Source organism: Arvicanthis niloticus, chromosome X (assembly GCF_011762505.2).
Source record: "Arvicanthis niloticus isolate mArvNil1 chromosome X, mArvNil1.pat.X, whole genome shotgun sequence".
NCBI lineage: Eukaryota > Metazoa > Chordata > Mammalia > Rodentia > Muridae > Arvicanthis > Arvicanthis niloticus.
The window spans coordinates 95,787,310-95,931,488 of record NC_047679.1 but is presented as its reverse complement, the minus strand read 5'-3'; the positions used below and the strand labels follow the sequence as shown (position 1 = coordinate 95,931,488).

Sequence of the window (144,179 nt, the reverse complement as noted above, 5' to 3'; positions counted from 1 at the left end):
TGTCTCAGTTCATTCTGCTAAATATCTTCCTTTGTAACTCTTCCAGGTGTATGCCTCTGGTTCTTTTCTCCCTCATATCTACAATAAAAATATCTTCTCCTTAACCATGCCTATGATCAGTCCTATTCTTGTTTTAGTTCAGCATCAGATGAGGATGTAACTGGTCCTAGGAATAGCTAAGGAGTCTTCATGTAGATTCCAGTTAGAAACTGTCAGAGGCGTCTAGAATCGTCTATACTGAACCTGGCCATAAGAGGAGAGAGTGTGGGGTGAAATTGAGGGAAGGAGAGAAGAGAGAAGTGGAAGCCAGCAACTAGGAGTCAAGAATACCAAGGGGGCACTTGAATAACAAGACAATAAGTCGCCCAAATGGTGGATTTCTATAGGCATCTGAAAAACATGGTAAGGAAAGTAAAGGCCCAGATCTTGACTAGAAATCAATGTGGCAGTTCCTCAGATAGATGTTAATCAATTTCCCTAGATTCAGGTATATCCACTCTTGTCATATACCCACATGACTCTACATCCTACAACAAAGACACCTTCTCAACCATGTTAATTGCTGCTCTATTCATAATATTCAGCAACTGGAAACAACCTATATGTCTCTCAAATGAAGAATGGATGAAGAAAATATGGTATATTTATACAATGGAATATTACCAAACTGCTTTTAAAATTGAAGTCATGAAATTTGCAGATGAATGAATGGAAATAAAAAAAAGCAAATAATCCTGAGTCAAGTAATGCAGTCTCAAAAAGATAAATGTGTTATATATTCTTTTATATGTCAATGTTTGTTATGGATTGTTTCTAGTCAACTTGAAACAAGATAAAGTCATCTAAGATCAGAGAACATCAAGTGAGAAAAGAAAAATCACTTCCTCCTGCAGCAAAGGAGGTCATGTATAGCTAACATTATGCAGAGAAAGAGAGAAAGAGAGAGAGAGACAGAGACAGAGACAGAGAGACAGAGAGAGACAGAGAGAGACAGAGACAGAGAGACAGAGAGACAGTGAGAAAAAGACAGAGACACAGAGAGACAGATATACAATGAGACAGAGACACAGGGTGAGACAAAGACACCAAAAGACAGAGACACACAGAGAGAGACAGAATCCATGAAACACACAGTTCAAAATTGGATGTCTATATCAAATTCTTACCCTCATAGCTCATAAGAGCCTGAGGGTAATGGAGAGTATCAGTAGAACAAGGCTAGATCCTCTGAATCTACTGATCAAGGCTCAAATACATGCAGAGAGGCTGGAGCATCAAGCACAGGACATAGTCAAATCTGCACCAAGTCCTCTGCATGCATATAATAGCTTTTAACTTTATACTTTTACAAGATTACTCAATGTGAATGAGTGAGTTTCTGGCTCGTTACCTTCTGTTAGTCTACCACATCTAGCCTCAATGTGATAATTTTGTTTTATCTTTTTATATTTTATTTTTGTCATGTTTGGTTATTACCTGGTAGAAGCCTGTTTTTTTTTCTAATGATTGACAATTAACAGAAAAGGAGTCAATTTGGAGGGGAGGACAGTGGGAGAAAACCTGGGAGGAGTAAAAAGTGTTGAACTGCAAACAGAATATATTATGTGAAAAAATAATTTGTTTTCAAACTTAAAAATACAGGAAAAATTGAGTTAAACCTGGCAGAGGGGCTCCAGGGTCCCTACATTTTATGTTGTGAATTACTGGATTTTGATTGATTCTTGGTGAGGTGAGTCACATAAAAATTGAAGTGTATACATTCAAAGGGTAACAGGGGCAATGGTGATGATATCATGTACATTTAGGGATAAAAGTATATATAAACCTTTAAGTCAGTTTTACTACATGTTATTGAAACTGGTTAGATAGACAAGTGGTAACTACAGTTATACCAGCTAATCTGTATATGTATATGATTCTCATGATGTGCATGGTAGAAGGAAAGGCAAGGCAATATGACATGTCTTTCTGATTTCCATATGTGTTTTATGTACCCTAGAGCAGCACATTAAAGAGATAGATGTTGGGAGTTGTGCAGAAGGAACAGCAATACAGTTAGAACTCATAGGATGTGTCCCATTGGTTAACACAATCAAATGGGTATTCTTTGGAGAAGCAGAGCTCTAAATACTATGTGTCCTGAGGATTTCAGGCTGATGTGGAGTTTTGCTCTGCTTGCTCCCTACTCTCACATCACATCACTCATAATCTATGAGTTTTATAAAAATTCTAAGGAGGTTTCCAGACCCACAAGTGTCAATATCATTGTCACCACACTGTTATTTAGATTGAACTTTTTCAAGCATTGCTTCCAGGGAAGATAAATAATTCAACGACAACCCTTGGAAAGAGTATGGAGGTGTTTATTGTTAGCAACAACCACTACCATTAGAAAGCATTTGGAGATGTAGGTTATTAGCAAAGTTATGTTAAGATGCTTTTTTTCTAGTGGCTTTGATGTAGAAAATCTTACATAACAATTTAGAGTTCGAAGACTCTCACTTTTTGATTATAGAAAGTGGGATGTTTCTAAGGTCAGATGGCAAGAACAAAAGAGCTCAGCTACAATCCACTGATGTGCCCTTCTGGCTAAAGCTGGGCTGGTGATCAGGTGATGATTAATTCCTTGTGCTCTGAGTTTTTGCTCTGAGTTTAGTATTATGATTTAATAAATAAATGTTAATATGTGGATTTGCACCCTGAGAATTCAAAGTAGAAATGACTGACAGTTTTGTATATAAAAGTTTAATGATTTTTAAAATAATTTTATAAGATTACTTTTTAAGATAAATAATAAAATAACCAATCCTTTCTTTGTAACCACAAATTGTACCTTGCCAGTAAAAAAAAAAAAAAAAAAAAAAAAAAAAAAAAAAAAAAAAAAAAAAAACTGGCTGAAAAATTTACTTTGCATACTTATACTTTGTTGATCTATAACAAGCTGCTTAGTTAGGAATGTTTGTAGATTCTTGAGAATAATTTAGGATTTTTATCCATAATTTTTAAACCTTTGATCACGTGAGAATATTGGAAACATGTTTTTTTCTTACATATACTCATTGTAATAATTCAGTAGAAGAGATATAGAATATATTTTTTATACAACTTGATATTTTGCTGACATATATAATTTGTGGGTGAAACAAAGTTATTGTAGCTTTGCTCTATCATCCATATGTGTGTAGATATGTAAAGTGGTTAAAGTTTTCCTCCATCCACCAAATGTGTATATGTGTATGTATATATTCATATATGTAAAGTTGTTGGACCATTTTAACACTTGATTCATCCACCAAGTGTGTGAATGTGTGTGTGTGTGTGTGTGTGTGTGTGTGTGTGTGTGTGTGTGTGTTGGTGTGTGTATGTGCCTGGTTTACATTGTCATCAACACTACATCCCCACTTTGATTACTAAATACTCACAGATAGATAGGTAGTTAGACAGACAGTCAGACAGATAGATAATTAGATAATAGATAGATGATAGGTAGACAGATATGTAGATAGATAGATAGATAGATAGATAGATAGATAGATAGATAGATAACAGACAGACAGCTAGAAAGATAGAACATTGAATACTTGTTGTCTTAGAGTTTTGTTGCAGTAAAGAGATACCATGATCATGGCAAGTTTTATAAGAAAAACATTTCATTGCAGGTGGATTATAATTTCAGATGTTTAGTCCATTATCATCATGGTAAGAATCATGAAGGCATGCAGGCAGACATGATGCTGGAGAAGGAACTGAGAATTCTATATCAACCCACAGGCAGAAGGAGACAGCCCTACTGGACAAGGCTTAAGCTTATATAAGAACTCAAAGCCCATATCCTCCAGTGACTCCCTTTCTTCAACAAGGAAACACCTACTCCAACAAGCCACACATCTTAATAGTGCCACTCACTATGGACCTACAGGGATCTACTATATTTAAACTAGCATATCTACCTAGCTACATGCTCACATATAGTAATAGATGATAGATGAACATATAGATAGAAGGAGGGACAGAAAAAAGGATAGATAAATGATAGAGATTCTTGCAAATATAAGTAAATAGATATGTACATTCATACATACATATTCAGATACATAGATGATGAATAGACCGATAGATGGAATGATAATTTAAACACTAAGAATACGGTGCAGTTTACTTCACACATCCACTCTCAGCAGTTTACTCTCTCCATTTAAGACAGAAATATTGGACAGTCAAACTGAAGTCTTCTACAAACACACATACACATGAAAGCACACACACACAAACAAACATAATTTTCATTTGATGTGCATAGATTTGATTAATAAATAGGCTTTTTGTTGTTTTGGCTATTTTTAGGGATTACAACCTGAAAACTCTTTCTCACACTTTGTACTTGCTTCAGCTACTACTTTGTACCAACTGATATTTATAATCCAATGGACATAGTGCTATAAATATATTTGTGCTATTGAAGATATTTAGTCATACACCCTCAGCTCCAGCATACATTTTTAAGACACATCAGTAGAAAAAAATTCTAAATGACACAAAAACTATCATGAGGTAGAGAACAACACAGCACATGAAAATGTTTCACACATAAAAATATATACTTATGTGAATATTGGTTAAAATGATAATATTTGTAAATTAGAATTGCATATTGGTATGTCTTTGAAATAACAGAAAAAAGATACAAATCATTATGATTTACAAATAGGGTAGAAAATATAAAATATTTAAGGAGTGTGTTGCTAAATTTCAATGTCAGCAGATAACTAACATATCAACCAAAAGGTATTAAGATGTCCACTTCTAAACTTAAAAGAAATAACAACACCAAGAAGACAACAACAACAATAAAAAGTAGCCATGTCATTTGTGACATCTTCAGGAGGATGTGTAGCAATCTGAACATTGTTCCAAGAACTTGCATGGATATCTGTTGCTTTGTCAGCCTGGAAAGTTTATGTTCAACCATCCATGTCAGAGCACTAAGGTTGGGACCACTCTGTTGATGATGAATGCCCTGAAGGTGATGATTGCTATTCCATCATCTCCTTGCTGCTCTGGAGACCTCAGACCTGAGGAGAGGAATGTTATATTGATGTGCAGTAGAATGCCCAAAACCTTTTTGTCCACATTGTATAAACATGACATCTCTTTAATCAAACTGAGTGATCTGCTTGGCCAGAAGGTAAAACCAGAGGTCATTTGAATAAGGACTTAGAGATCCCATATAATAAGAAAGAACTGTCTGAAATTCCCTTGCCCAGATATGGATTTTGAAGACTCCATTTGTCATAAAGGATACATGGGAGACACCCATGGACAATGTGGGCAGTATCAAAAGCCTCATATACAGATACTGAATGACTCCAACAGTAGTCAGAGATGTATCACTAGAGATCAACAGGTCTGAGGTTAGAGGTCAGGGGCCTTGGGAAGAAATGAGATACCCAAGCCATGGAGAAAATACAAGACCCCCAGCCAGGGTCAGAGAGGAAAGATTTGAGGGCTTGTGTGGAAGAGTAAAAATCTGAGACCCATTTGTAGAGGCAAACCTCTATGTTTGGCTGGATAGAGTTGGAATTTTGTACACTCTTTAATTTAAATGAGGTCAGTGTCTCATCCCACTTCATGCAGTGGGGCCACATTCTAATCTCTTTCACAAGAATATATTCATCAGCTATGTCTAGGTATGAAAGATAGGAAACATATAATTTTGGTTTCTGCCTTGAGGCAATGAGCTGTTCTGGGCTGTACTTGTTATGCATGAGTTATGCTCCTTAAAGACTGGGTGGTTCATACATCCCTTCTGGTGAATTAAAATATTCTAGGACATGGATTTTGGATGAATAGTGTCTGAGGACCCTACATCAGAGGGGGACAATGAAAAATTCTCCTTAGTCAGAAAGATATATTTGAAGACTACTTGGGGGAAATGAGATTTGAGGCCCCTGGTAACTCAGAGGCAGTAGATTGGAATCCCTTTAGTCACAACAAATGGAACTGAGGCCCATTTAAATATCCCTAGTAAGTACATTTCCACAGGCCAAATTTAGAAGGTCTGAGAACCCACTGGATGTTGGTATTCTGTAGCTCTGTATTAAAGCAGTCAGGACAGGGATACTTTGGTCAGAAGAGGAATAGTTGGGGCGTAGTTAGGGGGAGAGACTTGTCTAAATTCAATTTGGTAAAATATGATACTCTGATTTCTTTGTGTAGGTAGAATCATATCTAATTTCCTTATGTGCAGTAGAGAAGTTTTTGCTGGCCTTCTGTGGACAAGTGATAAATCTAAGATGTTCTAAAAAAGAAGGATGAGATGGGAGCTCCCCAGGATTGTGTGGAATAGTCTCAGCCTCTCTCAGTCTTACATCAATAGCCCTATTGAGCAGAAGTTGAACATTGACTGATTGATACCTTGAATATTATAAGACATTCCAGGAACTCACTCCTTCATCAACTCCAAATTTGAAATCAAAATTTAGAATACATGTCTTCTGATTGCCTGTGGTAGTCATGGCAGCAGTCTTAAGAGTCTTCTAAGATAGTACAAGGCAATAGTCTCTGGCTTAGTGCCTTCCATAAATGTATGTCCATATACACATTCCTTTACATGGAGGACAGGAAGTCTCTGTCTAAGGGACCAAAATGAAGACAGTAGTCTGATTTACCTTTGCTTTGATACTCTTCTGTTTGGGACCTCAGTTCAGAGTGCTCTGAGATCTCGTAGGTCAGAACAGTGCTTCCCAGGCCACTAAAATTAAAAGTTGTATGCAGGGGTTACCCTGTGAAGATTGCAAATCTGTAAGATTTCCTTGGTCCCACAGGCCAGGTCTGGAGTACTCTTTATTGTAACTGTCTAATTTTCTCTGTGTAAGATGGAGGAGGACATGTACAGCTTTTCACAGAACTAGAAGGAATGCTGTGACCTTCATAAAAGAGGCAATATGGCATATTTCATGGGAATAAGAGTGTTGCAGCACACTGGTCATAAACATAATTTCTGAGAAATTTTGTTCAAAGGAGAAGGACTATATGTAACTGTCAGAGGTATACAGTTTCTATCTATTTTCAATAAGGAAAGACCATTCTCCCATTGGACAAAATTTAAATACATTGCAGAGCAGGGGGATTTCCAGTACTGCTTGATAAGCTTCCAATACTTTTTTCAGTATTTAGAATGTCCATATATTTTGTGGATTATGTGGAAGGCCAGGCAGCTGTTGAATTATTCCCACAGGTTGGATGGTTCTCTTTGGACTATGAAGCCTTTGGTCAGAGGAGATACGTCCAAGGCTCATTTCTTCAGAGCAGAGCTGTGATTTGAGGACAATAGTAACAAACACAGTAGTTCTGAAGACCCATTCCAATGAGGTGCTGGATGGGAGACTCAGTCACTTAGAAGGTTTGAGCCTTCCTTCATCACAAAGAGAATATACTTGAATCCTTTTTGGTCACAGGAGGTAATCTTAGAGGGCCTTTTTAACTTGAAATGGAGTTTAGAGACTTGGACAGGTAAATATGATCTTGTCATATTTACCTATCAGTCATACAAGTTTGATGTAGGGATTGTCAGTCATACAAGTTTGATATTGGACCCTCTTGTTTTAAAGAGAGTGCATTTGATATATAATGTATAGAAATTGTTGATTGAAAACAGAGATGTTTATGAGTAGAAGACTGAAGCAGACTAAGTGTCTACTTAAAGTCCCTAATCAATTTAGGGTTAAGGGAGTGTCCTAGCAAACTTGTGCACTGGAGGAAAACTTCATCACAATTTAGAAGATTTGCACCATTAGTCTAACTGTATTAGGCCTAGAAGCAATCCAAGCATTATTCATCAGTCATTATTATCAGCCTTTAGTTCCTCTTGAAGCTTATCAGATACATGGGTGTGTACATAAAGGATGAGGCCTCTTAATTTTAGTGACAAAAGTGAAGGACAAGTAACCTAAGTTTCAGGCTGTCAACTCAGAACCAAAATAAGTGATAAGTGGACTCTCTTTAGTAATACATGTATTTTCCTTGTGGCCATGATTAGAATGAAGTCATCTAAAGCTCACCATTAGAGGGCTATGAGATTATATATATATATATATATATATATATATATATATATATATATATATATGGAATTCTCTTAGGAAACATTAATCTTGGCAAGGTTACCTATATCAGGGAAAGTTATGATGGCCCATCATCAAAGGGGGATAGTGTGAGATGGCTGGAAAATAGGGGAAGTTGGAGGAGCCTGTATTTACTACTACTACTGGAGTCATCCTAAACTAATTTACTAAGAGTTAAACTGCTTGGCCATATTTGAACTCTTTTTAACCAAATAGCATGATCCAAACATCACACTGCAGAAGGCAATGATGTAGCTTACATTGGGTAGTAAGAGAAGAAACAGTATGATACTGCATCATTTGCTTTCAATTATTTTTCCCCACTTCTACTACACACACACACACACACACACACACACACACACACACACACTATATATATATATATATATATATATATATATATATATATATATATACTGTTGTGAAGAACACAGAAAGCAATCATCAATCATCATACTCTTCCAAAAGGATGAATGGTTGCTTGAATTCTGATGCTTCCACAGGGTTTTTTTTAGTCTATGCATATACATAAATAAGAAACAAGAACATTGCATTTCTGACAACAGCCTTATAGAAAGAAGGCATCAGTGTTACTGTTATCTTTATATAGTCTTCCCCCTGATACTCACTCAGGATCATGTGAGGTCTGACTATGAGGTTGCAATTGTGTTTGCCTGGTAATCTTGGTCACGAGTATAAGCACTAAGTTAATATGAGTTAAAAGATCAAGTTTAAGGTGCTATTGAAAAAGGGGGGATGTTTTTGTCTTCCCATAGCCAGAAGCTACATCTGATGCTCCTTTGACAATAGTTGGTAGGAATGAGAACCTCTTGGCCATAGGAGACAACTCTGAGTTCTCATTCAGCATTGTGTCATGGGCTAGCCACTGTTAGGCAGGAACTGAATGTCTATAGTTCTTTTGGTTGAAGAGAAAATCAAACCAACCTCTTGCACTACACTTAACTGCATGTGAGTGGGTCTGATTCTCACTTCTACAGATGGAATGGCATAGGTTTACTTGTTGTTTGGCCAAGTTAGTTAGAAGAGAAATTACTTAGGCCCACTTTCAAGAAAACAGAAAGTTTCATGGTCTTTTCACAAAATGAGAACTTGAGAACACCTTGAACAAATAGAAAAGGTCTGAAGTAGGCTTAGTCTTAGAATGGAGGTAAAACATTCTCTTCAATGAAGTAAAAGAACTGAGGTAACTTCGTAAAGGAGGAAGCATTGGGCCACTTATGAAAAAGAGAAAATTTTGAGACCCTGTTGGGCAAATGTATGGATTAGAAAACCCTTAATGAGAAGGGGCAAGTGCCATGCAACATCCTGTTAAGATAAACATAAATGTCCCTGTTTCCTAATTCAGTAAAAGGTCCCACCACTGCTCTTCAGCTTTCAACTCTTCTTTAGGTGGTAAATTTTTCATATATTCTGCTTAGTCTGGGGGAGTTCAGGCAACAATGGAAGCCTTTCTCAAACAACCTGCATGTCTGGCCCTGGCTGGGTTGCTTCTTTCTGTTTGTCTTAATATATCTATACATGGGAAACAACAATGGGTCCACTTAATTTCTAGTGATAGGATTAAAGGGTATAACATAGGACCCAGTCAATAATTCTATACATAGTATCTGGGACATCAACCAAAGAGTTACAACACATTTATTTTTCCATCATGATAAAAAGTGAAACACTTTAGTCTATCTTATTCAGAATATATACATTGGATGTAGTTCAAACACAAGAGGGAATGCTTGTGGATACAAGGCATGACACAAATTTATGCAAAAAAACATGTCTAATGTCACCATGAAAATAAAGGAATAGCCGGGCGGTGGTGGCACATGCCTTTAATCCCAGCACTTGGGAGGCAGAGGCAGAGGCAGGTGGATTTCTGAGTTCGAGGCCAGCCTGGTCTACAGAGTGAGTTCCAGGACAGCCAAGGCTATACAGAGAAACACTGTCTCAAAAAAACAAAACAAAACAAAAAAACACAAAACAAAAATAAAGGAATGTGTGTGTTTCCTTGTCAAAGATAGCAGTTCATATTTCTTCTTGTAGATTTGAGCAAGATCCAAGGCCACATTGTTATTGAAAAAATGCCCAGCCTCACCTAGAATGTTCTCATGACCACTTCAATAAAAAACTAGTGTGTGAGATATCTTGGGACCTGGAGAGTTCTGAGAACAGTGTCTCAGAATGGAAGGTTGTGAGCACATCTTCTACAAAGGATAAATCATAAATATCTTGGTTCATAGGGTAGAGGTTTCCAGTCCTTATTGCCCAAAAAGAAATATCCAGTTTACCAATCGTCAAAAGAGGACAGTCTCAGGATTTCCTGGGTATTGGAGAAAGGTTCTGGCTCTTCCTCACTAGCTTCCAACTATTTTACACAAATATACATACCCTGTGTGAAACATTTGATGGTCTATGCAACTGCTTCAACAATCTTCCAAGAGGAAAAGTGGATATGCAATCATTGATGTTTCTTCAAGTTTGTGTACAGCTGCACATATCTATGACTAAGTGTTAAGAATGGTGCATTTATAATGATGAAATTAGAGGCAGATGGCCTGAGAGGTGATTTAAGCATTCAATCTTCTATTCTATGATTGAAAGCAGAGAAATGTGAGGTACAATTGGTTGCATGTGTGTTAAATGGATATCTTGGTCAAAGTGGATAGCTAGAAAGTAATCTTAGTTAATATGGGTATGTGTAAAGTATGGGCAGAAGAGAATCTCTGGTTGTTCTTTACTCATAAGTGTGGACTTGAACTTTCCTAGTGCATAGGGTGGGAGGTCTGAGTCAACCATTGGACACAGGGACTAGTTTTGAAAGCCATTTTGATAGAGTTTGATTTCCCAGGTTCCCTTTTGCAGATACTGAAGCTCTGATATCCACTTGCTAAATGAAAGTAGACAATGTGCCTACAATGCTAGTGGGAAGATGCTGAATATTAGCTATTTTTCTGTGCAGAATGAGTGTATAAGAGTCCCATTTTCTGATACTCCTTTAAGGAGAATATAATCAATGCCTCTTGGTAGGAATAAAAATATACACAAGGAACACACAACACAAAATATTTGCTTTAGGCTCCACTGGGTAAATCAGGTTTGGGGCAATGTTAGTACTATGAGACTTTTATTTTCCTGCTCAGTGTAGTGAGAGAGAGTAAGTTAACACTGGGAAAATTTCATGTTCTGAGACCCATATAAGAGAGGAAAACTCAGAGTCTGTCTTAGTTAGGGTTATGTAGAGTCATAGAACATAGAATGTCTGCATACATATTAAGGAAATTTATTGTAAAGACTTAGTCTGTAGTTCAACAAACCCAACAATTCACAGCTGTGAATGGCAAGTCTTAGACTGTAGTAGTTGCTCAGTAGCACAAGGTTAGTTGTTATGCTAGATTTTTTGTAGAACATAATTTTAATATATCAAGTTAAATATCAATAGATATTCTCTCAACTGATGTTAAAGGAATTGGAAATAAGCTCAAATAGCCATAAAATGTGTTCTTAAAAATAAAATAGAAGCATTCATGCCACTTAAAGTCCTCATTTCTCTAATAGGCCACATAGCCATAGATGATATTTATAACAATCTCCCTCTAAGACCTGTTCTGTATTTCCTGCACTCTATGCAAAATATCAGCATGTCTTGGCTCTTTTCCTGGAGGAGTGACCTATTCCTTCATTCCTGATGGGTCTCTTTACTTATCATCCTGCTTGGATTAGGCTGTTGTAGTTTTCCATTGACTTTAATCACAGCACAGGGCATTACTTATCTACACCCTAAATGATTTCCTACACTCCAGACATAATCCTTCTTACATCCATTGTGAAGAGGCAATCCAATTTCCTCAGGGTAATCTTCATCTATCTTATGATCTAATACTGTTATTTCTTTCTTACCTTGTTGGTTTAAGGTCATTAGAAGCCCAAAACAACCAGGGAGATTTCTGAGCTTCCAGTTCAATGAAATGATTGTTGTGGCTCATGGAAGGAGCAATCCTCTCTCTGGAATCAAAACTCCTAGACCAACAGAAATTAAGGTTGTGGGATAGGTAGCACAAACCTTCTAGTGTGTCACAAGGAGTGATAGTAAGTTGAAATATTCCCCTTTCTACCCTTTGATTCCTGGCTATGGAAAAATATATATCACATGCTGATTCAAAGAATAAGCCTTTTGAAGAATCCTGTCTTAGCATTCCATGCTGTTGTCACCCAATTCGTGTGGGAACAGTGTCTTCAAAAGGCTAGTTCATCTTTTTTATCAGACTAGCTGCTTCAGAATGTGGGGAACATGGTAATACCAATGGATTCCATGACTGGTCCCACTGTCATACTTTTCTGGCTGTGAAATAAATTGTTTGCTCAGAAGAAAATCTGTGTGGAATATCATAACTGCAGATATGGCATTGTGCAAACCCACAGAAGGTGGGTTTGGCAGAAGAATTATGGGAATGAAAGGCAAATCCATGACCAGAATAAGTATCTACTCCTGTAAGAACACAATGTTGTCCTTTCCATGGAGGAATTGGTCCAATGTAGTCAACTTGTAACCTCGATGCTGGCTGGTCACTCCAAGGAATGGTGCCATATCTGGGGCTCAGTGTTAGTTTCTGCTGTTGGTAGATCTGGCATTCAGTAGCTAGGTCAGCCTTAGTGAGTGGATATCCATATTGTTGAACCATAGCATAAACTCCATCTCAGACACCTTGGCCATTTTGTTCATATGCCTATTGAACAATGACAGAGATCAGAGATGTCTGGGGGAAAATTTCCAATGTTCTCAGAATTGGTCTTCTTATCCTCTTGATTATTGAAATCCTCCTTAACTCCTCCTTTTCATTAAAATGTCCTTCATGAGAGGTAACTTTAGTAACCACACAACAGAATTTATATCAGGCTGTTTTGAGACTTATTTTTCAAAGAAATTATTTTAAATCTCTTCATCGTAGCCCCAGGCAGACTCTTCAGACAATAACAAAAAAGCAGCCACATTCTTCACCAAAATACTACTAAAATAGTCTCTAAGCTACATGGTGAAGTTCTTCTCCACTGAAAACACTGTAGCCAGGTCTGTACACTCAAATTATTCTCAACAAGAAAGTTTTCTCTATTCCTGCTAGGATACCCCATAAATGTTCATTTAAAGGATTCCACTGCTTTCCAAATAGAAAAAAAAAAAACCTTCCAAGCAATACCTTATTCCTGGCATCAACTTCTGTCTTAGGGGTCTCTAGACTCACAGAACATATGGAATGTGTGTGTGTGTGTGTGTGTGTGTGTGTGTGTGTGTGTGTAATGGCTGTCTGTATTCAAACTAACCCAACAATGGGCAGCTGTCAATGGGAAGTTTAAGAATCTAGTAGTTGCTCAATTCCATGAAGCTCATTGTTTATGCTGGTCTTCTGAAGAAGTAGGTTTCAACAGATGTATTAGCAAGTAAATGCAAGCAGTTGAAGAAAAGTGAATCTTCCTTCTTCCAATGTCCTTATGTTTGTCTCCAGCAGAAGGTGTAACTCAGATTAAAGTTGTGTACTGTCATGGCTGGATCTACAACTTGCTTTGTCTTAGGCTGACCTTGAATTCAGAGATATTGCCTCAGATTCCTGGGCCTAATATTTTCATAGCCACTATGCCTCAAGATCTCCATGTCAAGATACAGGCAAGGAACCTGTTTTCCAAGCTTAGGATCTGAATCACAGGTGTGCCCTCCATTTCTGGATTGTAGTTCATTTCAGATTTAATCAAGTTGATAATGAGGAATAGCCATCACAGAGTCTCTGTTGATAATAGACAGACTCTCCTTCAGGCAGATTGGGAAGGTGCCACATACACATACAGGTAAATGTCCTTGGTACTTTGTACATTGAAGAAAGCTCCCAACACTGAATCTGAGTTTCTGATTCTTGTTCAGAGTTTAGTATTTTTATAGTTTGTTTATTCTGGGAGAGTCAAGGCAACAACTTATTCCTTCTTCCAAAGGTCTGGATAACTGTTGATGACTAGGTTATTTACTCTAGTTTGTGTTTAACTGTACAAACCTGGGCAGAATTGTTGAAGTCATTCCATCTCTATTGAATTTCCTAAAGGCTAATGGCAGAGGTTCTATTCTCTCATTGGTAAACTTGAACTAGGGAACTTCAACACATAGAGTGCTAGAGTCTTTCGTTTATAGATGTATTCCTGATCAGATATGTGTTGGACTACTTTGACCTTAACTGGAAAGATTGTGGGCTCCATTTTTAGATGAATAATGTGTTGGGAGCGTAGGGAAGAGTAGAGAGGTCACATAATCCCTCTGGCAAAAAAAGTTACCTTGGGAATTGAAAGATGGTGTAGGAAATATCTTATTAGTACAAATGTACTCACAGTCCAGAATACCCATGTGTTCTGGGACACTGAGGTGTACATGCTAGTAATCAGAGTAAGTTTTCTTACAGGTTGGTTGGTAATCAATGGCTCTGTGTTTTCGATAAGCCTTTCAGCAGCAGTTCATGGGCATGGGCAATAAAGATGGGACTTCTAAGTTTCTGGTGAGAATCCTAAATGTTGAAGGTGATATATGATGGCCAATATTTTTACTGTCATGTCCTAGAACACCAGGTCAGAGTGGTCTGCAATCCTTTTGGTCATTTGGGGATGCCTAGCCTCCCAAATCATAAGGGAACTTTTAAAAATTCTTAGAGAAGTAGAACTGAGGAATGGATAGAAGTGGATTTCCTGAGAAACCATTTTCAGGGTATGTTGATTTAAAGTTTCCATGAGAAAAAAAACATGAAAATCTGAATGAGTTTTTATGTCAGTGGCTCATTTTGCAGCATCCTCAACCAGAAGAATTTGCATGAAGCCACCTTGACATGAAAGTGTGTGTCTAAAGTCCCTTTGTTCGAAGAAATGAGAATGTAGCCATCTCCTTTTACAGTGTATGTATGTCAGGAACTCTTTATTGCATCACTTTTGAAGTTACAGTTTATCTTAGACTAAAAAAAAATCAGGGACCATTTATTTAAAATAATTTTCTGAGGCCCATTCCATAATATCAGGAAGTTGTGTAGGTCTCTTCACATTAAATGAATGTCTAAGCTTCCTTTGGACAAAATGGAATTATTTGAGCCCCCTTCTCTTCAATGTGAACATCTGACACCTGCTTAATCAAAGGGAAATGAGGTGAGTACCCTTGAGAAAAGAGAAGATTCTGATGAGCAAGGCACAGGAGAGATAATCAGGGTATGAAAAATTCCATAATACTCTGAGCAAAAATTTAATTGACTACCATAGCTCATGAGGTGATAATATTGCTTCATCTTCTAACTATTCTTCACAATCTAGGTTATCTATATCTTTAGCTGAATCTGCAGAAGACCAAATATCAATACCAGGATTCATGAACAGATTGGGTGGTGTTCCCCAGCATGATTGCCTCTTAATAATCATGTTTAAACAATGAGAACTGAGACAGCTTGATGATATCACAGCATGTCAGGTGACTTTACTCAAGAAAAGTGGCATGAGCTTCCAGGATTTACTTGCTTTCTTGATTTCTGTGAAACCTAACCAGAGGGAGTGATACTCCTTGGTCAAAGGTGAAATATGCCATGGGCCTTTCCCCAGAATGGTTGTTCTGAGATCCCATTGGATCAAATGGGTAACTTTTAAGGCCTCAGTCATAAGAAGAAGAAAACCACCAATGTTTTGGAAAGTAGAAATATCCTAGACCTTGCTAGACAGAAGAGAATTATCTCTGTTTACTTTCTGTAGAGGAGCATGGTCCATACACTGTACACCTCTACTTCTTTAGAGAACTCTATAAAATTCTAATCTCTGAGTACTCCACTGGGTCTTGACAGCAATCTGAGGTTTCTTCTGACATGCTGGTCAAAGTTCCTGCATCTGTTCCCTACTTAAACTTACAGTAAGCCACACACATGTAGAAGTGGAGGACAGATATTTATCTTGAGAGCAGCTAAAAAATAGATGGCCTTGGATCTTGGATCAAGGCTTGTCAGGCCTTCAAGGAGGTAACTCCATTTAACCTGCGACCTTCAGTCATGTAGCACACAGGTAGAGGGCATGATTAGCAAGTCTCCACCTCCAGAGATTAAAATATTAATGAGTTATCTAAAGGCCGGGAGGCGTAGCTAATTAAGTTATTCCCTCCTCTTTTCCCTCTCCCTATAAAAAGCCAGGGCCCCTGACTTTTTAGAGGTGCATGAACCATTTACACCCATTCACCACACCATGAACAATAAAAGCTTTGGAAAACTGGACTCCACATGTCCTCTGGGCCTTCCTGCACCTGCTGCCAGATTCCTAGCCTTTGGAACCCTGAACCTTGCCAATGCAGCCGCTGGCCTGCCCTCTGGTGGATGTGTGAATGTGGGACCTTCCTCCGCTGATGGTGTGGGAAGCCCACCCAGGACCCAACTGCCAGACCTCCGTGGGACCCCGCTGCCGGACTCCCTCCCCCCCGCATGAGGTTTTTTTTTCTTCCCACAGCTGGCGTGACCAACGTGGGTCACGAACACCCATGTATCTACAAGAACCATCCTGGTTGAGTCTGCTAAACAAATATACTTCATTTGAGGTGTGGTCCCAGGGCTCTCCTGGTCCTCTCTCAGGGCATAGACCTGTCACCATGTGTCTCCACAATCTCTGTTCTGCTGCATGCCCACTCACGGTGGCTGGGGCCCAGAACAAAGATTCTCACCAGGAGCCCTGCACCCGCCCCTGCTAAAATCAGGCTGAGTTCATTCCCTGCCCAAGTACGAGCCCCTGTTGAGTCGGCTTAGTGCAGTGTGAGCCTGCCTGCTTAGCCTCTGCTCCTCTGAGGTAGGCCCAGTCTTCCTGAGACACCCACCTATGACTAAGGATGGCACAGACCAGAGACACAACAGAGATCCACAACCGTACACCCACACACGGGCCTATATTGTTTCCCACAGGTGGTGGACAACGCATGCAGAGCCAGCTCCACAAGCAACCCCCACTGGTGCCTGTAAAAACTGTGAGTAACATCTCTCTGTCCACCCTACCCCCTCTTTCTCTCTCTCTGATTCTTAGCTATAGTCTAACTCCTAGTGCAAAAGGACTAGGTCTCTCTCCCCACGTGTTCTCCAGCTAAAGGGCAAGATGGCGGCAGCTTCCTAGCCCCCCACTATTCCCATCCCCCCAGATCCACAGAGAGGGCTCCTTCACAGCAAACAGCTGTTCTTCAAGCCACAGTGCCTGCTGTAACCCTCATTCTAAGACTGTTCCCTTGGTTGAGAGACTCCTTCTCGTGGCTGAGATCATCCTCTCTCTCAAGATCACCAGCTCCAAACTCTAGTCCCTAGCGCCCTGCCAGGTATCCTCTTCCCCTGATCCCCCATCATATGCAACAGGCTACAGCTATTTGGCTTAGCCTGCTTGCCTGTAGCAACAGGGTGAGACCCTGCTGGCTACCCAGCCCTGTATTCCTTAGCCAGCCTATGGTTCCCTCCCCCTCAGTCATTTGCATCTGGCTAAAGCTACTTAGCTCAGCTAGCTTGCCTCAAGCAGCGGATCTAAAAATCCTGCCTTCACCCTTTGCCCCCTCCCCTCCCCCCCACCCCCCCACCCCCCCACCCCCGTACCAACTTCCACGTATCTTTCCCATAGACACAGACTCTCACTCTTTCTGACTCTTAGCTCTCCTATTAAGCCCCAATGCTTCTTGCTTTAAACTCTTCTTTAAAGTTAACCTTTTTTCTCTTTCTTTACATTTAAGATTTCTAAGAAAAACAAAGGGGTAATACAAAACCTCTCTGCCAGAGCACCCAGATGCCACATGGCAGAGCAAGGCCCCTCCCCCCCACTACTTCTAAGCCCACCATTACTGCTTCTTCTCCCCAACAGGAGGACCTGCAACAACAAACGTTTCTGTTTTTCAACCAAAATTTTAAACATTTCTTTTTCTCCCCAACAGGAACACCTAAAACAACAATGCTTGTGCTTTTCAACCAAAAATTTTATTATTTTTTGTTTTAATGCTTCCTTTTCTCTCTAACACTCATGAAATATGTCCAACTTTTTTTTTTCAAATTTTAAGATTTCTTCAAGGTTCAAAAGTTATCTAATTTACTTCCACAGGTTAAGTCAACATGTTGCTGATCACCATTTCTTGAGTCTTAATTAACAACTAATCTCTTTTACAGACAAACTGTTGCTGCCAATTCCAGATACATAATTAACATTGTTTTTCTCCCTCAGCCATCCAAAAACAGACTTAAAGATACCTTCCAGGACTAAAATTTTCTGAAACACCTTTGCTTTTCTAGGATCTTAATGACAGACCATGATGTGCTTGTTCCCAAGCAATTTAAAGCTCAATATCCAGCCTTTACAGACATCTCCCTGCCAGAGGTGCTGCTTCCCTCCTGTGATTATCCTACAGGTATACCCACAGATCCAACAGAGTCCATGCCATCCTCTGGAACCTGCCTGAGATGCCAAGCTGCTTTCTCCCAGCCACCTCATCTGACTGCAGACTCCAGAGACATGCTGAGATACAGAGACAGCACCACCTCCTGGAACCTGTCAAGCTACCTTCTTCCAGCCACCTCATCTGACTGCAGACCCCAGAACATGCTGAGATACAGAGACAGCACCACCTCATGGAACCTGTCAAGCTGCCTTCTTCCAGCCACCTCATCTGACTGAAGACCCCAGACACACGCTGAGATCCAGAGACCCACACCAGACTCCAGAGATGCATGCCAAAACCCAGAGACACTCACTACAGGAGACAGATCCAGACCTTCCAACTGCAGATGAACTCTTTTGCCAAAGTCATATAGCTAAAGTTACATGTTAGTGAGGAAAACATGTCTATTTAGATTAATCAGATGTCATTAACCTCAGACTGTACAACCTGCATTTAATTGTTTCAATGATCCCCTGCCTTCCAAACCCTACCCTAAATTCCCATTACACTTGGCTTAGTTATGCTACACCCTCTGGCCTACATAGTGTTTTCTTTGACTACCTCATTTTCACTAAAAAAGAGTGAGATTTGGGCCATGAAGAGATAGTTTGGACATATCCTGGTTGAATGAGCTTTTGAATCCCAGAGACCCCCTGAGATGGAAGGCATTCAACTCCATTCCTGAGCCCTCTCGTAGAGCACTGGGTTTGAGGTAGTTGGAGACCCAACAGGACTTTGCCTGTCAGAGATGACTATTATCTCCCCACGCTCATGGATTCCAGACTACTCCATGCAGTCCATATCTCTCATTAACCTACACCTTACAGACTACAGATGACACAGAGTTGCCCCTCCTTTTATGAAAGAAAAGAGAGTGGGATGTCAGGCCTTCAAGGAGGTAATTCCATTTAACCTGCGACCTTCAGTCATGTAGCACACAGGTAGAGGGCATGATTAGCAAGTCTCCACTTCCAGAGATTAAAATATTAATGAGTTATCTAAAGGCCGGGAGGCGTAGCTAATTAAGTTATTCCCTCCCCTTTTCCCCCTCCCTATAAAAAGCCAGGCCCCCTGACTTTTTAGGGGGTGCACGAACCATTTACACCCATTCACCACGCCATGAACAATAAATGCTTTGGAAAACTGGACTCCATGTGTCATCTGGGCCTTCCTGCACCTGCTGCCAGATTCCTAGCCTTTGGAACCCTGAACCTTGCCAATGTAGCCAGTGGGCGGGCCAGCAGCTGTGTGAATGTGGGGCCTTCCTCCTCCAATGGTGTGGGAAGCCCTCCCGGGACCCCACTGCCAGACTCCCTCCCAGCTGCATGAGGTTTATTTCCCCACACAGGCTGAGGTTTTCTTCAATTGATCATGATTTTGAATCCAGAGTTCTCTGCCCTTCCTTCCTTCCTTCCTTCCTTCCTTCCTTCCTTCCTTCCTTCCTTCCTCCTTTGTTCCTTCCTTCCTCCTTCCTTCCCTCTCCCTCACTCCCTCTCTCTCTTTCTTTCTGAGGGGTATTTACTAAAGTGTATTTTTAACCAACACATTCTGAAGGAAAAGCTCTTGTGATTTTTGTTGGGATGGTAGACCTGAGTTAGCCATGAACAGAAAGAATATTCACTATGTGTACTTGGTCACAAAGATTCAGTCTCGAGCATGCTTCAGCAAAGCATGAATGTTAGAGATACACTCATAGGGGATAAGGTCAGTGGTACAGCTTGTTTCATCAGAGAGGCATGTCTCAGAGTACTCCTACAAAAATAAAATGAAGTATTTTTATTCAAAGATAGTATATAGAGCAGCCCCCAGCTTTTGGAATATCATTACATCAGGGGCTACTTTGGTTAAATAAAATAAATATAAGGACCTCTTCAGAATATATTCAATCAGTATGTCAGTCCCCTTCCGGTTGTGCATTAGTTTATTTTTAAGGGGGCATATCTAGGACTTGATGGAGTTATCATCTGGAGGCAGAAATTGGTTTGGTTCTAGAATGATAGGTATGTATCCCTATTGTGACTTCAGAAATTCTATTGCACATTGGTTCTTAAAGGACTATATTTGTGGCCTTCTTGGGACCTTGAGGAGGTCTGAATTCATTTGCTTATCAATCATATATCTCAGGATCTTTTCAGACCTTGAGCGTATGTGTGATACCCTTGTTCTGAAGTGGTAAGTGTAAAGACCATTTGGGAAAATAAGGAATATCTGAGGTTTCCTGGTTCTCAAAGGAATGGTGTACCTATGTTTCATTGAACACTGGGGAGTATCTGACACCTTTGATATTGAGGGGGTACATCTGAAATGAAATCCTCTTTAGTTCTTGGGGAAATTGGTGAGACACAGTGTTTCTAAACAGATAAGATTAAGGCTAGTTAGGCTATTGAGGAAGATATTAGGATTCCTGGTTCGAATAGACAAGTCAGAAGCCCCCTTGTTCCATACAGTAGTTTGCAAGATCTGTGGTTCTGAAACAGTAGGTCTGAACCCAACTTGAGAATGACTGGGGTACATTTATCTTTCTGATTTAGACAGAGTATGCCTGAGGGAAAACCCCTTGATACTTTAAGAATGATTTGAGCTCCTCTTCAGACATTGGGAAAGTATGAGTCTTCCTAGTTCTGAAGAAATAAATCTGAGGCCAGATTGTCAGAAACACAATTTCGTGGATCCTTGGACAAAATGAGACAGTTTGAGGTATTCACAACCAGAAATTATTAAGGCATAAAGTCCAATATTATGTTGGGGAAAGCAGAAAGGTCAAATCATCTAATTGGAAAACTAGAACTTCCATATCATGTAGGCCAGGCAGTAGTGTAATAATTCTCCAACATGCTATGAGGAGGTTCACAGATAAGTCTGATAAATCAGATGCCTTCTTCTGAACATGAAGGACATGGCTTCTTCATTTCTTCTGACCAAGCTTAAGGCATAGATACTGGGTTTAGGGCTTTGCTGGCTACACTTAAGTTCTAGAAACACAGGTGCCAGGTTCCTGTTCTTTGGACAGATGTTGTGAAGGTAGTGGATCAGAATAAAAACTCAGTGCACCTTAGAAGAAGTTGATTTGTTACCTGTTAGGTCAGATAAAGTAGGTCCACAGTAGTCAGAAGAACATATTCTTTTCCATATGGAAGTATTGTATAGCATGTTCTTCTAGCTATGAATTGTGAGCAACTCTTAATGAGAAAGGGAACACCTGCCATGCTTTCAGTCAGAGGGGAATATCTGATGCCTCAGATGTGTATCTTAAGCAGCTAGAGTGGAAGTGGTACCATTGCCAGATGGTTGATGAGAAGAAAAAGTTCGAAACTGCTATAGTTCATATGGGGCAGAAGATGGGAAACATGAGTGTGGCTTGCAGATAAAAAGAACTGAAGATACCATGGTAAGAGAGTATATGGCTCAGGCTCCTCTACTGGTTTTCTTTTCTTTTCTTTTCTTTTCTTTTCTTTCTTTTCTTTTCTTTTTTCTTTTCTTTTCTTTTCTTTGGATTTTATTTGGCAGTCTTGGATGTTCTTGTGCCTACTTGGGAAGAAAGGGTAAGTTAGAAGCTTGATTATAGAAAAAAATTCTGGACTCATTTTTCTTACAATAAGCATCTTTAAAGCCCAGTTTGTTAGCTGGGATATTTAAGAAGTCCTCTCTTTTAGGCTGAAACATTCTGGGGCTGGCCTGAGACAAAGGGGCAAATCTAATGTCTTTATGATGAGATTAGCAGAACCTGAGGCCACATTGGTCAGACTGAGAAGGTCTGATGACTCCTTTAGGAAAGAGGATAGAACTAAAGCTCCCCTTTGGCAATGGGGTCCTTTGGACACTACATGGGAATTAATGTGAATATTTGTGGCCTCCTATGACAGAAGGGTTACAATGGGGGACCCATGTTCATATTGGAAGGCTGTGGCTCTCCCTTGCTAAAAGAGGGAAGATCTCATGTCTCCTAGTTGGGATATAATATTTCCCAATTTTCCTTAGATAACAAAAAAGGACTTGATACTCCCTTTTGAAATTGGGACACACATGAGTCCCTATGGGCCAGGAAGCAAAGCCCTGTCCCTCTGTTGCACTAAAGGAAGTATTCTCTTCTTTTTGGACAGAAAGGGCATGTATTGAGTGCTCCTCAGTAGAAACATGGTGAAAGACATCTTCTTAGTCTTATGATAAAGGTTTGATACTTGCATAGGACTGTCACCATCTGGAGATGTCTCAAAGCCTTCTTGTTTGCAGAAGAAGTCTTGATGGATCCTTGGTTTCAGGGGCAGTCCTCCATCTACTCCTGATAGAAGTCATATGTCAGGCTTCCCATAAGGAGAGGTGAAATGTTCTCTTAATGAAAGGAAGGCATTCCAATGCCCACTTCTGCAGAGATGGAAGATTCTATGTAGCTTTTGGTTTCTTATTTTTTTAAAGATGAAAAATTTCTGTGTCTTATTTTTAAGAAAGGTGATTATTTGTAAGCCCCATGTTCTGAATGGGAATCTGGAATGTCTGCTTGGTCAGAAGCAGCATTTTTGGATTTGGTTTTAGAGGATTTGGACAATCTATTGATGTTTTGAGGAGATGGGAGGGATCTGAGGCCTTCTTCATGAGACTATGAGAACCTGTGGCCTCCTTTTGTAGAGGCATAAGAAGTAGTGAGACTCCTCTTAGCCTCCATTTTAAGCCTTGTACCCCTTTTGTCAGATTTGGAAACTCTTCCAGCCCTCCTCCCCTATTTTGGAAGAGTGGCAACATTTTAAGAGCTCATCTTCTGATGGCACAGTATTGCAGTATTGATGTTTGCTTGGTATGAAGGGGCATATCTTGATTTTGTTTTCTTCAGTTTAGAATGTCAGGTGCCACATTGTAGACAGAGAGAATATCTGAAAACTTATTTGCAGGTGGTACTAGATCAGAAGCCTAATTTTGATGATTTACAAGGTAAGATGCTCCTTGCAGGAATAGAGGTAAGACCTGAGTCCTTTTTTGGCATACATGTAAGATGTGAGCCTACTTTGGGCAGTAGGGATAGCTTTTAAGCCAGGAAGTTCTGAAAGGGAATATCTGATACCCCCTTCAGGAAATGGGACATGTCTCAATATCCTTTGGTAGAATTGAAAAGTCTAGGACTTTTCTTGGGTTGGGGGTGAATCTTTTGAACATTCTTCTTGAGAAGAGACAGGAATAAAGTTGCCATGTGCACAAGTGGAGATTTCAAAAAACTGTTGAAAAGGAAGCTCTAACAGTCTCCTGAGAGATGGCATAGATTCTAGTGGCTTTTGGGTTGGTTAAGAAAGTTCCAGTTTTCCTGGAGAGGTACTCCCAGAATCCTTTGTTCAGGTACTTTCACCCAGCATACCTTCATTAGGTTTCAAAACTCCCAGAGCACCTGGCACAGGTATCAGAGATTCTAGAGTTCATGATAGAGTGAAGTGTTACAAATGCCTGAGCACATGGTATAGCTTCTTCTGCCTCTAACTAACTAGTGAAGTAGTAGAAATCTAAGACAATCTCAAGCAGGTGATGAAAGATCTATAATCTCTTGAGAGACAGATGATATTTATAGACTGTTTGAGTAAATGGCAATGTTCCTAATGTCCCCTGGGCAAATGCAGAAAATCTGGGATCTTCGGGCTCAGATGGCTTTTAATATCTTAAAGCCTCTTAGTCCAAACAAGACCTTGGAACCCTTGGGATGACATGGGGATACCCTTGGACAGATTGTGGATGTCCAAGAGATTCTTGTGATAATATGGGCAGTTTTTTATATAGTCAGTATTTTTTTATAGATGTCATGAGGTGGTAAATCTCATAGAGTCACCTTTTCACCTGAAGACAAATTCTGAAACACTTTATGTGTTAGAGAAGCTCTTAATGGGCTTATTTGAGATCAGAAAAATTTCCCACACTCTTGGCCAGATGGATAAAGTTCCAATGTTTCCTGGAATAATGTCAGTGGTTTCAGTATCAGTTGTTCAGATATGAAAGGGCCCACAGCACCTTGGGCAAATGTTTAAAATCTCAGTACCTCTATAACACATGCCAAAATTTCTGAAGTACTTGCAACAGATTTGGAAGTTTTGAAAACTTCTTGGATAAAGGTTCTGGTATCTCTAGGGTAAATTGAGAAGGACTTAGATTCCCCTTCATAAGAACCTGAATTCCTAGAATATATTCAACAGATGTTGAAGTTTCTCAAGTCCCTTCAGCAGATGATAACATTTCTGGAGCACCTAGGGTAGAACCTGACGTTCCTAGAATTCCTTCTGAAACAGAAAAAAATCCAAGATTTCCTGGAGCAGATGATGAATATACTAAAGCCTCTTGGGTTAAAGAAGGTTCTATATATAATTGGGAAGATATGAACACGTCTGTACACCACTGATCATATTTTTGGATGTTCTAGATATTCTTATGATAGTGTGGAAATCTTCACAAACCCTTGAATAGATGATAAAACCCCTAAATATCATTTCTGAAGTGGTGAAGGTCCTAGAGACATGTGGTCAGATATAGACAATGTTGGACAGAACTGGCCTATTAATAATAAAGATTTCAAACCCCTGGAACAGATTAAATAGGTCCCAATGAATTTGAAATCTGAAGAAGATTGGAGAGTTTTCTGGAGAGATGTTGATTACCTTCAAATCCTTGGGTCAGAATCTCAAGGACACACAATACCATTGGCATATATTGAAATACCCAGATTTCTTGGGGGAGATGACAAAGTTCCTAGAGTCCCTGACAAATATTTTGAGGAAGTTAAATCTCTTGGAAAGAAAGTAAAATTTCTGATGTCTTTGGGGTTCATTGGAAATATCCCAGATATCTTGAAGTATGAGGCTGAAGTTCTAGAGTACCTTACACAGCTGACAATTTTTCAAGAGTTCACTGGACAGTAGATAATGTTTGTAGAGTAACAGGAACATGGCAATATTTAAAGTACACCTTGGGCAGAAAAAGAGAGAAATAAGAGAGAGGGGGGGAGGGAGGGAGACAGAGAGAGAGAGAGAGAGAGAGAGAGAGAGAGAGAGAGAGAGAGAGAGAGAGAGAGGGAGAGAGAGAGATAGAACTTACATTACAACTTCCAGGACAGATAAGAACTTTATTATGGCCCCAACTTGATCATAAGAAGAGCCTAGCACTTCAAGGAAAGATGTCGAAAATTCTAGAGTCCCATGAGAAAATGATGAATGTCCTCGAGACTCTTGTGTTGATGGCAACTGTCCCTAGCTCCTTGGGTAGAGGAAAAATTTATGTCATACTCTTCATGAGGTGGTAACTGTCCTAGAGTCACTTCTTTATGTGAAGACATTTTCTGTCTTACTTGATGTGATAGGGACTATTCCAGAGTACCTAATGCACATAACATAGGTCCCAGATGATGTTAGGAAGTTGAAGACTATTTCAGGGAAATTTGCAGAGTGGCCAAATTCACTAGAGAATTCTGTAAAGATATGAAGAGTCCCAAATTGTTTGGGGAGGTAGAGAAAGGTCTCCAGCATCTTTGAGGGCAAAACTAAAAGGTTCTGGGGTCCCTGAGGCAGATAGAAAATTTGCTACAAACTCGTACATGGAATGGATTTGAAATCCCCTTAGGCAGTTGGTAATACTTGTAATTTGCTCTTGGAAAATTGAGAATGTCTTTGAGATCCCGGGCAAGAAGACATGAGTCCTATATCATCCTGGAAATGTGGCTAAGGTTCTATCTGGGGAATTTTTCACAGTCCCACTGGGCAGATGTTGATGTTTCTAGAACAACCTGGGCAGACAGGTCAGGTCTCACAGACAATGAGACAGGTTGATACACTCCTAAATTCATTTAGACATATGGAGAAGTTTGTACACTCACTATAGTAGATGGTAAAGTATCTAAATCTGCTGGTGAAGCATTGGATACTCCCACCTTGTCATGTATACAGGTGAAATCTTCAATATGGTCCAGTGAAGACAGGCAATGTTCTCCAGATTCTTGGACAGAAAACAAAGGCCCAGAACTCACTTGAATAGATAAGGAAATTGCAAATGGCCTGAGGGAATATCATACAGATTCTAGAGTACCTTGTCCAGATAAAGAAATTACCATGTGAATTGTGGAAGAAGACATGGATTCTGAATAGTCTGAAGTGCATGGATCTGTTTTTTGGATTCTTTGAGCAGACTTCAAAAATTCAAGTGTTCCTTGGCAATTAGTAGAAGGTCCTGGTATACCTCATGTAAATGTACATAGATTAAAAATCCTTTCTATTGAATGGAAGAAATAAAAAGGGTTTGGGAAGATAATAAAGGAGTGACTTGGGCAAATACTGAAATTTCTAGACTGTCGTGAGTGCATACCACATGACCTGGTATAGCTGCTGATCTTTTACGTGCTCCTGGTGCAGATGGTAAATACCCTGGAGCTCCATGTGGAGATGGCAAAGGGTATAGAGAGCCTTGTGTAGTTATGTAAATCAGAGAGAATTTATATAACTTCACAAGAGAATGGTAGGTATATCCCTGAAACACTGGGGTAGATGGTTAGTGTGTTACTGTGCACTGTGTAGAAGTAGACTGTGTTCCTGTGTTTTGAGCATGTAGGGTAGAAGCAAAAATCCCTTGGGTAGATGGGAAATTTCCTAGAGACTTTTGTGTAGATGTGGGAAGACATATAGTCCCTTGTGTAGATAGGCAGGAACCCACAGCTCCTTGAGCAGAATGAGAAGATATATGAATTCCTTCTGAAAAGGACAGTCTCAGAGAATCAGAAGCACCATTAGAAGTCAGTGATGTTAACATAATTACATAGGCTTTGATGGAAAATTTCAGAGCTCCTTTGGCTGATTGCAAAGGTGCTAGATACCTTTGACCAGATGGGAAAGTTGCTGAACCTTTTGGGGTTAATGATAAATGTCTACAAGATTCTGGAGGTTATGTTGGCAAAGCTGCTATACTTGCTGAAGCAAATTGAAAAGATTCCACATCACCCTTCATATATGCCAAATGCTCCATGGTACTCTGGGTATGCTTATGTTGTTCAAATATTCCTGTAGAATATGCTGAAAGTTATGGAACTCTTTGGTTGGAAAACAAAGAAATATGCACAGTCAAAGTTCCCTCTGCAGTCCAGGAAAGATCCTTGGGCTTTTGAGAGGATAATGAAGATCCTAGCACCCCTGGAGTTGACAGAGCATGCTACTGAGCACCTAGTGCAGATGTGAAATGTCCTGCATCTTCTGTTGAAGACTAAAAGGATTCTTGATATTTCTGGCTAGGTAAAAAAAGGTCTACTAGCTCTTTGGGAAGACTATGAACACCATACAGTATGTTGGGCAGATGGAGAACATCTCATAACTGCCTGGGAATAAGTTTGACATTTTAAAGTCTGTTGGTGAATCCCTTATTAAGATGTGGACAGTTTTAGAGACCCTTGGGAAGATTAGGAGTGTCCCAAATTCCCTTGGGAAGATGACCAAGATCCTAGAGATCCTTGTATAGATAAGGAAAATCCCAGAGGCCCCTGGTTAGATGGGAAAGATGCTGAGAGTATTTGATTATTTGGTGAAGACCACAGATGTCCTGCATTGGAGGCAAACTTCCTACAGTCTGTTTTGCAAACATAGTGTATACCTGTATGGCTTGTTCATATATAAAATGCAACTCTCCTTCATGGCCCTGAGTAGATGTGGAATTTCATAGTCTCTAGTTCAGATTTGGACATTTTTACTGTCACTTCTTATGATAGGGAAGGTCCCAGAGGCTCTTGATCAGATGGAGAAGATGATGGAGTCAGTTGTAAAGCAGAAAGACCCAAATGCCCTGCAGGAGATTAATAATTGCATGAATTTCCTCAATCATATGGAGAATTTTTCTAATCTGAAACTGCCAGGGAAGGTGCTGTATGCAGTAGATCCCCCTCAGCAGATCCTGGTGTACACATCATTGACTGGGCTGAGATTGAAAGTTTCAGAGTCCCCTGGGATGATTGCAAAGGTACTAGATAACCTTGGTCAGATGGTAAAGTTGCTGCACCTTTTTGGGTAGAAGAAAAATATCTTCCAGATTCTGGAAGTGTGGATGAGAGAACTCCTGTAGTACCTGGAGTAGATTAAGAACATTCCACATTATTCCTCACAAATTGTAAATTCATCAAGTTACTCTAGGTGTGTTTGTATTGTTCCCCAAATGCTGTAAAATATGATGAAGGTTCTAAAGACCTTTGGTTAGATAACAATGTACTCTGAGACCTAGCAAGTTCTTTAGGCACTTTCAAGGATATCAAAAATCCTAGAACTCCTGAAGTATAAAAAGCATGTCACTGAGCACCTTCTGAAGCTGCAAAATATTCTACATACCTTGCTCTAGATATCAATGACACTTGAATTTCCTGCATAAATAGGAATGGCCCAGTATTTCTTGAGGAAGATGGCGAGGGTTATACAGTCCATTGTGCAGATGGACAAAATCTCAGAGCTGCTTGTTAAGAAGTTGGATGTTTTAAAGTCATTTGATCAGATGAAACAATTTCTTCAGTACATTATTACAATATGGACAATTTTAGAGACTCTTGGGCAGATTAGTAATTATCCCAAAGCCCCTTCTTATGTTGATCAAGATCCTCAGATTCCTTGTGAACAAGGAAATTCTAAGAGGCCTTTGATCAGATGGCAAAATCCTCAGAGCACATGGGTATTTTTTGTAGACCCTGGAGGTCCTGGTGTTGATGGCAAATGTCCTACTGTTTATTTTACAGACATGGGATGTACAAGTGTGGCTTGTGCAGAAAAATAATGGCCCCCTCCACAGTGTCAAGAGATGGGGAAGATCTTAAGTTCCCTTGTTTAGATTTTTACACTTTCAGAGTCTCCTTTGCTGATAGATAGACAGCCCTTTTATCAAATTGAGGTACTGTCATGCAGAAAGACCCTGGAGGTGTTAATATTAAAGATTCTTTAACCCCTGAAGCAATTTGAGATGTTTACACATCTAACCATTCACACAACAAATTCCCCAATATACTTTGCATGTGATTGTCTTATCCCAACATTCCTGTGTTATATACCGAAGGTTTGTGATGAATTTGGATGGATGACAAAGAACTTTGTAAAGGAAATGTTCCCTTTACAGATTTGGAAAAGTTCTGTGGACTCTTGAGAAGATAGCTACCAGAGAGGCTGGAGTAGATAGAGGGAAACCCTGAGCACCTGGTGCAGATGGGTAATGTTTTACATACCCTGGTGAAGACAAAAAAGATCCTTTAGTATTCTGCCTAGATATAAAAAGTCCAGTAGTCCTGTCTTTGTCACTGATGTGTGTTCCTTATATGCATCAAAATACAGGATCCTGTTCATGTATCTAGGATGTGAGTCTGTGTCTTTTTTATTGTGGAATTTATATTAAAGACAAATGAGTGTTACTTATTGTTATTTTCATTGCTGGAGATGGTTGTGTGTGTTTGTATGTGTGTGTATGTATCTGTGTGTGTCTGTATGTGTGTCTGATATTCTCTTTTGGTTTTGTTATGAGATGTTTAATTTCCCCTGTTTTCTTGGGTGTAGTTATGCTCCTTGGGTTGTCAGTTTTCTTCCAGTATCCTCTGTAGGGCTGGATTAATAGAAAGATATTGTTTGAATTTGATTTTGTTGTAGAGTATCTTGGTTTCTTTTCTCTATCTATCATGATTGAGAGTTTTGCCAGATATATTAGCCTGGGATAGAATTTGTATTCTCTTAGAGTCTGGATGACATCTGTTCAGGATCTTCTGTCTTTTAGAGTTTCTGTTTAAAGATATGTTGTAATTCTGATAGGTCTGCCTTTATATTATCTTGCCCATCTAGGCAGTGTTGAACATGGGTTACTCTTGTATCTTGGGCTTGAATTTATACTAGTCATTGGGTATCCACTCCCACATTTTCTAAGCTAACATTGTTCCCAAATATCTTGAAGGCAGCACAAGTTGTGACTCATAGGTCTTGTGACAGAGTTGGTATACCAGCCCCAACATTGGCAGCCTAGCCTGGGCACAGAAGATAACTGGTTCAGGCTCAATACCCTCCATTATTAGAAGTCTAAGCTAGCATTACTCTCATATGTTCCAGGAAGTTTCCACTGCACTAGATTTTTTAAAGCCCCCTTAAATGCCCATGTATGCCAGTGTCTCTCCCCATACTCTCTCTCTCTCTCTCTGCTCAATCCCTCCCGAACCTGCCCTTTCCTGTTACCATCCCCAACTGGTTGTAGTCTACCCATAAAATCTATTCTATTTCTTTTTCCTAGAGAGATACATAGGTCCTTTATAGACCTCTCCTCTTTGTTTAACTTCACTATAACGGTAGATTGTAGTGTGATTATTCTTTACTTAACAGCTAATATCCACTTATCAGTGAATATATATCATGTTATTCTTTTTAAGCCTAGGTTGCCTCATTACCAATGATTTTCTTATAGTCCTATCTATTCGTCTACAATTTTATGATGTCATTTTTAATAACAGCTGAGTAATACTCCATTATGTATATGTACCATATTTTCTGTACTCATTTTTGATATATTGTCATCTAGGTTGATTTAAGTTATTACCATAAATAATAAATAGCTGAGTAAGTGTCTTTTTGGTAGGATGCGGCATCCTTTGGATATATAACCAAGAGTTATATAACTGGATGTTGAGGTAGACAGAATAACAGTTTTATGATGAACCTCCATATTAATTTCCATAGTGGCTTTACAATTTTGCACTCCCATCAGTAATGGTGGAGTGTTCTCCTTGTTCCACATTCTGATCTTAGCCAGTCTGACAGATGTAAGATAGAATCTTAAAATAGTCTTGATTTGTGTTTACCTGATGACTAAAGATGTTGCACATTTCTTCAAGTGTTTTTTCAGACATCTGAGAGTGTTCTAATGAGAATTTCCTGTTTAGATCCATACATAATTCTTAATAAAATTGTTTTTAATTTCTTGAGTTCTCATATCTTTGGAATATTAGCCCTATATTGAATATGGACTTGAAGAAAATCTTTTCCCATTCTGTAGGCTGCCATTTTTGTTCTATTGACAATATCCTTTGCCTTACAGAAGCGTTTTAAGTTTCATGAGATCCCCTTTATTAATTATCAGTCTTAGTGTCTGTGGTATACGTATTCTGTTTATTGTGTCCTGTGAAAATGCATTCATGTCTATTTTCTACTTAAAATATGCTTTTATGAGTTTTGTGAGTTTCAGTATTTGTCATCTTCCATAAAGTTTTATTTTACTTCTTTTCCATTCATGATAAAAACAATGAGAATATAAAGTATGCTATATATGTACTTGCAATTTCCATTTACATACTTGGTGTCATAATTCAATAAACTCTATGAAGCTCATTAAAGATTTGTTTGATAGTTACATCAACAAGGGCATAATTTGGAATTAAAAGTATGGTTTATTATAATTTTTTTAAAAATTAAAAATTCATAATAGATTCATTTTATTTCTCCCACCCCCAAGAGATGGACTTAGGTCACAAGCAAGGACTGGGAGCCCCTTGTCTAAAATGCAAAGAGAACTGTGCAGGGTTTGAACTACACTACTGGAAGAAAATATGTCGTAACTGCAAATGTGGACAAGAAGAGCATGACATACACCTGAGTAATGAGGTGGGGCAGAAAGTGGTGAGACTCTTGGAAGACATCAACCTGATTGCCAAGATGAAATTAGGTGCAACTCCCAAGTACAAATCCAGTGATATGATAGTGACCAATCCAACTGATGCGGAGAAGAATCATTCCATCAACACTGTTACCTATGAGTGGTATCCTCCTGTCCAGAACCAGGAACTGATCAAGAAGTACATGCAGATGTTGCCTAAGGAGAAACGGCCAGTATCAGGTTCAGAAGGAGCACAGTACCTGAAGCAGCAGCTGGTGAAGCAGCTTCCTGCACACGACCAGGACCCTTCTAAGTGCCATGAGTTGTCTCCCAATGAGATAAATGAGATGGAGCAGTTTGTGAAGAAATATAAGAGTGAGGCTCTGGGAGTGGGTGATGTGAAACCTCTCTCTGATTTGAGTGCTCAAGGTGATAAGGTGGACAACCCTGCTGAAGACAATAATACCACAGCAGCAATGGGTTCCAAGGACAAATCTGTGGAGTCCAAGAAGACCCACTATTCCTGTTACAGCTGCAAACACGCCATGAAGGAAGGAGACCCCGCCATCTTTGCTGAAAGGTCAGGCTATGATAAATTCTGGCACCCAGCTTGTTTTATCTGCAGCACCTGTGGTGAAATCCTGGTCAATATGATTTATTTCTGGAAGAATGGGAAGCTATACTGTGGCAGACATTACTGTGATAGTGAGAAGCCCCGCTGTGCTGGCTGTGATGAGCTAATATTCAGTAATGAATACACTCAAGCAGAAAACAAAAATTGGCATCTGAAACACTTCAGCTGCTTTGAGTGCAACAACATCTTGGCAGGAAAAATATATGTTATGGTCAGTGGCAAGCCTGTGTGCAAGCCCTGCTACATGAAGAACCATGCTGTGGTATGTCAAGGATGCCACAATCCCATTGACCCAGAAGAGCAGAGAGTGATGTACAATAACTTCAGCTGGCATGAGTCCACAAAGTGTTTCCTATGCTCCTGCTGCAGCAAGTGTCTTATTGGGCAGAAGTTCATACCTGTAGAAGGGATGTTTTTATGTTCCATGGAGTGTAAGAAGATGATGTCCTAAGAGAAGTGTAACAAGCAGTATGGAACCATAGCTGTTCACAGTGGCCTGAATTTCATGATAAATTTCAATTTGAAATAAAAAGAAAATCAAACTTCATAGCAGATCTGGAGATTTTGTCCAATATATTTTCTTTTATTAACCTTAAGAATTTTGTGTCTTAAATTTGAGTGACTGCTTTAATTGCATGATTAAAAAATGATGTCAAGTCAGTGAATTTCTTCTGGCAGACAGCATTGTGAACAATGGGCAATCCAGTGCTTAAACCTTTGCATTCTTGATTGAGGCAGAGGTTTCTCTCTTACTGCATATTTCTCTATTTACTTTACCTTTGTGTTCCTTTTTGCAATCTAGTGTCCTTCATCTTTTTTTTAACCTATATGGTTGGAATAATATGTGCACTTTAATCTAAGAGATTTTTTTTTTGTCCAGAAGATAAAAGTAGGCCATTCATTTAGTTTTTGAAACCCAAAGAGTATATAGGTTTTGTATATAGGGAATTACAACTTCTGCTAATGTCACCTGTCTTCCTTGCTTTGACTCAATTTTGTTGTATGACTTACAGTGTTACCTTATGGATAATATTTTGTGCTATCTCTATGCTTGCTGTCTTCTTTGCTTGTTCACTCTGATATAAGCAAGTTTTTATCCTAGGCAGTGATGCCTAACTGCCATTAAAGGTACCTTGTATCTGAGCCCCTCACTCAGGTCGTGTCAGGGTTTATTGACACTTCAACTATATTTAGAATATACTGCCCCTTATAAATTAGGATATATCATTTCATATAATAAATACTATATATTTTAGCATATGTAATTCTATATGGTAAATATGACTATGTCCCCAAGTCCCTGGGGGACCTGGGAGCACCAAAGTTTCTATCTTGCTGTGTTTCTTCTACCTGGGTGAACTCTTGGCCATACTGAATCTGCTTGTTGGTACCAGCTCCCTGTTAACTTATTCAATGACAATCACTATGCTGTTAACACTGTAAGGTCCTTCCCCTTTGCTTCAATTAAACCAGCAGGGGGCACCATTCCACCTTCTCTCAATTTCAGGCTTTGCTTGAGATAAGAGAAGCCCTTTTATATGTTCAACATACTCAGTCTGTCTGAATCCATCTAGGAAATGTAGATATTAGAGGCTAGAGAGATGGCTTAATGGTTAAGAGCACTGACTGCTCTGCAAGGGACCTAGGTTCAATTCCCAGAAACCACATGGTGGAGTACAACCATCTTTAACTTGGGCTTTAGGAAATCCAGCATCCTCTCTGTCTCCTAGGGTACTGTACACAGTAGTGTACTAACATGCACCTAGGCAAATACTCATTTACATAAAATTGAAATCATTTTTAGCTGAGCAGTGGTGGTGTATGCCTTTAATCCCAGCACTTCAGAGTCAGAGGCAGGCATATTTCTGTAGCCAGCCTGGTCTACAGAGTGAGTTCCCAGACAGCCAGGGCTACACAGAGAAACCCTGTTTCAAAAAACCAAAAAATTGAAATGCAGATATTTTCCCACTGAAGCCAGAAAAGGTAACAGTGTTGGGGACCCCATACTACAGTCAGGTTACAGCTTTAGGGAGCCTTTGTTCCTCAAAAATTTTATTATTTTTTGTTTGTTTTTCCTTTGACATTATTTCCTTTCTTTCTTTCTTTCTTTCTTTCTTTCTTTCTCTCTTTCTTTCTTTCTTTCTCTCTCTCTTTCTTTCTTTCTTTCTTTCTTTCTTTCTTTTTCTTTGTTTTTGAGACAGAGTTGGACTATATACCCTTGGCTGTATTGAAACTCACTCTGTAGTCCAGGGTGACAGAACTCAGATATCCTACTGAATTTGCCTCCTGGGTGCTGGGATTAAAGGTGTGTGCCAACAACACCCAGTTTAACGGTATTTATTTATTTATTTATTTATTTATTCACTTTACATGCACATCACAGCACCCCTCCCTTCTCTTCTCTAAGTCCCACCCATACAAATTCCTCCCCCACTACACCATCCTCTTCATAGTAGGGTAAGCTCCCTTGGGTCTCCTTCTGCCCTAGGATGGCTAGTCACAGCAGGACTAAGCACATCCTCTCCCACAGACACCCAACTAGTCAGTCAAGCTAGAAGAAGAGGATTTCTTTCCATTTTTGGGATTATGATATAATTATATTGTTTCTCCCTTCTCTTTTCCTCCTTTAGACCCTCCCATATATACCTGCTGGCTCTTCTTACACTAATCATGGCTCACCAATATAATGGTTTAAACATGAGATAAACAAGGGCAGGATATATTGCAAAGTGGACAGAGAAAGCCCATGAGGCTTCAGACATACAAAAATATCTACAGGGAGTTATGGCATGCTGAGAGTAGGAGTAATATCTGCTGCAAGAAAGAGCACACAGATTTGTTAGCAAATATTATTATTTTTTCTTTGGTTGAGTTTATAATATAACCTCATCATTTTTCATTTCCAGTGTAATATGAAATAAATCCTCTCCTATCTAAATTTAAATCTATTTGGGAGCCCTGTAACCAGTTGACATGGGTGCTTGTGTCCCTTATAGCAGCAGCTCACCTTTTTATGCTCTATGGCCTTTAGAAGTTTGGGTGTGGTATAGATCCACAATGATAGCACACCCTGAGCAGGCCTGGCCACCCTGTGTATCACCCTGCATTTGAAGAGTCAAGATGACAGCAAATGTCCAAAGAATAGTGTTACCACTATTATTACAGTGAGAGGACCTGAGTTCACCCCTGGATCCAGTGTCCATGCTTTTGTACCTGAGGTTTCTGATTTCTCTTCCAGAAAGGGATGGGGTTTCATAATAAAATGGTTTTATAATATGGTTCCTGTCCCCTAATAGATAATTATTCTCACAAGTAGAATGTCAAAGTAAAGTGAAAGTGGAGAAACAAAGGGGTATTTGCCTCCCAGGCTGATTCAATTTCAGAGTCCCATATCTAGCCAGAAGTGGCCAGGATACTGAAATAGTCAACAATGAGTCTGGAATGTAAAGGGTTATGGTGTTTTGTTCAGTAGAGAGAGCAGGTGGTATGTGGCAATGCATTATTATGAAAAGGCCTCTTATAACCCAGGTTTATGGCCCTAAGGTTGACTCAGCAGAAGGGCACATTGCCAAAATAGCAGGCTCTGCATCTGTGTAATAAGCACAATGGAACTCAACTTCATCCCTAACCCTAAAATTGTAAGAAATTTAATAACTACTACTAAACAAAGTTCATGATTAGACTTATGTGTAACTCTAGTTATAAAACTACATGTATTTGAAGTGATAGAGTCTCCTGGTGACTATGGTGACTCCTTTCCAGATATCCTAGGTTTGGTTGCCTAAAAACCTGATTCCACAGATACTAAGCTTAGTTGAGTTTTCTTAATAAACTTTATATTAGATTTCCCATCAAACATATTCTCAACAAGAGACACTGTAAATGATGTTTCTAATTGGTACACCCAGTCTCCAATTTTAGACAGTCAAGGGGTTTATGGCAAAAGTAATCCCACCACCAAAGTACAAAAAACTTGTGTGAAAGTTTTCAAAGCAAAACTGCCATTTAAAACCCTATATTTCACCCTTATTTTTCTCTCTTTAGAGTAGCTCTTTTCTCAATGGAGTTGTGAAATCTCTTTCCTAGAACATTCCTTCTCAAGGACCTCCTGAAAAACACCTAGTTAATATTCTTGAATGGAAGGGTCCCTTGTTTCAACACACCAGTGACCAACTAAGGAACCAATTAAGCTAATTGTATCAGCTAAATCAAGAACAACTTCAGGAAGATCATATAAATGCGGAAGTGTAGTGCTCATGCATGGGCATGGTTTGGTTGGGCTGAGTTGTGGATCCTGTGTGTCTGCTGCCCCAGGTGGCTGGAATTTCTGCTTGGGGAGCAGAAGCATGGGTATTTGACTGATTTCACTCCACTGGGCTATGAGAAGCAGCGTGGCTCCACTGGGCATGGAGAAGTCTCAGTCTGAAGTCCCATGGAGGCAGACCTCCTGGTTTGGGGGTCCCTGGGCCGAAGCAGCTAGACGGGGAGACCGGTGGTCTCAGCCCTTGGGCACCCAGATGCCACCAAGAAGGACTAAGACAGAGTGGGCATATGGGCTGGACTGGCCCACAGCCAAGAGGGACAAAAAAGAAAAGCTCTGGTGGAGCTCAGCAGGGTAGAGACTCTTGGTTGATGCAACTCACTTGACTGGGTTCAAGGCTGGCTTGGCTACCTTGCTTGAGTTGGCATGCCTCTGTGGCGGGAATGCAGAGTGGTCCTCCATGGGAGAATAGACGATGGTGCAATAGTTGAAGACCTTTTATATGATTCTCCATGGCGGGCCCCCCAAAACATGAAGAAGTTTATGGCTTTAAAACATTTATTGTCATGGCAGAAGGTGGTTGGAGTTGTACCCCTGTACCCTCAGAGTTTAAATACTGTTTGCAAGGATGTGGGTCTAGGAAGGAATGTTGAATTGTCTACACCTTCTGGCCTTTAGGTATTTCATTAATATTGAGATCTCTTGAGGCTCTGTGTCCTGTAGTTACACCCTCTACCTGTGGAGGGGCTGGTAGGGTCATTGCCCTACGTGACTGAAAGGTGCAGATAAATGGAGGTACTTGGCCTTGTGTCAGGAGCCTGGAGTCTCGTTTCAAGGCCAAATATCTACTATCCCATTAGGGTCCAGGGTTTAAGGCCTGTGCTCAACAAGGAACCAAACTATCTTTTCACGGGCCCACATATAGAGTCGAATTTCAGCACATAGAATACATCTATCTCCTGTATTCCTTAATCAGGTAAATAATTTACATATTTTCTCCCTTGTGTCAATCCTCATCTCCATTACATTGACACTCTTCAGCCTGGACTTCCATCTACTGCCGTGGTCACTCAAAACTACCATATAATAGTTATTGATTTACAGGATCACATTACTATTGCTTTACATCCTAGTGATAAAGGTGTGCTTTTTCAAAGCCTAATTCTCAATAATCCAGCACTGACATCTGGCTTTCAAAGTGCTTCCCAAGGTATAATCACCAGTCTCACCTTCTGACAATACTCATAATACAGCAATATGCCCTAAAAGACAAAAATAAACCCACATAGAATACCAAGATGCAATTGCCTGAATGTAGTAATGATTTCAGAGTACCCAAAACCCATCAGTGTCATATTATAGAAAATAAATGTAAATGTGTTTCCTTGATGTAATTTAATAAAGAGTGAATCCAGATTTGTATTCTTTATTTCTCTCCTTCCATATCTTCCACTGGTTCTATCTCTCTGTTGCTTGAATCTGGGTCTGTCCAGCCTGAGTGCAGACTTGTGAATGTGTCTTTCTCTGACCTTGTATCTGTTTTTGAGTATATCTGTGTCTCTGTCCCTAAGCAATGCTCTCTATCTCTCTGTCTTTGTCTCTTTGTCTCCCTGTCTCTCTGTGTGTCTCTGTCTCTCTCTCCTCACTGAACTATACACAAAGCATCATATAGAGAAAAAATCTGCAATACTTTAACAATAATTTAAAAGAGTTTTACAAATGAGTAAGTCACTGCCTCCAACTGATCTAGATTTACAAAAAACAATATTAAAATACCATTGTTATCATACACTGCCTATATGTTGTATTCAAAGTTTATGGTGGGTATTCATTTTAAGAAACAGCTTTTATTCTATTTACCATTTTTGAATATGATTATCATAACACATATACAAATATACATTCATTACACTCTGGGTCAAAAGCATTGAAAAGAGCATATTTTAAAATAACAGCTATGCCTTAGGTCAGATTATAATGGTAGATTACTTGAGAAACTCAAGGCAAGTAAGGTTGGTTGTTGCATTGGTTTCTTAAAGTCAGGTTATATGAAAGGAAATGAGTACTGTAATCATTAGTCTTAAGCCTGAAGTGACCTCAAAGTATATTATTAACTCTGGCTATGAAATTAAGCAAACAGTCTAGCCTTTTAGAATGTAAAAGAAATTTCTATTAAAAATGCTTCACCATTGGAGTAGACTTTGGATAAAGGTAGCTTGTCACTCTCAGTGTGATGATGCCCTAAAGCAGAATATTCTCATAGATACCTAAAATATTTTATGTGGTTTTCATGCCCGGGTTTTGGAAAGGGTGTACTTGGGTCCCAGAAGAATAGGAAAGTGAGTTCCCTCATACTTGGGAGTCTGGGGTTAGCCAGTGGCAACTTGGACAAATACTGGCTCCTGAGGCAAGTAGTGCTCCAGAGTTCAGGTCCTGGGAGATACCTATACATCTAATCATGTGACAGCCATATCTGCCAGGTGAATCAGTTGCTCACTACTAGTTGTAGGTTCTCCTTCAATATCCCAATAACATTGAGTATTTGGCTAGGTTTCCAGTATGGGGCATAATTTCCCTCTTGTTCAGTGACTCTAAAGTCTAATTAGAGAGGTATTAATTCCCCTAAGTGGAATAATAGTGGGTCATTATTGCATTCTTAGGGTTATTATTACATGATGGTCATTTTTGTAGTTAATATGCCTCATAACTGAGTAAGACTGCTGATTGTTTCCCTCCTTTTGATGCATGAGTGGTGCCTTCTGGTATCATAAAAGCTTGTCTTCAGGGAGCAGACATTCATGTCAGTTTCAGAGCAGGGACCTGGGGCCTCTGAGCTTTGTGTTGGAAGTATGTTATCTCTTCAATAGGATTGTCTTCCAGCTCTAGGGGCAGTCAAGGGCTATAGAAAGAGCTTGACTGTTTTGGGTATCTCTTGGGAACTCTTTCCAACAACTTGGAAAAGGGGTCTCATGTTTAGTATTGGGAATTTGTTTGGTAGTTTTGGATCATGGAAGAAACATCTTCAGCCCAAATGAGAAAAAATTTTTTAAACTATTTATGTATATTTACACACATACTTATATGTTTTATACATTATATTATGTAAATATTTATTAGGATGATTCTTCATTACTTTCCAACATCCTTACTGTTACTTTTATCCTCCCTCTTCCTTCTTCTCTATCCACTTTCTCACTCTCTAATTAGAGCACCTCTTTTTTTCCAACTTCCCCAATTGGATCCACCTACCATAGAAATGGTCCCTTTCCCCTTTCCTGGTTTCTGAATATATTCTAGGATATGTACTTACATCTAAAAATTTGTAGCTAGGAGACTCCAATGAGTATGATCATGATAATAATTTATCTTTCTGGGTCTGGGTCACCTCAATCAATATGGTATTTTAAATTTTCATCTATTTCCCTCAAATTTTCATGATTTCATGTACTTTGCACCTAAACAGTGTTCTGTAGTATATATGTACATTTTTGTTATCCCTTTGTTGACCTGGAGGATATTTAGGTTGTTTTCCGTCATTAACTATTGTGAGTAGAGCAGCAATGAACATGGCTGAGATAGAATCTTGAGCTTGTAGGGTATATGCCAAGGGATGGTACAGCTCTGTAACAGATTATCACATTTTGAGAACCCTTCACACCAATTTGCATAGTGGCTACATCAGTTGCAAATACCACCAACAGTGAGTGAGAGTTCCCTTTCCCTCATCACCCTTCGAATATTTGCTTTTGTTTGTTTTGTTTATCTTTGCCATAATGACCACAGTAAGACAAAAATCTCAAAGATGTTCTGATCTGTATTCTTAATTACTAGGTACACTGAACATTTTAGATATGCTTCTTATTCAACTTTTGTGAACTCTGTTCTGATCCCAGGTTCAGTGTTTGAATAAGCCATTTTTTAAAAACATGTTGTTATTTTTGTGTGTTTTTTAAATTTGGGGGGACAGTCTTTGTTGTTGTTGTTGTTTACATTCTGTATTTTAATTATCTGTCAGATATACAGTTGTAAAGATTCTCTACCATTCTGGGGGTCATTTCTTTATCTGGTTGATTTTTCAGGCTTTTAGCCTTATTACGTCCCACTTAATAATTGCTGATTATAATTCTTTAGCAAATGGAATCCTGTTGAGAAAGTCCTTTCTTTTTTTCTTCTTGTTTTGTCTTTTTAAAAATTGGATATTTTATTTACTTACATTTCAGATGTCATCACTTTCCCCATTTTCTCTCCCTAGAACCACCCTATCCCATCTTCCTCTTCCTTTTTGTTTTTATACCATTTTAATTACATGCAAGTATTTTTTTTAATTTATCTATTTATGTTGTGTAAGTACACTGTAGCTGTCTTCAGACACCCATATGAGGGCATCAGATCTCATTATGGATGGTTGTGAGCCACCATGTGGTTGCTGGGATTTGAACTCATGACCTCTGGAAGAGCAGTCAGTGCTCTTAACCCCTGAGCCATCTCACCAGCCCTACATGCAAGTATTAAGGTCAGAAAGTCCTTTCTTAAATATATATCATGTAGAACACTAATTATGTTTTCATCTAGCATTTTCAGTGTTTTATAATTTATGTTTACATTTTTTATCATTTTGGAATTACTTTTTATGCAAAGTGATAGCAACATGGGACTAATTAGATTCTTCTGCATAGAAATATTTAGTTTCCCCAGCAACATTAGTTGAGGATGCTTTTTCTCAAGCTTATATTTCAGCATCTTTTTCAAATATTAAGCAGATGAAGTTATGTTCATTCATATTTGAATCTTCAATTTTGTTTCCTTAGATTACATATTTGTTTTTGTGTCAGTACCATATTGTTTTAATTACTATGACTCTGTAATATATCTTAAGATGGAATAACAATTTCTCCAGCATTGTTCCTTTTGTTCAGGACTGCTTTGGCACACAAACAAAACTCTACCTCTAATAGCAAAAATAACAGAAAGCAACAATTACTTTTTGTCAATATCTCTTAATGTCAATGAACTCAACTTTGCAATAAAAAGACATACATTAATGAACAGTGCCCCAGCCTGTGGGGAACTCAATAAGGTTGTAGGGGGGAGTGGATGAATGAAAGGACAAAAGACATGAAGAAAGACAGCAAGTTGAGGGTTTCAGTCAAACTCTCAAAATATAATTTAAGGAAGAAGGTTATAAAGGCATAGCAAAATGGGAAGTTTAGGCAAGGATCAATGCTTAAGGCTATCCTATTATTGTATCCTCATTGCCTAAGACAATCTCACTATCATAACTGGCTTCCAGAAAATACCAGACATCCTTTAAGTTCTTGGGACCTGAGACCTGGAATGTCGTTTCTTAACCTCGTACTTTACCTGACTAGATTTTCCAAACAGTGGGTAATTTCCTGGGTTTGAATCCCAGCATCTCCTCCCTTTTAAGAATTTTTATGAGGTCAGTGAGTAGCTAAGGATGATCACATTATGAATGAATAGGCATTAACCAGAGGGGGAGAAATATTGACCTGACCCTCCAAGTATCTTTTACTCATATCTTCAGGGAGAAGAGGTATTTTAGTCTTGTCAGTCTCTGCAGATCTTCTCAGCAGGACATGATCAAGAGAGGAACCGATACCAACCTCTATGCAGTCAGGTTAGCTTCACGAGGGATTAAGAAGTGGACAATTTGGGTCCTCCCTATGTAATATCTTGTCATGCACCCCCTTCAGGTACCCACACAAAGGCAGGCAAGCATAAATCTGAGTTTTATGCAGATACTAAAGGAGATATAACATCTCAGCCATGCCTCTTTCAGCCAGATCAAGTCTATGATAATGCACTTGTAGAGGTTTAGATGCCATGGAGTGAATTTATTGTTTTATAAAGCCAGTGAGTCTGTTAAAGGCCCAAGGGCTGAAGGCCAAAAAGAGAAGGAGACTGGCCACAGGGCTGAAGATGAAAGAAAGAAATGTGGTAAGCCAAGGAGAGTCATAGAACCAGTTTTTAAACCACCCTTCTTCTTATTCTTGTTTCTTTCTCCATTCTAATCTCTCTCTGATCTTGGCCATACTATTTCTAACTATCCTGGTGTGGTCCATAGAAAAACAACATTCCTCCTTGAGGGCAGCACAGAGTCTCCCTTGATTAAAAAAAAAAAAAAAAAAGCAGATCAAGCCCTCTGTGATTTTGGAGGACCACTTCAGACAGTGAAACAAGAAATTTTTCCAGATTAGTGATGCCAATCTCTAGCTGTTTGATCTCCTTGTCAATTGCCAGTCGAAGGTCTGAGTATTGCCTATTTGAAAGAACTAGAGAAGTTCTGCCCATCCCAGCCCCAGCAGCACCAAAGGCAAGGAGGACAGATAAGGTAATGGCTATTATTACCTCACGCTTTGTCCTAAGCAGAGCATGATCAGCAAAGGGTCCCATGCCTGAAAAAACTTTTTTCAATATAATAAATTAAGCTAGGAATCAATCGTACAAGTATGCAAAATGCTCTCTTGTTATTCACTAAATTTGGAATATAAATGCAAGGTATAAGACCATTGCTACAAGAACACCAATTATTATTTGTGGGAAGAAGGTAGGCAGAGAAAGAGGAGGCATAGGGAATTACCTTATTGCAAAGATAAACATGGGTGAAAGGGACCTTATTACCAACACACAGTCCCTGACCTGAGGCCACACTCAGCTTTAGCTTTGCATCTTGCTATTGATTCCATCTGCAAAAGGAGAAATCTTGGGTCTCATTGCCTTCAGAACTCACAGTAATTCTCTCATCAAAGAGTGGACTAGAATGATACCATAACCAACAGAATTTGGTGAGTTCATCACTGGAATGATTTAGCACTAAAAAAAGTCCTATTAATGACCTCAAGAATAAAATGTCAAGTATCAGGTTTAAAGGCATCATCAGAATGAGGGTGAGTAGTGCAGTAAAAGTTAGGAACAAGATTAGAGGGCCGTTTTGTGATGGCAAGTGATTTAAGACAGGATTTGATCCAATTGTCACAATTGGCCCACCCACCCCAAGTGGTTGTATCAACAACTTTATAGTAAATAGTAGACCATCATCAAGGTGTTCCTTGTAAAGCCTTAGACCCCTAATAATGGCCACTGGTCCATTTATTATTCTTTTTTTCTTAGGTCTGTAAATTGAATGTGAAGCATATTACACCAGCCTGAGCACTCTGGAATATTAGTCCAATCTGAGTTTCTTTTTTTATGATGTGTATAATTAGTAGCAACTGTGATAAGATCCCAAGAGGAGGGGGGCACTAGTAGGTGTCACCTGTTATTTCACACTTTCAATTTTTGCAGAAAAAATTATTTTTACCTTCACACTGTGGATTCAAAGAGTGGTCACAGTGATAGCCAGGGCAAACATAGAAGGGAAGCACTCTTAACATGCTCCTTCTATCTTATGTGCCATATCTACCCCAATGGTTGAGGCTGTGTCTGCCAGGAAGAGAGGGCAAGGAGAGAGCTTTTTGAAAATTTGTATGCCCTTCCAAGTCCCAATTAGCAGGGGCACCTATAGCTAATTTGTAGAGATCAGGGTAAAGGCTAGGCTACCAAGTACCTGGGTGTGTGACCTGAGAAGTGCTCCACAGACTGTTACCCTCTCCATTAATTACTTGCCATGTCAAATTAAGGGTTTAATGGGAATTATTATCACTCATTCTTACAAGTCCCAAGGCCAGCATCAAGATCAGAACCTCCAACAGCAAACACCATGGGTAGCTCATTTTAATCTGGAAAGGGAGGAGGAGGAAGAAGAAGAAGAAGAAGAAGAAGAAGAAGAAGAAGAAGAAGAAGAAGAAGAAGAAGAAGAAGAAGAAGAAGAAGAAGAAGAAGAAGAAAGAGAGAGAAAGAAAGAGAGAGAGAGAGAGAGAGAGAGAGAGAGAGAGAGAGAGAGAGAGAGAGAGAGAGAAATTCTCAGGAAGACCTCTCTTCCCTGGATCTCAATTGTTATCTATTTTATCTAAAATTGGGTCTGGCTTTGTGGAGGCATCTATTTGTTTTACTAATCTTTCTGGCAGCCATCTAACCGTACCTTCTTTTATATCAAACAGACATATCAATCCTCAGTCCCATATGAGAACTGGGTCCAGGCTGTTCCATTTAAGGGTAGGAGGGTCCTTCCACATAACTATGGCATAATTTCTATTAGTCTCAGGGTGCCAGAGGAGATTGGCAGCAGATTTGCCATAAGAGTCCAGATTTAGAAAATTGAGAACAAACAAGACATGATGGAGAATATTTTTAGGAGACCCCTTGTGGGGGTATAACTTCCCCTTCTTTAACTTATGTAGAATATTTTTGATAGTATGGTGGGCATGTTCAACAATGCCTTGTCCCTGACGGTTATGGAGAACACTAATAATATGTCTGATTTGTAACTGGCAGCAAAACTCTTGAAAATCTTTCCCAGTACAGCTGGGACCATTATCAGTCTTAATAATTTTAGGCTTACCCATGCTGGAAAGACAATTTAAAACATGGGCTATAACATTTTGGAAGCATCTTCAGTATGTAATGTAGCAAAAATAAATTCACTAATGGTGTCTATGGTCAGATGAAGATATTTAAGATTGCAAAATTCAGGAAGATGTGTGACATCCATTTGCCATATTTCATTTGGAACCAAACCTCTAGGAATAACACCCAGGTGTGGAGTGGGCAAAAGCATGACACAGGCAGGACATTGTTTAACAATTTGGCGTGCCTGGTCCCAGTAATATACCCAGGTCTTGGGGTCACCAATAGATCTCAAAGAATTGCCATATCAACTGTAGAGAAACAAAAGAACCTTTATTTCAAACCCAGGTTTGGGCTGCAAATTACATAGAGCAAAGTTTTGGCCCTGTGTCTAGGGGTAGGGAATATATACAAGTATGTTACATGGGGGTGGGTTACATGGAGGATAAGGGAAGCTATAATGTTTTTACAAACTGGTCACAGCTGCCTGGGAACACTTAATTGGCTTTATTTCTCTCTAACTATGTATAGTTTTTGCTTTTTCCAAGGCCATAAGCCACCTGTGTCGGTGAGTGCTTGGCCATCCATCAGGAGGCTAGCAATTTTGGTGGCATGGAGGCTGAAAGCTGCATTTGTTTATCTGTTCTCAGGATGATACCATCATTTCCAGGATAGCAGTTCACACTTAGGGAGTTGCTATTGGAATGAGCATTTTGGGCCCTTTAGAGCCAGCTTTGTCTTTTAGGAGTCAGGTGGTGGGAAGGAATAGGGAAGGGGGCTTCTGTGGGGGGGCTGATGGGGAAGTACTGAGGCCAGTACCAGCCCCTCAGCCTTTAGGGAAGTACTGAGGCTGGTAATAGCCACTTTACCTCTTCATTCTTCCCTTTGCTAGTAACTCTGAAAGCCAATCTTGGTCTCACTAACAGTCTAAATTGTCTTCATTAACTGGCTTGGTATTGAGACCTCATAACCATCAGTTCAATGGTTCCTAGCCCCTATTTTATATACTGCAAATTTTGCTAATTATGCATGGCCCATAAGTGAGCAGCAGTAAAATTATAATCAGGGGCCCTGCAATTGTTGAGATAAGCATGGTAGGCCAGGGGGAAAAATTGAATAGTGCATGATACCAGCTTTTAAAATTTTTCTGTTCTTTTTTATGTTTTTTTTCTAAATTCTCTCTAACTTTAGCTAGTGACTCTCTAATAACCCCAGATGGTTGACACAGAAACAGCATTCTTCACGTTGGGCAGCACACAATCCTCCCTGGACACTTTCCATGTCTTAATCCCAGTAACTGATGTTTTACACCTCCAGGAGGCACAGTAAAACTGTTCTGAGCCCCTGCAGGTAACAGTCTTTCTCTCCCCAGGACATATATAAAATTTCTTCCACTGAATGTCACAAAGGTTTTTAAGAGTCAGGCCACGAATTATTGGCTAGCTGGTACACATCAAATATCAAGTCTGGGAATCAGGGGGTCCCAAGTGGATTTTTTGTGTAAGGCGGTTGAACCCAATAACCAGTTTCAGGATTCTCAATTGTCCAAGTCAGTTCAAAGGGCTGGTGTGGGTTTCTGGTCTCTGAATGGAGACATGGGCTGGAATCAGCAATGCACACAGTTAGTAGCAACAACAAGCCTAAGACCAGGTTAATTTTAACTTGACTGGATAGGTGCTTCTTTGAACTACCCATTGAAGAGGTGGCATTAAAGCATGGTGGTCTTCCCCTGGCAAGAGGGGACGTGCTGGTTTCAAGTGAGTGCAGTTTATCCAAGCAGCAATCCCATCCACTTTAATGGAGTTGGTGTGGTCAGCAAGATGACGTAAGGTCCCTTCAACCTGGGTTCCAGCAGGTCACTGAAAAACCCCTTAACATAGACCCATTATTTGGGTTGGAACTGGTGTGGTTCTGGGACTGGACCTGTTTCATAGGGGGCATGCAGTTTAGGCCAAACCTGCTCATAAACCCATTGTGTTGCTCTGACCTTAGTTATTAATTCATCATCTTCTACTTCTGCAATAACTGCAGACTGGAGGCTAGGTATGATGGGAGAGGGAATACCATACATAATTTCAAAAGTTGTTAATCCCATCTGGTAAGAACAATTTTTTACCTGGTACAAGTCAAAGGGAAGGAAAATGACCCAGTTTCTGCCACTTTCTATGGCTAATTTGGTCAAGGTCTCTTTTAAAGTTCAGTTCATTCTATATACCTGTCCTGAACTTTGGGGTCTATATGTACAATGTAATTTTCAATCTGACCTAATAAATCTTGCTACATCTTGGCTTACCTTAGACACAAATGCTGGTCCATTGTCTGACGCTATCACATGAGGGAATCCATAACTGGGCAGGATATCCTCCAGCAATTTCTTTTTTTTTTTTTTATTAGATCTTTCATTTACACTTCAGATACCATCCCGTTTCCCCATTTCCCCCCCCCTTAGAAAACCCCTATCCCATGCCCCCTTTTCCTTTTTGCATTTATACATTTTTTAAAATAATGTTAATCATAGGCTTTATAAGTTTGGTATTGTTCAATCAGAGGTGTAACCCACTACCCAACCTAGATATATCAACTATCTTTGACTGGTGGAGATACATGAACATCTGCTTCCCTGTCTCCCCCCTCTATCTCTCTTTCATCACCTAGCTTCTCCTCTCCTTCTTCTTCTCCTTTTCTTACTCCTTTTCTTCCTCTCAGTACTCCTCCCACCTTAGCTCCTCCTACACATCACCCTTCCTGTTAAAAGGAAACTTTTCTCTCAAAATACAATTAGAGCATAATTATGCCAATTTGTACCAGTGAGGTACAAGATAGTCCTAATACCCAGTCCATCCTTTTGTTGACTAACCAGCACCTCTGTCATCTATCCTAACTAAAACACTTAGTTCTGAACCTGGCTTTTTCCTTGGCTTTAGGATGAATGTCAGCTGATGACCATACACTCAGATCTTTTCTCTCAAAGTAAATAGCTATAAGTTTTCAACCCCATCAGAAATCCAGAATGACTGAGTTGACTATAATTGTGGGAAGCACAAAGCATAGCTTCTAAAACTTAGCCAATTTATAGAGACCTCTGAACACCTGGACACTCGCTCTACTTCAAAACGTTGGAGCATCTGTTCTTCTGCCTTCTGGCCCAGGATCATCTGACAGACCTTAGTGCTGCAGAATTATTAAGGGCTGATTACTCTGTCTAGGCAGATATAATCAGTCGACTATTCTGCAAGTGTGTCCTTTTCTGGACAGTAATTTGTCTGTAGAAGGAAAGTGGCAATTCTTGCCTAGTGGCTGTCTCACCACAACTGGAGTAACTCCAAGGATGCTCAATTTCTTCTTAGAGTTTAACATAGAAAGCTGTCCGGAGCAGACAGGTCTCTAATGAAAATGGACATTAATACTGAAAAGTTTGTCATGTCAATTCTAAGGATTTCTGATGTTTTGAAAACCAGCTATCCATGTAAGGTAATCTGGACTGTTGCCTGTTAACTCCACTCAGCTATTTCTAAATACAACATAGAGAACACCCTTATAATAAACTCCAAGTCATGAATTTGCTATAGTCCCTTAACTCACAGGCTGACCATCTCAAATCAGTTAAAAAAGTTAAGGAAGGACTGGGTCTAAGCTTTGTATTCCGAAATGTGTTATACTGGTACAATGCCTATGAGAGTAACAATATTCATCTCACTCTTATATCACTAAGAAGCTCATGCCAATGAAAACCTTAAAATTTGTAAACAAAGTAAATTGGTGCCATTTAAGAATTTATATCTTCATCTTGATATTAATTATACAGATTTCTACTAATAGGTTATGGCTATGCAATATACTCTAGCTAATCCTCTCTATTCTGACTAAACCACTACTTTTCCCTAGAGAGACAGCCCAACATTTACCACCTTAGTCCCCATGCCCAGGGAATAGGGGCGCTGACTCATCATTAGCTTCTTCAAGCAGATTATGGGTGTTGAGATATTAGAAGTGGAGTGGAGGGGGGAGCAAATTGATAATCCTCTGATGCTGTGTCTTCTCTGCTTCCAGATGGAATTCCCGGACCTCAGAGGTTTAAGCAGGTCTGCCCAGCTTGCTTGTTGAGTAGATACACCAAGGCTGATCATTCTGCAATATACAATTCTCAAAACAAATTTTAGTATCAAGATAGTTTTTTTTTAAAGAGGGCTGACATTTTATTAAGAATGTTGGTTCTAACCGCTTTTCTATTTTTTCCTCTCTTTTATTGGATATAATATTTACATTTCAAATTTTATCACCTTACCATATTTCCCTCACCACCCAGGAACCCCTTATCCCATCCCCCCCTCCTCCTGCCTCTATGAAGGTGTTTACCCACCTACCCCCAGCCCCCCTCCCCACCCTCAGATCCCCCCCCTCAATGCTCAGCCTTCAGGGTACCAATGATCTTGTCTCCCACCTATGCCCAACAAGGCCATCCTCCCCTACATATACAGCTGGAGTCATGTGTCTCTCCATATGTGCTCCTAGGCTGGTGGTTTAGACTCTGGAGAGCTCTGGCTGGTTGGTATTGTTGCTCTCCTCACAGGGCCAGCAGCCCTTAAGGTTCCTTCAATTTACTCTCTAACTCCTCCATTGGGAACCTTTGATCAGATTAATGGTTAGCTGTGGGTATCTGCCTCTGGGTATGTCCAACTCTGGGGGACCTCTAAGGAGACAGCCTTATCAGGCTGCTATCAGCTTTCCCATCCTGACATCCCTATCAGTGTCTATTTTTGGTGACTGCCCATGGAATGAATACCCAGATGGAATGGTCTCCCTAAACCCCCCCTTCAGATTCTGTCCCACACTTTGTCTCCATATTTGTTCCCTTGGGTATTTAGTTACTCCTTCTAAGAAAGACCTAGGCATCCTCACTTGTTCTTTCTTCTTCATGAGCTTCATGTCGTCTGATAGTTGAATCTTTGTTGTTTCAGATTTTTGGGCTAATCTCCACTTATCAGTGAGTAAATACCATGTGTGTTCTTTTGTGATTGGGTTACCTCACTCAGGATGATATTTTCTAGTTCCATCCATTTACCTAAGAATTTTTCAAATTCATTATTTTTAATAGCTGAGTAATATTCCATTGTGTAAATGTACCACATTTTTTGTATCCATTCCTCTGTTGAAGGGCATCTGGGTTCTTTACAGCTTCTGGCTATTATAAATAAGGCTGCTATGAACATAGTGGAGCATATGTCTTTGTTATTTTTGGGGGCATTTTCTGGGTATATGCCCAGAAGTGGTATAGCTGGGTCCTCAGGTAGTGCTATATCCAATTTTCTAAGGAACCGCCAGATTGACTTCCAAAGTGGTTGTACCAGTTTGCAACCCCACCAACAACGCAGGAGTGTTCCTCTTTCTTCACATCCTCGCCAGCACCTACTATCACCTGAGTTTTTGATCTTAGCCATTCTGACTGGTGTGATGTGGTATCTCAGTGTTGTTTTGATTTGCATTTCCCTGATGACTAAGGATGTGGAGCATTTCTTAAGGTGCTTCTTGGCCATTCGAGTTTCCTCAGTTGAGAATTCTTTGTTTAGCTCTGTACCCCATTTTTAACGGGGTTATTTTGTTGTTTGGCGTCTAATTTCTTGAGTTCTTTGAAATATTTGATATTAGCCCCCTATCGGATGTAAGATTGGTAATGATCTTTTCCCAATCTGTTTGTTGCCGTTTTGTCATGTTGACAGTGTCCTTTGCCTTACAGAAGCTTTGCAATTTGATGAGGTCCCATTTGTTGATTCTTGATCTTAGAGCATAAGCCATTGGTGTTCTGTTCAGGAACTTTTCCCCTGTGCCTAGGTATTCGAGGGTCTTCCCCAACTTCTCTTCTAATAGTTTTAGTGTATCTGGCTTTATGTGAAGGTCCTTTATCCACTTGGAGTTGAGCTTTGTGCAAGGGGATAAGAATGGATTAATTTGCATTCTTCTACATGTTGACCTCCAGTTGAGCCAGCACCACTTGTTGAAAATGCTGTCCTTTTTCCACTGGATGGATTTAGCTCCCTTGTCAAAGATCAAGTGACCATAGGTGTGCAGGTTCATTTCTGGGTCTTCAATTCTCTTCCATTGATCATCCTGTCTGTCTCTGTACCAATACCATGCAGTTTTTATCACTACTGCTCTGTAGTACAGTTTGAGGTCCGGAATGGTGATTCTCCCAGAGGTTTCTTTATTGTTGAGAATAGTTCTCGTTATCCTAGGTTTTTTGTTATTCCAAATGAATTTGTAAATTGCTCTTTCTACCTCTATGAAGAATTGATTTGGAATTTTGATGGGTATTGCATTGAATCTGTAGATTGCTTTTGGCAGGATAGCCATTTTTACTAAGTTAATCCTGCCAATCCAGGAGCATGGGAGATCTTTCCATCTTCTGAGATCTTCTTCAATCTCTTTCTTCAGAGACTTGAAGTTCTTGTCATACAGATCTTTCACTTGCTTGGTTAGATTAACTCCAAGATAATTTATTTTATTTGTGGCTATTTTGAAGGGTGTCATTTCCCTAATTTATTTCTCTGCCTGTTTATCCTTTGAATAGAGGAAGGCTACTGATTTGTTTGAGTTGATTTTATATCCAGCCACATTGTTAAAGTTGTTTATCAGGTTTAGGAGTTCTCTGGTGGAAGTTTTAGGTTCACTTAAGTATACTATCATATCATCTGCAAATAGTGAAATTTTAACTTCTTCCTTTCCTATCTGTATCCCTTTGACTTCCTTTTGTTGTCTAATTGCTCTAGCTAGGACTTCCAGTACTATATTGAATAGGTAAGGTGAGAGTGGGCAGCCTTGTCTGGTTTCTGATCTTAGTGGGATTGCTTGAAGTTTCTCTCCATTTAGTTTGATGTTGGCTACTGGCTTGCTGTATATTGCTTTTACTATGTTTAGATATGGGCCTTGAATTCCTGATCTTTCCAAGACTTTTAACATGAAGGGATGTTGAATTTTGTCAAATGCTTTCTCAGCGTCTAGTGAGATGACCATGTGGTTTTTCTCTTTGGGTTTATTTATGTAGTGGATTACATTGATGGATTTCCGAATATTGAACCATCCCTGCATTCCTGGGATAAAGCCTACTTGATCTTGATGGATAATTGTTTTGATGTGTTGTTGGATTCGGTTTGCAAGAATTTTATTGAGTATTTTTGCATCAATATTCATAAGAGAGATTGGTCTGTAGTTCTCTTTCTTTTTTGGGTCTTTCTGTGTTTTAGGTATGAGTGTAATGGTAGCTTCATAGAATGAATTGGGTAGTGTTCCTTCTGTTTCTATTCGATGGAATAGCTTGAAGAGGATTGGTATTAGGTCTTCCTTGAAGGTCTGAAAGAATTCTGCACTGAAACCATCTGGCCCCAGACATTTTTTGGTGGGAAGATTTTTTAATGACTGTGTCTATTTCTTTAGGCCTTATGGGACTGTTTAGGTGGTTTATCTGCTCCTCGTTTAACTTTGGTACCTGGTATCTATCTAGAAAATTGTCCATTTCCTCCAGATTTTCCAATTTTGTTGAGTATAGGCCTTTGTAGTGGGAACTGATAATTTTTTAAATTTCCTCTGTTTCTGTTGTTATGTCTCCCTTTTCAGTTCTGATTTTATTAATTTGAATGCTGTCTCTGCGCCCTTTGGTTAGTCTGGCTAAGGGTTTGTCTATCTTGTTGATTTTCTCAAAGAACCAGCTCCTGGTTTTGTTGATATTTTGTATAGTTCTTTTTGTTTCAGCTTGGTTGATTTCAGCCCTGAGTTTGATTATTTCCTGCTGTCTACTCCTCTTGGGTATACTAGCTTCTTTTTGTTCTAATGCTTTCAGGTTTGCTGTCAAGTTGTTAAGGTATGCTCTTTCCACTTTCTTTTTGTGAGCACTTAGAGCTATGATTTTTCCTCTTAGTACTGCTTTCAATGAGTCCCACATGTTTTGATATGATGTGTCCTCATTTTCATTTAAATCTAAAAATTCTTTAATCTCTTTCTTAATTTCTTCTTTGACCAAGTTATCATTGAGTAGAGCATTGTTCAGTTTCCAAGTATATGTGGGCTTTCTGTTGTTTTTGTTTATGTCAAAGACAAGTCTTAATCCATGGTGGCCTGATAAGGTACTAGGAATTATTTCAATCTTTTTGTACCTGTTGAGGCCTGTTTTGTGACCAATTATATGGTCTGTTTTGGAGAAGGTACCATGAGGTGCTGAGAAGAAGGTATATTCTTTTTTTTAGGATGAAATGTTCTATAGATGTCAGTTAGGTCCAATTGGTTCATAACTTCTGTTAGTTTCATTGTGTCTCGATTTAGTTTCTGTTTCCATGATCTGTCCATAGCTGAGAGTGGGGTGTTGAAATCTCCCACTATTATTGTGTAGGGTGCAATGTATGCTTTAAGCTTTAGTATTGATCAACTGTCTGGTTTTATGCCAATATCATGCAAATAGAAATCAGAAAAACTTATTTTATTGTATAGGATTGTTTAGATATCTGATGTTGTTTTGCTTTGGTTTGTTGTTGTTGTTGTTTTGTTTTTCATATGAAACTGAGTATTATCGTTTTAAGATCTGTAAAGATTTTTGTTAGAATTGTGATGGCAATTGTTTTGAATTTGTAGATTGCTTTTGGTAGGATGACAATGTTTGCTACATTAATCTGTCAAATCCATGAGCATGAGAGACCTTATATCCTTCAATTTCTTTCTTCAAAGAACTGAAGATTTTGACATACAAGTCCTTTGTTTGATTAGAGTTATACCAATATATTTTATATTGTTTGTGGCTATTATGAAGCTTTTAGTTTCTCTAATTTCTTTCTCATTCTGTTTGTCAATTGTATATAGAAAGGCTTTCTTTTTAGTTAATCTTATACCCAGCCACTTCCTTAAAAATATTTATTAGCTCTAAGAGTTTCCTGGTAGAATTCTGAAGGTAACTTCTGTATATTATCAAATCATCTGTGAGTAGTGATACATTGACTTCTTTTTAAATTTATAACCCCTTGATCTCCTTGAGATTTCTTATTGTTCCTGCTAAAACTTCAATTAATATATTGAAGGGGTATGAGAGAATGGACAGCCATGTCTTGTTTCTGAATTTAGTGAAATTGCTTTGAAATTCTTTTTATTTAATTTGATTGTGGTTAATGTCTTTCTGTAAGTTGTCTTTATTATGTTTTCATATGGCCCCTATAGCCCTAATTTTTTTCAGATTTTGACCATGAATGTTATTGGGCATTTTTCAAAGGCTTTTTAAGAATTTAATGAAATGATAATGTTTTTTCTATTAGTTTGTTTATATTGTGGATTACTTTACTGATCTTTGCATGTTGAACCACATCTGCATCATTGGAAGGAGGAATACACGATCATGATACATGATGTTGACGTGTTTTGGGTTTGTGAGTATTTTATTATGAGTAATTTTACATTTATGTTCATGAGAAAAATTGGTGTGTAATTCTGTTTCATCATTGAATCTTTGTGTCGTTTGGGTGTCAGCATGACTGTAGCCTCATAAAATTAATTTGCAAATATTTTGACATGTATATATTTTATAAATTAATCTGAGAAGTGTTGACATTATATATTCTTTAAAAGTTTGGTAAAAAATCTTTACTAAAAACATCTTGCCACCACACCTGGCAACAAACTGATCGGAAAAAGATGTTTACCAGTCCTACATCTGATAGAGGGCTAATATCCAATATATACAAAGAACTCAAGAAATTAAATTCCAGACAACCAAATAATCCTGTTAAAAAATGGGGTACAGAGCTAAACAAAGAATTTTCACTGAGGAAGCTTGAATGGCTGAGTAGCATCTAAAGAAAAATGTTCAACATCCTTAGTCATCATGAAAATGCAAATCAAAACAACCCAGAGATTCCACCTCACACCAGTCAGAATGGCTAAGATAAAAAACTCAGGTGATAGTAGATGTGGGCAAGGATGTGGAGAAAGAACACTCCTCCATTGTTGGTGGGATTGCAAGCTGGTACAACCACTCTGGAAATCAGTCTGGCAGTTCCTCAGAAAATTGAACCTGAGGAGCTAGCTATACCACTCCTGGGCATATACCCAGAAGACGCTCCAAACATATAACAAGGACATATGCTCCATTGTGTTCATAGCACCCTTATTTATAATATCCAGAAGCTGGAAAGAACCAAAATGTCTTTCAACAGAGGAATAGATACAGAAAATGTGATACATTTACACAACAGAGTATTACTCAGCTATTAAAAACAATACATTCATGAAATTTTTAGGCAAATATAAGGAACTAGAAAATATCCTGAGTGAGGTAACCTGATCACAAAAGAACACATATGGTATGTACTCACTGATAAGTGAATATTAGCCAAAAAGCTCACAATACCCATTATACAACTCATAAACCCCATGAAGCTCATGAAGAAGGAAGACCAAAGTGTGGGTGCTTTGTTCCTTCTTAGAAGGAGTAACAATGTAATCATGGGGGCAAATATGGAAACAAAGTGTGGGACAAAAACTGAAGGAGGGGTCATCTGGAGACTGTTCCACCTGTGTATCCATCCCATGTGCAGTCACCAAGGGTAGTCGCTGATGTGGATGTCAAAAAGTGTATGCTTACAGGAGCCTGATATAGCTGTATTTTTAGAGTTGTACCAGAGGCTGAAATATACAGAGGAGGATGCTCACAGCTAACCATAGAACTGATCATGGTGTTCCCCAATGGAGGAGTTAGATAGAAGACTGAAGAAACTAAAACAGTTTGCGTCACCATGAGGAAAGCAACAATATCAACCAATCAGAGCTCCCAGGTTCTAAAACCACCACCCTGGGAGCACATAAGGAGTGACCCATGCCTGCAGCCGTGTATGTAGTGGAGGACGGTCTTGTAGGACATAGGTGGGGGAGGAGGTCCTTTGTCCTGTAAAGGCTGGATGTCCTAGTGTGGGAGAACTTGAGAGTGGGTGGGGGCACATTCTCATAGAAGCAGGAGGAGGGGGAATGGGCTAGGTGCTTCCTGGTTCTGGGGGATGGGGAAAGGATATAACATCTGAAATGTAAATAAAATATCCAATAAAAAAATTGGAATAAATAAAGCAGAAACCATGGAGGAACAATGTTAGGACATTGTCTTCCATGGGTTTTTCAGTGTGGACAGTATATTTTTCTATACTCTGGAAAAAAACTGTCCTGGGATGTTACTAGTAAAAATGGGCTGGTCATTTGCATATCAGTCATTAATTAATAAAATATCCCACAAGCTTAAAAAAAATCTCACTGTAAGCTTTTATGTGTGTCATACTTTTTTTTTGGAAGGTAATTTTATATTTATGTACAGAAAACCCAAGTGTACATTTTTAACCCAGTTTAGTGGCGAGTTCTTTAGCTTTTGCCTTTTCCAGCTTGGCAATGCGAGCCACAGACTTAGGACCCAGGACGTTGCCTCCCCAGTGGCGGCGGATCTCGTCATATCTGTCATTATAATTGGTCCTAATGGCTTCCACCAGCTTAGCTAGAGCACCCTTGTCTTCCAAGTTAACCTGTGTGAAGGCAACAGTGGTGCATGTCTTCCTGTGGACCAGGCGCCCCAGCCTGGCCTTTCCCTTGATGATGCAGTAAGGCACCCCCATCTTTCGACACAGGGCAGACAGGAAAACCACCAGCTCAATGGGGTCTACATCATGGGCAATCACCACCAGCTGAGCCTTCTTGTTCTCCACCAAGGTGGTGACTGTATTGACTCCTGCTTGGAGGACAGGTGGTCTCTTAGTTGGGATGTCCCCTTTGCCAGCAGCCTTCTTCTCAGCATGGGCCAGTAGCCTTTGCTTCTTCTCTTGCTTTGTCTCTGGCCTGTACTTGTGGGCAAGCTTAAGCAGCTGAGTAGCTGTTTGCCTGTACAGGGCCTGGGTGAACTGGTTAATGGCAGGAGGTACTTTGAGCCGCTTGTAGAGGATGGCTCTTTGCCGCTGCAGCCTGATGTATCGGGGCCACTTAACGAAGCGTGTTAGATCTCTTTTGGGCTGGATGTCCTGCCCAATGCCAAAGTTCTTGGGCCTTTTCTCAAACAGTGGATTGACCACCTTTTTGGCCTCCTGTTTCTTGACGAAGGCAGGGGCCGGGGCCACCTTCTTCCCCTTGGCCTTCTTTCCTTTGGGCATCTTGCTCAGCTGGAGGAGAGAGCGTGTGTCATACTTTTAGTTACTATTTCTATGTCCTTAGAGGTTATAGGTCGATTTAAGTTATTTATCTTATCATTATTTAAATTTGGTAACTGATATCTATCAAATAAATTATTCATTTCTTTTAGAGTTTTCAATTGATAAAGTACAGGGTTTTAAAATATGTCTGCAAGATTCTCTGGATATCCTTGGTGTCTGTTAGGTATCTCTTCTTGTCTCTGATTTCATTAATTTGGATATTCTCTGTCTTTTAGTTATTTGGATAAGGGATTTTCTATCTTGTTGGTTTTCTCAAAAACTGGTATTTGGTTGTGTAGATTCTTAGTACTGCTCTCTTTGTTTCTAATTTATTGATTTCAGCACTTGTTTAATTATTTTCTGCCATCAACTCCTCTAGTGTTTGCTTGCTTATTTTTGTTTTAGAGCTTCCAGATGTGTTGTTAATTCCTAGTCTTGAAACCTTTGCAATTTCTTTATGTAGCACTTAGTACTATGAGCTTTCATTTTAACACCACTTTGATTGTGTTCCATAAGTTTGGGGATGTTGTGCATTCATTTCATTGAATTCTGGAAAGTCATTAATTTATTTTCTTTACTTCTGTCTTGACCCAGCAGTCATTCAGTAGGGAGTGTGTTTACTTTCTGAGTTTGTATGCTTTCTATTGTTTAAATTAACTTTAAATCCATGGTGGTCTGTTAGGACACAGGGAATTATTTCAAATTTCTTCTGTCTACTGAAACTTACTTTGTCATTATGTGGTCAATTTTGGAGAATGCCCATGAGATGCTCAAAAGAAATTGTATTATTATGTGTTTCACTGAAATGTTCTGTAGATGTACATTAGGTCCCTTTAGTTCATAATGTCTGTTAGCTCCAGTACTTTTCTGTTTAATTTTTATCTGGATGACCTGGTGCATTGTTGAGAATGTCATATTGAAGTCTCTCACTATCAATGTGTCAGGGACAATATATAATTTATGCTTTAGTACTATTCATTTCTTTTACAAATGTGAGTGCCCTTACATTTGGGGGTATAGATGATAAGAATTGAAAGATCACTTGGTGAATCTTTTCTGATAAATATAAAGTTTCTTTTTGTGTGTCTATTAATTTTGTCTTGAAATCTCTTTTGTTGAATATTAGAATGAATAAACCAGTTTGCTTCATATGTTTATTTGCTTGTACAGGTTAGATCAGAATACTAAGTGCTCACATCTTGAACAGAAAGCAGAAAACAGAGAATAAACCGGTAGTAGTGAGAAGATAATGCTCTGAGTTTCAGCCTGTGATGATATACTTCTTCCTAACCCCCACCTCAGCCCTGCAAGTAATATTAACCATTTGGAATCAATTGTTCAAATTCTAAACATTATGGGAAGCATTTCTGACTTAAATGACAATAGTAACACCTCTTCTCAAGGTTCAGAGGTCACTGTGGACAAGATAGTTGAAAAACTGCAAGAACCAAAGGTAGTGAATAACTACAGAGGAAAGTCTGTTTTTTAGACACTATAAAGCATTTGGAAATGATAATGGCTATAATTATATGTACAAAATCAGGCTGGACAAAGCTTAGCATGTAGGAGTGAGATCTTTAGAAAAACCCACTGCTAAGGAACTGTAACCACTTTGATTTGGTCCCTACTGAGAGATGGAAAGTTATAGTTTTTAGGAATATGTACCATGTACATAATGAGATCAATAACTGTATATTGTGAGTTCAATCAGAAATGTCTCCTATAGGCTTAGCCATTTGAATTCCTTATCCCCATTTTTTGTGCTTGTGTTTGGGATGGTGTAGTAGCTTATGGTGATGCTTGAAGAAATATGTTACCACAGGTAGTCTTTGAGAATACATAGTCTAGTTCAACTTCCAATTTAGTCCCCTTCTGTGTGCTTGTGAAAGAAGATAGCTCTCAGCTTCCTCCTCATTCTACTATTTCTGTCACTTGCTGACATGCAACCCTACCATGATGAAGTCTTTTCCATCTGAAATCTTATGACCAAAGAAACTATTCCTTCTGTAAGGTTCCTTGGTCATAATATTTTATCAGAGCAACAGGAAAGTAATTAATACAACAGACTTCAGGGGTTTAACAAAAAACACATAAAATATAAAGGGGATAGTTAATGCTAGGGGGACAGAGAAGGAATTACAAAGATAAAATGGAGAGTGGATTTTTTTTTTTTTTACCAAAACACTCATCAGCTAAGAATAAGAAAACTAGGTAACTTTAGTCAATAGAAGTTAGGCTTCTGATTGAATTCAAGGCCCACTACAAAGGAAAGGACCCACGTTACATAATGCAAATTTGACCAAAAACCCCCAGCTCAGGAGGTCAAAGAACATAGGAGAGAACCTATTACTATTATTTTTAGCTATATGGATATAGTATCAATCAACGCCCACATGAAAACACATCAAACATATTTGGAAAGTATTTATTTGTGATAAAAATGCAATTTTATGATTTGAAGCAAAATAGGCATAATTAGAAAATGTTATATAATTTAAAATAAAAGGGGCATAAATAATTGCATATATTTGCTTTAATATAAAAAGTTAAAGAGTAAAGTTTTAATTAAACAATGCATGTTTACTTACAACTTATATAACTTATAGAGTATAGGTATTTATGTAGCTAATTAATAGTGTAAATTTTTAATGAATTTCCAGACATAGTTTATCTTAGCCTCCTTCATCCTTCTTCTATAATCATCTCTCTCCATGATTAGAACCTGATTCTCCAATATGTTTCCAGAAACTATGATGATGACAATCATACATAATGCCACTAGTAGCCATATTGATACCCACAGTCCTTGTTGCTTCTGAGGAGACTGCTAAGTAAAGATTCCCTGAAGCCAGCAGAATCTATGGTGAAGTTTACAGTCAATAATGCTACCTCAGGTCATGTTGAATTATATGTTCTGAGATATTTTTGTTGAGGGCACATATATACTGGCAACAGACATTGTATGTCCATGGTACTTCAGGCATCTACCAGCCATGATGTCATTGATCCCCAGTACCTATTGGGACCATATTAATATGAGTGTCCCTAACTGGCAGTAGAATTTTTACTGATGTCAAATATCCATGATTCTGCCCAGTTCATAAAACATGTTCTGCTCTCTGTTACCATATTTATGTTATGTTGCATCTTGTTACTAGAAAAGAGGTTTGTATACGTGGTCATACCTGCTGTCTGAAACAATCTTAATGTCCCTGATATTCTTGGCAACAGACATCATGATTTATCCTAGATCCCTGATTCATGGGCAACTGGGCCATGAGTGAACCCTCCTGCCACTTTGGATAAGTTGATAACATCAGAAACACCAAGTAATTATTGACATTACTTATAAATGATGCCACTGGTAACAATGTTGAGATCCATAGTAAGTTTTGTCTTGGAAGAGCCCCCTGATATCTGAGATCTCAGGGCTAGAAGAGTCTATCATGACGATCATTGTCAGTACTGTTGCCTATGGTCATGATGAGGTTAGTGCTCTGTGATGTCACTGAAGACACCATTAATGCCAGTGATCCTATCTGAAAGCTGAAACTATACTGAGGTCACTGCTGCATGCAGTGACCAGCAATAAGATGAAGTCCATTGTTAATATTGCTGATGGAGATCCTGGTGATGCCTATGATCTATATTGCTTCTGGTGAACCTGCTGTATTCCAAGGTCCATACTGATACCCAACATCATATTGAGGTAAATATTTTGAAGTGGCACTGGAGAACAACAAATAGATGTCCAAGATCCTATCCATCACAGGAAATTCAGTGACATTTCTGATGCATACATGTAGTCCCCAATATTGATCATGCAATGAATTTGGATGCCTGCAATCCTACCTGTACCAAGAAGCTATGTTGATGACAGTGTTGCATGTTGTAATCAGTAACAATGCAGGACTCCATTATTCCTATTGGTGATGGATACTTTGGTGATATCTATGATCTGTGTTGCTGCTTAAAAATCTGATGAATTCTAAGGTCATTACTGATGCAGTAGGCATATTGAGGTAAGTGTTCATAGCTGGCAGTGGGTATCAGATTGATGCCTGAGATCTGACCCATCACAGGAAATTCTGTTGATGTTCCTGATACATGCATGTAGCCCCAGATGTTGAACATGCAACCTACTTTGATGTCTATGATACTACCTGAAACCTGAAGCTATGTAGATGCCAGTCCTGCATTATTAAAACAGCAATCATGATGGAGTCCATTATTCCTATTGCTGATGAAAACCCTTGTTATAAGCTATAAACTACATTGCTGATTGAGATTCTGGTGGATTCAACAGTCCATACTGATGCCCAAGGTCATATTAAGATACTGAACTGGCACTTCAGACCCAATAGATGTCTGAGATCAAACCATCTGCAGCAAATTCTATTGATGTCTCTAAGACATTCATGTTGTGCCACAGAAAACCATGTAATGTATAATATCCTTACTACCACCAAAAGAAATAATGATGTTAAAAAATCTATTCTGCCACTGGAGAAGAAGTGAATTAACACAATGTTTTCTTCCCTCAGAATCAATGCTAGAGTTATTGTTGTATACCTGGCAACAGATACCATGCTATTGCCCAAGATTCATGCTGCCATTGGCAAATTTGTTTTCAGTGATCTCTGCTGCTACTGGGAATGTTGTGGGTTTGGAGGGGCTGTCTTGGTTAGAATTTCTATTGTTGTCATAAAAGCCATGATCAAAAGCATCCTGAGTGTGTGTGGGTGGAATGATCATTTCACTTACATCTTGCATAACAGTAATCCAAGGTGCCTGAAGTAATTATGATGATGTCAATCATCAATGCTTCATCCAGAAGCCCTGTTTAAACCCATAATACATGATGCTTCTGAGGAAATTTTCAATATCAAGGATCCCTGAGGCCAGCAGAGTCCACAGAGGATTTTCTGTGCTCAATACCATTTCCTCAGGTCATTTTGAGTTACGGGTTCTGAGATATGCTATGTTGAGGTTACATATATAGTGGAAACAGACACCATTGCATATCCATTAGACTTCAGGCTTCCAGCAGGTATGATGTCAGTTATCCCTGGTGCCATGTAGTACCACAATAATATGAGTGTCTTCAAATACCAATGTAAATTTACTTATGTCTCTCATCCATGCTTCTGACCAGTTAAAGTCATGTCCTGCCAACCTAACCATTTTGATGTCATGATGCATCCTACCACTAGATGTTTCAGACAAAGGTTCTACTGTTCATCTGAAAATGGATATGCATAATACTTTCTGACAAAAGACAAGATGGTATATCCCAGATCAATGCTGCCATAGGCACCAAGGTCATGAGTGATTATTTACTGTCATTTTTAACCTGATTGATATCTCTGACCCCAACTGCCAAGGGAAATATATTGATGCCATTCATCATTGAGGATACTGGTTGAGAACCAAAATCAGTGTTGTCCTGAAAGAGTTCCCTGATATGTGAAATCCCTGAGCTGAAAGAGTCTTTTGTGAAGTTCATGATCAGAAGTGTTGCCTAAGGTTATAATGATGTAAGTGCTGTGGGTTGCTACTGGAGACACAATAGATGCCTGTGACCTACCTTAAACATGAAGCTATTCTGATGTTAGTACTGCATCTGTGACCAGCAATCATGATGGATTCCATTATCCCTAATACTGATTGATATACTTATGATTGCTATGATCTGTTTTCCTTCTGAAGAACTGTCTGAATTCCAAGTCCATATGGATATTTGAGGCCATATTGAAGTAAGTATTCTGAGCTGGCACTGGAGAACAAATTAATGACTGCAATCCAACATGTCAGAGGGAATTCTGTTGATGTTTCTGATGCATGCATGTAGCCCTGATGTTGAACATGCAATGTATTTTGATGCCTATGATCCTACCTGTAACAAGAAGTTATGTTGATATCATTGATACATTCTGTGTCCAGCAACAGTGCAGAAGTCCATTATTCCTATTGCTGATGGAGATCCTGGAGATGGCTATGGTATGTGTGGCTGGTTGAGAATCTGATAAATTGCAAGGTCCTTACAAATGCTGGAGTCATATTGAGGTAAGTGTTCTTAGCTGGCACTGGAGATCAGATTTATGATTGAGATCCTATCTGCCAAAGGAAATTCAGTTGATGTTCCTGATACATAAATATAGTCCCTGCTGTTGACCATGTAGTATATAAAACTGCCACTGCCCCCAGGGTTGGCAGTGATGTTTACTATCAATCCTGCCACTGGAGAAGAGGTTTATTAGATTAATTTCTTCTGTTCTCTGAATTGATGCTGATGTCATCTGGCCAGAGACTCCATGATATTGTTCCCTGATGCCAGGGGCAATCATGTTAATATCACTAATCCAACATGCCTGAAGAAATATGGATGATGTGAATCATATGTCCTGCACCAGTAGCTTTGATTCTGCCCAATGTATGAGAAGGGTCTTGCTATCCCTAAAAATTTTGAAACTCATAGTTTATGTTGTTTCTGAAGATACTAATCATGTTAAGCATCCCTGAGACTATCAGAATAAGGTGAAGTTCATGTTAAATAGTGCTGCCTCTGGTCATGTTGAATTACATTTTCTGACATATGCTATATTGAAGGCATATAAATTGTGGCTACAGACAGCAGTGTATGTCCATGATACTTCAGACCTCGAGCAGCCATGCCAGTAATACCTGCTGCAATTTGGGTCAGCATTAATATGAGTTTCTCTAACTGCCAATGGAATTATTACTGATGTTTGTTATCCATAATTCTGCCCAATTTATGAGAAAGGTTTTGCTATCCATAAAAAATTTTTGATGTCATGATACATTCTGACCATAGAGAAGAGGTTTCTGTTCATGGTCATATCTGTCCTCTGAAACTATCTTGATGTCCCTGATAACTTCCTGGCAACAGACTTCATTTTATATCCCAGATCCTTAATGCCATATGAAACAAGTTCACGGCTGAATCTTATTACCAATTTGGACCAATTAATGGCATCAGAGATCCCAACTGCCAAGGGAAATATATTAATGTCATTCATCCATGATGCTACCGGCAACCATGTTGAGATTTATAGTCAGTGTGTGTAGGAGAAATAGTGTAGCAAAAACTGTTGCCTTTGAAGAGCTCCATGGCATCTGAGATCCCTCAGCCAGAAGAATCTATTGTGAAGATCATCATCAGTACTGCTGCCTAAGTTCACAATGAGGAAAAGGCTGTGTACTGTTATTGGAGTCACATTTGATACCAGTGATCATATCTGCATGGTGAAGCTATACTGGTATCATTTCTGTATGCTGTGATTAGCAAGCATGATGGAATCCATTGTTCATATTATGGATGAAAACCCTGGTGATGGCTATGAACTCTGTTGATTTTAGAGAAACTACTGAATTCCAAGGTACATGCTGATACCCAAGTACATATTAAAGTAAGTATTATTAGATGGCACTGGATATAAAATTGATGTCTAAGATCCTACCCACCATAGGGAGTTCTATTGACATCCTTCATGCAAGCATGTAGCTCCTAATGAGAAACATGCATTGTATTTTGATGCTTGTTATCCTACCTGTAACAAGAAGCTATATTGACACCAGTGATGCATGCTGTGACCAGCAATCACGATGGAGTCTATTATTCCTATTGCTAATAGATCCCCTGGTAGTGGCTATGATCTCTGTTACTGGTTGAGATTATGATGAACCCCAAGATCCACACTGATGCCCAAGTTCATTTTGAGGTAAGTATTCTTAGTTGGCACTAGAGATCGGATTGATATCTGAAAACCTACCTGAAACAGTAAAATTGGTTGATATTCCTCATTTATATGTGTAGAACCCAATGTTGAACATGTAATGAATATTGATGTTGTCACATGCAACCTTGTAGTCAGTGTTCCCTATTATCACTGGGAAAAGGGGGCATGGGATAGGGGTTTTCTAGGGAGGTGAAATGGAGAAAGAGGATGGTATCTGAAATGTAAATAAAATATCCAATAAAAAAGGCAATGCCCCAACTTCACATCAAATTCCACCAAATAAAACCTAAAGTACAGGGTCAGGTTGGATGAAGCTGAAGAGACTACTTGGAAATCACTAAAGATTACAAGATATTGACATGTCTGTTGTTACCCTTTACAACCAGATACTACTGCTAAAAATACCATTCACTTAGGTCAACTAACATGGTGAAGTTGAGTTGATGACAAACTAGAAACTCTACATTTACTGACTAGCATTCATAGGACTGGAAGTCACTTTGCATGTTAATGTGGGAGAAAAGTAAACATTATCACACAGCTACAAATACTGTGACCTACAAAGTAACCTATCTGGCAGATATATGGATGCAATAGTGTCAAAAATATGGCAAAACAAGTTTTTGAATTGTCTTCAGTTTCTGATATTATACTCATATACTCATATACTCCTTTTTCCTTTTCCCTGTCAAAATCTTCCCATAGACCCATTCTTGCTTTTTTTTAAGTCCATAGCCATTTTTATAATTCATTGCTTTATACTATTGTTTGTGTGTGTGTTTGTATTTTTTACAATTTTAATTAAAATATGTTTTTTCTCACATATCCTAATTATGGTTCCCCTCCCTCTACAGCTCCACGTTTATCCCAATATATACTCTCATCTAGATCCATTCCCTTTCTGTGTCTCTGCAAACAAACAGACTTCTAAGGAATAATTATAATACTAAAATATAATAAATTAAAATAAGAACTAATACTTTGGAATTGGACAAACCAAACAGAAAAGAAACAGCCAACAGAAAAAACAAGAAATAGAGATATGAAGTAGAAATTTTGAGCTTCTTTGGAAAGTTAGTAATGTCAAATGCTTTTATCTTCTTACATCTGCAGGAGGGGTCTGAGATATGCCCCTCTGATAAAGCAAGTAGTAGAACTGACCCTGAGCCCTAGGAGTGTATCTCAAACATTCATGTACTATTGAAGAGTGCTTGAGACTGAATCCCTGTGACCAAGAAAAGATAGGAGCTTCTCTTTATGTTCATAGCTCATTCTGGTCTATCATCCAATTAAGAGACACCAAAGCTTCTCCTTCAGACCTCATTGGTTAGAAATACACCTTTAATGCTAAAAGATACCCTCAGAGAACTCTTGATTCAAGTCCATGGCCAACATAGAAAAACCCTTAGCCTGGTTCAAAGACCATCTATCTTTAAGCTGCTTATAAGAAAGGTATTTGCCCTCCACATCCATTCCTGTGTGGCTTACTATAAGTGTAAGTAGGTTAAAGATCTAGGGACTTTGACCAACCTTTGAGAAGAAACCTCAGATTGTTGTTCAGCCTGCAATGGAGTATACAGAGATAAGAATCTTCTAGAGTTTTCTGTAGGTGGGGAGCCATGGAGTACCTGGACCATCTTCCTCTCCAGAAAGTAAACAGGGATACTTCCCATTTGCCCAATAGGGTCTAGAAAATTTCTCCTTGCCAAAATGTTGGTAGTTTTCTTCCTCTGATGACTGAGGCGAGGCCTTAAAAGTTATTCCTTTGACCCAGTGGGTTCTCAAAACACTCCATTCTCGGCAAGGGTACATAATATTTCACCTCTAACCAAAGTTAGAATTGACAGAAATCAAGAAGAACAGGTAAATTCTGGAAACTCATGCTACGTTTCTTGAGTATAGTCACATGACATGATGTGAAATCAATAGTCTGGCTCATTTCTGGTTGGTTAAACATAATTCTTAGGAGATGATCATTCTGAAGACTCCCACCCAAGCTGTTCACGCATCCTGGTATTGGTACTTGACTTTTTCAAATTTAGGTAAATATATGGATACCCTAACCTGTGAAGAAGAATGAGAATGTGAGGCAATGCTAGGACCTAATCAGCCATGGTTGTCAATTTAATTTTTGTTCAAAGTATTGTAGGATCTTCACTCTGATCATCTCTTCTGTCACATGAACCTCAGAAACTCTTCTCTTCCTAAGGGTACTCACTTCTATGACTAAGCAGGCATCAGAAGTTCTCACTGATGCAAAGGAAGCCTGTGATCATTCCAGCTTGTACAAAGGAGGCCTTGACATTTATTTAATATGAATAGACTCACACAACTTTCTGATATTATGAAATGAGCCTCAGACATTTTTCTTAATAAATGGTTCCCCAGTTTTTTCTAGTCTACAGTAAGCTCTAGGCTCAATATTGATGCATAAAGAATCATTGGCAGATATACTCTGTCAAGGAAGGTGGCTAAATTCTTCATTGGTGCACTCTCAGCAAGCTCGCCCTTCCATGGGGCCTCAAGTCTCTGGAAGATTAGACATATCTTCTCCCACTGAGACCAAACCAGGCAGTCCCTTGATACATATGTGCCAGGAGCCTTGGACCATCACATGTATGCTGTCTGGTTGGTGGCTCAGTCTCTGGGAGCATGGGGTCTGGATGGTTGAGGCTGTTAATCTTCCTTTGGAGTTGTCATACACTTCAGTGCCTTCAATACTTTTCCCAATTCAAGCATAGGTGTTGTCTCAGACTTAAGTTTGAGCAAGTATCTGGATCTGTCTCAGTCAGCTGCTGGTAGGGCCTATCAGAAGACATCCATGCTAAGTTCCTATCTGTGAGCACATCATAGCATCAGTAATAGTGTCAAGACTTGCTGCTCCCCCATGACATGAATCCTAATTTTGGCCAGTCACTGGATCATATTTCCTTTCATTTCTTCACCGTTTTGTCCCTGTATTTCTTTTTAGACAGGAACAATTCTGGGTCAGAAATTTTGATTGTGGGTTGGTAACCCTGTCCCTCCACTTGAGGCCATGTCTATCTACTGGAGGGCTACTCTTCATGTTTACTCTCCCCACTGTTAAGTATTTTTTCTCCTAATTCCTATTGTCCTTCTCCATGTATTTAGATGCTTAAGAGAAAATTATATGAACCTTTGGATTTCTTTTGAATTTGGCAATATGAGAAATACTTGACGGGAAATGATGAAATGAACAAATTGTGTTGGTGTATGGCTATGGCTATGGTACCTTCAGAGTTTTTCTTTGTTTGTATGGGAGCACTACAGACATATGTACTTGGCTATATAAAATATGATAAAAAAAAATAAACAAGACGAACTCCTGTTCCTTTGAGAAAATATAATTGACACACACACTTCAATATACAGACTGGGGCCAGGAATGCCCAGATTGTACTTATACAAAGGGTTGCGGTAACATTTGTACTTTCTCCTCATTCTACTATGATTCCCATCTGTGGCCTCAGAAAATAGGGCAATCAACATGAAAACTATCTGTGCTTTCTGGCTTATATACAAACTTCCATCCCCTATTGCCAGGTATAAATTCATTGCTGGTCCTAGGCCCTGTGTGGATAAATGTGTCTCTTATGCCAACCACTTATTTTCTTCTCTTTTCTATGTACTCTTCCTGTCAGAAGCCTGCTTTGTGAGTATAAAGAGTGGGTTCAGGCAGCCTTAAACTAGAAACTTGGTAGTAGAATGGCTATACAATGTCTGCAAATCAATGGGAAGACTTACCACTCTATGGCAAGGGTCTTCAACTTTCTTAATGCTACAATCTTTTAACATAATTTTTCTTGTTGTGGTGACACCCAACCATATATTTATTTTATGGTTACTTTATAACTCTAATTTCACAAGCGTTATTAATTGCAATGTAAAATATATGATATTCAGGGTATCTGGTACATGACCTCTATGAAAAGGTCCTTCAACCCCCAAAGGGTTCATGTTGGGAACCATTGTTCTATGGGTTAGCCTGACACTCAGTGTTAAGTGTAGGCTTTGTTTTTTTTTTTTTTTAACAAAACTAACTTTATTTAAGGTTATTAAAACTTCAACTTCCCTTCTAATCCATTGACCACAGGTAAGGCAGAAAGAAAGTTAATAGAAAAGGGGGTTGTGGACCTGTGTAGAAGTAGTTTGTGGTGAAAATTTCAGTTTTTCTTAACAGGATACAAGTCTGGTCTAATAGCAAACACAAACCCCAAATCAGTATTAGAATAGAAGCTGCCCCATCCAATAGAAAACACCAAACAAAAATTGGTAGAGGTTGCATGATTCAACAGAAACTGCAAGGCTCATCTGAATTATTATGAGTCAGTGAAATGGCCAGAATCAGCCAGAATACCACAAATAGTTAGTTGGAACATTTCTCTCTAAGAAGTGAAAGCCTGTGAAGAATAGCAAAATGCAGCAAAGCATTTCATGGTCAGTGAAGACCAGCAAAGAACAGCAAAAATTTGCAAAATACAGCAACATAATTACTGTCTTTAGGGTTCTATTTATATTCTTTCCAAACATACACCTTCTCAAATAAGTGTTTTCAGCAAAATATTACAAACTTTCTCTCAAGACAGCTTCGTGAAAAACATGACAGGCCCTCTCAAAAGAATGCTTCCTGAAACATATCATGTGCTTTCTCAAAAGATTGACTCCTCTGGATTTCAGGAAACCCAGGTGAAAAAGTACGTAGGAACAAACCAGGTGTTTGAGGCAGGCTGTGAAAAGACTGTGTAAGAGCATGAGCAATGATTGGACAGAATTGTGAAAACAAGCATGGAACTCCTTAGTGTGAATAAGTGGGGAAGTTGAGAGAGTGGAGACTACAGCATCAGCCAATCAATTGCCCTCAGAGAGATTTCCAAGTAATCCCCAGTGAGACCAGTGCTGAGGTCTAGCTCAGCATTTGTATACCTTGTTAATACAGTAAGCTAGCATTGGTGATGCAGGCTAAAAGCTACTGAATTTTGGGAATTTAACTCTTTCTTGCTTTTCTTGGGCTAAAAGTTGATGGCTTTTGTAAATTTAAGTCTGCTGCTATCCAGGGACCAAATGCTGATGTCATCTGGCAAATAACTCCTGTGGATAACAGCTGGGGAAAAGAAAGTTAGTTACCTGGGATTAGAAAACTATTTATTTACATTCCAGACTTTGCTCACTGTTGTCAGGGTTTGGTATGAATGCATGGAATGGATCCCAAGTTGGGACAGTTCCTGGATGGCCTTTCTTTCTGACTCTACTTTATTTTAGTCCCTGCATTTCCTTTAGACAGAAAAAAAACTGGGTTAAAAGTTTTGAAGATGAGTTGGTGGCTCCATGCTTCAACTGGGGGCCATGTCAATTTATTGGTGCTGGTCTCTTCAGGGGCCATCTCCCCACTGTTGGTCATTTTGGATAGGATCACTCCCACTGGGTCCTAAGAGTTTCTCATGTTTCAGGTCTCTGGGATATTCTAGTAGGTTGCCCTGCCTCCCAAACCAAGGGGCTGAATATTTGCATTCTATATACTGGCCCTTTGTGCTTCTCTCCCATTCCCCCCTACCTGAACCTGTTCCCTTTTCCCAGCTCTCCCTTCCATTTCCCATGGAAGTCCCTTCCTCACCTCTGCCTCTTGTAATTATTTTGTTCTCTCTTGAAAGTGGGATTGAAGCATCCTCACTTGGAACTTCCTTATTGTTAAACATCTTAGTTTCTAAGTGGGTTGTATCCCTGTATTTTCTACTTTTTGGCTAAGATGCACTAATCAGTGAGTACATACCATGCATGTCCTTTTGGTTCTGGATTACCTCATTCAAGATGGTATTTTCTAGTTCCATCCATTTTCCTGAAAAATTTATGATGTTCTCATTTTTTTCTTTTTTTATGTTTTTTCTCATTTTTTAATTTTTATGTTTTTATTGGATATTTTATTTACATTTCAGATGCAATCCTCTTTCCCCATTACCCCCAGAAAACCCCTATTGCATGCCCCCTTTTCCTTTTTGCCCTTATAAACTTTTTAAAAATGTTAATCAAAGGCTTTATAAGTTTGGTAATGCTCAATCAAAAGTGTAACCCAATACCCATCCAAGATATATCAACTATCATTGACTGGTGGAGACAAGTGAACATCTGCCTTGATATCCCCCCTTTTTCTTTCTCTTTCTCTCTTTCATCACCTAGCTTCTCCTCTCCTTCTTCTCCTCCTCTCTTTACTTCTTCTCTTCCTCTTGGTACTACTCCCACCTTAGCTCCCCCTACATATCACTCTTCCTGTTAAAATGAAACTTTTCTCTAAAAATACAATAAGAACATAATTATGCCAATTTGTACCAGTGAGGTACAAGATAGTCCTAATACCCAGTCCATCATTTCGTTGGCTAACCAGAACCTCTGTCATCTCTGTAACTAAAACACTTAGATCTGAACCTGGCTTTTTCCTTGGCTTTAGAATGAATGTCAGCTGAAAACCATCCACTCAAATCTTTTCTCTCAAGGTAAATAGCCAGGATTGGCTATGAGATTATAAGTTTTCAACCCCATCAGAAACCCAGAATAGCTGAGTTAACTAAAATTATGGGAAACACAAAGCATAGCTTCCAAAACTTAGCAAATTTATTGAGACCGCTGAACACCTGGACACTCCCTATACTACAAAACATTGGAGCATCTGATCTTCAGCCTTCTGGCCCAGGATCATCTGAAAGACCTTAGTGCTGCCGAATTATTAAGGGCTGATTACTCTGTCTAGGCATATATAATCAGTCAGCTATTCTGCAAGTGTGTCTTTTCCTGGACAGTAATTTGTCTGTAGATGGAAAGAGGTAATTGTTGCCTAGTGGCTGTCTCACCACAACTGGAGAAACTCCAAAGATGCTCAATTTCTTCTTTGAATCCAAGACAGAAAGCTGTCAGGAGCAGATTGGTCTCTAATCAAAATGAACATTACTACAGAAATGTTTGTAAAGTCAATTCTGTGGACTTCTGATGTTTTGAAAACCAACTATCCATGTAATGTAATCTGGACTGTTGTCTGTTACCTCCACTCAGCTATTTCTGAATAAAATATAGAAAACACCCTAACAATAAACTCAAAGCCATGAATTTGCTAAAGTCCCTTAACTCACAGGTTAACTATCTCAAATCAGTTAAAAAAGTTAAAGAAGGACTGGGTCTAAGCTTTGTATTCCTAAATGTGTTATACTGGTACAATGCCTATGAGAGTATCAATATTCATCTTACTTTTATATTAATAAGAGGCTTGTACCAATGAAAACCTTAAATTTGAAATCAAAGTAAATTTGTGACATTTAAGGAATTATAACTTCATCTTGATAATAATTGTACAGATTTCTACCAAATAGGTTATGGCTATGCAATAAATCCTAGCTAATTCTACCTATTCCCAAAAACCACTAGTTTTCCCTAGAAAGACAGCCCAATATTTACCACCTTAGTCCCAATCCCAAGGAATAGGGACGCTGACTCTTCATTAACTTCTTCAAGCAAATTATGGGTGTTGAGATATTAGAAGAGGGGTGGGGGGAAGTGTAAATCGATAAGTTTGTGATGCTGTGTCTTCACTGCATCCAGATGGAATTCCAAAACCTTAGAGGTTTGAGCAGGTCTGCATAGCTTGCTTGGTGAGTAGAAAAACCAAGGGTGTGCAATACTCATAACAAATTTTCATATCAAGATAGTTTTTTAGAGGGCTGACATTTTATTAAAGATGTTGCTTCTAACAGCTTTTCTTTCTTTTTTCCCTTTTTTGAATATAATATTTACATTTAGAATTTTCCCCTTATCCCATTTCCCCCACCACATAGGCACCCCTTATCCCATCCCCCCTCCTCCTGCTTCTATGATGGTGTGCCCCCACCTACCTGCCATTCCCACCTCCCCACCCTCAGATTCCCTCTTACTCAGTGTTCAGCCTTCATTGGACCAAAGATCTCCTCTCCCACCTATGCCCAACCAGGCCATTCTCCACTACATATATAGCTGGAGTCATGGGTCCCTCCCTATGTGCCCCTAGACTGGTGGTTTAGACCTTGGGGGGGGGGCTCTTGTTGGTTGGTATTGTTACTCTCCTCATGGGGCCACCAACCCTTTTGGCTCCTTCAGTCTTCTCTCTAACTTCTCCATTGGGATCCCTTGATCTGATTAATGGTTAGCTGTGAGTATCTGCCTCTGGGTATGTCAGACTCTGGAGGACCTCTAAGGAGACAGCCTTATCAGGCTGCTGTCGGCATGCACTTCTTGTCATCCATATCAGCATCTATTTTTGGTGACTGCACATGGAATGAATATCCACATGGAATGGTTTCCATTCAACCTCTTCTTTAGTTTCTGTCCCACACTTTGTCTCTATATTTGCTCCCTTGGGTATTTTGTTACTCCTTCTAAGTAAGACCTAGGCATCCACACTTGTTCGTCTTTCATGAGCTTCAGGTGATCTGTTAGTTGAATCTTTGTTGTTTCAAACTTTTGGGCTAATATCCACTTATCAGTGAGCAATTACCATGTGTGTTCTTTTGTGATTGGGTTACCTCACTAAGGATGATATTTTCTAGTTCCATCCATTTACCCAAGAATTTTTTGAATTCATTATTTTTAATAGTTGAATAATATTCCATTGTGTAAATGTACCACATTTTTTGTATCCATTCCTCTCTTGAAGGATATCTGGGTTCTTTCCAGCTTCTGGCTATTATAAATAAGACTGCTATGAACATAGTGGAGCATATATCCTTGTTATATGTTGCAGCATTTTCTGGATATATGCCTAGGAGTGGTATAGCTGGGTCCTCAGGTAGTGCTATGTCCAATTTTCTGAGGAACCACCAGACTGACTTCCAGAGTAGTACCAGTTTGCAATCCCACCAACAATGGAGGAATGTTACTCTTTCTCCATATCCTCGCCAGCATCTACTATCACCTGAATTTTTTATCTTAACCATTCTGACTGGTGAGAGGTGGTATCTCAGGCTTGTTTGGTTTGCATTTCCCTGATAACTAAGGATGTTGAGCATTTCTTAAGGTGCTTCTTGGCCATTCGAGATTCCTGGGTTGAGAATTCTTTGTTTAACTCTGTACCCCATTTTTAATGGGGCTATTTTGTTGTCTGGCATCTAATTTCTTGAGTTCTTTTGTTTTTCTTTTTTTTCAAGACAGGGTTTCTCTGTGTAGTCCTGGCTATCCTGGAACTCACTCTGTAGACCAGGCTGGCCTCAAACTCAGAAATCCCTTTGCCTCTGCCTCCCAATTGCTGGGATTAAAGGCATGTGCCACCACCGCCCGCCCAGCTCTTGAATTCTTTTTATGCATTCGATATTAGCCCTCTATAGGATGTAGGATTGGTAATGATCTTTTCCCAATCTGTTGGTTGCCGTTTTGTCTTATTGACAGTGTCCTTTGCCTTACAGAAGCTTTACAATTTGATGAGGTCCCATTTGTCTATTCTTGATCTTAGAGCATGAGCCATTGGTGTTCTGTTCAGGAACTTTTCCCCTGTGCCTTCGAGGGTCTTCCCCACCTTCTCTTCTATTAGTTTCAGCATATCTGGTTTTATGTGAAGGTCCTTTATACACTTGTACTTGAGCTTTGTACAAGGAGATAAGAATGGATTAATTTGCATTCTTCTACATGCTGACCTCCAGTTGAACCAGTACCATTTGCTGAAAATGCTGACCTTGTTCCACTGGACGGTTTTAGCACCTTTGTCAAAGATCAAGTGACCATAGGTATGTGGGTTCATTTCTGGGTCTTCAATTCTATTCCCCTGATCATTCTGCCTGTCTCTGTAACAACACCATGCAGTTTTTATCACTACTGCTCTAACTGTACTGTAGTACAGTTTGAGGTCAGGGATGGTGATTCCCCCAGTAGTTCTTTTATTGTGGAGAATAGTTCTCTCTATCCTAGGTTTTTTTGTTATTGCAAATGAATTTGTAAATTGCTCTTTCTATCTCTATGAAAAATTGATTTGGAATTTTGATGGGGATTGCATTGAATCTGTAGATTGTTTTTGGCAGGATGGCCATTTTTACTAAGTTAATCCTGCCAATCCAGGAGCATGGGAGATCTTTCCATCTTCTGAGATCTTCTTCAATTTCTTTCTTCAGAGACTTGAAGTTCTTGTCATACAGATCTTTCACTTGCTTGGTTAGATTCACTCCAAGATATTTTATTTTATTTGTGGCTATTTTGAAGGGTGTCATTTCCCTAATTTATTTCTCAGCCTGTTTATCCTTTGTATAGAGGAAGGCTACTGATTTGTTTGAGTTGATTTTATATCCAGCCACGTTGCTAAAGTTGTTTAGCAGGTTTAGGAGTTCTCTGGTGGAAGTTTTAGGGTCACTTAAGTATACTATCATATCATCTGCAAATAGTGAAATTTTGACTTCTTCCTTTCCTATTTGTATCCCTTTGACTTCCTTTTGTTTTCTAATTGCTCTAGCTAGGACTTCCAGTACTAATTATATTAAATAGGTAAGGTGAGAATGGGCAGCCTTGTCTGGTCCCTGATCTTAGTGGGATTGCTTCAAGTTTCTCTCCATTCAGTTTAATGTTGGCTACTGGCTTGCTGTATATTGCTTTTACTATGTTTAGGTATGGGCCTTGAATTCCTAATCTTTCCAAGACTTTTAACATGAAGGGATGTTGTATTTTGTCAAATGCTTTCTCAGCATCTAGTGAGATGATCATGTGGTTTTTTTCTTTGAGTTTATTTATGTAGTGGATTACATTGATGGATTTCCGAATATTGAACCATCCCTGCATTCCTGGGATAAAGCCTACTTGATCATGATGGATGATTGCTTTGATGTGTTCTTGGATTCAGTTTGTGAGAATTTTATTGAGTATTTTTGCATCGATATTCATAAGAGAGATTGGTCTGTAGTTCTCCTTCTTTGTTGGGTCTTTGTGAGGCTTAGGTATAAGCATAATTGTAGCTTCATAGAATGAATTGGGTATTTTTCCTTCTGTTTCTATTCTGTGGAATAGTTTGAAGAGAATTGGTATTAGTTCTTCCTGGAAGGTCTGGTAGAATTCTGCACTAAAACCATCTGGTCCTGGACTTTTTTTGGTGGGGAGGATTTAATGACTGCTTCTATTTCTTTAGGGGTTATGGGACTGTTTAGATGATTTATCTGCTCCTGGTTTAACTTTGGTACCTGGTATCTATCTAGAAAAATGTCCATTTCATCCAGATTTTCCAATTTTGTTGAGTATAGGCCTTTGTAGTAGGATCTGATGATATTTTTAATTTCCTCTGTTTCTGTTGTTATGTCTCCCTTTTCAGTCCTGATTTTATTAATTTGAATACTGTCTCTGCACCCTTTGGTTAGTCTGGCTAAGGGTTTGTCTATCTTTTTGATTTTCTCAAAGAACCAGCTCCTGGTTTTGTTGATATTTTGTATAGTTCTTTTTGTTTCAGCTTGGTTGATTTCAGCCCTGAGTTTGATTATTTCCTGCCGTCTACTCCTCTTGGGTATATAAGTTTCTTTTTTTTCTAACACTTTCAGGTTTGCTGTCAAGTTGTTAATGTATGCTCTTTCCAATTTCTTTTTGTGAGCACTTAGAGCTATGATTTTTCCTCTTAGTACTTCTTTCAGTGAGTGCCACATGTTTTGATATGATGTGTCCTCATTTTCATTTAAATCTAAGAAGTCTTTTATTTCTTTCTTTATTTCTTCCTTGACCAAGTTATCATTGAGTAGAGCATTGTTCAGTTTCCAAGTATATGTGGGCTTTCTGTTGTTTTTGTCTATGTCAAAGACGAGTCTTAGTCCATGGTGGTCTGATAAGGTACTAGGGATTATTTCAATCTTTTTGTATCTGTTGAGGCCTGTTTTGTGACCAATTATATGGTCTATTTTCGAGAAGGTACCATGAGGTGCTGAGAAGAAAGTATATTCTTTCGTTTTAGGATGAAATGTTCTATAGATGTCAGTTAAGTCCAATTGGTTCATAACTTCTGTTAGTTTCATTGTGTCTTGGTTTAGTTTCTGTTTCCATGATCTGTCCATAGCTGAGAGTAGGGTGTTGAAATCTCCCACTATTATTGTGTAGGGTGCAATGTATGCTTTAAGCTTTAGTAAAGTTTCTTTTATGTATGTGGGTGCCCTTGCATTTGGGGCATAGATGTTCAGAATTGCAAGTTCCTCTTGGTACATTTTTCCTTTGATGAATATGAAGTGTCCTTCTTTATCTTTTTTGATTACTTCTGGTTGAAAAATGATTTTATTTGATATTAGAATTGCTACTCCAGCTTGTTTCTTGGGACCATTTGCTTGGAAGATTGTTTTCCAGCCTTTTACTCTGAGGTAGTGCCTGTCTTTTTCACAAAGGTGAGTTTCCTGAATGCAGCAAAATGTTGGGTCCTGCTTACGTATCCAGTCTGATAGTCTATGTCTTTTTATTGGAGAATTGAGTCCATTGATATTAAGAGATAGTAAGGAGAAATGAATGTTGTTTCCTGTTATTTTTGTTATTGGCCGTGGAGATATGTTTGTGTAGCTACCTTCTTTTAAGGCTTTTGGAAGATTACCTTCTTGTTTTTTCTGGGTTGTAGTTTCCCTCCTTGTGTTGGATTTTTCCACCAATTATTCTTTGAAGTGCTGGATTTGTATTGAGATACTGTGTGAATTTGGATTTGTCATGGAAATTTTTGGTTTCTCCATCAATAATGATTGAGAGTTTTGCTGGGTATAGTAGTCTGGGCTGGCATTTGTGTTCTCTTAGGGTCTTTATGTTATCGGTCCAGGATCTTCAGGCTTTTATGGTCTCTGGTGAGAAGTCTGGTGTAATTCTTATAGGTCTGCCTTTATATGTTACTTTGCCTTTTTCCCTTACTGCTTTTAGTATTTTTTCTTTGTTTTGTACATTTGATGTTTTGACTATTATATGGCGGGGAGTATTTCTTTTCTGGTCTAAACTATTTGGAGTTCTGTAGGCTTCTTGTATATTTATGGACATCTCTTTCTTTAGGTTAGGGAAGTTTTCCTCTATAATTTTGTTGGGGATATTTACTGGTCCTTTAAGTTGGGGGTCTTCCCCCTCATCTATACCTATTATCCTTAGATTTGGCCTTCTCATTGTGTCTTGGATTTCTTGTATACTTTGGGTTAGTAGCTTTTTGTATTTTGCATTTTCTTTGACAGTTGTGTCAATGTTTTCCATGGTATCTTCTGCACATGAGATTCTCTCTTCCATCTCTTGTATTCTGTTGGTGACACTTGTATCTATGACTCCTGATCTTTTTTTTTTAGGTTTTCTATCTCCAGGATAATGTCCCTTTGTGATTTCTTTATTGTTTCTACTTCCATTTTTAGATCCTGTATGGTTTTGTTTCATTCCTTCTCCCGTTTGGTTGCATTTTCTTGCAATTCCTTCAGGGATTTTTGTGTTTCCTCTTTAAGGGTTTCTATCTGTCACCAGTGCTCTCCTTAATTTCTTTGAGAGTGTTATTTATGTCTTTCTTAAAGTCCTCTATCATCATCATGAGAAGTGATTTTAATTCTGAATCCTGCTTTTCTGGTGTGATGGGGTGTTCAGGGCTTGCTCTGATGGGGGTGCTGGGTTCTGATGATGCCATGTAACTTTGGTTTCTGTTGCTTACGTTCTTGCGCTTGCCTTTTGCCATCTGGTTAACTCTAGTGCTGCCTGTACTTGCTGTCTCTGACTGAAGCCTGCCTTTCCAGTTATCTAGCTTGTGTCTGTTCTTCTAGGGGTCCAGATGTCTCTGTGATCTTTTCCAGCTGCGCTGATTACAGTGGTATCTCTAGGATGCCTCAGGATATGGTGTCTCCAAGGTAGCAGTCCAACTAGGTGTCTGCTGTTCTGGGTGCAGTGTCTCTTCTAGAATATCTCAGGATATGTTGTCTGACGCTCTGAGTTCAGTTGTTCCTCTGTGGCTCTGGGTTGAATGGACCTTCCAGTATATCTCAGGTGGAATCTAGGGTCCACCCAACAGCAGACCTGGCAGAGGTCTTGTCCAGGCCTCAGATCCAAGAACTAGTTTCTAAGACACTGTCCCAGTTAGAGTGACAGAGATCCTCGCTTCCTCTGGGTTCTTGAAGGTTGGGAGCAGAGCTGCCACCCAAGATCTGCTCAGTGCTCTGGCCCAGACCAGAAGGAACCAGTGTTCCAGGCCGGGAGTGACTTCCTGGGTCCTAGGTGGGTCCCGGTTACTCCCTGTTTAGGGCGGGCCCTGCTGTCTGCTTACCTAAGATGCTGCCTGAGTTAGAGCGCCTGGGATCCCCGCTTCCTCTGGTTTCTTGGATGTTGGGGGCAGAGCTGCCACCCAAGATCTGCTCAGTGCTCTGGCCCAGACAGGAAGGCTCTCCTGTGTTTCTTTAAGGGAGTTATTTATGACCTTTTTAAAGTCTTCTAGCATCATCATGAGAAATGATTTTAAATCTAAATCCTGCTTTTTCTGGTGTGCTGCGGTGTCCAGGACTTGCTATGGTGGGAGAACTAGGCTCTGATGATGCCACGTAACCTTGGTTTCTGTTGCTTATGTTCTTTTGCTTGCCTTTCACCATCTGGCAATCTCTACTGCTACCTGCACTCACTGTCTCTGAGTGAAGCCTGTCTTTTCAGTTGTCGTGCTTGTGTCAGAACTCCTCAGAGTTGAGCTGTCTCTGTGATACTGTAATCCTGAGTTCCTGGGTGGAAGTGCTCTGGAACTCAGGTTGCCTCTGGGATTCTGAAATCCTGCTGCTCTGAGTGCAGTGTTTCCTCTGCTGTTCTGAGTGTAGTGGTTCCTCGAGGTCAGGTCAGAATATGGAGTCTTCACTGGGGCAGACCAGCTAGTAGTCTGCCCCAGCCAGAAAGACTTAGCTAGGTGCAGAAGGTGAGTGGTATTCTGGAGGGCTGGGTTTCAGTGGGTAATGGATACTGAGTGCTCCAGGCTCCCGGCTGCAGCTTTGGTGAGTAGGATTGTGGGGGAGTTTTCTTACCCACTCCTCTGAGTGCAGTGATTCCTCTAGGATGGGTCATGATGTGGAGTCTTCATGGGAGCAGACCAGCTAGGAGTCTGCCCAAGCCAAAAAGACCAAGCAAGGGCTATTTGTTTCCTCTTTAAAGGCTTCTCCCTCTTTGCCTGTGTTTTCCTCTACTTCTTTAAGAGACTTATTGATATCCTCCTTAAAGGTGTATATTATCTTCATGAGATGGGATTTTAGGTCAGAATCTTGCTTTACAGGTGTGTTAGGGTACCCAGGACTTGCTCTGTTGGTTGAAGAACTGGGTTCTGATAAAACAGAAATGCATTGGCTTCTGTAACTTATGATCTTTTGCTTGCTAGTCACTGGTTATCTGTGGTGTTACTGACCAGGATGTCTCTGACTGGAGGCATGTAGAGCTCTCTGACCTGAGTAAGAGCCAGCCTCCTGGATGGTAGGCAGTGCTGTCTCTAGTTCAGAGCACCTCCTTTTTATCTGGTTAGAACAAACCTCCTGTGTAACTGGTTGGGATGAACCTCCTGGGTTGTCAGGTAGGCCTTAGATTTCAGAGGCTGGATCTGCTCCAGATGCAGATGGAAGTTCGGACAAGAAGGACTGTGTCCCTGGTTATAGCAGACCCCCTGTTCCCTGATTAAATCAGATCTCCTGTTCCTGGTTACTGTAGACTTCCTGGGAGGCAAGCAGGTTGTGGGGTGTGGGAGGTTACTGAACCCACTGATCTGGCCTGGGTGGAGAGAAGCAGACCAGAAGGAAGGTGGAGTTTAGGCAGGGGGCTGGGAGACAGTATAGGTCCTGAATCAGTTGTGCTCTGTGGGTGTGCCAGCTGCTATGGATATTTGGGTGGGAGTCTCACCTCTATCCCTGAATATGGCAGACCTCCTGAAGACAGGCAGGATGTAGGATATGGGAGAGTATTTGACCCTTTCATCTGGCCTAGGTGGTGATGCAGAATGGATGGAAGATGGAGCTCAGGTAGATGGAATAGTTCCTTAGCTGGGGTCTGTAGGTGTCTCAGCTGGCATGGGTATTTGGGTGGCAGTCTCAGCTTTGTTCCTGGTTACTGCATACCTCCTTGGAGACAGGCAGGCTGTAGTGTATGGAAGGGTATCAGGCCCACTGATCTGTCCCGGGTGGAGAATTACTTGGCATTTTTCTCATTGACTCAGTGATTCCTGGCTAACCAAGTAAGTGTCTCAGAGTTTTTTTAACTGTTCATGTACCAGAGAGAACAGAAAAGAAATGAAGAGGAGAAGAGTGGAGAAGAGAGAAGAGGACAGGAGAGGAGGGGAGGGGAGGGGAAGGGAGGGGAGGGGAGGGGAGGGAAGAGGAGAGGAGAGGAGAGGAGAGGAGAGGAGAGGAGAGGAAAGGAAAGGAAAGGAAAGGAAAGGAAAGGAAAGGAAAGGAAAATTCAGGCACACAAAAACCATGTACAATGGATAAACCTGAAGAAGGCTGCACTGCTACTTTATCATTGTTTTTTGGTTTTATACTTTCTCAGGATAATTGATCACATGGTTTTCTAAGCATTTTTACATTTCATAAATTCATAGTAAGTTTATAAGGCAATGATTCATGCCATAGATCTAAAAGACTTGAGTTACAGCAGAACTGTTTACATGTCTTTCCATTAAGACTAATATATGTTTTTAGCCTCAGTAAGCTTATTATAATTTTAAAGAAATATTTTTTATATCATGAATTAGCAAGATTTTGTCAAGGGAAAACTCATCTGCCTTATGTCTTACTATTTTGATGTCCTGTATAGGTATACTAATCCATCATTTATTTTCTATCCTTGCACCTACAATAAGTTGTTCATTCTCAGTTTATGACCTTTAGTTCCCAAATAGTGGCCTCATTCCTAACCAAGAAGAAATGGTTCCTAGACTGGAAATTTGTTCCAAACATGTTTTCTTTTCTGAATGCAATTTGCCCATGACACATGAAGGTTTACAGAACTCTATTTGCAGCTTTTATTCTACAGGGAACTTGAGATTACTTGTATCAATTTAAGAATTCTATAAGATCATTATTTGAAATTGTGAAATCATCAATTCTTCTATACAGCATTACTAAATAAAAGTAAATCTTCATATTGACTCTGAAGAAGATCTGCCCAATATGCTGGACTGATGCCCAGGAACCATCATGCTTTGTATTAGTGGCAGCAAAAGCATATCAGCTGCAAGTGGCATTCATCAGGTGAAGTCTCTGAGGAACCAGCATCTCAGAGCACACCTACTGCAACCATGTAAAATTGTAGACCATCTCTAGAAAAGTCACTTGCCATAGCTTTTCCTACATGGCTTCTGATAGATGGCATATGCTTAATATATAAAAGTGCCTCTCTTATCTCAAGCAAGAAGTGAAGCTGAGATGAGACAAGATGGATTGGGCTCTCTGATGGTTTAATTACATCAAAAGGGAATGACCCTACAGTGTTAACAACATAGTGGCTGTCATTGAATAAGGTCAGAGAAAGCAGGTAATAACAAGCAGCTTCAATATGGCCAAGAGTTCACTCAGTTGGAAGGATCCCTGCAAGGAATGGGTGTCGGTCACCCAGGGCCCACAGGGTCTGGGAGACATAGCTGAATTTAGTGTATAGAATTATATATCCTAATATATACAGTATTTAGTATTTGAAATTATATACCCTACTATATAATAACATCAGTATATTCTAAACATAACCAAATAGTTAGCAAACCTGTATGCAATTTGGGTGAGGGGCTCAGATACCAGTTGTCTTTAAAGGCAGTTAGGCATCACTGGCAATGTAGATAGGACCTTGCTCTTGGGGTAATGTTTATCTATTCTCACAGAAACCATTGAAAACCTGGGTATATTTATTGTGGCCTAGGGTCCAGTCAAGAAGACACTCAGCCACTGGAAATACTATAGCATCTGGGGCCTGGTTAAGGATAAGCTGGGGTATTTTTATAACCTTGATTTCCAGGAGAAATAAATTGTCTCATAATGGTGCGCTATTAGGCAACATAGTGTAGGCCAGGTGCACCCAATAGATGACTCCTATGAGGGACTCAAACAGAGCCCCTGTGGGGAATACTTTGGTTGGCAAGATTGGGTCTTGAACCCAAGGCTGAGATGGTAAAGATGCAGAAACCCATTATTAAGGGCCCCATTTACTGTATTTAAGTTCTTCTTTGTTGTCTCAGTAATTTTTTATCTCATTAGTGGAGGCTTTACTACCCAGTAAGGAAAAAATAGGAGTAAACTATGTGGTATGGAGGAGTGCATCCAGGTGAGGTTCCTCAGGAAATTTTGAATGGAGGCTAAGGTATCTGTCATAGGGAACTGAAATTGTTGCCTTTGAGATTTAATATGGTGTGAGTGACCACATAAAAGAAATTGTTGCTCAGAATGAATCACATCAGATATGTCTTCTAGCCCTGCAGTTCAAAGATTATTTCAGTGCTTGAATCAAGGTTTTTAAGCAACTAGAGTCAGAGTGTCTAATTTTTATGCTACCCCTGTAATGGACAATATAGCACTTGGGAGTGAGATGTATGATAGTGTTCTAAATGACCATATGGTAAATGGTGGGGCAGGTTTTATGTCCTGTGGCAGAACCCTCCATAGGCATTGCTGGGCAGGCACATTATTGTTGACTGCTGGAACTGAGAAGATAAAGCACAAAAGGGTATCCATAAGATAACACTGAAAATCATGCTAAAAGTTGAGTCATAGCAGGCAGGTGACATAGCACAAGTTATAATTCCCTGCACAAAAAACACTATACTTATTTGTTGAGTTTCAAAAAACCTAAATAAATGGCCTACTTTTATGTTCTGGACAAAAAAATTCTAAGAGCAAAGTGCACATAGGTATAAAATACTCAAGGCCACAGATGGAGGTCATTAGATTACAAAAGAGAACACAGAGGTAAAGTAAATGGATATGCAGTGGGAGACCTCTCTGCCTCAGCCAGGAGATGAAAAGTCTTAGGCACTGGAAAACCCATTATTCACAATGCTGTCTGCCAGAAAAAAAAATCACTGAGCTGAAGTCTTTGTAAAATCATGTACTTAAAGCACTCAACTTAAATTTAAGACAAATGAAATTTGTAAGATTTTATGTATATTGGACAAAAAACCTTCTGGTTTGCTATATAGGTTTATTTTTACTTTTATTTCTTTCAAATCAAAATTTGTCATGAAATGCAGGTGACTGTGCACAGCTATGGCTCAATACTGCTTGGTACACTACAGTTAGTACATCATATACTTACACTCCATGGAACAGAAAACCATCCCTTCTACAGGCATGAACTTCTGCCCGATGAGACACTTGCTGCAGCAGGAGCATAGGAAGCACCCCGTGGATGCATGCCAGCTGAATTGTTTGTAGGTTACTCTCTGCTCTTCTGGGTCAATGGCATTGTGACATCCTTGACACACTACAGCATGGTTCCTCATGTAGCAGGGCTTACACACAGGCTTAGATCTGACCATCACATATACTTTTCCTGCCAGAACCTTGTTGCAGTTAAAGCAGCAGAAGTGTTTCAGGTGCCAATTTTGGTTCTCTGCTTGGGTATATTCATTGCTAAATATCAACTCATCACAGCCAACACAGCGGGGCTTCTCACTGTCACAGTAATGCCTGCCACAGTATAGCTTCCCATTCTTCCAGAAGTAAATCATGTCTACCAGGATTTCACCACAGATGCTGCAGATAAAACAAGCTGGGTGCCAGAGTTTACTGTAGCCAGCCCTTTCAGCATAGATGGCTGGCTCTCCTTCTTTCATGGGGTGTTTGCAACAGTAACAGAAATATTGGATCTTCTTAGACTCTTTAGACTTGTCCTTGGAACCCACTACTTCTGTGGTGTTTCTGTCTCTAGCAGAGTTGTTCACTTTGTCATATTGAGCATTGATCTCAGAGGGTAGCTTCAAGTTACCCACTCCCAGAGCCTCACTCTTGTATTTCTTCACGAACTTCTTCATCTCTTTTACCTCTTTGCGAGACAACTCATGACACTTAGAAGGGTCCTGGTCATGTGCAGGGAGCTGCTTCGCCAGCTGCTTCTTCCGGTACTTTGCCCCCTCTGAACCTGACACTGGCTGCTTCTCCTTAGGCAGCATCTGCATGTACTGTCTGGCCAGTGCCTGGTTCTGGACAGAGGGAGACCACTCATAGGTAACAGTGTTAATGGAATCCTTCTTTGTGGGCACTGAATTACTCAATACCATTACATTGGGTTTGTACATGGGAATTTCATCTGACTTCAGTTTGGTAATGAGGTTGGTGTATTTGGCATATTCAGAGAGTCTTCCCACTTTCCTGTTCGCCTCATCGTTCAGGACTATGCCATGCTCTTCTTGCCCACATTTGCAGTTAAGACATGTTTTCCTCCAGAAGTGTAGTTCAAACCCTGCACAGTTCTCTTTGCATTTTAGACAAGGTGCTCCAATTCCATGCTCATGACCTAATCCCATCTGTTACAGAAGGGAACAAAAGAAAATCTATTATTATACAATTTTTTGAAATTATAATTAAGCATACTTTTAATTTCACTTAACACTCTTGTTGATGTAACTCTAAAAATATCTCTTAGGAGCTTCACATTGTTTATCCAACTATGACATCAGGTATGTAAATGGAAGCTGCATGTACATATATAGCATACTTTATATTCCCATTGCTTTTATCATAAAAAGAAAAGAAGCAAAATACAATTTTATAGAAGACTACAAATACTGAACTTCACAGAACTCACAAATTCATGTCTTTGACCTTTATGTGCCCTGAATACAAGTATAGGGAGAACACAGAGGGCAAAGACTGAAAAGCACACAGATGTATGAAAGAATTTAGAAATTAGGATTAAAGGATTACTTTATATTATACAAGTAAGTAGCATCACAGCAATGACAAATATTTATTAAATACCAGAAACAGTATTCCATTAAACTTACTATTTAAATCTTACAAAACCTCACACAACACTTAGGAACCAGGCACTATTTTCCTCTGTTCTTTACAGGTGATTTAATTGAAACCCAAAAGGTTTTGAATTTGCTCAATATCAAAATGCCAATGCATTCTATTCATATTCTATTAAATAAATGTCATTACCTGGAAGCCACATCACTGAGGTCTAGCTCTTATGGTACCCAAAGGTGTTATGAAGGCTGACAAGGGAGAAAAGCAATTTGCAGGTTTATCCAGCTATAAAATTTAGATTTTACAATACTACCCTGGCAAGATATCCATGATGGTATAATAGTGCTACTTTTATTTGATGGATAACCAACATCTGTCTACTAGGACTTAAGACTCACCCCATGAATAGAGATTTATACCTGGTACTTAAAACTAAAATATTATCTACCACTAAGGGTTAAAGAAGTACCTACTACTGTCACTTTCTAAACCAGTAGACTGCAGTCTAAATACATAATTTTATAACTGTAGATAAGAGGATTTCTCATTCCTCATCAAAGAAGCATCTCTTGGCAGTAGGTGGAAAGTATTGTTGGAATCCACAACTGGACAAATGCAGAGAACAACTAACTATGAAGTACCCAAACCCAATGATATACCTACAATAGTCCCACGAATATTTCAGGGGAGGCACTGCAAGAACCAAAGATCCAGATGACTGCTGCTATATAGTACCTTCTACATGTGACCAGGAAGCTGTACCCAATTAAATTTCTCTTATCTCATGCCACATGATTGGATAAGAATTTCTATGGCCTTTCCCTATTTTTCAACCTCAATTATGACAAACACTCATGTCTAAGAAAAGAGATTGGTGATTTATACTCTCATTGCTTGTTCAGCAGATGTACTCACTTCCAGACTGAGTTGTAATCTTGAATGCAGTTCTAAAACTTGATACAATAACATTGCCTAGAGCAGGCATAGCTCCAAAATCATAAGTCAAAATTTTTTATCTGTTTTTCCTGGAGGCTTTTGTTAGTATCATTCTCCCTCTCTCACTCTCCTTCTCAGAAATCAGATGAAGGAAAATGTATTGATTCTACTTTATAGAACCAGAACCATTCATCCCTGAGATGTATAAGATCCATTCCACACCTTTTAATGTATAGTGCCAGAGGACATGAGCTACCCCAACTCTTTAAAGTTTCAGTTCATGAGCCATACTTGATCTAGTAGCTCCAACAATTTCTCTCTCCAGCAATTTCTCTCTCCAGTTTACTCCATGTTCAGGATTTCCTGAAATATATAGGACCCAGAATGCTGACTACAAGTCTTCTCTTTCTTTGCGCTGAACCCAGAATACCCCAATTGGGCAGAGTCCTCTTTTTCACAAAGAGATGATTATTATGTTTGGAGACCCAGGTCTTACAGTCTAGTTTGTGCCTAGCTCTCTGTTCTTGAGAACTCTTGGTGAGAACTAATAAGGATAGTGTTAGATAATGATACTCAGAATGCATTTGGGGCCATGTAGGATGAGGTGTTAGAGTGAAGAGAGAGGCCTAGATGTTAGCTCTTTGTCAGCTAACTTAAACTGCATAATGTAATATATGATGAATTATAATGTAATATAATGATGAAAAACAGATGCAGGCAAACAGAGTAGATGTGAAAATTGGATCCATCCTTCTGCAGCATACCTGGACATCAAACATAGACATTTCCTCAGAGTAAGAGGTTGTAAAAAATTTTCCAAGCAAATGGACCTAAAAGTAAAACTATTGTAACCATTATATTATCTATGAAAATTGCTTTCAATGATCATATCCTGGGTGACAGCTCTGTACCCAATCTCACAAAACCCTGAGGAATCAGCGCTCCCAAGAGCTCTAACCTGGGTAATAACTTAGGTAAAGAGAGCAAACAGCCTGTTACTCCTGCCCCAAACAGCGAGTAACTAGGACATAATGGGACCCAAGAATTCACTCCTAGCCTGGATCACTGGTTTTTTTCTGTCTGGGCCCGAACACTGAGCAGATCTTGGGCCTCAGCTCTAACCACAGCAGCAACACCCACCCCAGACAGTTCTGACACAAGCAAGATAATAGGAAAGACAGGCTCCAGTCAGAGATAGCACAGGTTGTACTAAGAAGATACAGATGGTGAAAGGCAAGTGCAAGAACATAAGCATCAGCAACCCAGGGTACTTGGCATCATCAGGACCTACTTTTCCCACACAAGAAAGTCCTGAATTTCCCATATCACTAGGAAAGCATGATTCAGATTTAAAATCTCTTCTCATGATGATGATAGAGGACTTTAAGAAGGACATAAATAATACTCTCAAAAAAATAGAGAACACAGGTAAACAGATAGAAGCCCTTAAAGAGAAAACACAAAAATCCCTTAAATAATTAAAAGAGAACCCAACCAAACAGGTGAAGGAATTGAACAAAACCAACCAAGACATAAAAATGTAAGTAGAAACAATAAAGAAATCACAAATGAAGACTACCCTGGAGATTGAAAAACCTAGAAAAGTAATCAAAAGTCAAAGACACAAACATCACCAAAATAATACAAGAGATAGAAGAGAGAATGTCAGGTACAGAAGATACCATAGAAAATATTGACAAAACTGTCAAAGAAAACACAAAATGCAAAAAGTTCTTAACACAAAACATCCAGGAAATCCAGGACACAATGAGAAGACCAAACCTAAGGATAATAGGTATAAATGAAGGTGAAGACTCCCAACTTAAAGGGCCAGTAAATATCTTCAACAAAATTATAGAGGAAAACTTCCCTAACCTAAAGAAAGAGATGTCCTTAAATATACAAGAAGCCTACAGAACCCCAAATAGACTAGACCAAAAAGGAAATACCTCCCGTCACATAATAATCAAAACATCAAATATACAAAACAAAGTGAAGATACTAAAACCAGTAAGGGGAAAAGGCAAAGTAACATATAAAGGCAGACCTATAAGAATTACAGCAGACATCTCACCATAGACTGTAAAAGTCAGAAGATCCTGGAATGATATCATACAGGCCCTAAGAAAACACAAATGCCAGCCCAGACTACTATACGAGCAAAACTCTCAATAAATATTGATAGAGAAAACCAAAATATTCCATGACAAATTCAAATTTACACAATATCTTACCACAAATCCAGCACTTCAAAGGATAATTGGTGGAAGACTCCAACACACGGAGGGAAACTTCAACCTAGAAAAAGCAAGAAAGTAATCTTCCAAAAACCCTAAAAGAAGGTAGCTATACAAACATAACCCCACTGACAATAACAAAAATAACAGGAAAACAACATTCATTTTTCCTTAATATCTCTTAATATCAATGGACTCAATTCTCCAATAAAAAGACATAGACTATCTGATTGGATACATAAACAGGACCCAACATTTTGCTAGATATAGGAAACACACCTTTGTGACAAAGACAGACACTACCTCAGAGTAAAAGGTTGGGAAACAATCTTCCAAGTAAATGGCCCCAAGAAACAAGCAGGAGTAGCGATTCTAATATCAAATAAAATTGTTTTTCAACCAAAAGTAATCAAAAAAGATAAAGAAGGACACTTCATATTCATCAAAGGAAAAATGTACCAGGAGGTACTTGCAATTCTGAACATCTATGCTCCAAATGCAAGGGCACACACATACATAAAAGAAACTTTACTAAAGCTTAAAGCATACATTGCACCTCACACAACAGTAGTAGGAGATTTCAACACCCCACTCTCAGCAATGGACAGATCACAGAAACAAAAACAAAACTGAGACACAATGAAATGAACAGAAGTTATGACCCAATTGGACTTAACTGACATCTATAGAACATTTCATCCTAAAACAAAAGACTATACCTTTTTCTCAGCACCTCATGGTACCTTCTCCAAAATAGATCATATAGTTGGTCACAAAACAGGCCTCAACAGATACAAAAACATTGACATAATCCCTTGTACCCTATCAGACCACCATGGAATAAGACTTGTCTTTGACATGGACAAAAACAATGGAAAGCCCACATACACATGGAAACTGAACAATGCTCTACTCAATGATAACTTGGTCAAAGAAGAAATCAAGAAAGAAATTAAAGACTTTTTAGATTTAAATGAAAATGAGGACAGATCATATCAAAATTTGTGGGACTCCATGAAAGTACTACTAAGAGGAAAAATCATAGCTCTAAGTGCCCACAAAAAGAAAATGAAAAGAGCATACATTAATAACTTGACAGCACACCTGAAAGCGGGAGAACAAAAAGAAGCTAATATACCCAAGAGGAGTAGATGGCAGGAAATAATCAAACTCAGGGCTGAAATCAACCAAGTTGAAACAAAAAGAACTATACAAAATATCAACAAAACCACAGCTGGTTCTTTGAGAAAATCAACAAGATAAAAAATCCCTTAGCCAGACTAACCAAAGGGCACAGAGACAGTACTCAAATTAATAAAATCAGAACTGAAAAGGGAGACATAACAACAGAAATTTAAAAAATTGTCAGATCCTACTACAAATGCCTATACTCAACAAAATTGAAAAATCTGGATGAAATGGACAATTTTCTAGATAGATACCAGGTACCAAAGTTAAACCAGGAGCAGATAAACCATCTAAACCATCACATAACCCCTAAAGAAATAGAAGCAGTCATTAAAAATCTCCCCACCAAAAAATGTCCGGGGCCAGACGGTTTTAGTGTAGAATTCTATCAGACCTTCCAGGAAGAACTAATACCAATTCTCTTCAAACTATTCCACAGAATAGAAACAGAAGGAACAATACCCAATTCGTTCTATGAAGCTACAATTAAGCTTATACCTAAGCCTCACAAAGAACCAACAAAGAAAGAGAACTACAGAGCAATCTCTCTTACGAATATTGATGCAAAAATACTCAATAAATTTTTTGCAAACCGAATCCAAGAACACATCAAAGCAATCATCCATCATGATCAAGTAGGCTTTAAGAAATGCTCAACATCCTTAGTCATCAGGGAAATGCAAATCAAAACAACCCTGAGATACCACCTCACACAAGTCAGAATGGCTAAGATCAAAAACTCAGGTGATAGTAGATACTGGCAAGGATGCAGAGAAACAGGAACACTCCTTCCTTGTTGGTGGGATTGCAAGCTGGTACAACCAATCTGGAAATCAGTCTGGCGGTTCCTCAGAAAACTGGACATAGCATTACCTGAGGATCCAGCTATACCACTCCTGGGCATATATATCCAGAAGATACTCCAACATATAATAAGGACATATGCTCCACTATGTTCATAGCAGCTTTATTTATAATAGCCAGAAGCTGGAAAGAACCAAGATGTCCCTCAACAGAGGAATGGATACAAAAAATCTGGTACATTTACACAATGGAGTATTACTCAGCTATTAAAAATAAAGAATTCGAGAAATTTTTAGATAAATGGATGGATCTAGAAATTATCATCCTGAGCGAGTTAACCCAATCACAAAAGAATACACATGGTATTTACTCACTGTTAAGAGGATGTTAGCCCAAAAGCTTGGAATAGCAAAGACTCAACCAGCAGACCATATGAAGCTCATGAAGAAGGAAGACCAAAAGGGGATGCCTCAGTTCTACTTAGAACAAGTAACAAAAATACTCAAAGGAGCAAATATGGAAACAAAACATGGGACAGAAACTGAAAGAGGGTCCATCAGGAGACCATTCCACCTGGGTATTCATCCCATGTATAGTCACTTAAGTAGACACTGATGTGGATGGCTGGAAGTGCATGCTGTCAAGAATATGATATCTCTGTCTACTTAGAGGTCTGCCAAAGACTAACACATTCAGAGGACAATGCTCACAGATAACCATAATTATAACTTCATCTTGATGTTATAACCATAACCCTGATATGATCAAAGGTTTCCAAATAGAGAACTTAGAAGACTGAAAGAGCAGAAAGGGTTTGTGACCCCAGAAGGAAAGCAACAATACCACACAACCAGAGCCCCCAGGTTCTAAACCACCAGCCTGGGAGCACATAGGGAGGGACCCATGACTCCAGCAGTATATGTAGGGGAAGATGGCCTTGTCGGGTATAGGTGGGAGAGGCGTTTCTTGGTCCCATAAAAAAATGAACACAGAGTGTGTAGGGGGGAACGTCAGGGTGGGGAGGGGGTAGTGGAGGTGGGGTTAGGTGGAGCACTGCCTCATAGAAGCATGAGGAGGGGGGATGGGATAGGAGGTTTCTGGGTGGTGGGAGGAAGTGGAGTAAGGGGATAAAATCTGAAAAGTAAATATAATACCCAATTTTAAAACAAAAAAAGATGAAAAATGGAAAAAGAGAAAAAAGAAAAAAGAAAGAAAAATAGGAGATTTAATAACACAAAGGGAAGGATTTAGAAATTTAGGAGGCAATTTATGTTAATGGAAACAGCATCATAGAAACTGGAAAATCACACCCTCATAGAAGCACAAGGAGGAGGAATGGGATAAGGGGTTCCTGGGTGGTGGAGGGAATGGGATAAGGGGATAAAATTTGAAATGTAAATATTACAACCAATTTTTAAAAAGGGGAAAAATAAAAGGTGTTAGAACCAACATCTTTTAAAAAAATGTCAGCCCTCTAGGGAAAAAAATGTTTTTCTTGATACTAAAACTTGTTCTGAGAATTGTATATTGTAGAATACACAGCCTTGGTGTATCTACTCATGAAGCATACTGAGCAGACCTGCCCAAACCTCCGATGTCCTGGAATTCCATCTGGATGCAGTGAAGACACAGAGGCTTACCAATTTACTCTTCCCCCCACCCCTCTTCTAATATCTCAACACCCATAATCAGCTTGAAGAAGTTAAAGAAGAGTCAACACCACTATTCCCTGGGCTTGGGGACTAAGGTGGTTAACATTGGGCTGTCTTTCTAGGGAAAACTAGTGGTTTTGTTGGAACAGGGAGGATTAGCTAGGACTTATTGCATATCCATAACCTATTGGTAAAATCTGTATAATTAATATCAAGATGAAGTTATAATTTCTTAAATGGTACCAAATTTACTTTGATTTCAAATTTAAGGTTTTTCATTGGTATGAGCTTCTTATTGATATAAAAGTAAGATGAATATTGATACTCTCATGGGCATTGTGCCTGTATAACACACTTAGAAATACAAGGCTTAGACCCAGTCCTTCTTTAACTTTTTTAAAAACAGATTTGAGATGGTTAGCCTGTGAGTTAAGGAACTATAGCAAATTCATGGCTTTGAGTTTATTGTTAGGGTATGTTCCATATTTTATTTAGAAATAACTGAGAGGAGTAAACAGACAACAGTCCAGGTTACCTTACATGGATAGTTGGTTTTCAAAATGTCAGAAGTCCATAGAATTGACATTACAAATATTTCTATATTAATGTCTATTTTGATTAGAGACCTGTCTGCTCCTGACAGCTTCCTGTCATGGATTCTAAGAAGAAATTGAGCATCCTTGGAGTTTCTCCAGTTGTGGTGAGACAGCCCCTAGGCAAGAATTGCCTCTTTCCATCTACAGACAAATTACTGTCCAGAAAAGGACACACTTGCAGAATAGTTGACTGATTATATCTGCCTAGACAGAGTAATCAGCCCTTAATAATTCTGCATTACTAAGGTCTGTCAGATGATTCTGGGCCAGAAGGCTGAAGATTTGATGCTCCAATGTTCAGTAGTATAGGGGCTTTCCAGGTGTTCAGCGGTCTCTATAAATTGGCTAAATTTTAGAAACTATGCTTAGTGCTTCCCATATTTTCAGTTAACTCAGTCATTCTGGATTTCTGACGGTGTTGAAGACCTATAGTCTCATAGCCAATCCTGGCTATTCTCTTTGAGAGAAAAGATCTGAGAGGATGGTTTTTAGCTGACATTCATTCTAAAGCCAAGAAAAAATGCCAGGTTCAAAACTAAGTGTTTTCGTTAGGAGAGATGACAGAGGTTCTGGTTAGTCAACAAAATGATAGACTGGGTATTAGGACTATCTTGTACCTCACTGGTACAATTAGGAATAATTATGCTCTAATTACATTTTGAGAGAAAAAAATTTTATTTTAACAGGAAGGGTGAAGCTAGGTGATGAGAGAGAGAAAGAGAGAGAAAGAAAGGGGGCGCATGGAGGCAGATGTTTACATGTCTCCACCAGTCAAAGATAGTTTACATATCTAGGTTGGGTATTGGGTTACACTACTGATTACACATAACCAAACTTATAAAGCTTTTGATTAACATTTAAAAAATGTATAAGAGCAAAAAGAAAAATGGGGCATGGGATAAGGGTTTTCTTGGGAGGGGAAATAAGGAAAGGGGATGGCATCTGAAATGTAAATAAAATATAAAAATAAATAGATAAATAAATTAAAAAATAAATAAACATGAAAATGAGGAGGTATATTTGATATAGCTACCCAAGCCATGCACAAATAATACAGTTGTTGCCTGGTGTACTGATGATCCTACTAATAATATAAAAATCCTTAGCTGTAAAGAATTGCAACCTGAGAGGGCAATGTTCACACTACTCCATTAAAGAATATATGAGACAATATGCCTTCTGTCTCTAGTGGTGTGCGATACTCCCCATACCAAAGCAAAGAGTCCATCCTTCATGTTTGCAAAAGACAGCTCTAGATTCACCTCTACATCTCCATACCATATTGCTCTCTTCCAAAAAGGTCTTACTATGTCACATTTTGATGGTGGAGTGTCAGACCATTCTCCCTGGACCTAACATGGCCTTTGTCATGTGACAAACTTAAGATTAGTTACCCAGTTTTTATGAAGCCCTTTCCCAACCTCCTGCTTTAGTGAAGTCAGCATTGTGCCTTTATTTTATTAAAAAAAAAATTCATCTCTTATCTATTTCTACTAGGTCAGCCTCATTCACAAGTGTCCCAGAAAATTTCCTTCCATGTCAAATTGGGTACCTATAGTCTCCCACTTTGGCCAAGTTCAGTTCTCAATTTCCCTTTCTCTTAAAGTGACTTAACCGAAGATCTTCAGATGAAGGGAATCATAGACAAGGGAGGTAATCTCTGACTTCCATGCTTTTTGCAAGAGATCTTCAGACTTACCTCCTCTGACCCTTATTATCCAAAATCTAACCTTCTAATTACCTAACATATTTTCTATATGACCCAGGTGTCTAGGCATATACTTTTGCAACCTAAAAGAATATAGACCACTGTGATTAGGGTTTTCTAGCAGAAGAGTAAAAAGTATGAGCCCAAACTTTTCACCCCAGGCTTCATGGTGGCCATGAACGAAAGGATATGTCCAATTCTTTGATTCCACACTTGTGCAGCTGATCCTAAGTTTGAAGAGGACAAAGGGTGAAGGACTACCATCTAACCTGTTAGAAAGAATAATTAGACTGATGTCAATCAGAGCCATGTGAGGAATGACTATTGTAGACTGTGATGAAGAGTTGTGCCCCAATGTGGTATTTTCCATATATTCTCCCTCTACACAGGTTAGCTTGAGGTATATATTGTTGCCTAGTTGGGTATTTGTCCCTAACCTACCTGATCTCTTGTTTCTCTCAAGAATGTGGCCTTAGAATTCCCTCTTCTTTCAAAGAAGGCATAACATTTAACTCCTTTCTCCAAAAAAGAATCATTTTAGATATGCTTGTAAACAAGGTGAACATTGATACAATCAAATTAGTGGTCACCAAAAGAAATTTTTACAAGCAAAGCTTGTAACCCAAACAGTTTGTGTTGAATCAAATCACCAGCATTGGAAGGGTCCCATGATTTCTGGCCAGGCTCAGACAACTGAATACAAATGTCAAGAAACATTTAGAATTCCAAATATATATGACCAGAGAAGAAACTTTCCATTTCATAGCATACTCAAGATTTCAAAAATACAATCAAGAAAATAATACTTGCTTTAGTACAACAAGACGAAATATTGACATGCAAAGGCAGAAACATCACAGTAACACCAAATCACTCATTGGAACTCCTTGCAGCATTCTAACAGGTTAGAAAAGCACAGAATGCCATTGTTAAAGTTTCAAGAGTGAGTGTGTTATCAACCATGATTGCCATATTCAACAGAGATGACTTTTATTATTTACCAAGGAAAAGGGACATTTTAAAACAAATGTATAAAAGTTGACAGTTTTAGTCATGAAAACCCAAGAAGGATAAGTTTTATTGGAGGATTATGTGAACAGAGAACCAGGAAGGAATCCATCAAGTACAACACAGTAAAACTATAAACCTACAATACCAGGAAAAGACAAAATAAGTACCAAACAGTAATCTAAAAAAAAAAAAAAAAAAAAAAAAACTAAAAAGCAATCACCAAAATCACAAGAACTTTAAACATTTCTTAATAATTATTTTAAGGATAAATGACTTTTACTCACAAATAAAAAAATGAAGACTAGTTCATAGGACTGAAAATAGGAAGAACTCTCCTGGTATCTGAAAGAAACATGACTGACAGGAACAACCATTTATTGTCAAAGAACAAAAGTATAAATGAAAATCTAATAAGTGAGTATATGTAGAAAATAAGACAATATAACTACTATGATATGCCGTAATATAAATTTCAAATCAAAATTAGTGAGAATAGATAAAGATAATAGCTAAGTTTTTTAAATGAAATTTTTTCAAATCCATCAAGAATATTTAATTATTGTGAACATAAAAAAAAAACAAATCTTTGGGCTCCCAAATTCATATAATAAACACTAATAGAAAAAGTCATATAGGTCCTGGTACAATAATAAGTAATTTCAATAACAATTTCAATGTTAGTAATGATAATTTATCATCATTATCTGTTTTGTTTGCTGGTCTGATTTCTCTACCAAAGTACTCTAGCAAAAGCAACATTAAAAATAAAAGGTTTACCTTTTTACTGGAATAGTCTGCTAGCATGTCTACTCCCTGGAAGGCACCACATCCTGAGGCATCCCAGGAGATCCACTGCACTCAAACCATCTGGTAATAACCCTTCCAAAATCCCACAGCTGCCACTGGGAACCCAGTGAACTCGGGACCCATCACCCACCAAACCCCCACCTGCCAAATTCTACTTCCCTTCCATCCAGTCCTTTTTTTCTGGAACAAATTGCTAGCTAGTCTGCTTCCCTGAAGACACCACATCCTGAGGCATCCCAGTAGATCTGCTGCTCTCAGGGCATCTGACACCACATTCTGAGGCATCCCAAGAAATCTGATGCACAAAGGGCAACTGGGATCCAGGAGATCCAATGCACACAGGGCAACTGACACCACAGACTAAAGGCATCCCAGGAGACCCACTGCATACAAGGAAACTGAATAACTGATTGCCAGATTGTCTGCTTCCCCGAAGACACCATGGCTTGAAGACATCTTAGGAGTTCCTTTGCCCACAGGGCAACTGGGCAACTGACACCTCAGTCTGAAGCCCTCCAGGGGCTCTGCATCAAGCAGGGCAACTGACCCAACAAACTGAAAGCTTCCCTGGAGTTCTGCTGCACACTGGGAAACAAAAACCATAGTCTGTAGGCCCTCCTGGAGAACAGCTTCACACAGAACAACTTGACTGCTCCTCTGAAGACACAACAGTCCAGAGGCCTCTCCGGAGATCTCCTCCAGCCAAGGAAGCAGATAAGCAGCTTCTCTGTCCCCCTGAAGGTCCCCAAATGGAAGGCCCCACAGGAGGTCTGCTACAGCCAAGGCCACAGGCCTACCAGGAGACCTGAAGCAACCCAGGAACAAAAGAGGCTGACAGTCACTGAGACCAGCAAACACCAAGAATAACCACATGGTGAGAGGCAAGCACAAGACTGTAAGTGACAAAAGCCAATATATGTGGGCATCAGCAGAACACAGTTCTCCCACAACAGTAAGCCCTGAATACACCAATGCACCTGAAAATCAGGAAGGTGACCTCAAATCCTATTTCATGAAGATAATAGAGTACTTTAAGGAGGATATAAATAACTCACTGAAAAAAATACAGGAAAACACAAGTAAACAGGTAGAAGCCCTTAAGGAAAAAACAAATGAATCACTTAAAGAAATATAGGAAAAAACAATCAAACAGGTAAAGGAATTGAATAAAGTGGTACAAGACCTAAAAGTGGAAGTAGGGACATTAAAGAAAACATAAATGGAGGCAAACCTGGAAGTGGAAAGCCTAGGAAAGAGGTCAGGAATTACAGATGTAAGCATCACCAACAAAATACAAGAGATAAAAGAAAGACTTTCAGGTGTAGAAGATACCTTAGAAGAAATTGACACAACTGTCAAATAAAAAAAACTCTTTAACCCAAAACATCCAAAAAATTAAGGACACAATGAAAAGATCTTATCTAAGAAAAATTGAAATAGAGGAGAATGAAGCTTCCTAGATGAAAGGACCTGAAAACATCTTCAACAAAATCATAGAAGAAAACTTCCCTAACCTAAAGAAAGAGATGGCCCTTAATGTACAGGAATCTAATAAAACACCAAATAAATGGTACTAGAAAAGAAAATAGTCTTGTCACATTATAATCAAACCAGTAAATGCATAGAACAAAGAAAGAATTTTAAAAGCTGCAAGGAAAAGTGGCCAAGTAACACACAAAGGTAGACCTATCAGAATTATACCAGACATCTCATCAGAGGCACTGAAAGACAGAAGAGCCTGGTCAGAGGTCATAAAGACTCCAAGAGAACACAAATGCCAGCCCAGGCTACTACACCCAACAAAACTCTCAATGAACATAGATGGAGAAAAAAAATATTCCAGGACAAAACCAAATTCAAACAATATCTATCTACCAATCCAGCCCTACAAAGGATTCTAGAAGGAAAACTCCAACACAAATAGGGTACCTACACCAAAGAAAAGACAAGATATCAGTCATCTGTCTTTAGTGTCTCTCAATATTAATGGACTCAACTCACTTATAAAACAACATAAACAAACAGACTGGATATAGAAACAGGATCCACCATTTTCTACATACAAGTAACATACCTCAATAATAAAGACAGACACTATATCAGAGTAAAAGGCTGGGAAAAGGTCTTCCAATCAAATGGTCCCAAGAAACAAGATGGAATTGACATCTTAATATCCAATAAAATAGACTTTCAACCAAAAGTTATCAAAGGTGATGAGAAAGGGCACTTCATATTCACCAAATAGAAAATTCACGAAGGTGAAGTCTCAATTATGAACATTTATGCCCAAATACAAGATCACCCACATTCATAAAAGAAACTTTACTAAAACTCAAACACATGTTGAACCCCACACAATAATAGCAGGAGACTTTAAACCCCACTTTCATTAATGGACAGGACATTGAAACAAAAACTAAACAGAGACACAGTGAAACTAATAGAGATTATGAGCCAAATAGATTTAACAGATATCTATAGAACATTTCACCCTAAAAAAAGAATACACCTTCTTTTTCTCAGCACATCAAGGTTCCTTTTTCAAAATTGACCATATAATTGGTCACAAAACAACCATCAGCCTATATAAGAAGATTGAAATAATCCCATGTGTCCCATCAGGTCACCATCCCCTAAGGCTGGTCTTTAATAACAATAAAACAACAGAAAAGCCACATACACTTGGAAAGTAAAAAACTCTCTACTCAAAGATAACTTGGTAAGGGAAAAAATAAAGAAATTCAAGACTTCATTGAATTCAATGAAAATGTTGACATGACATATCCAAACTTATGGGACACAATGGAAGCAATAATAGGTGAAAAATTCATAGCACTAAGTGACCTGGTAACAAAACTGCAATGATCTTACACTAATGAATTAACAGCACACCTAAAAAGTTTGGAACAAAAAGAAGCAAGCAAACCAAAGAGTAGTAGATAGCAGGAAATAGTCAAACTCAGGGCTGAAATAAACCAAATAGAAACAAAGAGAACAATACAAAGAATCAACAAAATAAGTAAACCCCTAGCCAAACTAACTAAAGGGCCAAGAGGCAGTATCCAAATTACCAAAATCAGAAATGAAAAGGGAAACATAACAGCAGAAATGGAGGAAATTCAAAATAATCATCAGATCCTACTTCAAAAGCCTATACACAACAAAACTGGAAATCTAGATGAAATGGGTTTTCTAGACAGATACAACATATTAATGTTAAATCAAGAGCAGGTAAACTATATAAACAGTCCCATATCTCATAAAGAAATAGAAGTCATTAAATCTTCCCACCACCCCCAAAAGCCCAGGGCCAGATAAATTTATTGCAAAATTCTACCGGACCTTCAAAGAAGATGTAATATCAATATTCTTCAAATTACTCCATAAAATAGACACAGAACAAATACTACTTCACTTATTCTATGGAGCTACAATTACTCTGGTATCTAAACCACACAAAGACAGCCAAAAGAGAACTGCAAACCAATCTCACTTATGAATATCAATGCAAAAACACTCAATAAAATTCTCACAAACCAAATCCAAGAACACATCAAAACCATCATTCACCTGGTCAAGTAGGCTTCATCCCAGGTATACAAGATTGGTTCAATATATGAAAACCTATTAATGTAATCCACTATAAAAACAAACTCAAAAAGATCATATAATCATCTCCTTAGATGCAAAAAAGCATTTGCCAAATACAACACCCCTTCATGTAAAAAGTCTTGGAGAGATCAGGAATTCAAGGCCCATACCTAAACATAATAAAAGAAATTTACTGCAAACCAAGAGCCAATATCAAATTAAATGGAGACATTTTTTAAACAATTCCACTAAAGTCAGAGACAAGACAAAGATGCCCACTCTCCTCATATCTACTCAATATAGTACTTGAAGTATTACCTAGAATGATAAGACAACAAAAAGAGATCAAGGGGATACAAATTGGCAAAGAGGAAAAAAGGTATCATTATTTGTAGATAATATAATAGTATACATAAGCAACCCCAAAATTTCTATGAGAGAACTTATCCAGCTGATAAACAACTTCATCAAGGTGGCTAGATATAAAATTAACTCAATAAATCAGTAGCCTTCCTTTATAAAAAAGATAGGCTGAGAAAGAAATAAGGGAAACAACTTCCTTCACAATAGCCACAAGTAATATAAAATATCTTGGGGTAACTAACCAAACAAGTAAAAGATCTTTATGACAATAACTTCAAATCTCTCAAGAAAAAAATCGAAGATCTCAGAAAATGGAGAGATCTCCCATGCTCATGGATTGGCAGAATTAACATAGTAATAGTAGCCATCCTACCAAAGGCAATCTACAGAGTCAGTGCAATCCCCAACAAAATCTCAAAATAATTCTTCAAAGACATGGAAAGAGAAATTCTTTATTTCATCTGGAAGAGCAAAAAACCCATAATAGTGAAAAAAAAACAACCAATTATTAACAATAAAAGAATTGCTGGAGTAATCACCATCCCTGACCTCAAGCTATACTACAGAGAACCAGTGATAAAAACTGCATGGTATAGGGACAGAAACAGACATGGTGATCAATGGCATAGAATTGAAGACCCAGAAATAAAACCACACCATTACGGACACATGATATTTGACAAAGAGGCCAAAAATATATAATTGGGAAAAAAACATCTTCAATAAATGCTGCTGCTCTAACTGCCTGTTTGTATGTAGAAAAATGAAAATAGACCCATATTTACTACCTTGCACAAAGCTTGAGTCCTATTGGATCAAGGACCTCAACATAAAACCAGACACACTGAATCTAATAGACGAGTAATTGGGAAAAAGCCTTGAACTCATTGGCACAGGGGGAAATTTCCTAAACAAATCTAAAATGGCTCACTTTCTAAGATCAAGCATTGACAAATGAGACTTTATGAAACTCTAAGGCTTTTGTAAGGCAAAGCACATAGTCAATAGGACAAACTGACATCCTACAGGTTAGAAAAAAATCTTCACTAGCCCCACATCCAATAGAGGGATAATATCCAAAATATACAAAGAACACAAAAAGGTAACCACTAAAAACCTGAATAACCCAATCAAAAATGAGTTATATAACTAAACAAAGAATTCATAACAGAGGAATCTCAGATGTCTGAAAAGCACCTAAGGAAATGTTCAATTTCCTTAGTTATCAGAGAAATGCAAATCAAAATGACCCTGAAATTCCACCTTAGACCAATCAGAATGGCTAAGATCAAAACCTCAGGTGACAGCACAAGTTGGCAAGGATGTGAAGAAAGAGGGAACACTCCTCCATTGCTGGTGCTATCACAAACTGGTACAACCACTCTGGAAATCAGTCTGAAGGTGCCTCAAAAGATTAGAAATAGATCTACTGAAAACCCAGCAACACTACTCTTGGGAATATACTCAAAAGATTCCCCAACATGCCACAAGGGTACATCTTACACTATGTTCATAGCAGCCTTATTTGTGATAGCTAGAAGCTGGAAACAACCCAGATGTCCTATGACAGAAGAATGGATGTAGAAAATGTGGTTCATTTTATTTACACAATGGAATACTACTAAGATATTGAGAATGACAACATCCTGAGTTTTGCTAGCAAATGGATGGAACTAGAAAATATCATCCTGAGTGAGGTAACTCAGACCCCAAAGGAAATGAATGGTATGTACTTACAAATAAGTGGATATTAGCCAAAAAAGTACAGAAAAACCAAGTTACAGTCCAAAGAATTCAAAAAGTTTAACAAGATGAAGGACTCAAATGAGGGGGACCTCAATACCACTTGGGAGGGAGAAGAAAGCAATCATGAGTGTGGGTTGAGGGAGGGACCTGGGTGGGAAAGAAGATGGGGAGGGAAAAGGGGAACACAATCTGGTATTGAGTGGGGGGGGGGGAGACTGAAGCTCTGAGGGCCAGCAGAAAGAATGAAATCAGGCAACCTTGGGAGGTAGAAAGTGAAGAGACCCTCCAGAATATACCAGAAATGTGGGACCATGAAAGGATGACTTGGTTTCTGGTAAAGCACTGGCTTAGAGATAGCTGGAGACTGAACAGGTGTCCATGCCTGTGAAGGACTGCACATATCTTGCCACTCTCCCACATTCCAGACTCCTGACATGTGGCCAAAGACCTCCATTAAGCCATACCTTTCAGTCATGTAGGGCAATACAGCACCTCCCAAAGATAGGTTTTGTGCCCCTCCACAGGAAGAGGGCATGACTCAGGCCTTAGGCCCTCAAGAGATTTCCATATTAATGAGATACTTAAAGGCTAGAGGGCATAGCCAATTAAGCATTCTTTCCCAGACCCTCCTTCCTCCTCCCTCCCTATTTAAGTCAGGTCCTCCCTGAATTTCAGGGGGGTGCAGTCAGTTCCATCTACCATCCACCATGACAATAAAGCTTTATAAAACCCTGGACTTCCTCTTGTCTTACGGATCTGCCATGGAGAACTGTGGAGCAGCCCTTCGAGTACTGAGCCACTGTCTAATCTCCCATGGAAAGCTTCTCTGTGTTCCTGCCACAGAGGCTGCCAATTCAAGCAAGCCAGCAATCCAGCCAAGCGTGTACAGTAACAGAGTCACTTTTCTGTGGGGCACTGTTAGGGTACCCTTCCCCTCTTCCCCTCACATTTCTGTTCTTCCTCAGCCACCCAGTGGCATCTGGGAGCCCGAGGACAAGACCATTGGCCTCCAAGTCCACTCAAGAGGCCTACCCCCACAAGACTTCAGACTGAGTTCACCCCACACCTGGGCAGGGCCCCGCAGCACTGGCCCGGCACTGTGTGGAAGGGGCTCAGTCAAATTCTGGAGCTTCTGCCACTCTGAACTGCAGTTGCTGCCAACTGAGCCATGACAGACATGCCAGAACCACAACTCCACACAACAGAATCTATGCAGGCCCACACACAAGCTAACAACCCCACACAGAGACCTGGGAGGTGAGAAACTCTCAGGACTTAAAGGGAGGGACCACAGATGAAGTACCCTACAGTGGGGAGAGGTAATTTGTAGAGCTCACCTCCAGTAGAAAGACAGGGCATCAAAGGATGGAGAGGGTTGCAATCCCAGAGTCAAATCTCTGACCCATAATTGTTCCTGTCTAAAAGAACTGGAACAATGGAAAATGGAGATGAGCATGAGGTAAAGAAGGCCCAAACTAGAATCCAGCTCAATGGGAGGTCCCAAGGCCTGACACTATTACTGAAGCTATAGAACACTCACAAAAATGGACCTATCATGACTGACCTCCAAAAACCCAACAAGTAGCTGAAAGAGTCAGATGCAGATATTGTACCCAACCAATGGACAGAAGTAGCTGACCCCTGTGAATGTATTAGGGAAAAGCTAGAAGAAGCTGAGGAAGAGGGCAACCCTGTAGGAGGACCAGCAGTCCCAATTAACCTGGACCCTTGAGGTCTCTCAGATACTGGACCACCAGCTATGCTGATATGAGGCCCCCAACACATATATAGCAGAGGAGTACTGGGTCTGGGCTCAGTCAGAGGAAATGCACTTAACCCTCAAGAAACTGGAGGCCTCAGGGAGTTTAGATGTCAAGTGGGATGGGAGAAGGAGGTTGGGGACATCCTCATGGGGACAGAGGGTGAATTGGAGTTATAGGGAACAGTCAAAGAGTGGACCAAGAGGGGGATAAAATCTAGAGTCTAAAAATAGATTAAATACAATTTTTAAAAAATGAAGGGTTTATATTGACTCACCATTCCAGAGTATGGTCCATCGCATCAGAGAATCATGGCAGAAGGAGTTTTAGGAAACCAGTAATTCTGCATTTACAATCAGAAAGCAGAGGAAAAATCAATGTTGCTGTTCAGAGCCTCTTTCCCTCTTTAATTCAGTCCAAAAACCTTGGCTATAAAATGTGCCTCCAACATTTAGGATGAGTTTGCCTACTTCAGTTAAGCCAATCAAAAAAAAAAAAAAAAAAAAAAAAAAAAAAAAAAAAAAAGATGATTCCTGACAAGACACACCAGAGTCTAACCTAATCTAGATAATTCCTCAAAGACATGTCCACGGCCTTCTTTTCTTCATGATTGTAGGTCCTTTTGACAATCCACATAAAACCTCACATTATCCAAATTAAAACTAATAAACATCAGAGCAAGACTAGATTATATACAGATGGACTTAACAGATCCCTACAGAATATTTTTTTAATGGACATGGCAAGCATTCTTCTTGGTAACTCATCGAATTATATATACCTCTAAAATATACCAAATTTTATTTTGCAAGTTAAGTGTTAACAGATGCAAAACAATAAACATAGCTTTTTTTCTAAAACACAGTAGAAGTGAAACAGGAATCAATAAAGGGAAAAGCATAGAATCTATACAAAAATGCAGATACCAATCAATAGACATAACCTCACTAGCTTAAAAGTTAGCATACAAAGAGAGATTCATTATGCCATTTCCATTCACCCCATGTCCTTACTTATTTACTTATTTATATGCATACAGCTATTTTATCTGCACATATGTCTGTGTACTACATATATGCCTTGTACCTGCAAAATTCAGAAGAGAGTGTCAGATCCCAGTGGGACTGCAATTACATCTAGTTGTTAGCTACCATATAGATATAGAAATTGAACACAGGTCCTCTGGAAGAGTAGCCAGTTCCTTTAACTGCTAAGCCATCTCCCAAACTCCCTTTTTATATATTTTTCATCTTTCTGTATTGACATCTCAGATTCCATGACTTCCACCAACTGGTTCTTTTCTTCCTTCAGTAGTTATCCAGCAGTGATTTGAATGAGATATCTCCCCCTGTTCTTTGGTATTTGAATACAGGTCCCCAGTTGGTATCAGTTTGGTGGAGTCTTAGAAGGTATGGCCTTGCTAATGGAAGTACTTCATTAGGAGCATGTTTGTAAAGTTATAAGACTCTCAATACTTCAAGTTTACTCTCTCAGCTTGCTGCTTGTCCTATGAAATGGGAGGACAGAATACCATGCCTGCTGTTTGCTGCTATAGGGTACTCATCATCATGATGAATTCTTACTCCTCTGGAGTTATAAGCCAAAAATAACCATCTTTATACCAGTTGCCTCAGTAATGTCACTTTATCATAGCAATAATACTGTAATTACTGTGCACTCTTTTATTATTTTATATTATGCTTTTATTTTTCCTCTGAAAATTTATTTTCTACTGTGCTTAATTTTCTACTTTTATGAATTACCCCCATCCAACCATTTAAAAATGTGCAAATATATAAAAAATAAATCTCAAATCCACATTTGAGAGAAAACTTGTTAATTCTCTCTTTCCAAATCTGTGTTACTTCAGCAAACATAATGATCTCTACTTCCATCCAATTACTTCCAAATGCCATGATTCATGCTGTCTTTGCTCTTTACTAAAATTTCATTATATATATATATATATATATATATATATATATAGAGAGAGAGAGAGAGAGAGAGAGAGAGAGAGAGAGAGAGAGAGAGAAAGAGAGAGAGCATTTTATCTAGTCAGCTCATAAGGGAAAGAAATGGTTCCATTTCCTACCTAATGTGTTTTCTTTCCCAAAATCTAAAGTTTTATTTATTGCAAATTTTATTTATTTTTTATTGGACATTTTATATATTTACATTTCAAATATTATCCCTTTTCCTGGTTTACACTCTGGAAAACCTTTTTTCCATCCTCACTCCCCCTGCTTCTATGAGGGTGCTCCTCCACCTACCCATCCACTCCTGCCTCCCCACCCTGGCATTTCCCTACACTAAGGACACTGAGTCTTCATAGGACCAATGGCCTCTCCTCCCATTGATACACATCAAGGCCATTCTCTGCTACGTATGTGGCTGGAGCCATCTGTCACTCTATGTGTATTCTTTAGTTAGTGGTTTAGACCCTGGGAGCTCTGGGGGATCTAGTTGGGTGATATTGTTGTTCTTCATATGGAGTTGCAAACCCCTTCAGCTTCTTCAGTCCTTCGATAACTCCTCCACTGGTGACCTTGTGCTAAGTCCAATGGTTGGCTGCGAGTATCCACCTCTGTATTTGTTAGGCTCTGGCAAAGCCTCTCAAGTGACAACTATATTAGGCTCATGTCAGCAAGCACATAGTGGCATCTGCAATAGTATCTGGATTTGGTGTCTGTATATGGGATGGATCTCAAGGTGGGGCAGTCTCTGGATGGCCTTTCCTTTAGCCTCTGCTCCATAGTTTGTCTCTGTATCTCCTCCCATGAGCATTTTGTTCCCCCTTCGAAGAAGTATTGAATTATCCAGTTTGGTCTTCCTTCTTCTTGGATTTCAATATGTTCATCTTGCATATTCTGAGCTTTTGGGCTACTTGGGCTTGTATCCACTTATCAGTGAGTACATGCCATGTGTGTTCTTTTGTGACTGGGGTTACCTTACTCAGGATAATATATTCTAGTTCCATCCATTTGCCTAAAAATTTCATGAAGTCATAGTTTTAATAGCTGGGTAGTACTCCATTATGTAAATGTACTACATTTTCTTTATCCATTCCTCTGTTGAAGGATATCTGGGTTCTTTCCAGCTTCAGGATATTATAAATAAGGCTACTATAAACATAGTGGAGCATGTGTCCTTGTTATGTCTTGGAGCATCTTTTGGGTATATGCCCAGGAGTGGTATAGCTGGGTCTTTGGTTAGTACTATGTCCAATTTTCAGAAGAACCATCAGACTGATTTTCAGAGTGGTTGTACCAGCTTGGAATCTCAACAATGGAGAAAACTTCCTCTTTCTCCACATCCCCACCATTAGCTACTGTGAATATTGTAGCAAAAAACATGGATTGCCAATATGCTTATAGTAAACTTAGGCTTTTGGTTTTTTTTTTTTTTTACAGTAGTGTCACTTCTAGGTCATGTAGTGATTCTACTTTTTGAAAGCTTATGTACAAAAAGAATTACACAGCTGTACCAGTTTAAATCTTACCAGAGATACAAATAGGAAAGGAATTCAAACATGTGTTTAAAGGTCTTCAGCAGAAAACTCATATATAAATACCTTCAGCAAAGTGGCATGACACAAAAAATCACCATTTAAAAATCAGGAGCGTACTCCTGGCCAAGAGCACTGTTCCTTCTGTTCTGGGTCCAAACACTAAGCAGATCCTAGGCAGCTCTGTCCCCAATCTCACAGAACCCAGAGGAAGCAGGGCCTCTGAAGAGCTCTAACCCAGGCAGTATCTTAGGTAAGGAAACAGTAACACCTGCCCTAAACAGGGAGTAACTGGGACCCACTAGGATCCAGGAAGTCACACTTGGCCCAGAATACTGGTTCCTTCCAATCTGGGCTTGAGCACTGAGCAGATCCCCGGTGGCAGCTTTGCCACCAATCTCACAGAAACCAGAGGAAGTGGACCTCTCAGGAGCTCTAATGGGCCAGTATCTTAGGTAAGGTGACAATACTACCTGCCCCAAAAAGGGATCAACTGGGACCCACTAGGACACAGGAAGTCACTCAAGGCCCAGAGCACTGGTTTCCTTTCTCTATGTGCCTAAGCACTGAGCAGAACGTGGGCCCCAGTTCTAACCCCAGTAGTAACACCTACCACACACCATTCTGATACAACCAAGATAATAGGAAAGACAAACTCCAGTCAGAGACAGAGCAGGTAGGACTAAGGAGATTCAGATGCTGAAAGGCAAGCACAAGAATCATAAGCATCAGCAAACAAGGTACTTGGTATTATTAGAACCTAGTTCTCCCACACTAGAAAGTCCTGAATTCCCCATATCAGTAGGAAAGCAAGATTAAGATTTAAATTCACTTCTAATGATGATGATAGAGGTCTTTAAGAAGGACATAAAAACATTCTCAAAGAAATTGAGAACACAGGTAAACAGTTAAAAGCCTTTAAAGAGGAAAGACAAAAATCCCTTAAAGAATTACAAGAGAACACAACAAAAGAGGTAAAGGAATTGAACAAAACCATTCAGGACATAAAAATAAAAGTAGAAACAATAAAGAAATCACAAAGGAAGACTACCCTTAAGATAAAAAAAAAAAAAAAAAAAAACCTAGGAAAGAAAATCAAGAGTCATAGATGCAAACATCACCAACAGAATACAAGAGCTAGAGGAGAGAATCTCAGGAGCAGAAGATACCAGAGAAAATATTGATATAACTGTCAAAGAAAACACAAAATGCAAAAAGTTCTTAACACAAAACATCCAGGAAATCCAGGACACAATGAGAAGACCAAACCTAAAGGTAATAGGTATAGATGAGAGTGAAGATTACCAACTTAAAGGGCCAATAAGTATCTTCAACAAAATTATAGAAAAAAATTTCCTTAACCTACAGAATAAGATGACCATAAACATACAAGAAGCCTATAGAACTCCAAATAGAATAGGCCAGAAAAGAAATACCTCCAGTCACATAATAATCAAACACCAAGTGAAAAAAAGACAAAGAAAGAATATTAAATGCAGTGAGGGAAAAAGGCCAAGTAACATGTAAAAGCAGACCTATCAGAATTACACCAGGCTTCTCACCAGATACTATAAAAGTGAGAAGATGCTAGACAGATGTCATACAGACCCTAAGAGAACACAAATGCCAATGGAGGCTATTGTACTCTGCAATACTCTCAATTACCATAGACTGAGAAACCAAGATATTCCATAACAAAACCAAATTTATACAATATCTTTCAACAAACCAAGCATAACAAAGGATAATAACAGGAAAGCTTCAATACAAGGAGGAAAATTATGTCCTATAAAGAACAAGAAAGTAATCCTCTTCCAAAAAATCCAGAAGAAGTTAGCCACAAAAAGACAATTCCACCTCTAATAACAAAAATAACAGGAAGCCACAATCACTGTTCCTTAATATCTCTTAACATCAGTGGACTCAATTCCCCAATTAAAAGATATAGGCTAATGGAGTGGATTTGTAAAAAGGACCCAGCATTTTGTTGCATACAGGAAACCCACCTCAGTGACAAAGACAGACTCTACCTTAGAATAAAAGGCTGGACAACACATTTTCAAACAAATGGTTCTAAGAAACAAGCTGGGATAGTCATTCTAAAATTTCCAGCCCAAGAACACAAAGGGAGGGACTCATGGCTCCACCTGTATAGGTAGTTGAGGGTGGCCTTGTCAGGCATCATAAAAAGTGGATGGACTTGGTGCTTAAAAGTTTGGATTCTCTGGTGTTGGGGAATTCCAGAGCAGGGAGGAGGGAATGGGAGAATGGTGGGAGCACATCCTCATAGTAATAGGAGGAGAGGGAATGGGGTAAGTGGTTTTGGGGGTAATGGGAGAGGAGATAACATTGAATCATTAATAAATAAAATATCCAATAAAAAACAGATATTGGGTCAGGCAATAGTAGTTGAGCAGGCAAGACTTTTTGTCAACAGTTTATTATGGTAATTTTGTATAATCCTCAAGGACAAGGTATTGTGGAAAAGGCCCATGGAACTTTAAAAAGATTGGTGAGACACGTTGTTGCTGAGACAAAGAATAATGCTGACCTGTGAGCTTGTTGAGTGCCCTGATTGGGGAACTTTGCTTGACTATATTCTAGATGGGACAAGCTGCCTTGCCTCAAGTTTTTAGACCTTGTGGGATAGAGAATTTAAAAGAGGAACTTTGTCTCTCACATTCTTCTTGAAGGTGCCCAGCTATTAGGACTCAATAATGTACTGGTATTGGTTCAATATGGGAGTTAGCAGACTACTTTTGGAGGACTACATCTGAACTTAGTCAGGAACATGTTAGCTACCTGGCTGTAGCTCTCTGTGATATTGGGATAGTAAGAGACAGTGTTGGGTCAGAATCTAGATTTCAAGCAAGGGTTATTGCATGTTTTGGAGCTCTTTTAATTGTCAAGCTAAAATTGGTTTTGCCTCTTCTACAGCATTTGTTGTGGGTTGCATTGACTGTATAAATTCCAATTATGTTAGTGTGTTGAAACCTGGCATGTCTGTTATGGGGAACTATCAACCAGATTTTGTCTCACTACCTGAGTATTAGAAAACCTTGATTTTCTGAAATAAAACACTTGAAAATGCTGCTGGAAGAAGTGAGTTAGGCTTTAAGCAGAAGAAAGAAGGTAGCAGGATTGATTATTGCTGGTATAACAGCTTTAATTCTATTAATTGCTAGCACCACTGTTACTGCAATAGCATTGACACAGTGAGTTAAGACAACTATTTTGGTTAACTATCTAGCAAATTATGTTAATAATGTATTGAGTATACAAAAGGATTTATATAGGTATCTGGAACAATGAAGGATGCTATATAACCCATTCAAATTATCTGAAGGAGGTTCAGGGTTCAAGAGTTAGGAGACATCCCAAGAGTTATGACAAATATTATTAGAGTAGTGGTACTTTTGAAATTCACAATGATTGTCATTATAATTACAAAAAAGCTTAAAGACACCTGTAGGATATTTGGCATAATATCAACACCTCTCTGGGTGTCTTAATTTTGCATAATGAGGTTATGAATTTAAAGAATGCTACTCTGTTGACCTTTGATGCTGCAGATAATGCTGATAAAATTATCCATGGCCTGAGCTCAGTATTTCCATTTTAGACAAACCTCAGGAATGGCATATATAGCTTGATCAGGCTAGTCCTTCTTGTCCTGGGAATACTTTTATTCCTGCCCATCTTGATAAAGCTTATTTTTAACAACATCAACATGTTGGCAGACTAAGTACATGGCTTAAACCTGAAAATGGACCCTTAGACAGAGTTATTAAATTACAGGCTGGCAAGCCAAGGACAGGTAACATTCTGTACAGAGCCTTACCAACCTAACACAGAAATGCATTGCCTTTGATAATGCATATTCCATGATGGGTAAGGAAGGCATTCTTGTCAGAATGATCTAAGACAGGTTCAGTCTTGTTAACAAAACAAAAAGGGGGAGAGATGAAGAGCCTTTGGGGATGCTTGGCAAGAAACTGACATGAGCCAAGGACAAAGAAATGGGCTGCTTGGCAGGAATATGACATTGGCCAAGGACAAGCAAGTAATCTTCAAGCAAAAAATGGACATTAGACTAGAACAAAGAAGTATTTTCAGGTAGGAGTCTAAATCCTAGGCTACAACAAGAAGTAATCTCAGGCAGAAATCTAAATATTAGGCCAGAACCAAGAAGTAATTTCATGCAGGATTCTAAATTTTAGGCTAGAACAAGGAAGTAGGCTTCAGACATGAAAATGACCTTGGGCTAGGAGAGGGAAGTAGGCTGACATACTTTGGTCATCCTGATAAGCCTTTAGAAACAGTGACCATTGGAGTGTTCAGGTAACTGGGTTTAATTCCTTGCTTTCTCTTTGACTATTCATGCTTATTGTATTGGCTTGTTCCTTGACTATTTGCATCTATTGTATTGCTAGAACCCTCAACCTAGAATTGACCTTGTTACATGTATGTAATCAAAATTGTATATAAGCATAAAGAAAGAGGGGGTATAGGATAGGGGCTTTCTAGAGGGGGGAATTGGGAGAGAGGATGACGTCTGTACTGTAAATAAATAAAATATCCAATAAAAATAATAAAAAAATAAAAATCAAGAGTGTTTCTATATGCCAGCAGTGAACTTGCTGGGAAATAAATAAATAAATAAATAAATAAATAAATAAATAAACAATCACAATTCCTAACAATTTTTAAACAATTATCAGGGCTGGAAGATAGTTCAATTGATAAAATACTTGCTACACAAAGGTGTGTATAAGAGTTCAATCTCCAGTACCCAAAGGTGAGTAAGTGTGGCTGCTCACCAATTCTCTGGACAGGTGGAGATTGAGCAGCTTGAGGACAAGCTGGCTAGGTAACAAGCCAACTCCTGCTACATTAATAAAGTCTGTAGCATCATCAAAGACAAGCAGCATCAACATGTCTCTATATGCACATGCACACATAACCACATATGTGTGCACCTAAATACTCGTAAACAAATTATACACACATGCTATTAACAACCACAAAACCCACACATTCCATCTGACCCACTCGTACCTACCCACCTGTCAACATAAATACACACACACACACACACACACACACGAGGTAGGGTTAGAAGAACATAAGCAGGAAAGGAAAACTAATGCAGGCTCCCTAAAATAGTGTTTTCTTGTTCACAGAATAGTCTGCCAGGAGAAATAGCAAGAAAGCATATGAGTAATTATCTAAACAAGACCAGTATTGAAAAGAAAAAGACCCTAGAGCCCTAGTAAATATCCAATCCAGCATCTGTTTAACTGGTTTCCAGTCTCAGCCTCAATCTCAAGACTTGATCTTCTGACTTTCCTGATCATCCAGTTGTTTTTTCATGCCAGGGAATAAACCTGGCAATCATCTATACAACACTGGTCATTTCCATTACATGCATGCACATAAAGTAAATTAATTAAATCATTTATATCAAAATGCTGTGGTAAAACTTATTTTTATGTATTCTGACAAAGAAAATGAATGAATTTTTAAAGCTTGAGAAAAGAACATAAATTAAGCTAAACGCTATAAAATACACTATTTGTTTATTTTATTATTAAATTTCCTATGCAAAAAAGTTATTTTATTTGAACAACTTCATAATGTAGATTTAGCATGCATTCCCCAGTATGTAGAAAAATTTACATAAATCTTAGCCAATCATAGATCAAGTAATCGTCTTCAAATTCTAAATTCAAAGTGGAAAACTGACACTTCTTTTAAGTATTACCATGTTTAAAGCTGTCATTTGTGTATAAATAAACTATTCCTCAATTTATATTGATCATTTATCTTAACTAAAACCTAGTCACTGTAACTTAAATTAAGAATGCTATTTTGTGCTGACATTGGAATTGCTAAGCTAATTCTCAAAAGGTGTATATAATATGAATTGGTATCCGTAATTTTCTGTCCATTTTTCCCTGTGGCAAGTTCTGCATGCTTAGCAGCATTATTCTGTGCCAGGGCAATCCCAGGCAGTTGGTTTTTCTTGTTTGGTTCTTCTTGAGGCAGCAGACGGTGAAGAGCATCAGTGAGAGTAAGACCTGATTTTACAAGATATTTAGGGTTGCTGTATAATAATAAGATGTTTACCTGTCTTAAGTCTAAGTCACTTTGTTGTGATAGCTGAACTGTCTGTCTGAGTTTCTCTGAGGCCAGAAACTGTTTAGCACTTCATTATAAAACAGCAAGGGATAAGTGAAAAGATTTATTGCTGATGATCCTTTCTCTGGTGAATCAGCCATAACCCTCTCTAGATAAACTGACTAGCTCTTTTGGACCAGAGATGAAGGAAAGGAAAATAATTAAGATTCTGAATAGAGAAAATTTTTCACAAACAAATATACATCCAAACATTCATATACCTAAACTCTGGCCAGGCCTGACCATCTGTCACAACCAACTCCACAAGTATTCATGCATGATTACATAAATACAGATATACCTATACACAAAGATATAGACAAACAGACATGTGCATATGGATGGTTGGGTGGATAGGGAAAACCTCCCCAAGCCAAACCATTGAGCCACCAATTTTATTTCTTTTCTCTGGTCTTTATATACCTTCTTAGACAAAAAAAAAATTCTTTTAGAACATTACCTCAGAGATAAAATGCTACATCAAATGGGAGCTTCAGAAAGATGTTGACACTATGTTCAAGCCAATGTTTCATTATAATATACTCATTAAAAGTTCAAAGTGACAAATTTTATGTGACTTTTATAATACTGCACACCTACAACTTTATCCTTAGATGTAAATGTTTTCTGTGAATACACAATTGTCCCAGTTCTATTTCTCTTTTAAGTGTAATTATGAAAGCTTATTCTATTTCTTATTATGCACCCCTTACTTACTATTCTGAGCAGTGGGCACACTTTGCTCTTGATTATAACTTTATTACATCTTTCTAGCAACTAAAAGCATCTCTAAAAATTTTCTTCTAAAATCATTGAATCAAATCAGGAATAATATATAATTATTATCTATTTTTCTATATGGCATCACCACAATATAGCACATCTTCTTTGTTCTGCAGATATCTGTTCAAAAGGGGTATGCTAATACCTAGTGATAATTATATATTTAACAATAAGAAAATCATATTACTAGCAGGAATCTTCCCTAAAATGAATTTCTCCTTGGCCTTGCCTATCAGAGAAAACATATTGTGAATTTTAATCCATAGCAGACTCACCTCAGAAAGATCAACTACTAATTATTAGCTTCTCCTCTCTTGGCTTCTGACAATTCTGGCAAGTTCAATACTTTCAAGAATTGTACAAGAATTGAACAAAATTGTGATAAGTGAGCCAAAAGTTGTTCTGATATTTACTGGTATGGAGGATAAGCACCATGAACTATAAATTAGCCAAGAAGAGAATGCATCAAAGATTGTAGGAAAATAATGGGATACCTGGCAGTAGATACCTTTAAAAATAAATTTACTGGGATAAACTGTGATTAAACAAGAAGGGGGTTGATGACACATTCAGAAATTCCAAGAAGAAAAGATATGTGGCAAAGCATTAAGTCAATACCACAGAAAAATAATTAGATGATTGAAAAGTGAGCCTATGCTTGTGAATGATGCAAGGCTTATTGCCTTTGTATCCAACTGGAAATAGAACTCCTTGACAACAACAACAACAACAAAAAACCCTTTCATCCAGCAAGAACAAAAACTGCTCAAAAAAAAAACCTGGCAATGAGTTGGGCAGTGGTGGCACGCACCTTTAATCTCAGCACTTGAGAAGCAGAGACAGGTGGGTTTCTGAGTTTGAGGCCAGCCTGGTCTACAGAGTGAGTTTCAGGACAGCCTGGGCTATACAGAGAAACCCTGTCTCGAAAAAAACAAAACAAAATAAAAAAACAGATTGTTTTGAGAAAAATTGTGTTAAAATTTTGGTGATGACTGTATTTGATCTGTAGGTTGATTTTGGTAGGATGGTTGTTTTCACAAGATTTTTCATCTTCTGCTATTTTTAATTTCTTTATTAGGAGTCTTAAAGTTTTTATTTAAAAGGTTTTCACTTCTGTTATTAGTTTAGTTCCAGGATATCTTAATTTTTGAAGTTCAATTTTTTAATGTATGAAGCCATAATCATTTATTTACTTTGTAGGAGTGGGAGTTAATCTTAATGCTTTCAATATGTTAGGCAATGTATGCAACAAGCCAGCCAAGTTTCTCTGTCAGTAAAATAATCTTCATTCATATTCTCAATTTTACACATTCTCAGTGTTTCAACTGCTATAAAAATATGTCTTTTCAAAGAATCAACCTGAATAAGGGCTCTAAAAATCATTCTGTGCAACTATGCTACAGATGCTTGATAGGAATGAATTTGAATGCCCCATGGAAAGCCACTAATATGAGTCATATTGTGCCTTCAGGAGAATTACATGCCTTCCTAAAACAATCCAAATATTGAAATTTTATCGGGACTGTACATCTATTTAAGGCTATAGGCTCTACATTCAAGACTCCAACCTTGCCTGTGTTATTAATGAAACATAGATAAAAGTATTTGAAAAAAATTTATCTGTATGATAAGGAAATTATTGTTTTGGTGTTATTCTATGAACAATGCTTATAATACCATATTGCTTGCATGATAATTTCATTTCAGTAAGTATTATGTAGTAATTTGGAGATGTCTTTCAGCATCCAGGAAGATGTTCACAGTTTTCACAATTTTATCTAGGATAAATTTATATCAGATAGGTCATCTTTTAAATACAGAAAAATATTTGAAAAATCAATTCCATGCATTTTATTATCTCCATTCAATATTATCACTTGTTCTTTCCCTAGCATGATATGCAAATTATTGGCTAACCCCCACAGTCTCTGAGAAGCAAGGGTCTGGATCAGCCTTTGCCATTCAGTTATGAGGCTCTAACAGACATCACTGCAACACTGATATCCTCTAGTTAGAGAGCTCTATTGTGATGCAAGAGGGACTTGAGAACACAGTCCCCTAAGCACCCATTGCCCTTTTCCATCATGATGCTACTTCAGCCATTCCTTGTCACGGCTCCTGATAGTAGGCACCAGACCAGGTAGCACTCTGGACCCTAAGGAAGGGGGTCCTCAATGTCCCTCATAATTCAGAATGCTTTGATGATTGCCCTGCTAGTGTATGCAGAACTGCCAGGTGAAGCAGTTCAGTATTGCCCCATGCAGGTCCAAGAACAGCTATTCAAAGTTCCCTCCTTGAGTTTTGTTTGGTTCCTGAGGTCAATGGTCATGTGAGTTTTGTGTACTTTGTCTTTTGGGCATGTTCACAATTCTCAGGAAGGAAAAGAGCTCTAAAAGTCTACTGCTTACTGCTTGTTGGCAGTCACCATTAACAAGTACATTCACTGGCCCTTTAAGTGGTAGTAGCCCATTTCCTCACTTATTGTTCAATAACTTTATTGACTAAGTGGCCAGATGAATAAAAAAAGCCAATGAGCATCTGCCTAGATTTTGCCCTCTGACTTTTGGCCACAGGTTTCCCAGTCTCCACAACCTAGCACCCCCTTAAGTACCCACCAACAAATTATGGCACCCTACTCCAGTGGAGAATGTACTTTCAGGGTTCACAGCCTCCATGACCTAGGACCCCTTCAGTTTCCCCCAACCAGATTATGACAACCTACTCCCATGGAGGAAGCACTTGATCAGCAAAGACCTGAGGGATTTTGTACCTCCTGAGCTCCATAGATTGACTTGGCATAATTTCAGGTGTCTAAAGCTCTATGAAGACCAGAGATTCAAAAAACTTGATGCTTAAGTTGCAGAAAAGCTACAGAAAACTCAAAGCTCTTATAAAGGCTTCAATGAATAAGAGGACCCTGGAACCTCTGAGAGAACTGAGAGAGAATAAGGAATAGACACTTCTACTTTCTCTGAACATTCCTGGAGTCATAAGTAACCCATTAACCAGAGACACCAGACCATGTGATTTTCAGCCTGCCACCAGAAAAAAAAAACTAAAAGAATGGCCACATTTTTTGTGCCCATACCTGGGAAGGTAAAAAGAAGGCTACTGGATTTGAGGAACCTATAGAATTTAACCATTCACCTTCCAGAGCAACTGCAGTATCTTTAAAACATAGTATTGCCGATGCCAGTGAAAAGTTCAAAGAAAATCACCCAGTTCCTGGGCTATCTTCAGCTGACTCTGACCAGCTGACCAACATGGACAGGTAAGTTTCCCATATATTCAAGGTTTCCTACTAACTTTCCTGTCTAGACAAGGAGCTCTGCAATCTTACATTTCTTTCCAAGATGCTCAGGGACTGTCCCTATCCACCCAAGAGATGCTGAGATTAACCAAATGTTTTCAAGGGTCAGAAATCCCAAAGAACCCTCACTTGTGTTGAATAAAATCAAACATGTCTCCTTTTTTGAAAGAAGATCCAAAAGTTCATTTTCTACCAAAGGGGTCTCTAATCTTTCCAAATCTCCAACAAATAGAATTGACCAATAACCTACTGGTCAAGGGAACTACAACAGGTCCCATCAAAGAGGGCTCCAAACCTTTTTCTTCAAAAGAAAGCAGAGTGGTTTCACTTTTCCCCAAATAGATTAAGTCCTACCACCTCTCTCCAGGAGATTTAACAACTTTGACAGCTGACAAAATGTGGTTGAGAACTACTCCCTCTCAGAAAGACAGCCAAAGATCTTCCTCCTCTCTCCCAAAGGGGCCTATGCTGTCCAAGTCTAGTAAAGTGAGCTTAAGTCCTGACCCTGATGATCAGGGTGATTTCAGAACTTCCCCAATAACCCTATAGGGTTTTGGCAGTTCTCCAGCATTCAAAAATGGGCTCGTATCATCCGTTACAGACGAAAGGAGACTATACTCAATCATGATTAATCAAAGTAGCCTCATCCTGCTTATACCTGCCAAAGGAGAAACAAAACTTTCCACATATATAACAGGGGCTCAAAGACCTTTGCCATCTTTGAAGGTATTTTCGAGAGTTCCACACATACCCAAGAAGTACAATCTCTTGATTTCAGCCAAGGAACTCTTGTGACTTCTGTACTTAAACAAAATAATCTAGCACTTTCACCATCTTTTTCAAAGGTTCTAAGACCTTCCCAATCTCTCAGTGGCACTAGGATTGTCCACATCTACAGAAGGTCAAAGACATATTCTCAAAAGTATTCTCACTCAGAAAAGGAAAAGGGGTAACTGAACATCCCCATTCTAACAGAAGGAGACTGAGAGATGCTCCTTCTGAACAAAGGAACTTCACAATGTCCCTATCAGACCAAGAGGACTTCAAATATTCCTTACCAGACAAAAGGACCCTCTTCATTTGTCATCAGGCCCAAAAGAGCCAACATTAAGCCAAGACATTCCAATGAGCCATGTGAGCTCCACATTTGCCCAGGGAGCTAAAATAGTACAACCATTCATAGCTGCCCAGAGATTTCTAGGACATTCTGCTCTTGAAATTCATACATATACATCAGAGATACCAGAGCATCTTGAACATGTCCAGGATTCTCTGAGTACTACCATATCTCATAAAGAGATTGTGTTCCTTTATGTTATAATAAAATCTCCACTAACTAAATGTCGCTTCATTGTGACATATCTACAACAGATGTTCTAGGATATATTCCATCTATTCAAAGAGTTCTGGATCCAACCTTATGTGAACAAGGGGCTATGGGATGTGACATGCATACACCAGAGTCTGTAGTATCCTCCCCATCCAAAGAAGGGGATTTCTTGCATTCCACCTGCACACATAAATCCACAGGACAATCATAAATTTTACAGAATATAGAATCTCCTCACGAGTATCAGCAAACTGCCACAACTACACAAGATATCAACTCTTCCTCATCTGCACAAAGAGCTGTTAGTCCTTCCTCATACCCATTATTGTTTCCCAAACATCCTACAAATACCTGAAAGGCGCTGTGTTCTACCTTATCTTCTAAATGGTCCTTGGAACCTATTTTGCCCATTCAGCTAGCTACAAAACAAGCATCCTATGCAAAACATCTTTCCCCTTTTCCAGGTGAAGAAAGTTTTCTTGAAACTTCCACAAGTACATGGAGAGGTCTGGTAACTTCCCCATATGTCCATGAGTTTAAGTCTTTCCACATATGTCTATGATGCTATAGTAGAGTGCACATCAACAAAGGGATCTCAAGTACCTTCTCCTTCTTAAGCCATAGTCAAGACTTCTACATGGCCCTTACAACCCCTCTCCCGGATCTGAGGCCTGGCGCAGACCCCTGCCTGGTCTGCTCCTGTGGACACCAGATTCCTCACAAGACATCCTAGAGGGTCCACTGAACCAAGAGCAGTAGGTAAGAAGACCCATGCACTGCCCTGTGCCCATAGCTGGGTGTTGGGGAGTGCTCAGATTCCAGCAGACCCCCAAACCCCGCCCCTGCAGAATAGCACTCCCCTTCAACCCCTCTCCTAGATCTGAAGCCTGGCGCAGACCCCTGCCCAGTGGGTTCCTGTGGACACCGGATTCCTCCCAAGACATCCTAGAGGGTCCACTGAACCCAGAGTAGAAGCACTCCCCTTCTGCCCCTCTCCAGGTTCTGAGGCCTGGCTCAGACCCCACCTGGTCTGCTCCTGTGTGGACACCAGATTCTACCCGAGACATCCTAGAGGGTCCACTAAATCCAAAGTGGCAGAGGTACCACTGAACTCAGAGCTGCAGAAGAACAACAGAACTCAGAGTTACAGACAACATATCCTGAGATATCCTAGAGGAGCCCCTGCACTCAGAGTGGTAGACACTTTATCCTGAGACATCCTAGAGAAGACACTGCACCCAGAACAGCGGACACCTAGCTGGTCTGCTACCCAGGGAGACACCATATACTGAGGCATACTAGAGGTACCACAGTACTCAGTGCATCTGGAGAAGATCACAGAGACATCTGGACACCGAGGAGATAAGACACAAGCAAGATAACTGGAAAGGTAGGCTTCAGTGAGAGACAGAGAGTACAGGTGGCACTAGAATTAAACAGATGGTGAAAGGCAAGCACAAGAACGTAAGCAACAGAATCCAAAGTTACATGGCATCATCAGAACCCAGTTCCCCCATCAGAGAAAGCCCTGAACACCCTATCACACCGGAAAAGCAGGATTCAGAAATAAAATCACTTCTAATGATGATGATAGAGGACTTTAAGAAGGACATAAATAACACTCTCTATAAATTTAAGGAGAACACAGGTAGACAGATAGAAGCCCTTAAAGAGGAAACACAAAAATCCTTTAATGAATTGCAAGAAAACACAACCAAACAGTTGAAGGAATTAAACAAAACCATCCAAGATCTTAAAAATGGAAGTAGAAACAATAAAGAAATCTCAAAGGGAGACTATCCTGGAAATACAAAAACTTGGAAAAAGATCAAGAGTCATAGACATAAGTATCACCAAAAGAATACAAGAGATAGAAGAGAGAATCTCATGTGCAGAAGATACCATGGAAAACATTGACACAACTGTCAAAGAAAATGCAAAATGCAAAAAACTCCTAACCCAAAACACCCAGAAAATCCAGGACACAATGAGAAAGCCAAACCTAAGGATAACAGGTATAGATGAGGGTGAAAACTCCCAACTTAAAGGGCCAGTAAATATCATCAACAAAATTATAGAGGAAAACTTCCCTAACCTAAATAAAGGGATGTCCATAAATATACAAGAAGCCTACAGAACCCCAAATAGACTAGACCAGAAAAGAAATACCTCCTGTCACACAATAATCAAAACATCAAATGCACAAAACAAAGAAAAAATACCAAAAGCAGTAAGGGAAAAAGGTAAAGTAACATATAAAGGCAGACCTATAAAAATTACACTAAACTTCTCACCAGAGACTATAAAAGCCAGAAGATCCTGGACTGATATCATACAGATCCTAAGAGAACACAAATGCCAACCCAGACTACTATACCAAGCAAAACTCTCAATCAATATTGATGGAGAAACCAAAATATTCCATGACAAAACCACATTTAGACAATATCTTACCACAAATCCATCAATACAAAGAATAATTGGTAGAAAACTCCAACACAAGGAGGGAAACTACAACCTAGAAAAAGCAAGAAAGTAATCTTTCAACAACCCTAAAAGAAGATAGCTACATAAACATAACTCTACAGCCAATTACAAAAATAACAGGAAGCAACATTCATTTTTCCTTAATGTCTCTTAATATCATGGACTCAATTCTCCAATAAAAAGACATAGACTCTCAGACTGGATACATAAGCATGACCCAGCATTTGGCTGCATATAGGAAATAAACCTTTGTGAAAAAGACAGACACTACTTCAGAGTAAAAAGATGAAAAAATCTTCCAAGCAAATGGCTCCAATAAACAAGCTGGAGTAGTGATTCTAATATGAAATAAAATCAATTTTCAACCAAAAGTAATCAAAAAAGATAAAGAAGGACACTTCATACTCATCAAAGGAAAAATGTACCAAGAGGAACTTGCAATTCTGAACATCTATGCCTCAAATGCAAGGGCACCCACATACATAAAAGAAAGTTTACTGAAGCTTAAAGCATACATTGCACCTCACACAATAATAGTGGGAGATTTCAACACCCCACTCTCAGCAATGGACAGATCATGGAAACAAAAACTAACCTGAGACACAATGAAACTAACAGAAGTTATGACACAATTGGACTTAACTGACATCTATAGAACATTTCATCCTAAAACAAAAGAATATACCTTTTTCTCAACACCTCATGGTACCTTCTCCAAAATAGACCATACAATTGGTCACAAAACAGGCCTCAACAGATACAAAAACATTGAAATAATCCCTTGTACCCTATCAGACCACCATGGACTAAGACTCGTCTTTAATGTGGACAAAAACAACTGAAACCCTACATACACATGGAAACTGAACAATGCTCTACTCAATGATGACTTGGTAAAGGAAGAAATAAAGAAAGAAATTAAAGACTTTTTAGAATTTAATGAAAATGAAGATACATAATATCAAAACTTGTGGGACTCCATGAAAGGAGTACTAAGAGGAAAACTCATAGCTATGAATGCCCACAAAAAGAAACTGGAAAGAGCCTACACTAACAACTTGGCAGCACACTTGAAAGCTTTAGAACTAAAAGAAGCTAATATACCCAAGAGGAGTAGATGGCAAGAAATAATCAAATTCAGAGCTGAAATCACCCAAGTTGAAACAGAAAGAACTATACAAAATATCAACAAAACCAGGAGCTGATTCTTTGATAAAATCAACAAGATAGAGAAACCCTTAGCCAGACTAACCAAAGGGCACAGAGACAGTACTCCAATTAATAAAATCAGAACTGAAAATGGAGACATAACAACAGAAACTGAGGAAATTAAAAAATCATCAGATCCTACTACAAAGGCCTATACTCAACAAAATTGGAAAATATGGATGAAATGGAAAATTTTCTAGACAGACACCAAGTATCAAAATTAAATCAGGAGCAGATAAACCATCTAAACAGTCCCATAACCCCTAAAGAAATAGATGTAGTCATTAAAAGCCTCCCCACTAAAAACATGTATGGGGCTAGATGGTTTTAGTGCAGAATTCTATCAGAACTTCCAGGAAGACCTAATGCCAATTTTCTTCAAACTGTTCCAGAGAATAGAAACAGAAGGTAAAATACCCAATTCGTTCTATAAACCTACACTTATGCTCATACCTAAAACCTCACAAAGACTCAACAAAGAGAGAGAATTTCAGACCAATCTCTCTTATGAATATTGATGCAAAAATACTCAATAAAATTCTCACAAACCAAATCCAAGAACACATCAAAGCAATCATCCATCATGATCAAGTAGACTTTATCCCAGGAATGTAGGGATGGTTCAATATTCGGAAATCCATCAATGTAATCCACTACATAAATAAAATCAAAGAAAAAACCACATGATCATCTCAGTAGATGCTGAGAAAGCATTTGACAAAATTCAGCATTCCTTCATGTTAAAAGTCTTGGAAAGATCAGGAATTTAAGGCCCATACCTAAACATAATAAAATCAATATAAAACAAGCTAGTAGCCAACATCAAACTAAATAAAGAGAAACTGGAAGCAATCCCACTAAGATAGGGACTAGATAAGGCTGCCCACTCTCACCCTACCTATTCAATATAGTACTGGAAGTCCTAGCTAGAGCGATTAGACAACAAAAGGAAGTCAAAGGGATACAAATAGGAAAGGAAGAAGTCAAAATTTCACTATTTGCAGATGATATGATAGTATACTTGAGTGACTCTAAAATTTCCACCAGAGAACTCCTAAACCTGATAAACAACTTCAGCAAAGTGGCTGGATATAAAATCAACTCTAATAAATCAGTAGCCTTCCGCTATTCAAAAGATAAACAGGCTGAGAAAGAAATTAAGGAAATGACACCCTTCTCAATAATTACAAATAATATAAAATACCTTGGAATGAATCTAACCAAGCAAATGAAAGATCTTTATGACAAGAACTTCAAATCTCTGAAGAAAGAAATAGAAGAATATCTCAGGAGATGGAAAGATTTCCCATGCTCCTCGATCATCAGGATTAATTTAGTAAAAATGGCCATCCTGACAAAACCAATCTATAGATTCAATGCAATCCCCATTAAAATTCCAAATCAATTCTTCATAGAAATAGAAAGAAAAATTTGCAAATTCATTTGGAATAACAAAAAAATCAGGATAGCGAGAACTATTATCAACAATAAATGAATTTCTGGGGGAATCACTGTCCCTGACCTCAAATTGTACTACAAGGCAATAGTAATAAAAACTGAATGGTTTTGGTACAGTGACAGGCAGGAAGATCAATGGAATAGAATTAAAGTTCCAGAAATGAACCCACACACCTATGATCACTTGATCTTTGACAAAGGAGCTAAAACCATCCAGTGGAAAAAAGGATAGCTTTTTCATCAAATGGTGCTGTTTCAACTGGAGGTCAACATGTAGAATGATTCAAATCAATCCATTCTTATCTCCTTGTACAAAGCTCAAATCCAAGTGGATAAAAGACCTTCACATAAAACCAGATACACTGAAACTAATAATAGAGAAGGTGGGGAAGACACTCGAATACCTAGACACAGGGGAAAAGTTCCTCAATAGAACACCAATGGCTTATGCTCTAAGAGAAAAAAATGACAAATGGGACCTCATAAAATTGCAAAGCTTCTGTAAGGCAAAGGACATTGACAACAAGACAAAATGGCAACCAACAGATTGGGAATAGATTTTTACCAATCCTACATCTGATAGAGGGCTAATATCCAAATATACAAAGAACTCAAGAAATTATACTCCAGACAACCAAGTAACCCCATTAAAAATGGGGTACAGAGCTAAACAATAATACTCAACAGAGGAAATTCGAATGGCAGAGAAGCACCTTAAGAAATGCTCAAAATCCTTAGTCATCAGGGAAATGCAAATCAAAACAACCCTGAGATTCCACCTCACACCAGTCAGAATGGCTAAGATCAAAAACTCAAGTGATAGGAAATGCTGGAAAGGATGTGGAGAAAGAGGAACACTACTCCATTGTTGGTGGGATTGCAAGCTGGTACAAGCACTCTGGAAATCAGTCTGGCTGTTCCTCAGAAAACTGAATATAGCATTACCTGAGGATCCAGCTATACAACTCCTGGGCATATATACCCAGAAGATGCTCCTATATATAATAAGGACATATGCTCCACTATGTTCATAGCAGCTTTATTTATAATAGCCAGAAGCTGGAAAGAACCCAGATGTCCCTCAACAGAGGAATGGACACCAAAAATTTGGTACATTTACACAATGGAGTATTACTCAGCTATTAAAAATAATGAATTCAAGAAATTCTTAGGTAAATGAATGAAACTAGAAATTATCATCCTGAGTGAGTTAACCTAATCACAAAAGAACACACATGGTATTTACTCACTGATAAGCGGATGTTAGCCCCAAAGCTTGGAATAGCAAAGACTCAACCAGCAGACCACATGAAGCTCATGAAGAAGGAAGACCAAGAGGGGATGCCTCAGTCCTACTTAGAAGGAGTAACAAAAATACTCAAGGGAGCAAATATGGAAACAAAATATGGGACAGAACCTAAAGGAGGGGCCATCTGGAGACCATTCCACCTGGGTATCCATCCCATGTACAGTCACCTAAGCTAGACAATGATATGGATGGCTGGAAGTGCATGCTGAAAAGAATATGATATAGCTGTCTCCTTAGAGGTCTGCCAGAAACTGACTCATTCAGAGGACATTCACAGCTAACTACTGATATGATTAGAGAGAAGACTGAAGGAGCAGAAAGGGTTTGTGACCCCATGAGGAGATGTCAGGAGCCATAATGGGACAAGCTAATAATGAGCAGATGATCATCCTGAAATGCTTGCCTCGGATTATTATATAATCTGCGACGAGTGTGCCCCATTAGCAAGGCTGTGGTGGATGTGATTTTAGGAAAGATTCCTGCTATTAATATGCTTTTCCCATTATTATTGTTATACATATGCTACTATCACTAAGCAATAGCACACCCCTTTGTAGCAGATCTCTACAGATCCACGAAGATGTACTGTCTTGTAGTGATACTATATAGACAAATAGATGACTTCTTAAGTCTTAATGATGATCCTATAAGAATTCCTAAAATTATATCAGTGATTATTAAGCTCTTTTATCGGAACTGCTATTAAGTCCCTTAGGCATAGTCAAACTGCAATGAGAACTCTGCCAGTCTCCTGAGTGTTATCAGTTAATTGCCCCAAGAGTGATAGTAACTGGACCTTCCTGCTCAGAGCACATTCCAAGAGGTCATAAAACAATTAGCCTAGGTTACTAGAGAGAATCCACAATTTATTGTAGGTACCAGGACAGAAGAGAAAATATTGCCTGGGTTTATCTATACAAAACTTCACTAATTTCTTAAGTTATAGTTTCAAACTTTCTGCGAACCTGTGGAGCTAGACAGGTGATGAATATCTAGCTAGATAATTACTCCTAATGTATATTCATGTAAACATTCTCTGTTGTAAACTTCTATTTCAATTTATGACTTGAAATTTGGTGTAAACTTGTGATGAACCTTGTAACATGTGACCATGTACTCTGAAAGATGTATAAGTTCTGAGAACAAAGAGATGAGAGGTAGTTAGAATGGTGAGTTAGAATAGGCAGTTAGAATGGTGAGTTAGACTAGTCAATTAGTTAGTTAGGACCTTGTCACCCTTTCCTTTTCCCCTGCCTAGAATTTTTCTCCCTTGGGTTTTTACTTTGTTAGAATCTTTTCTTCTTCCCCACTCAGGACCATTCCATGTTTCCCCTCAGATAGCTTTCATAGGATACTTTTTACACTTAATAAACTCTATAGCAACTTTTCTAAGTGTCTTTTCTTCTTGCAAGTTAGAGTCCAGCAGTTCCTGCTGAGATAAAACAAAGGCCACATTGCCTAATCCTCTGCTGTTAGGCTACAGGTGTTAATCACCCTAGCCTGCAGTCCCATTATTCTCAGAAGAAGTTTTTAGGATGGCACAAGGCTATTTAATTAACACCTTTCTGGTCTTAGGGCCAGGATGCTGACTGCAGGTCAGCTACAGTAGCATAGAGAAGAACTGGACAGTGGGAAGAGGAGAAGAAAGAAGAAGCAGCTGCTTCTCTCTCTCCCCTTCTCTCACCCCCAAGCCCGGGCAAGGAGGTTGGCCCCCTGCAAGGAGAGCTATAATACCAATCAACCAGAGCTCCCCAGGGTCTAAACCACCAGCCTGGGAGCACATAAGGAGGGATCCATGACTCTAGCAGTATATGTAGGGGAGGATGGCCTTTTTGGGCATAGGTGGCAGAGGAGATTCTTGGTCCCATGAAGGGACAGAGTAGGGGGGAATGTGAGGGTGGGGGGAGTGGTGAGTAGGGGTGGGGGTGGGGGTAGGTGGGGGCACAGCTTCATAGAAACATGAGGATGTGGGATGGGATAGGAGGTTTCTGGGTGATGGGGGGAAGTGGGGTAAGGGGATAAAATTTGAAATATAAATATAATACCCAATAAAAAAGAATTAAAATTTTAAAAAAGACTTCTACATGTACACAAGGCATATTAAGACCTTCCTCATTTCAGCAAAAGGCCCTATGTTTGATAATATATGAACATGGTACTTCACATTTGTCTTCATCTACCCAAAAGTGTTTCTTCTGTACGCCTTTTCACTAGACCTTCTTTATCTACCCAAGTAAACCCTGGAATACAGTTTCTATAAAAAAAAGAGGTTAGGAGGTGATCCTTCTCACAAAGGATACTTTAAAACTTTTGCAACTGAGGAAGACAATTTCAGCCTTCCCTATTCTGCAAAAAGGAGGTGTGCATCATCTCATGCTGCCAAAAATTTCATCAACGACTAATATTACTCCTCAGGTGATTGCCACACCTTCTGTTTCTGTTCAAAAGGCTTCAAAATGTTTCACATCTAATCAAGGGACTGTGGAACAATCTACCCAAGGGCATGCTAGTCAATCCTTACCATCTCACTAATCTCAGAGGCCTTCTCTGTTTGTCCCAAAGGTACTAGTGTGTTCAACATCTGCCCCGGGGCTTCAGCTGTTTCTTCATCCTCCTCAACATATCCAAAGCATTTTCTCCATGTACAGGGTGATATTTCTCTTTTCAATTCAAACTTAAGTTCTACAAAACCTCTGTTATCTCCCCAAGGGTCGGAGGGAAAGTCCACATCCCCCCCCCCCAAAAAAAAATTCTAGGACTTCTACCATTAGCCCAAGAGTGTCTGACAAATTCTGTGTCTTACAAAGCACCAGAAAATATTTCTGCCTCCAGCCTTCTTTCTGGACGACGTTTGCCATCTCTCCTAGGGACCAAGGTATCATCAACATGTAAGTAAGGGTATATAGAAATTTTACCATTTGCCCAAAGTTCTTTAGTGGGTTCATCTTCTTCAAAAGCTCTGTGTTGTTTTCCATTTGCTCAAGGAACAGTAAAACTTTTGTCATATGCTCAAAGGGTTCAGGAAGATCTTTGACCTTCACTAAGGCATTTTGCACATTTGCTCCACCTCCCAAGAGATATGATGTAGGAAGCCATGGTCAGTGGTTATACATTCGCCATTCCAAGATGGCGCTGGCATCGTGTCTTCCCACTAGTAAACAATTAACTGCAAAGCTGCAAAGGCAGAAAGCCCGCCAAAGTCACTGGCCAATCCCGAGGCGTAATATTGGGTGATGAGTGAACAGTCAATCAGAAGTGAACACGTCACTCTAGGGTGTATTTAAGTGGTGCCTCTTCCTGCCTTTCCGTTTTTTCCGCTTTTGCTGTTACAAGAAGTAAAGCCTCATCTGTAGTGATACCCGATTATTGCCTCAAGTGTCCTTATTCGTGGGCGAAAAGGGACTCGGGAGGTGTGCGGAACATCTGGTGCCGAGAACCCGGGAATTTCAAGGCGCCACGGAAGACCACCCAAGTTTTGGGTGGGTTAAAAGATTGCAGGAGTCGAGGTACAACTCTGGAAGGTATGCTTGGGGTGGAAACCGTTGTGAGTGAATATTCACCCACTGCCATTGCTGCAGTAGTTGGCCTCTTGCTTGTGTGGTTTTCGCTTTTAGCCTACTTGTGTTGTGAGGATCCAGCCCAAAGCACAGCTAGTAGGGCAAGTCAAGAGGTTTCAAAAGAGGTCCGCTCCAGGCTATCAGAACCAGAGTGTGTTATCCGGCATCAAGCCAAAGAGCTTGGAAAGGAGAAGCAGGCAAGAAAGTCTGGACAACAGAGGCAGGCCAAGGAGCCTGGTTATAGGAAAGAGTATTCAAGAGGAATAGGGGCCACTGCAGGGCCTATTAAAGTTAAGGAACCTTCACCGGCTGGTGAAGAGAGAAGGGAGTTCAGGGGGAGCCCCCTGTACCCCATTAAGGAGCCTGCTTCCATAAACCTTAGCAGCTCCAAGGACGACCTAATGCAAGGAGAGGAAGAGAGCCTGGGGCAGGAAGCAGCTGCCTATACAAAGGATAGCAGTTCTGAGATAAGACTAAGAAGACCTTGAATTCCTCAGCCCCGCCCTTGCCTCCAGCCTATGCCTCCAGCAGCACCCCTAATTCATTTCTCAGCCCAGGAGATCGGAGACAGCTACAGCTTGCATTTCCGGTCTTTGAAGCGACAGAAGGCGCCCGAGTTCATGCCCCCGTAGACTATAGACAGGTCAAAGAATTAGCTGAGGCAGTACGTGCATATGGAATTGGAGCTAATTTTACTATAGCCCAAGTGGAGAGGTTAGGTACAGCTGCTATGACGCCAGGAGACTGACAGGACACAGTGAAGGCGGTACTTAACAATATGGGCCAATACCTAGAGTGGAAGGCCTTGTGGCATGAGGCATTGCAAGCACAAGCCAGTATTAATGCAAATACTGAGGGACAACAATTATGGGCTTTTGACATGCTGGCGGGAGTTGGCGTACACTCAAATGACCAGACCACTCATCCTTGGCAGGTCTACGCACAGATAGCATCAACTGCAGTAAAGGCATGGAAGTCCCTCCCTAGGAAGGAAGGCAGTAACCTTTATTTGTCCAAGATAATTCAGACAGCTAATGAGTCTTTCTCTGACTTTGTGGTTTGAATGACTGAGGCAGCTGGTAGAATCTTTGGGGAACCAGAGCAGGCGATGCCATTGATAGAACAGATGATCTTTGAAAATGCCACAGCCGAATGCCGTGCAGCCATTGCTCCTCGGAGAGCTAAGGGGCTACAAGATTGGTTAAGAGTCTGCCGTGGCTTGGGGGATCCCCTTACTAATGCAGGACTCACAGCGGCAAACTAGAAATGGCTGCAGTCCTGCTTAAGGGTCAGAATCGTGGAAAATTCCCTTCAAAACATATGGCCCGATGCTATGCCTGTCGGAAGGTGGGACATATGAAAAAAGAGTGCCCAAATAATCAAATACCATCAAAGCTGTGCACTAGGTGCAGAAAGGGCTATCATCTGGCTCTGGATTGCTGCTCTGTTAGGGATATAAAAGGTTAGATCCTCCCTCCAAATCCCTCAGCCATTAAGGAAGAAAATTTTTCAAAAAAACGGATATGCGGGCCCAAGATCCCAGGGCCCCAAAAGATATGGGACACTGCTGAACACTCAGGGGACTCTTTTCGCTGCAGAGCCACAAGGGGTTCTGCAGGAGTGGACCTCCGCTCCACCTCCCAAGTCCTACTAATGCCACACATAGGGGTGCAGCCAATCCCAGTTGATTATAGAGGCCCCCTGCCAGAGAAAAGTGTCGGCCTTATTTTAGGCCACTCCTCTCTTACCTTGAAAGGGCTCGTGGTACACCCTGGTGTAATAGATCAGGATTATACCAGAAAACTTCAAGTTCTCTGTTCTAGCCTACAAGGTGTATTCTCCATCTCCCCTGGGGACAGGATTGCTCAATTGGTTGTTCTTCCAAGCTTACATGATTGTTTTTCCATCCACCGAGAAGCTTAGAGGTACTCAAGGGCTTGGTTCCTCAGGAACTGACTTCGCTCATCTGGTGGTTGATTTTAAAACTAGACACACCTTACAGTTAGCAATAGAGGGGAAGCACTTTACTGGAATTCTGGACTCAGGAACGGATAAAAGTATTATTTCTTCTAATTGGTGGCCTAAGACATGGCCTGTAAAGAGATCGTCCCACTCCCTACAAGGATTGGAATACGAGGCCAGTCCCACAGTCAGTTCTCGATCGTTGACTTGGCAGGCACCAGAGGGTCAAACAGGAAGTTTTATACCTTATGTGCTTCCTCTCCCTGTCAATCTCTGGGGAAGGGACATCTTACAAGGCCTAGGGCTAGTTCTGACTAGTGAATACTCCCCACAAGCTATAAACATTATGAAGAGCATGGGATTTAAAGAAGGGAAGGGTCTTGACAGGAACGAACAAGGAAGGTTAGATCCTGTCTCACAAGAATCAAACACAGGAAGACAAGGCCTGGGTTTTCCCTAGTTGCCACTGAGGGTTCTATGCCCATACCCTGGCTCACAGAGGAGGCTGTGTGGGTTCCTCAGTGGTCCATATCCTCTGAAAAATTGGAAGCTGCTACCAAACTAATTAAAGAACAAGTGCAGCTCGGTCATTTAGAACCTTCTACCTCTCCCTGGAATACACCCATATTTTTTATTAAAAAGAAATCCAGAAAGTGGAGGCTTTTACATGATTTAAGAGCCGTCAATGCACAGATGCGACTATTTGGCTCCATGCAACGAGGCTTACCTTTACTCTCTGCCTTGCCTAAGCAGTGGAAAATCATAATTATAGATATTAAGGATTGTTTTTTCTCTATTCCTTTGTGTCCACAAGATAGACCAAGATTTGCATTTACACTACCTACTATTAATCATTTTGAACCTGATAAGAGATATCAGTGGAAAGTTCTGCCTCAGGGCATGGCCAACAGCCCCACTATATGTCAGCTGTATGTGCAAATGGCCCTCGAGCCAATTAAGAAACAATTTCCTTCGCTGCTGCTGGCCCATTACACAGATGACATTATTATGTGTCATAAGAATTTAAGTACTTTACAGACCTCATACCCCTTATTATTAAACACCTTGGAACAGTGGGGTCTACATGTTGCTACTGAGAAAGTTCAATTTTCAGAAATTGGTTCCTTTTTAGGGACAGTTATCTATCCAGAAAAGATAATTCCTCAGAAACTGGAGATTCGTAGAGACCATTTATATACTTTGAATGATTTTCAGAAATTATTAGGTGGTATTAATTGGTTAAGACCATTTTTAAAAATTTCCTCGGCCGAGCTGAAACCTTTATTTGATATTTTGGAAGGGGATGCTCATATTTCCTCACCGAGGGCCTTAACACCAGCTGCGAGCCGTGCTCTGCAAGTAGTAGAAAACGCTTTACAAGATGCCCACTTGAAACGCATAGATGAAACCAAAACCTTTGACTTATGTGTTTTTTTAAAACTAGGCACTTACCAACTGCTGTATTATGGCAGGAGGGGCCCTTGTTATGGGTTCATCCCAATGCTTCTCCCGCAAAGATTATTGAAAGGTATCCAGATTCAGTCTCTCAACTTGCCCTTCGTGGACTAAAAGCAGCCATTACTCATTTTGGAAGGGAGCCTAAGGTTTTGATAGTGCCTTATACTGCCCATCAAGTCCAAATATTAATGGTGACCTCTGATGTTTGGGCAGTGCTAGTTACTCCCTTCAACAGTCAAATAGATAATCATTATCCTAAGCATCCCATCTTACAATTTGCCTTAACTCAAGCTATCATATTTCCACATATTGTGTCTCAGGAGCCACTCCCAGATGGAATGGTAGTTTATACGGATGGGTCAAAAACAGGAGTGGGTGCCTATGTGGTTAATGATAAGGTTACATCCAAACAATATCATGAAACCTCACCTCAAATTGTGGAATGCTTAGTGGTGTCAGAGGTTCTGGAAATTTTTCCAGGTCCCTTAAATATTGTTTCAGATTCCTTCTATGTGGTTAATACAGTAAAAGCATTAGAAGTTGCTGGGTTAATTAAGACATCTAGCAGACTTGTAGAAGTTTTTCAAAAGATTCAGATTACCCTGGCTAAGCGAAGATTCCCTGTCTTTATAACTCATATTAGGGCTCACTCAGGCTTACCGGGACCTATGTCCCGTGGAAATGACCTGGCAGATCGAGCCACAAAGTTGATTGCAATTGCCCTTTCACCAAAATTAGATTTGGCTAAAGCCTTTCACAAAAGGTTTCACGTGACAGCTAAGACACTAAGATGTCGATTTAACATCTCTAGAAGGGAGGCCAGAGATATCGTGACTCAGTGCCAAAACTGCTGTCAATTCCTACCTGTTCCCCATACAGGAATTAACCCTCGGGGAATCAGGCCATTACAGATCTTGCAAATGGATGTTACTCACATCCCATCCTTTGGTAAATTACAATATTTGCATGTCTCCATTGATACCTGTTCTGGAGTTATGTTCGCCTCTCCATTGACCGGAGAAAAGGCGGCCCATGTTATTCAACATTGCCTCGAGGCCTGGAGTGTCTGGGGAAAGCCTAAAATCCTTAAAACTGACAATGGACCAGCCTACACTTCTCAAAAATTTCAACAATTTTGTCGCCATATAGAGGTGACACACCTGACGGGTCTTCCTTACAACCCTCAGGGACAGGGTATCATTGAGCGTGCTCATCGTACCCTTAAAACTTATTTGATAAAACAAAAGGGAGAAGTTGAGGAAGCTCTGCCCACGGTGCCACGAGCTACTGTTTCTCTGGCACTTTTTACCCTCAACTTTTTGAATTCGGACAGTCAGGGCAATACAGCGGCTGATCGCCATTGCCTGGAACCAACTAGGCCAAAAGAAATGATAAAATGGAAAGATGTTTTGACTGGTCAATGGAAAGGCCTGGATCCTATTTTAATAAGATCCCGGGGAGCAGTTTGTGTTTTTCCACAGGAAGAAGACTTTGGCTGCCAGAGCGACTGACACGGCGACTCGTGGTTCCTGAAAATGACCCCCCGAAAGATTCATCTGCAGACGCTCTCAGTTCCCATTTGGACTCTCCTAAATCGGGTTCCTAGTATATATAGTGAATTTAGATGGCTATCCTATCTGCTTTTCCAAAACCTATGCCCTTGCCTTCTTAAAAGGCGTTGCTTCTGCTAACTTGTACCAATGTAACTTGCTTTATGTCCCAGTGCTGGTCTGCCTTTTTCTATAAGCAGGCCTAATAGCCAGTATACCACTCTAATCCCTATCCCCGTTCAGACGTCTGGGACCTTGATTTTATTCCGACAGAAGAGAGATTTTGATATAACTGCAGCCCTTATCGCTGCTATTACCATCTCTACAACTACAGCTGTGACAACTGACACAGACATGGTTAATCAAGTTACAGGAGCTACTGTTGTTAATCAAATTTCAGAAAAGACCTCTGAGGCTTTGACCCTTCCACAGAAAGTGGATGCGTATCAGGCATCCTGTTGGTCAATCAGAGAGTTGATTTGCTCCAAGCCCATGTGGAGCAGCTCACGGATGTGGTTCAAATAAGCTGCGTGTCAGCAACCCCACATCCAGGTATTACACCCCTGAGATTTGTGAATGATACATTTATTCAAAGCCATAATCTTTCTGCTTATTTAAAAGAGAATTGGACTGGGGAGCTGGACCTGGTGCAGCAGCAATTGCAAAACCGGATCTTGAGCCTTGATGGAGTGCCGATGGACCCTGTTACCCCTGGCGATTTTACTTCTTGAATTTCTTCTGCCTTTTCCTTCTTTCTTAAATGGTGGGGATAGGCCTGTTTGGTACAGCCCTATGTTGTGGATTAGTGTTCATGATGGTTGGTCTGTAAGCTCAGAGCCCAACAAAAATGTGACAAGGCCGCTATTGCCCAAGCACTCGCAGTCTTGAAGCAAGCATCTCTCCCTGAAATTTGACTATCTAGGCTGAGAAAGTAGCCGATGACTGAGACCCTCAGTCGATGCACCCCAAGGGTTCAGCCCACTGCACTGGGTCGATGAGAGGTCTAAGTCCAGCCAACCCTTGCCTGAATAACCGGTACCTGAACATTTAGAGGTGTTTTCGAGTGGGTACTCGACAGGGAATGTTCCACGAGTGTGGATAGATTTCCCGAAAGTATGCCTGATTGCACAAAGGTTTGATGCCAAGAAACCTCCCCTGGTGGTGCCCCAGGGTGGAGGCTCCCTTTCCCCGTCAAAAGGCATCGAGATGGGTATGGGAATTAAACCCATTACAATATCTCATTTTGCACAGGGGATCAGGCCTCTGCTTTCCCTTACTGAGTTGGTGCTGCGCTTAATGGGCAAAAGGCTGTTTCATATTAATAATTTAAACAGGGAGAGATGTAGGAAGCCATGTTCAGTGGGTATACATTCGCCATTCCAAGAAGGAGCTGGCCTTGTGTCTTCCCACTAGTAAACAATTAACTGTGCAGCTGTGAAGGCAGAAAGCCCACCAACGTCACTGGCCAATCCCGAGGCGTAATATTGCGTGATGAGTGAACAGTCAATCAGAAGTGAACATGTCACTCTAGGGTGTATTTAAGTGGTCCCTCTTCCTGCCTTTCTGTCTTTCCGCTTTTCCTGTTACAAGAAGTAAAGCCTCGTTTGTAATGATACCCGATTATTGCCTCATGTGTCCTTATTTGCGGTCGAAAAGGGACTCAGGAGGTGTGCAGAACAATATGAAACTTTTTTCAGTAGCACAATTGATTTTAGGACATACCCTCCACCACCTGCTCATGGGGCTCTGTAAACTTCTTCATGCTCACCTTTGAAACTTTAATTTTTGAAGCCTACAGTTAATGAGGGTGCTTAAAAACCTTAATCTCCCTTCTATCCCACTAACCACCAGAGATAGTGTAAAAGAATGGGTACAGGGGAAGTGGACCTATTTAGAAATGGTTCTTTGGAGCAAATCCAATCTGCTTGTCAGGAATTCAGCAGTTCAGTTCACAGGTCAACAGCAGCAGCAGCAATAGAAACAGCTTGATTCACTGGCAAACTCTTCATGAAGATACCAGCAGTCCAGTTCAGTAGTGGCAGAACAGCAGCATCAGTGGCACAACCTAATGCCAGGAGAATTTCAAGGCTGTACTTCTCTCTTACTATTCTTGATAAATTATTTTGCACTAGTTGTGCTAAATTATATTAGCTTTTTGCCTCCACCATGACATCCATTGTAATTGTTGATCAGCTTCTAGAATACCTGACACCAATCCCTTCCAATCTTGTGGGATCACTCTATGCTGTGTAACCCAATTATTTAGTATTTCTTTAACAAACAAAAATACAAATGATAAGATACAACAGGCTTTAACATTCTTTAGACCTAACATTTTTATCTGTCGCCAGATCAATTCATTACAAGCCTGTCCACCACTGTTAGCAGGCATATGCTGCAAAAAGACTGGGAAGGTTGAAGGTGCCTGTTCAGGTCCAAACAAAGTCTATGGTGGTGTACTTGGCTGCACATTAACCTGTTGTACCTGTGCCATTTCTGCTATTTTAGTCTTCTAGATGCAGGGCAGGAAGGTAGTTTGCCTTCCTGCCTACTTTGCTTTCTGCTTTCATCACATGGTGGTGGTGCATTCTCAATCTCATTCAACAATACTAAATTTTTTTCTCCTCCCATTGGAACTTTTTGTTTCTCAGGCACTTCTATCTCTATCTGCAAACTCTCTAAGCACATAGCCATCTCTGCAGTCTTCTATAACAGAAGAGAATTGTCAGGTTTCCCATTAAACTTTTCCAAAACAGTATACATGAAAACAATGAAGTAAAAGCAAAAAACACCTCTGGTAGCAAGGCAGGATACCACCTGTACTGACTGGTTTTGTGTCATCTTGACCCAAGCTGGAGTTATCACAGAGAAAGGAGCTTCAGTTGAGAAAATGCTTCCATGAGATCCATCTATAAGGCATTTTCTAAATTAATGATCAAGATGGGAGGGCCCCTTATGGGTGGTACCATCCCTGGGCTGGTAGTGTTGGGTTCTATAAGAAAGCAAGCTGAGCAAGCCAGAGGAAGCAAGCCAGTAAGTAGCATCCTTCTATTGCCTCTGCATCAGCTCCTGCTTCCTGACCTGCTTGAGTTCCAGTCCTAAATTCCTTTGGTGATGAACAGCAACATAGAAGTGTAAGATGAATAAACCCTTTCCTCCACAACTTGCTTCTTGGTCATGCTGTTTGTGCAAAAATAGAAACCCTAAGACACCACCTAGCTGCAGTAGCTTCCATTTTGCCAAATTTTCTTAAGCAACATTGCTATTCTCTAATAACCTGTTGTTTTTCTACATTAGAAGCAGAGATACCCATTATGCTTAAGTCACATTGGGTACCACATGTAACTTTAATTTTCTCATGTGTCCTCCATGTGTCTTTCTTCACATTTCTTGTTTCAACACATGAGTCTATCATATCAAAACTGCATGAGTCTGTCTCAGCTGACATTACTCTGACATTACTCATTCCCATGAGAGTACATAACCTTCATCATCAGCCCAAGAGGATGTCACCCACCCTGTTTCTACCAAGGAGGGATCAAAACAGTATCTTTCTGTCCAAGAGGAAGAGAAACCTACCATTAGGGCCAAAGGGTGACCCAGGGCTTTGTTTCCTCTTATACAAGGACTCATATCTGTACCAGTTCCAAAAGGGAACACAGCACCATTCCCTTGTATCCAAGAAAAATTCAAACATACCAAATCCCAACTAGGGAACCTAAGTTCATTCCACTGTTACCAAGAGAGACTCATAGCCATCCAATAAGAACATGGGATGGGTCCCTCATTAGTAACCTTTCTGTCATAGGAGCCTCAAATATTCATATTTAGTAACCATGCTAGCTCCAGGGACCCCACAGTAAATTGGGAACTTTAGTTCTATTCTCTCCCCTAAAGAAAGTATCAGACCTTCTCAGTCTGACCAATATGGCCTCAGACTCTTCTAGTCTCACCAAAGGGAAAATAGATATTTCTCCCTTGTTTCAGGCAGCTTCAGAATGTTTCAGAATAAAAGAGAGGGGCTCTTAAATAACCCATCTAACAAACTGAGCATAACAAAAGAGATTTCAGAAGTTTGTTCGCTGATTAAGAGTGGGTCAGACCTTCAAGTTCTGGCCTAAGAAGCCTTTTGTTCAATGAGGCATAAGGGCTGCCCAGCTTGCAAAGTGGAACCTGTAATGCAGCCCATCTCAAGAGGGGAGCCTGGGTCATACTCTCTCTTACCATGGCATTTTCAGCTCTATTTACCCAAATGCAACCCTCATGTTTTGCCACTATGTGCCCCATATGAACAACAGGAGTTTAGAACAATTTTCTTCATGTCAACCATCTGTCAAACCTATGACTTCCACTCCTATCTGCCGTAAATCCACAGTAAGACATCAGTGTGACTAAAAGCATGACAGGCATTACCTTTCTGACTAAGAGTGGCTTACAATTTTCTAGATAAAAGAACATGCTATATAATTTGTTTCCCTAGATAAAAGAACATGCTATATAATTTGTTTCCCATGGAGAATAACATGTGCTTCTTCTTAACTGCATGGCACTAGGACTACTTCATCTTACCTAATGGGTGACAAATTAACTTCCATTATCTAAGGTGCTCTCAGTGCTTCTTATTCTGATTCTCTGACCTTATGACATCTGTCCAAAGAACAGGACCCTGGTGCCTGAGGTCAAAAAGCCTAAGAGTAGCCATCAAAACTCTAGACCTAACATATATACTTTAAACTTGGTCAGCAGAAATGAAGAAGCCATGTCCTTTTTATTCAAAATTAAGCCACTTATTATTGGGAGACCTAGCTGGGAAATGCCTCTTAGCATGTTGGAGATTGATTACACAGCTACCTGGCCTACATAATATGGATGTTCTAGGTTCCCATAAAGACTAGATAAGGAAAGGTTTAGGCCTTCCCTACTGCCCAAATTAACCATTGATTTTACCCTGCTACTTACAAGATTCTTTGACCTCCTTGCAGTCCCCAACATAGTATGAGACCGTCTGCCTCTGAAGAATGGTATCCTTAATAGTTCCTGTTTGTGGATGCCTCAAGCATTCTTTATATGTCTAGTGGTCCATCAGATTGTGTTTCTGACAATTTGGCCAAAGATTTATTCCTTGAAAATAGAAAACACTCACACTTTTCCAAATCTCTGAAGTGGAGCTCAAATCATCCTCAAGGGCTCAAGGTGTCTTCAGGCACACTCTGTCTAAACCAGGAAGCCGAATGTACTCCAGTCATTCTCAAGTAGGCTTCAGAACTACTACTTCAGAACCACAGATCTTCCAAACTACTCTATGGTCCAAGGGAGCTTCTGATCTGTACATTCAGCACCAGGGATCCTCAGATCTTCCCCAGTAGCCAAACTGGCTTTAATTTTATCTGTCTAGAACCAATGTGTCTCACAAATTTCACCAATAATTCAAGGGTGTTTTAGATGTATCCCCTCAACTTCAAATGTGTCGGAAACTGCCCAGTATTCAAGGAAGCATTAGCATACAATTCCTTTGAGGACTAGGAAATCTCAGACATTCACGAATTGCCCAAATATATCTTAGACTTACTTCAGAACAAGGGTGTCACACACATTCTCAATGCCTGAAGTGGTCCTGAGACATACGACTTGGTAAGCAAAGTACTTCAGATCTCCTCAATCTGCCAAGAAGGTCACACATATAGCCCTTTTATAATCAACGTGCAATAGAATTTCTGCAGTCACAATGGAGTTTCAGTCCTATCCTTCTAGAACCAGAACAATTTCTGCCTCTACCTAATAACTCCATCAAGTCTTAGATATGCTCCCAAAGAACTAAACTAACCCATGACTTCAAGGGGGCTGATACCCTGCTGAAACATCTTCTGAAGAGGTCCTTAGATTTATTACCTCTAACTATGATGTTAATGGTATACCAAAGTGGAGCTGCTGTAACAAACTGTCTGTGAATAAAAATATTTTTGTCTTCTTATGTATGCAGGAGATGTATGATAGATGCTCCTTTGATGAAACAAGGTGTAGAACTGACTCTGTGCCCAAGGAGAATATCTCAAACATTCAGGCTAGGCAGAAGAGTGCTTGAGACTGACTCCCTAGACCAATATACCATAGGTGTTTCTCCTTATGTTAATTGGTGATTCAGGTCTACTATCCAACTAAGGAGGACTAGAGTTTAACCCTCAGAACTTAATAGTTAGAAATACACTTTTAACACCAAGATAAGTAGACACACATATGTGTATATATACATATATATGTGTACAAATACATATATATAATATATATATATATATATATATATATATATATATATATATGGAAAGAGAGAGAGAGAGAGAGAGAGAGAGAGAGAGAGAGAGCACTTCAGAGCGCTCTGGCATCCATGGCAAATAAAAACAAAACAAAACCTAGGTTTTGATCACAAGAACGGTACCTGACCTTCATGTTGAAACCTCTGTGGCTAATTGTAACTTTAAGTAGGGAACAGATCCAGGGACATTGACACAACCTGTCAGAAGAAACCACAGATTGCTGTCAAGCCTAGGTAAACTTTCACCAGAAGGATCCTGTGACATTCCTGCACTTCCCTACCCTCCCAACACAATCTTCCTCTCAAAAATGGGGCCGATTACTTTTTTACGTATGTTCAAAATAGTCTTTCACCTAACTGATTAGGGATTGCTCCACAATTGACTCACTGTATAAATAATGGACTCCAGGACTCTTGGGTTTTAGGTCCCACAGTACAAGTTCAGCAACTGGAGCATAGAAACCATGCTACCTGCCTTCCGGCAAGTCAATAGAAATGGAATGACTTCTACATTTCTGCCTAGAACTGGACAGCCTGAACTCAAACTAGGGGACATAACCTACCCAGCAACAATTTTCCAGGCCTTTTGAAGAAGGCATAAGTAACCGCCTTTTCTCTCCCAGCATGAACACAAATTATGAAGATTAAAAACTCTGAATAAGAATTGGAAACACAGGATCAGTGCTGGGAGCTTTCTCCACTCTATAAGGTATCAGAGACATTTACCTTTTACAGAAGTATATATGGTACCTTCACACCCTGACTGAAAGAGATTCTGTCTTCCTTCAATATGGACTCTTGAATTTTCCTCTCTAACATCAGACTCACAGTGTCCACATTTTCCAGTGTTAAAATACTCCTTCTCACTACTTTGAACAGGATGGCAAAACTCTCCTAGCACTAATGTTGCCAGTGACCTCATTTGCCCAATGGAACATAAAGGATTTCTTTTGTGTTACATGGTACTCATATATATTCCTATATCTACCAAGATGCTTTGAGTATTTTCTCCTTTACAAGGTGTCAGACCAAGGGAGCCTTATACCACTCATTCTGCACAAAAGACCATCTAACATTCCTTACTTTCCCTTTCTACCTCCATCTAACAAATGAATTTCAGACCTTCAGTTTCTGCAAAAGGGAAACTGAGAAATGAAACTCCTTTGAAAGGGCTCTCAAAACAAGTCCTTGTGTCCTGCTGTATTTGCAGCTGTCTAGGATTACTTCCAGTCTTCTTCCTGCCATAGATCATTTAAGGCATTTTTTTTCTCAAAAGAAAGAGGCCTTGGACTTAACTCGTCTGACCAAAGACTTAATAGACCAAAGATAAACATCCAACCTGTTGGAATAATGTAACAATTGCTGCCTGGTGTCTCAGACCTCCAGCCTCTGCATTAGGGATCTCCAAGTTCACATATACAACTAAAGAACAACCAGGGCTTCCTTGTACCTATGCATCACAATACTCATGTTAATTGAGATTACTTTAAATCTATCTCCTCTGACCATAATATTCATACAACACATATGCAACCAATGATACTTCACATTTGTCTACATTAATATCATAGGAAAGAATAAAGAGATGAAATCAGTCCTCATGCCATCTGCCTCAAAGTTGGTCCTCAAAAATGCAGCACTCCTATCTTATAGTCACAAGTATGTACAGCTATAAACAACCTTGAAGAAACATCATTTCTTGCATAACCACTTATCATGTTGGAAGATTGTTGTGACAGTTGCTTGGGCCATCAAATATATCACCTATGGTATACATATTTGCATTTGTTAAAAGTTTCCCATTCTGATAGGTGAAGTGTATATTTCTTTTTGGCCAAATATGACTGGGGACCTTTGTTTTGGGAACAAAGACATTCTGGGTTTCTTCTTTGTTGAAGGTGGTCTCAGAACTTCCCAGTTAAAGAAGAGCTTCTCAGAACTCTCCCATTCCCAAGATGTCTCACACACTCCTTATTTTATTAAAGTGGTCATGAGAACTACAATGGGTGAGACTGGGCTTTTTCTTCATTAACAATGTGGCCTTGGATCTTGCCCACTTCAACAAGAAGGAATATGAACCATTATCTTTGACCAAAGAAAATTCACACATTCCTTTATTTCCAAGGTGACATTAGACATGCTCTTTCAAATCATTTTGTGTTATGCCTTGTATCCTCAAACATTCCCTCATGTCTTTGAACTGCATCACTACATCCAATGTATATACTCTAAATAACACAGATTCAAGCCATTTGCTTTTTACCATGGTGGCAAGGGAAATATGTTGATACAATCTGCCTTGATATCCCAGGTCCTAAGTGTATAAATATTAACTGGATCCTATGTTATGATCTTCAGTCCAATCACTAGAAATCAAGTGGACCCATTGTTAATGAATCCCACACATTCACCATATTCCCAGTGCACTTTCTATGTACAACTTCTAATTTCAGTGGTTTCAGAGCTGTGGGCCTGTGTAATAAATTCTTTCCATGAAGATCTCTGGCCTAGCCAGGTATGAAGGTTCAGGCAAAGGGGAAAGAGTGCAAGTAGGAAGGGGAGATTCACCCCTGCTGACTCCTCTTCTGCAGCTGCCTCCACCTCTGTCTCCACCATCACCACTTCAGTGGCTCCATGACACTGCACTCATTGCTCTGTGCTGAGTAGGGCCAAGCTGAGCCATCAAAAGGCAGACTAGACAGCAAGGAGTATGGGGAAGCTAGTGATGGCATTTTGGGAGAGCAGATCACTTCCCAAATTCTCACACATCTTTATTCCTTATGGATAGGCTTCTTATATACAGTTTTGGGTGGGTCAGGCCAAGTAGCTTGGGCATTCTTCTGCTCATAAATATGACATTCCCCCTTTCAGGTTTGAGGTCTCTAGTGGGGCAAAGAAAGGATAAAAATAACAGTCATTATATTCTTGGCATTCATCATCAATGCAGTGGTCCCAGCCTTAGATCCCAGAAACAGATGGTTGAACACAAACCTGCAGGACTTA

The 144,179-nt window shown here is 39.4% G+C and overlaps 1 protein-coding gene and 1 pseudogene across 1 annotated transcript; one reads left to right on the top strand and one right to left on the bottom strand.

Moving 5' to 3' along the window:
• Window positions 1-32,030: 32,030 nt before the first annotated feature.
• LOC117694731 (testin pseudogene) lies at window positions 32,031-33,290 on the top strand (annotated as a pseudogene).
• A 51,289-nt stretch (window positions 33,291-84,579) lies between these two features.
• On the bottom strand, window positions 84,580-140,528 carry LOC117694656 (testin-like). The gene is made up of 3 exons (XM_034485629.2): window positions 140,436-140,528; window positions 105,046-105,111; window positions 84,580-85,921 (listed from the first exon to the last, which is right to left on the bottom strand). The coding sequence occupies exons 2-3, from the start codon at window positions 105,046-105,048 to the stop codon at window positions 84,692-84,694; spliced, it is 1,233 nt and encodes a 410-aa protein (XP_034341520.1). The 5' UTR covers window positions 105,049-105,111; window positions 140,436-140,528; the 3' UTR covers window positions 84,580-84,691.
• Between the last annotated feature and the right edge of the window lie 3,651 nt (window positions 140,529-144,179).